The following is a 105,025-nucleotide window of genomic DNA, read 5'->3' as shown; positions in this document are numbered from 1 at the left end:
AGTATAAGTTTTCCTTATACCAAATGTATCCTATTCATCATCAGCCTATCGCAGTCCACTGCTGGACATAGGCCTCTCCAAGTGCACGCCACTGAGATCGATTTTCGGCTACTCGCATCCAGCTCCTGCCAGCCGTCTTGCGCAAGTCATCACTCCACCGTGCCTGAGGACGTCCTACACTACGCTTGCCGAGGCGTGGTCTCCACTCTAGAACTCGTTTACCCCAACGGTTATCGGTTCTTCGGCTAATATGGCCAGCCCACTGCCACTTCAGCTTGCTGATTCGGTGGGCTATGTCGATGACCTTGGTTCTCTGACGGATTACCTCATTTCTGATGCGATCCCTCAGAGAAATGCCAAGCATAGCCCTTTCCATAGCCCGCTGAGCGACTTTAAACTTGTGGACCAGCCGTACCGTCAGTGTCCACGTTTCGGCTCCGTAAGTCATGACAGGTAGGACGCACTGATTGAAGACTTTCGTCTTTAGGCACTGTGGGATCGACGATGTTAGGACTCGACGTAGCTTCCCAAATGCAGCCCAACCCAACTGAATTCTCCTATTCACCTCGTCCTCAAAGTTGTTTCTACCTAACTGCAATGTCTGCCCGAGGTATACATATTTCCGAACAACTTCGAGAACGGCACCGTGTATCGCAATCGGTTCCGGTAGAACATGTTCATTGAACATGACCTTGGTTTTGTCCAAGTTCATCCGTAGGCCGATGCGTAGAGAAGATTCAGCCAGGTCGTTCAGCATTTGTTGTAGGTCCTGCAGCGTTTCTGCCATGATGACGATATCGTCAGCAAATCGCAAGTGAGAGATGTGTTCGCCATTGATGTTGATGCCACGTCCTTTCCAGTTCAGCGTCTTGAACATATCCTCCATTGCATTGAACAGTTTCGGGGAAATAACATCCCCTTGTCTCACTCCTCGATGCAACGGTATGGGCCTTGTTTGCTGATTTTGTACTTGGACGGACATTGTAGCGGCTTCGTAGAGACATCTCATCACTTGGATGTATCGCCAATCTACTTGACAACGCTGCAGGGACTCCAGAACAGACCAGATTTCAACCGAGTCAAAGGCCTTCTCATAGTCCACAAATGCTAGACACAGGGGCTGATTATACTCTTCGGTCTTCTGTATAATCTGCCGCACTGTGTGGATGTGGTCTATGGTGCCGTATCCGCTCCGAAACCCAGCCTGCTCCGGTGGTTGGAATTCGTCGAGTCTTCGCGCAAGTCGGTTCGTGATCACTCTTGAGAACAGCTTATAGACGTGGCTTAGGAGGGAAATGGGTCGATAGTTCTTCAACTGGGTTTTGTCTCCCTTTTTGAAGAACAGGACCAGGAATGTATCCTATTATCGTGGATAAATCGTAGTGCCTTAATTAGATAAATTAAAAATCGGGACACCTTTTCACATAACAAGAAAACCACCAAATAATATAAAAAATATTTTATTTAACCGTTCAACAAATAAAATTATTTACAACTTACAAAATACAGAGAAGGGGGAATAATTTATTCTAGTACATATTTACAGACAGTGATAAAATATAATAAGCGGTGAAATTGGACCCAGCTTCCGATTCGATGTAAAACGCACATATGGTCCTTTTTACAGGCAAAAAATATATAACCCATCCAGAAATACTATTTGAATATACATGCCACATTGTGTGTAGTTCCAGATTTTAGTGCAAAAGAGATGTAGTGATATCCGTGAAACATTTTATGCACCTGTATCTCTCTCGTAGTAGAATTTGGATAATTTTTATGTGACTTCCGCATTTTCGATAGTTAGTCAAAAAATTACGATTTTCTTGATGCCTAAAAGTAATTTGACAATTGAGAATTGTTGTCTTTTATTAATTTTGTTTTCAGATATTGATTAGACTTTCAATTGATCACGCCATGACACGGGATTTGTTATAGTTTATTACAAACTCCTCAAAACAATTTTTAATTTAAACTTTGAACAATTTACAATTATATTTGTGCGTATTTTAAGTCGCTTATAATCCAATTCTTAACAGCAAACTAATATTTAAATACTACTCATAATTTTTTATTTCGTTTCGTAGCCATTTGGCTGTTCTCATAACTGCATGTTTGAACATAATAAATATGGTGTTAGAATACCTGTCTAAATATGTGCAGTGAATGTATAAAAATAATTATGACATAAGCTTGGTGAAATACAGTATTAGAAGTTCTACCTTTATTAATATTTTTTTACCTACACCAGATAACTAATTGAGAATTAACACGAAATTCCTTGTGCTTGGTATATTTTATTTAATCAATAAATCTACAAATTTAACTGAGCTATAGTGTACCTGCATGCTGTTAACCGTGGTTCCATACGTTTCCCGCACCCGGATAAAATGTTCTCAGACTCTAGCTGTACTCTCTCTATACCAAATTTCATTTAAATCGGTATGGTAATTTTGGCATGAAAGCCCGGACCGACTGACAAACCTACTTTCGCATTAATAATATTAGTAAGGAAGTAGATGCAGATTGGCTAATATAGCCAGTCTGACTTATTCAACATAAATCACCTCAGATTCCCAATATATATGCATAATATTACAATTCAATGCCATCTAAATAAATTAACATAGTCCCCTCTGGAATGACTTTAAAAAGCTATGTTATGGCATTATTCATTTGTAGAGTATGTACAAAAATATATCTTATATACCTAACAAGACATATACAATGAATTGCTTTATATTTATTTAGATTCTCTTACATGATATTTACAATTTACAAGTAAGTACAATGCGTCAAACGAAACAGCAAAATTAACGAATCACAACTACACGAAATTTGGGATCACAGACCAATTGCTAAACATATTTATATTCGAATATGACACAATTTTTATTACAAATATTTTCCCTAACAATCAGTTTTAACTGAAAACAATAAATTCCTTAATATCAATTTTATTATTTTGCCAAAAAATTAGCCTAATGTTGCTGTTTCATTTTTTTATTAAAATTATATCTAAGCAAAATGTACATAATGTATTTAAATAGTTAATGTTAATCTTATAAGTACCGTCTGTGAATATTGTAGGTAAACTCATGCTACGGGTGCGTCTAAGTTTAAACTGACCGAAGCAACATCTATGTTTGTACAAACGGGAAGTTCTTTGATTCAATTCATTAATTTTGGCTAATTTTATTGTTTTAATTCATTATCTATTGTATAATTGTTCCTATACAAATAAATACCGAGTTTAAAATGATAGAAACTTGTTTCTGATAATATGGCATATCAGATTGTATCTTCTGAATATTGTATTATGCCTTCTGAAGAATGGGACAGCAATTTGGCTGCGCAGTAGCATTTCAGTAAAAAACCACGTCTACTGTGCAAAAACACAGGTAACTTTTGATTCACCAACTTGTTGCATTCACTTCATACATAGTGTACTATCACAAAGTGTATTATTTTAGTTAAAAACAAAATTCTCAGACTAGCTAATAAGCTGAGAAGAAAATTTTAGTTGCTACCAACTTTTCAATAATTCACATATTTCGTACAGGCGGTTCCAAAGTATAATGATGTTCAATAAATAAATCTTCCAACAATACATATAAAAATACGACATACACTAACAAATATTAAATACATAGATAATCTCGTTTTTCACTTGCGTATTCTTTAACAACCTAAAGTTTTATAATTTCATATCGTTTAGGTTCAAAACTCAAAAATTGAAGTAATTATAATGTGTTCATAATTTTGTCTTTTTATTGCAACATTCAAGTACCAAGATTTAGACTTTTATAGTACGCGGATTAAAAACATCGACGGATAATCTGGCAGCCATTACAGATTTAATTTTATGAACCATTCGCAAAAGCGACAACAAAAATTGCAGTCTAGAGATGTACCAAAAACTATCGATGTTTCTATCCGGTAAAAAGACCTTAAACTGGTCTTATATTTGACAAAATCTTGGCCATACAAATACAAATCAACTGTCAAAAAAACAAAAGACAGCTTCTCTTTAAAATTCCGACCTCACTCCCATAGGGTTGCAGGTAACTACGCATTAGAAAAAACACCTCTAAGACTGACCTCATAAGGTGGAATTTTCTTTAAATGTTTTCTATCACCAATGTTTACAGCGACGTGTCTATTCGTCGCTGCTCGAGTCCTAGCTGTCGATGTGGTCGGGCTCCATCTTGGGACTGGGGCGAAGCACCATCTTGTCTTCTCCGTCGCCCTCGTTGTGAACGGTTTCTATGGTGAGCATCATTTTCTCGTCGCAACTATCGTCGCCGGAGTCTGAGTACATTGATTGCGTTGATGTTGCTACCTCCTGGAATTTGGAATGATATATTTTTTAAGTACATATGTTTTTTGTTATTATTTAGTTTTACATCTTTGCATGCTCACTCAATAGGTTCAAGGGACTTATACTTAAGGAACTCCCCTCGAGCTAGATATTGCCCGCTGAGCTTAGTTTTCACATGTCTAGATGTTTTAGTATTTAAGTATGTAGAGAGATAAGTATAATTATGTACCTTCTTAAGTTAATTTGTACCTAGTGTAAGTTATCCTAGCGTATTTTTATGTTTTTTTTTATACTTTTGTTTATTTGTGAACAGTGTTGTGGGCTAGAATATTGTTAATTTTAATTATGCATGTTTTTATTTCTGCTGTATATTGTATATTCTGGCTGTTTGCTGTTCCTATGTAATAAAATAAATAAATAAATAAAAATTATTAGCTGTGTGGTTTGTGTTTTGCATTAGGGTTGAAATTATTTAGGAGACAGAGCTCTTGTAATTTTAAAAAAACTGGGCAAATGACTACTGGAATATACGATCGGAAAACGTAATATTTCTTGGTGGTCGGGTAAAAACTGAACTGAAAGACAAGTTTGTTTCGTATCTCCCGACACATCAGCTTTTAGATAGCACACGCATGCTTTATACCCATATTTGAGTGGAAAAAACGATTAGAGCATGGTGATATGTGAAGACAATCACAATACAACAATAGGCATGATGACAAATTTTTAAATTCCTTTGTATGATGTAGGTATACGTCTATTTTATATGAAAAATTATTAATTTTAAGAAAATGCGAAGATTTTTTATCAAATAATTGCATTTTTCTCTGTCCACTTTGAATCCGGCGCGAAAACGTTTGTCAGTGTCATGGTGTCACTTGTGACGTCACGACTGAAATTACAAGACGCAAGTAAACAACGCTCGTGCAATAATTAAGTTTTTTGTGTTATTAAATATGAATTCGAAAGGGCATAGGTGTTGTGGGGTCACTGGGGGACCAAGTAAGAACACATCCAAAACAACTCCTGATAAGTTATTTGTGTACGTTCCTCACAATACCTACAAAAATACGAAACAAGTGGCTTAAACTTGCAAGGCGAGATTCAAAAGCAATATTGCCCAGGGTACAACTTTATTTTTGTGAAGATCACTTTGATGTAAGTTATTACGTAGTTCTCTAGATTCTAGCATAGTTTATAATGTAAATAACTATTTCGAGGTTAGGTTTCATCTCTCATTGTTTTTTAATTAAACTAGTATACTTACATGGAAGTTTTAACATTTCTAAATTCAGCTGAACAAAAATCTTTATTTGATGCCAAAAACTTTCCCAGCATTATGATATCAATTCTAGGCAAATTAGCGCTGTTTGCATTGATAAATCCGGGCTCCATAACTCGTGTTATAACCAACTAATTAATTAAAAACAAAGATCGCAGTGGAAGTTCACAATAACGAAATGTGACGTTCGCGCGCTTTCGCGCGAGTTGTTTTGAGAAATGACGTCACGAGCTCTGATTGGTGTTCAAGATATCATGGCGGATTGCCTTATTTCGTAATTTTATTTTATAAAAATACATATTAATCACATTATTAATAAAGAAAACAATGCGCGTTTTATATTCCAAGCTTCAAGTTTAATTTAATAAATATATTATTTTAATGATTTTTGATTACTGTCATCATGCCTATTCCCATTACGGCGTAACAATCACGTAAAACAAATGCATAGCTTTTTACATTGAATTGTCCAGCCAATTATCTTACTCACCGTAATTCTATTCTTGGTGTGTATCCGCACGTGTTTGGCGAGGTGGTCTGACCGCATGAACCTCTTCCGGCACTCGGGACATTCGAACCTTTTTTCTCCTGTGTGTGTTCGCCTGTGACGTTGGAGTTCATCCGATCGGGTAAACCTGGATACAATTGCATTACATAATTAGCTTAAATTCAAATTGCTGGCCGAAATTCGGAAATGGTTGAGCTTTCCTGATAAGGGTGTTTTGTTAGAAACATTTCATTTTGTAAATAACTTAGTCGAGTTCAAACGTAATCCATTCATTTGAGGAAAAGCTTCGGATCCACTTTAATCAGACTTTCCAGTTTGATGTTTATCAATTTATTTTTTTACTTAGTGCCTAATTTTACCGGACCACAAAGGTCCACAAACCTTTTAAAAAAGGCAGTAGAAATAAGTAAAAAATAATAATTACCTCTTCCCACAAAACAGCCAATTGCAAAGGAACGGCCTCTCTCCAGAATGCCAGCGCAGATGAGCTCTCAGATGCGAAGTCTTGCCGTACACCTTGTTGCAGCCGGCTATGTGACAAACGTGCTGCTTCTTGCGATCCATTAGTCTACTGCAAACAAGGGTGCTCAGTCAATCACTTTTGTTTTAGCAACATGCTGTATGTTACGCGTAATAACATGCGTTTAACAACATTTAATAAAATGCTCATCATCATACATCATGCATTACAACATTTAATAAAACGTTCATCATCCACCTGCCTGCCCTTATTCCAATATAAATATATTTTTATTTGAGGTCGGCGCAGTATGTTTTCTCCTTCCATCTGCCTTCATCACATGAGTAAAACAATAATAAAATGCTATCTTTATTCATTTCAATCCGACTTGGAGTCGGAAAAAGGGTAGGCAGATGATTCATTTTATTCACAGTCAGGAGGAAGGATATGAACTAGTCTCTGTGACAATAGTTATTTTCACTTCAGTAGCTCAAACATGAAGGTTTCGTTGCACTTGTGAAAAAAGCATGGCTATCCTGATTAGCTTTGTCTCACTAGTAACCCCCAAAGAAAAAAATGACAAAAGACGTTCGGCGGGAATAAAATTTGTTCTCGCTGCTGAAGTGAAAAGTTGTGTGTCACACTACCTCAAACATCAAATTCAAACAAATATTGATAAGGTTTTCAAATGTTATAAAATATCAGTACAAAACGTTACTAACTTCTCTCCCTGGTCACAGTTGGGACACGTACAAGCGACCCTCTTCATGAGCCGCTTGCCCTGGCCCGGGCTGGAGGGCCGCATCTTGGCGGCCTCGCACTCGGCGGGCTGCGGCGTGGTGGCCGCGCTGCCGCCGCTTGTCGTGTGGGTCGTCACCACTTGCCACTTGCCCGGCTCGTTGGGGTCTTGCTGGATTTGTTGGCCTGGGTAAAAGGGTGACAAATTTTAAATACTTTGAAGATTAGGAATGGAATTTAGAGTACAGCAGCCAAGAGTAGCAGCAGACATTTTAATGAGTATGTAATGAGATTTTTTGGAAACAAGGATGTAGAATCAGGGGCACAGCAGTTACTACCAAACTCTACCTATATTGTGTTTGCAATCAAAATGATTAATATAAAAATATATGTCTGTTGCACAGGGTAACCAATTTGTGAGAATATCATTAGTTGACGTAATATATTAAATAAAATCTGATGAGATGTTCTACAGTATACAACATGTAACGTAATTAACGCACACCCTCAAACACCCCAATTAGAATATTATGTTATAATCATAATACATACACTGAATTTTTAATTTAACATGTATATGCATTGTTATTTACTAAATTAGTTATACCAATTCTTGGAGAACTTTTTGGTCATACTACTACGAACGCAAATATCGCGCCGCGCGCCGCTCGACTCGACACAACATAACGAAACTACCGAAAAAGCCGACAATACACGAAGTCTTATTACTTTGAGTTACGGTCTATTTGAATTTGTTTTGACTGTACAAGGTTAATATGACAATAATTTCCGTAGTTTTAATTATTTTTGGGATAAAAAATTACCTATATTAAAAATGATATAAATCGATTCAGTAAACGATTCTGAACAAACTAGTTTCAGGATGTGCGTTAATTAAGTTACATGTTGTATATAAGGGAATAATTTAATTTGTCAGTCGACTCAAAACATACTTTGTAGGTTCTAAAGCACAGAAAAAACCAAGAAGGACAACAAATTCTCTGACTTATTCCGATATAATTCATTGCATGAAGCTAATACCATACCTAGAGCGAGACTAATGTGTTATTAATTCTGTTACATAAAAAGAGTTTTAAGTTCTGGTTTTGAAAGGTCAAGGGTTCACCTTGACTTTTTATGAATTATCTACTTTCAAAATAAAAGCCCAATTTGGTAGAATACTCTAACAATTATTCAAAGTAACAATGTCAATTAATTCCAATTAATTATACCATGTACCACTAATCAAACTATGGGGTACAGTTACTATAAATAAATGGAAAATTATGGGAAAACTTAGTCATATTTGTAAATATGTAGGTTAGTATTGCTGCTAGCAACTATTTATGCAACTAATTAATTAATATTGTCTTCCTCATTTAATCCAATTAAGCTTACAAACACATGATGGATTTAAATGTCGATATACATATTTTAAGCGTAGTGACAGCTGCACGATATAACCAATCATAAGGTTAAACAACATTTTGCACGGTGGATCTTTGGGTAGGTGACCATCTGATCATGATGAGTACCTCCAATCATATGACACATAAAATTAGTGGATCCCAGTTGTCATTTGAACTTGTTTAGCAGTTGTTATATGGGAAGTAAGAAACCAAAAAGACAGGCTGACCAATTGATATCTGGTTGAAAAAGTCACTGGGTTGAGGCAGTTGCTCTATATACAACATCGATACTTAGCTGCATCTGTTTAGACCAGAAACTAACCCAACAAACTTGAGAAAATGCTAGGCTGATGTTGATACCTTATTTGCTAAAAGTAAATTCTTAAACTAATAACAACATTAAGAGTTCGCTGTTGCACATAATTCTTATTAAAAAGTTTACACTCTTACCTATGAGAGGCTGTGCTGCTTGAGGCTGTGTCTGCTGCAACTGAGCCAGCTGTACTCCTGGCAGCCCAAGAGCTGGTACCAACTGCACGGCACCACCCAAGCCACCCACGCCCAGCGTAGGAACCTGCAAAAGTACCACAATACAGCCTTGTCGCCAACCACACAAACTTCACACAAAACTGAACGAGTTTGTAGCCGCCGATCAAAGAGGTTATGTTATCGTCATTAAATATTCATCACCTCTGCTAAACTACACCAAAACACAGTCTATGATATGAAATAATCAAAAGAATAATGCTACTGAGGTTAACCCATCACCAGATAATTACATTTAATAACATAGGGACGAAGTGACATTATAAATATGTCAAATAAAATAACACGGATCCGCCCAGATAGAATACACAAAAGTAAGCTCACAGCGTTATTACACAAGTATTTAGCATTAAAAACGACAAATAAATAGCCGAAAATCGCTTACAAACCTGCTATTTACGCAGTATTAAACTTCCAAAAAAAACAAATGATGGTTTAACCCAGAAACACCGCGCAGGCTCACAGAGAAGCGACGGCAATAAACTCGTTCGGAAACACATGACGTACGAACAACAATAACGGTTACGCTTCGGGAATATTCGTGCGGGGGCCGAAGATTGCCGAAGAGACTACCTGTACAAGATTCGCGACGCGTACATTGCTCGATGCGGGAATGACGGTGACTTGCTGGCCGGTGGGAGTGCTTGTTATAATCGTCTGGGAAGGTTGTTGCTGCTGCATGCTCCCAGAGTCCGCTTGCATGGGGTTCGAGACCGCCTTTATCCGTATCCAAGCAGCGTGATAGATATAAATGGTTTACTTAAATATGGGATGGTAATGGTCCATAAATACATATGATATGGGTTTAATGGTACGGAGATAGCTCAAGAAGAAATTACTCAAAGTTTTTATTTTATGGCTGTTGTATGATTGATGATCTGAATTAAATGTATTTAAAAATATTATATCAATAATATAGTCATAGTTAAAAAATCAAGTACCTCTACAAAAATATGATTATTTATTTACAACTAAGACCAAGCGCTAATAGCAAACACAATCATCATTTCAAATGACATATATGACTGATAAGAGTGTGACCTATTTTCAGATACACACCCATCCTTCTAAAATCTAAACAAACCAATTCAAACAAAATTCAAGCACCCAGCACCCTTGTTAAAGCTAAGAAAACATTAATTTTATGTTAGGTACTAAGTTAATTATCTAGGTCAAAACTACCATCTACACAAGTACCTACATATAAAATGAATAAATAAATAATCCCAAATAACGCAATAATCATTATTAATTATGAAAAAATAAATAAAGAACTAAAATTACTCCAAAAAGGTTAGATAACTTTGTCAAAGAGAACCAAAAGCATGTCAGTGCTTTGAGGTACTATTCCCTGAAGGAAAACCTCTTTCGTGGTATTGGCACAAACATAGTTCCATTTATGAAATTTATCAAACAACACACATTGCTGATTAGCTTGCCATACTTCTAGTATATAGGCAGATTATGCCTTCTAATTCTGAAATTCCTCGATTGAATTCGAATTCTGCCTGGAAGCTAACCCCAACATAGGTGTGAAAAAGGATTGGAGGATGATGATGCCTTCTAATATATGAGAGGCCTAAACCACTACAATGGAACAATATAAAAAGCTAATGATACTACTGCATATTAAAAAAAATCTTTTTGAGCAATTCGGCCAGCATTATCAAATAGAAGTACAACTCACCTGCAACGTGATGGTGGCAGGAGACTGGCCAGCGTTGCCTCCGCCCTGCGCACCGCCGCCCTGCTACCAAACCAACACCCAGCTTATATTTACAGCTGTTATCAACTTATTGTCTAAAGTTATTAGTTAATTAGGCTATCATGAAGTCAAAATTATAAATAGGTATGATGTATGTATAAAAGAAGGGTTACAAATCTTGAAAACAAACTATTTTAATATCTCTGCATTACGACCGCGAAAATATAAGTGTTTCCCAAACACTTGTTTGAACAAAATTACATAAAAGTATTTGGGCTTGGATTTTAACTTTAAATACTTTATAAGATGTCTATTGTCCAGAGATTAATCAGAAACAAAAACTAGGTACTATCGTACACGGAACTCAAATGGGAAGTCATCCGATGTCAGCAAGAAGACATACACAGGATTTTACAAGTTTTTATTGTTTTGGGCTAACTCCGAATTGAAATAAATACCTACATGGAATTTTCTAACAAAAACTGGCGAAATCCTTTAGAGTCCGCAGAATCGATTGTTGTAAATATGTTTGGCTTGAATAGAAGCATTGTGGTTTTGTTTTTTCTTCTGAGTAGTAGGATAATACAACAATAGTAGCTCGCCATTCTTGGGCACAGTTAAGTCCTAAATTCAAGGTGTGTATATTTTTGTGGATTCAATATATCCTGACCATGAAATATACTTTTGCTACTCATTTGCCTAGGCTTGTCGGTTTCCAGTCTCACCAGGTGAGCTCCTAACTAAGACTGGTTGTCAGACTTTCTGGCTTTGATACTTTTGCTACTACGAATTATAATAGGTGAACAAAGAACTGTACATACAAATAAGAGTATAGACTAAGTAACATAGTAGACAATAGAAACAGAGAAAATGATAATATTACCTGCACATTAGCCAGTGACGCTATTTGTATTTGCTGAATTTGTCCTGATGGCGTTAACACACTCGCCATCTGAGGTTGAGCTTGCATCTGTACAAAAACAAGGCATGTTGTCATCCCACTTCATTATTAACATAAAGTGATGGAAGACATCGTCTAAACTGTACTTGTTACAAAAAATATATATTAGTAATTCCACAAGACTAAAAACTGGTCTTAAAAGTACCGGCTTTAGTGCTAAGTTTCGACCATTAGTTACCTTTTTATACCAGTACTTTTTAAGACCACGTTGTAAGGTAGTAAAGGTTTTCATGTTTTCTTTTCCAAAATGTAGAGCTGTATTTCTCTATACTTTTGTAAATTCATGCTGAATCTCTGATGACAATCCCAACAGCATTAACCACTACACACCTGTTGCAATTGCGGTATAATCTGCAAGTGCTGCGGCGCGTGTACGGGCAGATGTACGGTCTGGTACACCGTGTGCCCGTTCGCCACGCTGACCGGCACCTGCACCGGCACCATGCCCATGCCGCCCACGCCGCCGCGGACCGCGATGCCGCCGCTGCCGCCTGGGGGAAAGTTAGGTTAGAGGTGTGATTGAGGTATGGTGTGGTGAACGACAAATGTAAAGCGAAATGGTAGGAATTGTTGTGTGAACTTGAATTTGGAACATGTTTTATTGTTCAGAGTATCTCAGGTAAGGTTTAATGTCTGCCTCTTTTGTTTCGTAAATATATTTTACTGTTATTCATAGAAAAAATTGCTTTATATTTGTCGTTCACCTAGGACAAATAAAAAATTGAGTAGGTAATGTTGAACAAGAAGCTTACGCAAACATTAAATTGAGGACTAGCTAGGAACTCCGATTTGGAATCTAAGAAGTTCAACCGATTTAGATGATGTCAGAAAAACTTTAATTAAGCCTTTTTATCACTGGGCCAGTGATGATATAGCTTGTATAAAAACTATTTTCTGCGTAATAGTACAGTATCTTCTTAACTATCTATTAGGTTACATGGTATGTTTTATACCACCCATGTCTTAAAAATATAAATTTAAAAAATCTGCTTTACTTGACAATCTATCTACATAAAAAGCTCTAAAACTAATTGCTTACACTAACACATTGTAACAAAGCATATAAATGACCCCAGAAATATGAAAAATAACTCAAACATTTTAAAAGTAATTTTTGCATTATTTTATATCAATACTTTACAGCATTTCAGAAAGTTCTGCGGTCAAATATACTTATGAAGTGCATGTACAGTCACAGACTATTACGCTCGAGCAACTTTCGAATATGCGTAATTTTTAATGTAACACATCCGACAGATTTAAAAGTTATTTTGAAGGAATAGCTAAAATCTTCACTGTATTTTTATAATAGTTTATTGATGTTGTGATGTTCATTGCAGCTAATGTGAAGAGACAAAATACTTTTTGTTAAAAGGTGAACTAATGACAGCGAAAAGTGCATGAGTAGTTAAACACAAAAGCAAATAAAATGTAATTGCAAGATTCTATTGTAAAGCTTGGGAGACGAAATTAGGATGAATGTGAGAACTTCCGTTATTGAAATGTCTGAGATTCATTAATACGATTTATGAAGCAAATACTTACCTAACGCCATGGAAAATGGTATTTACAATGTGTATGTTACGGATAAAAATTACATGACTACACTTGGATGTAGGAACAGTACTACAAATGGCATTACAAGAATACTAATTATAAGATTTTTTAATATCCATGATAATAAAATCGCTTAGGCCTCGGCCTCGAATTTTGCGGGCAGCGGGGCGGCAGCGGTGGCGGCGCGGGAGCGGCAGGATCTTACGCGTATAATCAAATGGACCGGCCCTCGAATACAGCGGCGCGGGAGCGGGCAACGAGCGGTGCACTCGGTGACCGCCCGCGCCGCCGCCGCTGCCGCCCCGCTGCCCGCAAAATTCGAGGACGAAGTCTTATTACATGAATTATGGGCATGATGTGAAAAAGTTAATAGAAAATTTTTTTTTTGTTTGTATGGTGATATACAATCCTGGATACGTTCCGATACGCTTTCTGTTTGAATATTTTGTCTCTCTTACTATGCAAGTTGATTACTGTCAAAACGAGCATGAGCAGAATTTTCTGAAGTCTAATTTTATAACAGTGCATTCCGCAGCCTAAAAATTTCAAGTCATAGTCATATCTTTCATCCGTAACACACACACACCGCGATCGACGATCAAAACAGTCCACTCGTGACCTGTTCACCAACCTTGTCCATTGGGGCTGGTGGGCGGCTTGTTGTCTTTCCCGTTGGCCTGCTTGTCGGCAGGCGTGACTCCGGCGGAACTACACGGGATGGATATCGCCTGACTGGTCGGGATCGTGATCGTCTGATTGGCCTGAAGCCCCGGCAGAGATATGTTCGACCCCGGGATGGTAATCATGGGTTGGTTCCCCGTCAAAGCGCTTATAGGGATGGTAAGGTTAGTGCCCGGGATGGTGACGGTCGCCTGCTGCTCTGCTAGCGGGTGGGGTGGGGGGTAGGGGGCGGAAAAACACAGATTAGTATGACAGTTGTACGTTAGAAGCAAAGAACATGCGATGGTGACTAGTTGTGTAAAGTATCCAACATTGTTTGTCAATGTTTTATTGGAGTCTATATTGTTGATAATAAGATGTAAAAAAATATAATTGGACAGCCAAAATTATAGAAATCTTAATTCAAAACCAAATTTCTAATTTTAACATCGACTAATACAAATAACTTTGACACACATGCATGGATATATATTTCTTATAGATTTTTTTTCACATCTAGTCTACAGAAAAGACTACCTCATGATAAATGGAGTGATATGTTTTAGTTTCATTGGTACAGAAGAGAATGAATGTTTTAGTTGAAAAGCGAAGCCTTTGAATGGAAAGTTAATCCCAAAGCAATCCCGAAGCTGTCTGTGAGGTTTAGTGAAATCAAAGCTTATGAAAAACCTACAACAACCAGTTCAAACTGGACCTACGATAAAGCGATTTACGTCCTCTATAGAGGAATCATATTATTTAGAATTATTTTGGAATTTATGGCTTTAAATTATTTTACGATAAAACTAAGCTAATATAAAAAGTGGTTTACAAAAAAAGGCGTTGATGTTACATACCGGTGGGTAAATGCATGACGTTCTGTAGGAAGCCAGCGGGCAGGACAGGCGTCCGCACCAACTGGCCGTTTACAAGGCTCACTTGACCCATGCCTGAGAAATTCTGAAATAAAATATCATATATTGTGTGAATATTATAAGTACTGCCAGAAACAATAATATGTATACACTTAGTGAAATTCAATACCGATTTTTCCCTATTGTATTAATTTTCGACGTTTTCCCAAGCATATTTTGGGAGCTACAATATCAGAAAATAGGTCACATCTCACAGTATATACTAACATTTCATTAAGACATTGCTTTAAAATTTTGCAGAATTGCAAGTGTCACACAGTATATCATCATCATCATGTCCCAAGCCTTTTCCCAACTAAGTTGGGGTCGGCTATGGCTCTTGTTTCTATTGCGAGGTATGTAAGTCTTTATGATTTTAGTGACCATTTCCTCAGTTTATATTTAAAATTAATCATAGTTACAGTAAGTTACCTGAGCATGTTGTGCGGGTATGAACAGCGCATCTTGTCCGTCGACGGTGACGGCCTGCATGGGAGCCACGCCGCCCACGCCGCCTACCAGGCACCCGCCGTACACACCCTGTTGTTGCTGTAATGAGTAGTGTAACATTAGTATTTAAATGTGAATTATCTCACCTTTTCCCTACTATCTTGGGTTCGGCTTCCAGTCTAACGGAATGAAGAAACTACATGTCTGACCTCCTCAACCCAGTTACTTGGGTAACGCCTTGGTAATACTGGATGAAAGATTTTCTCACAAATAATGTCCAATAATAAGTATTTTTAGCCAACTGTTCACTACGTCTATGTAACTAGTATTTATTTTAGGTTTAATAGGGGGCCGAAAATGTGACAATTTGTTTGGGACAGTATTTTAATGTATTATTTAAGCATGAATACAAAAATTCTTTAAAAGTTTTAAGATCCCAAAGAGTGAGTTAAAACTAAATAATTTTCTACTGCTACTATTTTTATAACTGCAATAACTGCAAATACATACTTGTAACAACTGCGGATGTATCTGCAAGAGTTGCTGCGGCGTGTTCTGATACGTAGCACCTTCTCCCGAAACCACGCCGCCTCCCAGTAACGACTGCAACTGTTGCATCGATATCACCTGGAAACAACACAACATATGTCTGTTATATATTATACTTTCAAGATAACTTAAACATTTTTGTTTGATGCTCCATAAAAATAATGAAAATATAACTAAGTCTGATATAGCCAACCGGCCTTGATCAAATCGTGGTGTCGTTCTCTGATAACGCGGTGTCCTGCGTGAGCGACGAACGCGACGCGACGCGACGCAACACGACGCGACGTAATGCGACGCGATGCTATACGCGACAGATGTCCTACGTGATTTTGGTCATTACTTCTCAAATCATGGAGAAGTTGTGTTACAATTTTGCTTGAAAGTTCATATTTAAAGTACAGACAGCAACAATCTTCCAACTTGTTTGTACTAATAAACGATTTCTTTAATATTTATGTTTTTTTTGTCCCACAACAATCAACGCTTCTGAATAGTTCGCGGTGTCGCGTCTGGTCGCCCTCAAAACAAGTACGCGTTACGTCGCGTCTCGCCGCAGACTGTCACATAGGCCGCATGTAGGGAATTCCTTTGAGTTGATCGCGTTCGTCGCGTTCGCAGCGTCGCGTCGCGTCGCGTTCGTCGCTCACGCAGGACACCGCGTAAGACAAGAGGCCTTTGTCCTGCAGTAGGACAGTAAAAAAGGTTGGATGATGATTAACAAGTTCGTGTATAACAGACACATAGTTAGTAATAAAATAAATTAATAAAAGATTATTGTTTAATTTACCTGTGGCTGTTGCACTTGAATTCCATTTGGAACCGAATTTGCTGCGTTCACTATTGCTGCTGATAACTCATTGCCCTGAAAAAAGAACAAGCTTTGCTATAGCACTTCATACACCATGTAACAAATCAGGCCAGTAAGTACTTCCTGAGAAAGCATAGATCCCGAGAAACTGTAGAAAAGTATAGTTACGTTTTCTACTTACCGATAATCCCTGTGCCCTCAACTGTTGCACCACAGCAGAACTAATAACCCTCAACTGCGGCTGTTGTTGCTGCTGTTGCAAGTACTGTTGCTGTATCGCGGCAATAGTCGCCGCATCGCCCTGCACTTGTTGCTGTATGAGTTGCGCTTGTTGTTGCGCCTGTTGCTGCTGCGCTTGTTGCTGCTGCGCCTGTTGTTGCTGCGCTTGCTGTTGCTGCGCTTGTTGTTGCTGAGCTTGTTGCTGTTGCTGTGGACCTGGAAAGTAAAATATGAGTTTTTACGTGATTTAGAGTATGGTTATAAGTACGAAACTCAAATTACTAATAAAAAAAAAGAAAATAATATCTCTGTGAAAATAATGTCTATATAACATCTAAATGCTAATAAAAGATATCCTGTAAAGCTACTGAACAAGTAAAATTGTATTTAAAATACTATATTAGCTGTGGTGACTGCAGTTGATCTATTTGCATGAAATTATGGTGTCACCATATTAGGCGGTTAAAATTAGGTCAATATGATTTAGCAAAATAATCTAACTTCTCTTACAAAAAGGATCAATTGGTTTGTTTGTTCGCTCCGAAACAACTGAACCGATTGAAAAATTCTTTCAATATATGGACTCTACACTACCCTCGGATGACATAGACCAGTACTTACTAAAATGCTGTTGCTGATCCTTATTATCTTGCTGCTGCTCTGGTCCCATGGTGGCGGCGCCGAGCCGGCTACACGTCGCCGCCAGGAGAGCTAGGGGCGACTGTGAGCCGTTGCCTTCCTGTAACCAAACATTATTCTTTTTACACCTCAGTAAGAATCGTGTATCAGCTATGACTACTTCAAAGTCATAATGATGGTGAAGACCTGATTAACTTAACAAAAGAATGTTTGTAGCTGAAAATGAGCCTTAAACTTTTGTCAGTACTTGGTACTCATATTGATCATAAAGCAGAAGTATCTCTGCATGTTTGTCTTGCTGTCATGCCAAAACCTTCAAACCAATTTAAGTAAAATTGGGTAAACTTTACTTCATGTCCGGGTAGCAGATGGGACCACAGACAACAGCTAGTTGTCTATGTATATCTGAAGTGAACAGCAGTGAGACATCAAAGAGGCCAATAATGACTATTCAAACAGAATTGCAATTAGGCTGGTATATTTGGGTTAGAAAGTCTAGACAGCTCCTAGACGTAATTAATGAGTCTAACTAGTTTTATGATAAGACGCACCGCACCAGTAACAGTGCAGAATTATTTATATGCAACACATAAATTATTTTAATTTCATTTTGAACGGAATTTTATATGTTGGATTGTGAATTTATTATAATGTTTTTATGTATATCAATTTCCTCAATGCATACAGATTGTGAATACAAAACAGATATTTTCCTAACTATGATTCATAAAGGTGAGTGGTTATTTCGCTTTTAAAATTAGTTTTTTTATAAGTCCTTACAGAGGGAGTAAATAGTGGGTCTATTTACTCAAGTAAATACCAACGAGAGTCCGATTATATATCAACTCAAACAGTCCTTTAGGTAGTACATATAAAATAATGAAGTGTTTTACATATGACATTGCCTTGCTACAAAGATTAATTAGCATAAAAACATTTATTTACGTTCTGATCTACAGTAACTGGCTAATACAACTTTGTTCAATGTCTTTGAGACCATTTTTGTGGAACAAAAATAATGTGAATTGAATATTAGATATAAAATGGAGTGATGTACAAATAACTTATTTATAAAGCAGGTAAATTGTGTTGTAGGGATAATTTGTAACAGATTTTTTACAATTATTTAATGAAAAGATTTTTTTTTTATCAATACATACAGGAGTTCAATCTATCCATTGCTTTAGTAATATACCTTTTTAGGGGAATTGTAAGACAATTTGCATCACAAAGATCAAGACACGGTCTGAGGTTGTTGTTGAGATAGCAATAAATATCTTCAACAGGAATTTATTCTTGAGAAATATTACAGCATGTCATTGTTAGGGAAAGTAAATATAGCGTATTTCTGTATGGATTTACACTGAAGGAAATTTGAGCTATTTAAAATAATATTATTGCAATCAATAGTATTGTAGCTATCTGTGTACATGATTACTGATAGAGTTATCAGAATTATTGTGCAGAATTTAAATAATTAAGAAGGATAGGTCTCATACTTTCTCTACACTATGAGTAATTGAGTAGAACCTATTCAAATAAAGTTCCACCAGGAATCTTTGTAGTTTTTTTGGCTCTTCTTGCTTCGTAATGAGTGTAACTATGGGTATTTCTATACGTACATTATTACTGAAGATCGGCCGAGTTGCGCACAAAGCGATCAGGGGAATAAAAAGGGGGAAAATATCAGGAACGTCGCCTCGGGCTCTTCGTCGCGCTCAAAGGAAGCTCCGACAAAACGAACCCCTCTGGGTGACAATATGGAATCGAAATAGATACGCGTACGAAATATTAACGATATGTTTAAAATTCTCACCTCAAATAAATTTGATGTATGCATTCCATAAATAAATATAAAATTATTTACAAATTCAAAAGACAAATTAATCCGTTTGTTTTCATAATTTGGCACCTGTCAATTGTCAGAAGAAAAGAAGGAAACGGAATGATTGATTGATATTTTGAATAATAAATAAAAATATCTTCATCATCATAGACAAAATGTTCATTATTGTTCATTCAGTCTGTTTTGTTATTTTACGTTGACTTGGAAAGCTTTTGTACCGTTTGACTTGTTTTAATTTCAATTTAAATCTTTACTATGTGTTACGGAAAAGTTGTTTCCACGTGTGTGTAAAGTTTGTAGCTGCAACAGTTCGCAAAGTTTATATATCGTAATAGTTGTGAGTCGACACGCCTTTTCCTAACAAGTGCCGGGAGTCGTCGCAGGCAAGGCCGCCGCCGCCCTTTGATCCACCCACCTCAAATCGCGTGACTGATTTTTATGCAGCTGCTAAGTAGGCTATCACAGCAACATATCGAATAAGTTAATTTAAGGTATGTACACAGGTTTCTTTTGCTTTATGACTATAATTCGCATGAAATTATGTTTAAGTTCATGCATGTAATGTAAAATGGCTACCATTAGAATTTCTTATTTCATTATGATGTGCTGTGGCTTTTGGTGATAATTGCTTTTTATAGAGTATGATGCGATCTTAGCATTTAAAACATTTTTTTTTATTTGGTTGGAAATGGGTGGGAATTAATGATAAGAGGAACCGGAGGAGGACGCTGATGCTATTTCGGCAAGGGAGTTGCTAGCAACACGGTCACAACCTCCTGCGTGTGGCCTGGCGGGCCCCACACGGCCGGGGCCGCACTCGCCCCGCCCTCCCCCTGCACCGACCGACACGAGACCGCTGCCCGCTGGCGTCCGATCTGTTACACAATAACACTGCATCCTTTCACTTTGCACTCTTTACCTTGCTGGTTTTGTCCTCGTTTATGTATTCCACCTTCACTTTTGTGGGCTCAGACGACATCATCTACTTTACACTTGCAAACAATATTTTCCCTTTGTTCACGCACAGAAAGCACCATCCTCACGACCGGCCGCCAAACTGCGGCGAGCGAACTGGCAAGCCGCGCCGAGCGCGCTCGGCAATTTTCGGAGATCCGCCTCCTATCGCGTTCGGATTTACATCGTTTATATACATTTTTATCAAATATCTTGGATTCTCAAGGATCCAGAAGTTGGTTGAGGGGTGATATAATTTGTCAAGTATTATATTTATAATTCAACCAAAGATATGAGCGTCTGTGGCTTTATTTATCTTGATATTAAAACTTATCCAGGGCTATCTCCGTCTCACTCTGACCGAGACAGGTCTTGATTATTGGTAGGCAGCAGCTGCGCCTCTCTCCTCCTCCCCGTCGCGGGTGCGGCGCCGCCGCCCGATAATAATAATTGAAAGTAGGAAGGACGTAATAATGGGTGTATAACCTCGCGCCCGCGGCCTCCTTGGGCGGGCAAAAAATGCACACATGTCGTGCCGGTCGGCGCGCCAGCCGCATCGTCTAACAAGACGTGGCCTGTAAACAAACGATAAGCATACGCCGTTGCACTTACGATTCTTTGTTCATTTGACTCCTTACCGTATGCTAGATTACAACATACTCGTGTCTGAGTAACTCTTATCAGTGTTGGATCGAGTTCACCCATTGTATGGTTATTAGAGGAATTAAATTTCTTGCTATATAATGTGAACAGGCACATGGCAACCAGTACGCATGAGAGATCTTATTTATTTGAACACCGAGTGTAATGGTATACTGTTTTGCATTACAATAAAAAAGCAAAGGAACGTGTTGCATCACACGTGTATCTACTTGCTGAAGCTGAAGCCTCGGGCTTCGTTCATTGTAATTAATTCATTAGCTGAAGATAATATCAATAGCGCTGGATAATTTAAATATTATGTCAAGTATAAAAAACTATTCAAACCAATATCGAATTCGCTAGTACATGTTTATATCTTAAACATAAAAGATAAATATAGAGCTTGTCATATAACATCGTTAATATATCAGCATTAGCAAGGGCCCCCATTAGAGAATGACAAATTGCATTTCCAAATTTCTACGCCTGCAGATATAGCGACCCCATTATTTATAGGTTTAGACTGGTTTGGAGTGAGAGTGAAAGTCGGACCACGTTTTGTCAAGCGTCAGTCGCGTCGCAATGCCCCGAGTCCATTATGCACGAATGAACAGCCGCCCCGAGAGAGCGCGTGTCCCCAGCTTAATTATTTCGCACATCTAACGCACCATTTCGGACCTAAAACTACATCACTTAAAGCTTAAACTTCTATACAAATAGATGTCGAACATGCATACGCAAGTACGCAGTTTTCTTTTTAGCTGATGTTGCATTTTGAGCCGTATCACAGTGCCATAAGGTTAAAAATGCGATTGACGTGTTAATGAATATACGACGTTCTTATACGTTCTAAAATCTATTATGGGTGTACCTCATCGGCGTGGCGCGGCATGCGGTAGCGGAGTGACGTGATGCTGTTTGCGTATAACCATTTTAATTAGACGATGAACTGTGTTGATGAAATCATCGGCGTTCATTGTTTTCGGTTCATTGTTCAGTTCGGGCAAATCTGCTACAAAACAGATAATTAGTAATGCGAGTGTATTGCAGCAGTCGACCTCAGGTCGTAAGTGACATTGTTTTAAGACGGTAAAAGCTGATATGATTTTACATACTTTAGGTTACTTCAAGCAAGAGCATACAAAATTTCATGATAGCGCATTAATTCAAAGCTCGAATCATGTACTTATAGTTCGGCCATTCAGAGAATGCGTTCCTGACACGTCGCGATTGAACTGACGACGTAACTTTGCAATGGCGTTGCAGTTACGATAAAAATATTTTTGCTGGTTGTTTACCGTTTTAACAATTGAGGAGCATTAAAACAACATTATTATATCAATAATCAATGAATGTAGTTACGTCGTCAGTTCAATCGCGACGTGTCAGGAACGCATTCTCTGAATGGCCGAACTATAGTCGTGACTAACTGATAGGTGTCAGGAACGCATTCTCTGAACGGCCGAAGTATAGGTACTGGCAGATGATAGCATTCCAGGGAGCTAAGTAACTAACACAGCAGATGCAAGTAAACCTGTGCCACATAAATAGTCACTAGCAAGAAGCAGATTAAAACAAGTTCATGCGCCCGCATTTTATCTAAAAGATAGTAATCAAGATAGATAGCTTCCTTTCCGGTGCAGAGGCCATCCGGCCTGTATATACATAACTTGTATGGATAACTTGAAATTATCAAACATGAAGCTAACACATTAGTTTTCAAGAAGAAGATGTCTCGAAAAGCGTGGTGCACGCGGTTCCGCAAAATAAGAAAACCTATTAACGAACAATTTATATGAAAAAGTCAGTTCTTAATCAGGAATCTGAAATAGAGCATTAAACCATTGAATAAAAGTAATCTAGTTCAAGGTAATAACAGCATTCGTTTCTGGTCCATGCATGAGGGGATACTAGCACCCTCTCGATCCTCCATGGTTACGCCTATGCCCCGCAGTGTTTCCTTTGTGGGTCAGTAATACATGTGTATTGCTCTTGATAATAGGGCTGTGACATTATTATTCTTACAAAATAAATTCGACCGACCAGTCCAAAAATTACACTTGACAAATAGTCCACCCTGAGCTGGTAAGAACGCAAGATTATTTTTAGTACTCAGACAGTAGCGTCAAACAATGTATAGATTGACACTACAAACGTAATAACATTCCATTGTTAACATCCACATAAACGACCAGGTTTATACTATTGGAAATACCGAGATCGCAGTTAATCTAAACTTTAGCTTAGTTGAGCAGAACGGGCCAAACTGTGTCCTGGACTTGATGATGATAAGCGGACTGTAAACTAGAACTGTAGAACTAACTAGTAACTGTAGAACTCATTCGTCTGATGGATGCATGTTGTTACTTTTAACACATATTTATGTGCTGTTTATACACGATGATTATATATTTTGCTCCTCCCCCCTCCTCCCAAATCCTGAGTACGCCCATGTCTATTGCAAATGCATGTAATATGGAATTAGAGTGTTAAAAGGGTATATCTACAGTAGTATTAGCACTATAGGGAAGCTAATTGATCGGTTGGGAACTTTCGGGATTTTTTGGAAGTACAAAATTTAAAACTTTTAAGTAAAGTAATATGGTAGAGCGATTGACCTTGCTCTCCTAAATCCCAAATCTTATAGCAAATATTTCCTTAAAACCAAGACATAACACAAGTTGCGTAAAATCCCAAAAAGAGAATTCTAGGTTCTTGCATAACAGCAAATGCACTACCTTCACTGTCATCTGCACTACATAGGCAGTAGATCTTCAACGAAGTTAGAAGAGTTTCAATTTTACCATTTTTTTTTCATTCACAATCCGCAGTGTGTGTCTACGTCTAACGTTGGCCTTGAGCGTTTTCCTGTCTAGCAGATATAACATACAAAGCAAAACAGGGTTTATTGATTCCTTAACCTTTCCGCAAAATATCTAAGTAGTTGCATCATCTCAACCTCTTGTGATGGCCCATCGATAATAGCTTCCGTACAATTTTCTTCAATGATAGAGACTACTATTCCAGTCCCACTGAATTTTTGGTTGAACTCATAAGAGCACTACGAGTGCCGAGAGCTTTAACACGGTGCCTAATTGAATTCGCTAAGTATCCGGATTTAATCAATAATTAAATCAAAATTACTCTTTTAACCATCTGTTTCCTGGTACAACGTAGAGCCAGGCAGTATTTACCAGATGACCTATTCGTCACTGTCGGAACCGAGACCTTTGAATACGAAAGTATCTAAGTATAATGAAATATTCAACCCAATATTTTTTAATAATTGATAGATCGTTACGCAATATCCTCACTGACCTCATTTAATTGCAATATTTTTTGATCATATGCGCTTATCTTTAGCTTAAATAAGAATTCCGTAAACAAACTTTACCGCGAACTTAGCTACATAAATATGTAACAATAATTCGAACTACTATTGATATTTATCGCAACCTGTTGATCAGGATCGGCGCATACAACGTCATCCGTTATTGCGTAAGATTATCTATCTACTGTAAGTAATCTTTGAGGTTGTCTAATGATTCCATTGGCTTGTTAAGTACCCTTTTCGAGTCCAGTCAAGGAGCCGTAGGGTTTATGGGCATACGGAAGCGGAAGTGACGGTGGGCGGACCGGACCGCCCGCGCCACCCGCCCCGCGACCAGACACGCCCTAGCTCTCACGAGGTATGCTGCATCTCAGTAATTAGCACATCAGCATCACATATTTGAGTGATTTCCTCATAGTGTTCCGGCAAGTAGCGTTAGGAGAGTAGGCGCAAAAACGCGAGTGGGCGACAAACTCCCCACCCACTCAGCGCTGGTTCAATGTACGGGCCCATTAATCACGGTGCGTGTGTTTTTGAACGTCGATGACTATTTGCTTTGTCGAATTGAGAAATATTGCGCTGTTTTGTATTGTTATTGATGAGTAATGGACATACTTTAGATTTACATCACAGTGAGGTAGGTAATAGTATCGTATACAAAAACTCATAGTTACCTTTCACAACAAATATACATATTAGTGCCTTAGTTCTTTTAGAAAGATTTATTTTGAATTAATAGGTGGTTCTACGTTTCTCTAAGTTTAAGATTTATGGATATTTACCGATACTGAGTACACAAATATTTACCCACATTTCTATAATTAGGTCCTAAAAATAGATAAAGATACCCATAACTTCATGCATCCCACAATCAGACACAAAAGTTTAAAAACCATAACAAAACCACAATAAGGTAAAGACGCAAAACTTTATATCGAAAGTTATAGAAAAGTTAAAAAAAAAAATTAACGTATCACGATCAAACTTCACAAAAAATAAAGCAAGTACTTACAACAATTTAAAAATATTACCCCGAACCCTTCTCGAGGTTAATCATAGCTTACCGAAGGCCGAATAATGTTTTCCTTAACTCCAGAGTTAAAAATTCATAAGAACGCGGAAGAGACGCGCCCACCCACCGCCCGCCCGCGACATCGGCCGCGGGGGCGTAACCGCCGCCCTACGCCGCGCCCGAGGCCGTCTAACTTTTTCCCGCCAAATTCCCAACAACACTTTCTACTCACGAGTCAATTCATCTCCTGTCATCACAGCAAATACAAAAGCATAACGAATTAAATTCATGAAGTATGCTCGAAAGTAACCGAATTTCAATACGGCAAAAGTTTACCACGTGTCGGTCTATAAAAGGTACTAAATTATTGATTTTCGGATCGATATCGCAACGTGACGTCGTCTGTTCATGTCAATGAAAAACAAGTTCGCGATGATTGTGTTGATTGAATTAGGAATCATTCGTTCGTTCATTCAGCTCTCCCATAAATTGTCTATGATGCGGGGTATTTTTGTAACATCCCGCTTGAAAGGGTAAGCAAATAAACTGAATATTTTGTAAGTCGATCATGTTTTGTTTGGCATAACTATGTAACGATGAGACTCATTTTTAGGGTTCATGTAGAGGTAGAACTGAAATGATGCACCCTTGTACTGAATTTACGATGCACTACGCATTTTCAATGCTATCGTGTAGTGCGTCATTTCAGTTGAGACTAAACTAGCTGACCCCAATATACTGGGAAAAGCTAGGAAATTGATTATCTCTCCCAAAACGCGTCTTGTAGATATTGGGAATTTAAATAGGGTTCTTAACATGGGTAGTTACTATAGACTGCGAAAGCAATTTGCTGAGATCCGAACAAACTACCTACTTAATTACGTATAACTTTTACAAATGTTGATGAATAGGGAAACACAAGCTTATGAAAGATTTATACCAAACGGAATTTAAGGTCTCCAAAGGAATATTAGCCTTAAAAAGCTTTTTAAAATAATATCCATGCCAAGACAAAGTTTCTGTTGTTATGGGGATATGGGACTTTGTTTAGATCTTCTGAAACATGATTTATGTAACAATTCAAAATTGAATTCTTCTATGTGAGTTAGGTATTATCTAAAAGGTGAGGGAAGGAGGAATATAGAAAAATTAAAACAACAATACGTGATTCAAAATCAATATATTTGCACAATAAACACATCAAGAACTTTAAAATACACTGCAAATAGCTATCGTTCGATAGAAACAGTGCTATGCATTATAAATGTTGTGTATTATATTATCTAATATCTGGCCCACACTTCGGAGATTCCGTATCTGAAGGTTTTACCAACAAATAGTTTGCGAAAATGAAGCCTAGGCATAACAAGTGTAACGCTTGTGGTCGCCAAGCTCTAGCGATATAAAAAAATAATTTAGGAAGATTTGCTGCTTGAAGTAGAAATGTAGTTTAGTTTTTTCATGGCAAATAATGTAGAGACGGCCTGCAATCTTGAAGCTATTTTATGCCCCTTGTATAAACAAGAAGGCAAAAAGTTGCGTTACTGCGACAATATACTATTATGCTAGTGCATATTTATCAGGATATCAAGAATTCCATAGACGCAGGTATTTTAATGGCTTCATGGCTATAGTTTTTCCTTGACTAGGTCTGATTCATTCGCAATGCATGCTAGAGCTCAACGCATACAATAAAGTACTAAATACAATAAATTGTAACAAATAATAAAAATCGCATTCCGACGGTATAATTGAACTTTGTATAGTAATAAAAAGAATCGAATAAATAAATCTCATCTTAAAATTATAACAATCACATATCAAATCCATTTATCTTAAAATTAGGGAACAACAAAATGTAGTAACAGGTATTTTTCTTTAAACCAAATAATATAAAGTGATTCAAAAAAATCATCTTTCATTCTTCCTTCACATAGTTTGTCTTCAACAATAAATATATTGGACGTACTTATTTTGATATAATTTGATTGGTAGTATTAAAATTTGTAACAATGATTTGTGAAATAATACTTGTGTCTTGCTTAGCGCCTACTTTGTTGCGATGATTTCGGTACCTGTAACAAAAACAATAAAATGTGTAGGTACAGTAAGATCAAGTAAGATGTCATGTCACCCTGAGGAATTATAATCAGCTTCAATTTACTATTTGTTTTACAGGATAATAAAAAAACACATAACCCAAAGAGATCGTCTGTCGTAATCACTAATCTAGCAATATCTTCTCAGCTGTCGATATTAAAAAAAGTGCTGTAACTTAGAAAGCTGACAGTTGAATTTCAAAAGTATAAGTTCCAATTTGCTTGCAAAACGATTTATTCTACCTGTAATTGATAGCCCTTTTCACCTCGAATTCAATTATTTTTTCTATATTTCTTACCATATAAATGACGTCTACAATCCACCGCCGCTCCTCTCGACGGAGATCTGTTTCTTGAGCATCTCCTGCTCGTGATGTTCCTCCTCCATCTCCGCCATGCGCGCGAACCGGGAGTACGCCACGTGGCCGGACTTTATGGCTGACATCATCTGTGCAAGGAGTTCGAATTAGCATAGGTTAGTTTATGGTTCTGTAATAATTAGGTATGTTAAAGTGGGTAAAAAAGTGGTTGTTTTATTTACCATTGAAAAATATAATAAAATTGAAAATTGGATTGTGTTAGTTTTAAATATTTTGTTTGAGAAAATTAATATTAATTGTACGTGTATTTAATTAGATGTAGAGTAGGTATACCTAGTAATATAGAGATATTTAGGGAAAAATAATTAATAAAATATATTAAATACTTACCTTTCACTTACCTGTATCCAGATCTTATTCTATTTAAGTGTTAGTTAAGCAAAATAAATTAATACAAAAGCCAACACAAAGCGTGCGAAATATTAATGGAACCCTACCATTATTATCATGCAAAATGACAGTATGTAAATGCCAGCTGAAAACATTATTTAAAAAACGTTCGAAATAATGTTTCTCAATGAATCATAGTTATTTACAGTATTTGTGCACTGGTAGACAAACCAGGGCGCCTGGTCAAATTTTGGCGGCAATGCGTTTGAAATGTTCCCAACGTTACATTGCTGTTGCTGACCTACTTGACGATACATTTATCTGACTAATTGATTAGTATGTAAGTACCTATCGGTAGTAATTTAAATTCTATCATTAACAAAATAAGAACGAACAATAGATTATTATTTTAGAATATTGATTTGCATTGCACTCATATCAAGAAAGATGTTTAATTCATGCTCTAGGTTTTTAAATATGACTTGTATGTAGTTATTATATATAGTACTTATATAGTATGTAGTCCTACCAAGAATAAACTACACTATTTAAAAATATATAAACAACTGACACAACACTGGCACAAAAACAACCATTCCATAGACAAAGCGAAGAAAAAATACAGACAAAATCAAAAGGGCCAGCACGGAAGACAAATAAAAAGAGGCCAAATAAAAGAGTATAGACAAACAATCACGCGATATAGACCTGCAAGTACTCGTCGAGTTCGACTTGGCCGTTCATGTTAGTGTCGATCTCTTTCAGTATTTCGTGCAATTGTTCGCCGGTCACCTCCTCCCCGTAGTTCTGTGGACCATACCCGACATCAAAGCGTGGACGTGACAGTGGACGTACATTTTAATCTATGGTATAGGCTTGTAAGAAAAAATCTCGTATAGTTCTTTATTCGAATATTAATCACCCCTTTTTATGATCAGCTATTTCATACTTTATCAAACACAGCTCATGTTTGTGATAGCTTTTTCTCTCTTTCTGACTAAAATTAGAAAGCTGTGCATTAACTAATTATTTTTTAAACGTAGAGCAAGTGCCTATAACACAGATTCAGTGCAACTTATTAACAAAAGATTGAAATTATGCACACATTAAAAACTTTTTTATAGTGTTGCAATTTCTCTCTGAGTACGACGTAAGAGAGTTAATTTTATTGGTCAAAACCATAAGCCAATGAGAGAAGTTCATTTTAAATTTGGAAGCAGCTCTTTCGATGAAGAAATACATGCATAACTTCAAATGTATCCCATAGTTATTTCCCATTGGACAGTGGACGACAGCACGGTGAGTTCTACCCAGTTATCCCGAATATACTCTCTACCTGCAGGTAGTCTTGCAACTCCAACTGTCCGTTATACGTGACGTCAATCTCGGACAAAATGGCGCTTATTTCTGCGTCGCTAGGCTTCAGTCCCATACTCTAGAATTGGCATTATTAGTTTAACTTATGATTAAACTTCCAGTTTTAGTTGAAAGGAGTTGTACATTGCTCCCTGTTATCAACTCACTCCTTTTATATATTATCAGCTCAGGGAATCGAACCCTATATTTGCGGTTTTAATTTATTTCAAATGAATCTTCTTAGATCCAAGTTGCCTTTGGTCTCTCCATATCCAGGCACAAGAGACTCAAGAAAAATATTCATATAAGGTCAACTTCATCGTCTATCATTTATGGAAATAATTTGTCTCTGAGACAATTATTTTGTTATTTTTATTAAATGGAGACATTTTCAAAGTCTATGTCTAAAATATTTCAGAACAGTTTCTTAATCTAAAATTCCTACTTTTCCACCAGCTTTTCCCCCATACCTTAAGACTTCTCCTAATATCATTGATGGAGACGAAGCCCTTCCTATCCTTGTCGATGATCTGGAAGCGTTTGATGTAGGTCTGTATCTCGTCCTTGCTGAGGTTGATGGGGATCTTATCGCGACTGGCGCGGTTCACCATCTGACCCATCTCGTTGGCTAGGAACTCGTTCGCTTCTTTGATTTGTTTCTGGAAATTAAGGATGGTGTTTTAGTATTTTTGTTTTTTTTTCAACATTTGAAGTTACAAGTAGAATGTTTGAGGAAAAATTACGTCATAAATTTACCACTGATTTTGTGGCAAAATAATAAATTGTCATATTTCATCTTTTGTCATTTTCACAACAAATTAAAAAAATCCGCCACCCAAAACTGCTCAATTTATTTTATTTTGGCTTTCTACAATAAGACCCAGCAAAAAAAAATCTTCTCAAAATTAGAAGAATTTCTTTACGGCTTGTACTAGTCCAGTCTCCTTTCCCCATCTTACTTTCTATCCACGCATAATTAATCCCAATTGTCAGCACACAAACTATATTATTACTAACTATACTATTAAATTCTACCAACTCTTTTACCATTTCGCCCATCTACCCAACACCCTACCTTCTTCTCAGCATCGCTCCAGTTGAGCTCTTCGGCCATGATGTCGACAATGATGGGCAGCGCCTCGGCGGCGGCCTGCACGTTGAGGAAGGCGAGGCGCAGGCGCCGCGCTATCATGTCCACCGCCGTGCGCGCGTACTCGCGACAGCCGTATCTGTAGGAAATTATGGAAGTTTAGATTAAATAGTCTTCCAAAATCAGCTCAAAGCTAATGGTAAGTAATGAAGCTCTTGATTGAATGATACACGGTGATTTTTTTTAATGGACAGTGGAAAATATATTTTGTCGTAAGAAGATCTATGTAACAATATCTTGTCAACCCAGAAGTAAGCCGAAGACCTGACAATGAAACCTATTATCTACTGCGCAGCTGATTGATCAGATCAGCTAGTAGGCATATTATGTTATTCATTTAATCAACCGGTGTACCTATGTCATAGATAGCTCTAATTTTAAATGCATTGATTACGTTACGTTTTATGCAGTGGAAAATTCTTTTCCTGAAGGCTGACTCTATTCCATCCTATACGTTTGCTAACCTGATTTCAGCATCGATGTATGGGAACTCGGGATGCACCTTTTTGCCGATGATGGGCCATCTCTTGCCGGTCATGGCCGCCATCTTGGCGACGGCGAATGCTCGGTCACCGTATGACTTGGCTAAGTGTTGTGCTACCTGGAGGATTTTGGATTTGCATATTAACTACTGGTTTGAAATGTCTTGTTGATTGTGTGCTTTGTATATTTTAGTTTGCAGTTCAACATGTATTCAAGTCTTTATTTCTCGATTGCTTACCGTCTTCCTCCTTTTATGAGCAATTTCTTAAATGTTATTTTTCTGTACATTTTGCTCTTTTATCGATATCGATAATCGACATATGAGTCTGCTTCAAAGACACCGAATTTTCAATTATTTGTTGTAGATCAGAGTTAACCTTCTTTGTTACATATTATCAGAAAAAATCAACTCACTTCCATCTCCAATCCGAAGTCCTGCACTAATCTAATGTACATGGTAGGCGTCCATCCATGAGCACCCTCTATTAAGAACCCGTCGGTCTGGCATTCCTTGTACAGTGGCTTCAAGTTGGCGCCTGAAATATACAGCATAGGAGTAAATATTCGAATCCTTGCTCTTATATCATAAGTGCATGTTAAATACGGCCAAGAAGTTTAGCTGAAATATCGATTTTCCATCTAAAAGTAAAATAACACAAATAAAATGGTAAAAAGATACACTAAATTCTTCTGGGTCAAATTCAGCCCCCATAATTTTATTTTCTTATGTACTATGGGCACTTCCCCCAAGAGGCTCGCCCATATTTATTTGTCTCGGGCGGTGGAGCAAATTTTTCCTCCTCTCATTTGTTTACCCAACACCTAGTTAAATGGAGTTTCAAGACGGCTCTTCTCCATGAGACCAACATTTTGGAACCGTGCAATTCGTGTCACGTTTCATAGCAGCCTGCCTATGTGAAATAAAAACATTTGACTTTGAGTTACAAGGACGAGTATCTCGTAAGGAATTTTCAGGGCAAGGGCCCCTCAAATTCCCATTAACACGTACTTTCAATAGCAGCGTCGATAGTCTCAGCAGCCATGGCTCTGTACGTGGTCCACTTGCCGCCGGCGATGGTGACGAGGCCGGCGGGCGACACGTGCACGATGTGGTTGCGCGCGAGCGACTGCGTGTCGGGCTTGTTGGGGTCCGACACCAGCGGCCGGATGCCCGACCATGCCGAGAGGACGTCGCCGCGACGGACTGGAAAGACGTAGTGAATAGTAGAAATATCGAATAAATCGAACTATCGATTAACTATAAGTGGAATCGAATAGAGCCAGAGGAGGTAATATTTTGTTTTATGTAAGAAAATGAGAACAAAAAAATACACAATCGAATTGAGAATCTCTTTTTGTTAGTCAGAATTCAGTAAAAAAGGAGGTTAGATTGTCTGACTTCCTGGCATCAATTAAACTAAATTTAACCTTACCTTACACTTTTCAGTTAGCAAAAAAATACTATCGATATCGACAAAAAATATATAGCACTGCATCACTATTCTTTTTTTGAATTGCGCCTAATAATTTAGTTGCAGTTACCTACTGCTTTTACAATTTGCTTTTGATACAAACCTTCAACATCAGGGTTCAAATAGTTCTTGACTTCAGTCAGGATGAAGAGGATCTCGTCCTCAGTAGGTTTGGGGTTGTGCGTGACGTTGCAGGGCAAGTCGGTGGTACCAGCGATGGTGCCCTTCAGCCAGGGTAGGAAGAAGATTACGCGACCATCTGATGTGGCGGGGTCGAGAAGACCCATGTGTTCTGGACTGGAATTATAATGATTAGGTGTTAAATTAAGTTTTAGATCTTTTGTATAACTGTACTACTGAACTTATGAGGTTGAAAGTGTTTTCTAACATCGATGTAGAGTTTATTATTATGTACGTTAGAGTTATACAGGAATGAATTTTAAGCAGTGCACAAAAAAAAAACTGGTGGTCCAGAATCATTAACAGAACATATCTGCATCATCAGTAAAACAATTTTTTTCATTATTTTGTCCGCCTTAAAATCAGCAAAATATGGATACCAACTATTCTTACGCGCTTGGAGCAGCGCTCGCGTCAGTAAACCGGTTTCGCGTTGCCGCCGACTATGACGACTGTGACCGTACAATCGGTTACAAAATAAACTTCTTTCGATATCAATAACTTTTCTTTTTTGTATTAAAACACGACAAAATAAAAATATATGTGTCTATAAAACTTATTTAACTATAAGTTGACAAAGTTTGCGCACTGGATAAAATTCATTCCTGTATGTAGTTTTATGTTCCTATCTTGTTATTACCACGTTAAAATTACAATATTTTTTGTAGTGGTACTTGTGATTTTTACTGCCAATTATTATTTATGGAAATTTTGGCATATCTATTAAAAAAACATCTAGACACACGGCAGTGTGTCCGCCAAGTTCGAGCAAAAAAGGCGACACACCGGCCGTGGGTTATATTACACGAACCGTTTCGGGCCAAATTCGACCCCCCTGTAACTCAAAATCTATTTTATTTACGCATATCAAATTTCTAGTATCTGTTGAGACCCCCTCACTTATCTAAAATACAAAATTTCATTAATATACCTATTGTAGGTCTTGAGATATTGACGTCAGAAAATCGCTATTTTTACTATACACTCACTGACTGATTCACTTATTCACTTATTCACTGATTCACTGACTCACTCATCAAAAACTTAGACCACTTCCAATGGTCGTATTGACTTGAAATTTGGCATGGAGGTAGGTCTTTATGTCAAGGTAAAGGGAAAAATCTGAAAATGGCCAAGTGTGAGTCGGTTTCAAAATAATGAAGGTGTTTTATACCCGGTGTAAATTTATACCCCTAAGGAACTAAAACGAACTAAATTTATCTATATTTATATAATATATCTTCGAATGGTACAAAGGTTTGTATTTAGTCAAAGTAAAGTAAAAATCTGAAAACGGCCAAGTGTGAATCACTTTCGAAAATAACGAATGTATAACTTTGATCCACGAACATAATATATGATAACATGTCATGTCAGTTAGTTGGTAAATCTAGTCATAGTTAATCTAGTTCATTTCTTTGTAAGAAACATAGTGCATATTAAAAAATCTAAAAGATAGTATAAATGAGACATTTCTTTAACTAACTTCATCATAAGAAAAAAATAAAATAAACAACCTTACAAAAATAAATGAAATCCCACCCAAAACAAAAATGTGAAAGACTGCCAAGTTCGATAATATGGGAATGCTTCGCCTATAAAAGAAGTGAGATCTGAATAAGTACCAAGTTCCATACACATACCTCAGTTAAAAATACATAGTTACTTTTTAATGATGATTACTTGGCAAGTTTTAATAGAAAATTAAATACTTGATTCATTGCGTTTAGTAGGTTTATAACAAGGTGTATGAAAACTTGCCAAGTAACATCATTAAAAAGTAACTATTTTTGACTGAGGTATGTGTATGGAACTTGGTACTTATTCAGATCTCACTTCTTTTATAGGCGAAGCATTCCCATATTATCGAACTTGGCAGTCTTTCACATTTTTGTTTTGGGTGGGATTTTAATTTCTTGGATTGATCTCCACACCTAGAATTATACATTGATTAAAATATCCTATTGTAATATTTTCTTCCGTGTTACATAGCAAGAGATGGGCGTTATTCTATGTGTCTGCCGTAACAGTATAAATAGCCTCGACTATAAATAGTTCACCTCATTACTGGCCTTGAGTGTCAACACAAACGAACTACAGACAGCTCTAGTTAACGTACCGCACTCAAGTGATTTATGTTCTAATAAAAAATATATTTATCATGAGATGAAGTAGGATAATGTAGCAACAATGTAAAATATTGTAACGATAATTTACCAGTATGAATGAAAATAGACATTGCTTAATTACTCTGTTAAAAAAAACTGTATTTTGTCAAAAACTTAGTTGGGTCACCCAAATAGAGCAAAATATGAGAAGAGATATAAAAAACTTCAATTCGCATCAGATTCCCACGTCAACAATAGAAATGGACCCCAACCATATCCAAAAAAATACCGTAACAAAACAACCCGATATAGTGAACTCTTATCGTGATTCTATAAGCTGAATCTGAATCTGGAGCTGAATAAAAAAAACCGAAAGGGTGTTTCTAAATATGGTAAATACGGTTTCTAAAAAAAGGTAACAAAAATATGAAGTAGAGACTGAGCTCAATTAAAAACTGAGCGCAAAATAAAAGGTATTTACCAAATCAAAAAAATATGTATCTAATTACCTGTAATATCCAGGTAAAACGATATGCACTCCAGAAGACGGACAGCAGATATTCTTGACGGAGGGGTCATCCATCTTACGGATGCTGTCGGTGAAGGGGCCGGTCGCGTTGATAATGCACTTCGCCTTAATGTCCCATTCTTTGCCGGTTAACTCGTCCTGAAAAATAAATAAAAATAATACAAATTGGTAAGTAACCCTGAATTTGGGGGAAGGAAAATTATACTTAACTGATTCTGTCACTATCCTTGATAATAATATGCTACATTTTCCTCTGATATTTGCATATTTATTATTTTCAACAAACAAATAGAATGAAAGAGTATTTTATATCATGTGATCAGTTATAAGGATAATATAGTTAGTATTTGCGAGATGAGGATATTGAAAAAATTCCAGCCGCTTTTGCAGTGCCGGATTCACTGTATAAAAAAAGTAGCAATCGCTATGGGCCCCGCACATCCAGACAACCAGACTTTGAGCAATCCTCCGCAACTGAACTGACTTACTTTCTTCGGTATTTATTTTGCTGTGCAGTCACGATGGGTTGTTAAGAAGTTTACTATTCTTTACGACTTACGGGCCCCGAGCTTGCTGAATCCTGGCACTAGGTACGTATAAACAAGGTACCTGCCTATATTTATACGTAGTCAGCTAAGTTCATATCTTTCTTACCTTTAGCCTAGCCCCGCTGAGCTTGCCAGCCGTCTTGTACAGCTTGGTGACGCTGACATGGTTGGCGATGGTGGCGCCGTGCCGCGCAGCTGTCAGTGCTATGGCTAAGTTCATACGCGCGTCGTCTTGTTGACCTGTAGACAAATTATAGTTAATGAATTACTGTTCAATTTCTCATGGATATACATCCATCCATGCATCTCCTCCTCATACGAGGAAGAGGAGAAATGAGGATCATGTTGTAAGGTAGGTTTTGGATAGCAAGGGGACGACCAAAGAAACGGTGGATAGATTGTGTGAAAGTTCATATGGCTAGAAATAATGTGACTTGTGAGATGACAGGAGATAAAAGAGTTTGGAAAAAAAACAGGTTGCGCCGTCCCTCAATTAAATTGGGAAAAGAGCAAAAGGATGAGGATAATGATGATATAAGATTATTATAACAGTTTATTCCTTACAAATATTTTTCTCTTCGTCTGCATAAGATAAATTCTATTTAAACTATAAATCTAAGCCGCTTAAAGCCGGTATAATCTCAAACGTGATAGATAAATCAAAAACAAATAACTTATAATTAGATACACATACATGTTTACTTAGTAACAAGTTGATATAGTTAATTACTATACTATAAATGCACGCGGACGATGACGAATGTTATCATGTTTATATTATTGCTGTTGGATAGCAAACAGTTTATAATTGTTCCAACGCACGGCTTTAAAAAACTTTCAAGTCTTGTTTTGTCATCAGTACAACACATCTACATAGGAAAGGTAGGCTAAATTATCTGCAGAATCCTATAAATAATCCTGCTTCCTTCGTCAACTAACTCTTTCAATAAATAGGTCTGGGCTAGGAAGTATACCTACAGATACAGATATGGCGTAAAAAAGAACGAAACGGTCCTACTTACCCAGGCACAGCAAAAAAAATAGATGCAAAGATAATACTCCGACTTACCATCATAATACACGATGCCACCGCACAGGTTGTCGGATTTCAACATGGGGAACAGCTCGAGGGTATTCTTCTTAGACAAGTAGTACGAGCTCTTCACATTCCTGTCTCCGGCCACCACGTCGTACATCTTGATACCGAACCAGTAGTACGGGACTTGCCACCATCTAGAAGAAGAAGGAATTGATATTGAGTAAATTTCCAGGCAAAGAGTTTTCTTCCCTCCCTCACACATGAGGATCGCGTATTTAGCCATGTAGTGCGATCTGACGCCACGTCGACTGAATGATGTATAATCTCCCGACAATCTACATGGTTGCATCTGACCATCCGGCTAGTAAATGTACCCTGGGACCCTATACCTCTACTTATCCCAAAGAATGTAGGGGTAAAGTTGTAAGGGGGTTTTTTGTAAGAGGTTGTGTAAGGAGTAAAAAGTATATAGAAATCAAGCTTCTTGAACTTTATTTTGTCGCCTATAACTTGCTGATGTTTGGCACGTAGGTAACCTTTCCTTTTCTTGGGAAGCCTTAAATAGCTCGTCTGGCAAATATTAAATAAACAGATCCAAAATCAGTGCCAAACTATTGATTGTAAACAGACAACCCCAAATACGACAAGTCAGAAGTAATACAAAAATAATGCGGTAACAGTGCCAAATTCTTAAATTCTTGAACTAATAACTAAGTCGTTACTTTTTAATATGTTAGCACGTGTCGATTTATTTAGTGGCGCTAAATGAATCACAACCGTCTAGAGAGGTCTTGTCTGGCAACTGGAATTTTTAGCATAAAATTAGACCTGTCAGGATGATTCATCACTTCTGTATTTCGCCGACAAATCACATCTGGTTGCTGCAGTTCGAGCTGTTAGATGTAGTAGCATTAGCATCAACAAAAGCTATGAAGAAAAGGACCCTGACTCTGAAGAAAGATCCCCTTGGCACATAGAAGAACAGGCTTAAAGGAGGAGGTACACTAAGAAAGGGGGATTAAAATGTCAAACTCACTTATAAACAGGCAACAATATAGGCAGAGGTCTTGTCAGATGTGGTGCCACCTCCAACATATTGGCTCTCTCATGCAAGGCTTCTTTCACCATCTTGTACTGATCGTAGTCGAGCTGCATGATCGCCTTCTGAAGGTATCTGACTCCTCCGTGGATGAGCTTGGTACTGCGACTGGATGTGCCGCTGGCGAAGTCGTCTGCCTCCACCAGGGCTGTGCGAAGACCTGGAATGGGAAGATAGTAAGAACATTTGGTGTCGATGGTCTTTTGGATATGGGTATCTCATCTCAGAAAAGTTTGGGATAAGAGAACGAGGGGATGGAAACAGGTTTGAAGGTACCTAACAAATTAACGAAACAAAAATTATACATTGACGATACTATAATTAGGTCCGGCTTTCATTTATGATAAAAATTATTTATCGGGATTCGAAATAACCATTTTGGCAATAACTAATATAAAGTCGTCGACGTCGGCAAAAAATATTTGATAGACTTTGATAAATAACACATGGAGCGGTGGATTGCCTAATAATTCATTCTAAGCGCACGCGCACATCATCAGTCACTCCATAAACCGCCTTGACTCTTATCTCTGACTTCCTGACCTACTTATCTATCTAATTTATCGCTTAATGAGGAAGTCACAAAATCTTTACATCTTCGAATCACCACCCTAATGAATGATCGACATGTTTCGAAGACCCTTCATGACTTAAGGGCTCTGAGTGAAAGGGATCGTGGAGAAGTTCTTGGCTCCCTACTAGTAAGTTGAACCTAAATGTTACTCGCCTCTTGTGCAGGCATCTAAGGCACATCCCACACCGGTAGCACCACCGCCGATGATGAGGATATCGTACGTGTGACCAGCTTGTAAGGACGACACTTGGTGGTCGCGTGTAGGCAGAGGCCGCTTCTTGCGCTCTGTCTTTGCTGATACTCTTGCTGCTTTGTACCATTCCTGTGGATAAAGTAGTACGAGTTAGTAGAGTGTCCAATATACGTGTTCCGGGCTTGAGGGAAAAGCTCTGAACCAGTAATTCGAGAGCCTCATTGGCTTGGGGTGTTCTCTCAAGTTTGGTTTTTAAGTTTCACCACATTTATTACACAATAAAATTGCATGTTGCGTGGTGATGACAATGTAATTTTATCAACTTGAGTAAGACATATTTTTAATATCGTCATACCTAATTATCGTCACTACAATTACATCTTCAAGGACATCTTTACAAAAATAACTCGGTCTTGTATCTTATCACCAAATAATCCGGCTACGCACGGTGACACGCCTGTTATAGCCGTGGAAAGGAAAAGTGTTATCTGGTCCCCCGATAATGGCGGGTTTCCTCGGTACGTACCGCCGGTGAATCATCGGCAGCCACCGCCCACGCGGTGAGAGCGGCGCCCGCAACGCCCGCCGCGCCTCCAATCAGTAATCTTCTGCGAGACATTATTCTGGAAAAAAATAAGAAATTTTGAGTAAAATTTGGATAGACTGTTTATGTCGTCGCGATGAATACTTCAAAAGCAATTAGAGGTAACCCGTTTCACACCAATTCTTGGAGCTCTAAAAGACTATTACCCTTTTTAAAATCAGAACTTGGTCTATCCCAAGGTTTGACAGTTTGAATATTTTAACGCGTGGGTAACCATGGCAATCAAGACAGTTGTTAGACTAGGTCATCATCATCATCATCATCAGCCTATCGCAGTCCACTGCTGGACATAGGCCTCTCCAAGTGCACGCCACTGAGATCTATTTTCGGCTTATTAAGACTAGGTGTTTCTTCTTTATTATCTTAAGTCTTGTTTCACTTTAAACTTCGCTATTATGCACCAACAAAGTAAAGCAAATTGTTCTCTCAAGAAATATGATCCATGCATGGTTGCATGTGTCTCAATAAACATAACAAATGACAATACAATAGCGAAGTATTTATGTAACACCATCATTAGATAGTAATTAACTTGACCTTCTATTATAGTTGATGAAATAACCGCGCTAGGTACTTAGATTTTATTTTATTTACTACGTTTCGCAGAGGGCGTTTGAAGGTTGAGAAAACATAATTTAATACCTAGTAAGCAGAAGTTAGGTCTACAAGGTAAATTCCCATAAAATTAACTCGAGAAATGTAGGTACCTAATGTCATCAATATTTACCAGCTTAAGATTTTTTACACTCCTCAACAAATGATGTCCGAAGGAAAAAATCCCCTCCCAAAATCATTCCGATCAAATAGAAAACGCTTTTCTATTTTTTACATACCACAGAAATGAATGAATGAAAAAAAAATGCAGTCTATAGCTAAAGATTGCAACCGCATTTGGCTCTTCCTAACCCACATAATTTTAACTCGTGTTAGTGCTAGTTATTGAAGGTTGCTGAAAACCGAGAAAAGTGGCAAATCGGGGGAGGCTTCGTAGCTACGCTAGCAGGGGACGTCTTTCAGCTGAGACGATGACGACGAAGCAATTAAGTATTTATTTTAATTCTGAGATCACAATTAGAAATACATTTTCTCTGGGCTGATTCACAGTCAAAAGGTACTAGAGTCGGTAACATGAACCATAGACAGAGGCGGCCCGGTAACAAGGTTGATGGACGGATTTATAAATGAAAAGTGTAGCAGAAGATACATACCCCGGATTTTGTATTCACAGCTCAACAAACACGTTAGGTCTCTTATAATTCGATCCTAAATCTGTATAATATTTATTCAGTCAGTTTGTTTTGTATAGGCCCCTATCATCGTAATTGATAAAAGAGATAAAACGCTTTACATATTCCAAATTACATAATGTGTCTGGTGTCTTAATTAAGGTCTGTATCAAAGCTGAACAACCGCCGAACCATATCTCCATATATGTACCTATTGTGTCTGGATATTCGTCTACGCAAGTCATCTCTTATCATTTTCAATGTCAGTTACACACGGTACTGACTGGTAGAACGTAATCTTTTGCACTCAATTTTTCCATATTCTTTAATTTATTACATCAGTTGCTGCTGACGTCTACGATACGACACTATCAGGGGTAGACTATATCTACACAAACAAATGTAGGTCGATCCCCTTCTTTCAAAGATTATAAAGTTAGTCCTGAGTGAAATTGTAATTGAAGTGATCTTTGTAGCCATGAGCCAGCGCATGATACTTCAGCTAATTGCCCTTATTGGGGGGCATTGAGAACCATAGGGGGATTCTATTTTGGACAAGGTACTCTTCGATCTTAGTTCATCCAACTAATTCATGAAAATTAGTGTTCAAAGCTGTCACTTCATAAGTTTCACGTTTGGAATGAAGTGCAACAGCCGTTTAACTTGGGAAGGATTAGGAAACATCTTCTATATCTTTTAATAGCGTTTGGACTGCAAGTTTTAAATTTGCAAACATCAGGGATTTCTTAATAGCTTGACGGCCTCTGACATGAATTGTAACTAGTCTCGAGGGCTTCGCGTGCCTTCCCAGGTATGGCATACGTCCAACGACATTGCCCTAATTTCAAAGTTTTGCAGGAAAACTAACCCGACTTGCAGAGCACAGCAGTAGCGCTTTTGATTAAACGAACAATATGTCAATCAATAGGAATAATTTTCGCTATTCGTCTAGACGAACCAGATTAAGATAACAATGTCTATAATTGAAGATTAAAACCATGCTTAAACAATATTGATGATAATCTATCACGCCGCGATCACGCGAGGTAGGTGCAGCATCTACGCATATCACCTTCCACGGCGTGATATAATTCTACCGATACGAAAATTACGTGATACACAGCTTATCTGATAATTTTGTCGTCTATTCCTAATAAGTCTAATAAAAGACTAGATAGCGTTGCCATGGGTTGTTACAATAAGTATGAGCGAAGGAAAACTCACGGAGGACGGGTATCATCATTTTCTTGGTTTTGTTTTCAACGTGACTGAGACACAGGTTGTCACATAGTTATTGAAACTATGTATGACTATGGTGGATTTTTATATGTAGCTAATAAGGTATTCGGCTGGCAGGAGCCGGATGCGAGCAGCCGAAAATCGATCTCAGTGGCGTGCACTTGGAGAGGCCTATGTCCAGCAGTGGACTGCTATAGGCTGATGATGATGATGATGAATAAGGGACAACGAACAAGAATAGATGCTCTACAAAAAAAAAATTGGACACACCTTTATAGGAAGACCATTGAGCGTGTGATTAAAGTACTAGCTGTCCAATAAAAACCTAATATACCTACCAAAAGATACACTAAATAAACGTTACATATAACAGGCGAAAAAGACAATGTGAGGTGATTTGTGGGACATAAAACCATGCGTTCGTTCATGAATCATGTCTTATCAATATAATAAAACCCAATTCTTGAAACATGACATGTTCTACATAGGTACCTATGTAATCTATCCATTAATGTAGAACATATACCTTTTATTATATGGCTTTTATAGTTGTGTTGAGGATAAAGGAACCGTTTCCTGCGCTATGATTGCAGTTACCCGTTAGAATACAATATCCAGGCGTGCAATTCTGCTTGCATTAGACTGCATAGAAACTACTATATAAGTATCTTTCTCCTAGCACTAGGCTGACGTAACCTTAAGCTATATGAAGGAGTTTTAATTGCATGTGATATATAATCATACTTATAATCAATGACACAACATGATTTTAGACTCGATATAAAACAGGTAGTAGGTACATAAATATACCAACAATATAGGTAGGTACGCCATCGATGTCAGCAAGATCCTCGAAACACTCAAGTCTATTACTTGAAAGTCAACAGAGACGCGCGAGGAATTGTTTTTCTTTTAAAAGACTTTATGTCATACTTGACTTGTTTGTTTTTGTTGTGAAGTCGAAGTTAAACTGGCAGCGTTGTATGGGGACAAGCGCGAGCTCTGAATCTTAATTAAGGCCTTGGATGCTTGCTACCTGCGAGCCAGAAAACAGATGTATGGCTCTTTTGGAATAGACATAGGTGTGAATTTGGTCTACTGCTGCAACTGTTCGTTTTATAAAATTACTGCTAAAGCAACGCGAGTGTGATCCCCAAACTTAACCCTTTCCCCAATTGGGTATACAAGTTCCTTAGCTACTTACTAATCTGTATGTGAGACACAATTTTCTACGGCAAAATATTTTCTTGTGGTTGCAGTTTCCTTGTTAAGCAGGTAATAATATTCATACCCATGTAGGTAATAGCTCCTTTGTTTATAATCTTTCGATTTGTTTACTTTCATATTGCCAAATTAGGTCTATAAACAGAATTGGTCACAGGCCAACTTTAAAGCAATGTCTATCAAATCAAGTCGGGAATACTTTAAATATCAAATAAGATGGACAGCATACCAACAACTTAAGATAAAACAACATTCTTCTTTAGTACAAAACCTGCGTTTATCTACAGAATTTTAGTTCTAACAATAGCAGGAACAAGCCGCAAATTTCCTACACGCCAAGACAGATAACGTTGAAGTCACGGCCACGCGGTTGTTCACAGCAGAAATCGATCTTATTGAACATCAAAGCTATAGTTCGAATAATCACTAGACGACGTGGTAGGTACTCAAACAGATGGGGCCTATTTCCATATTTATTTTATTTATAGAAATAAATCTTTTCCTTATGAGTGAGCTGTGGGAAGGTGGATCGAAAGCTAGAGACGGTAAGAATCCGGGCCTACAGCTCATGGCAAGTGACATTAAGCAAATTAATATGATTTTCACTTTGGCTATTTCTTGAGGTTGTAGAAAAGTGTAGTAATTCAACGCTATTCATAGAGTTCTTAAACTCTCTACGTTTATAAATAAATAGCTTTACCGTTGAAGAGAGCCATAATGTTAAGTACACGTACAGTCTGGCTTAAGTGGACTATTCTGAAAAATATAATGTATGTAATATATCTTTATGTAATTACATTACCTAACCAAGAATCCTTGAGGAAGTCACGGTCTTGAGCAGCCATAAAGGTGTTGAATAAATAAAATTACTCAGAAAACAGGTAATGCCTAATTAGTCAGCTGGCGTTGAGCGAAAAATTTTATTAGGTACTTATACATATATTTCATGCATACTGTTGACAATTAAAATTTTCATTTGCAGGTGTTTCCAAATAAAAACATGATAAAAAAGTGCATGCAAGGAAAAACTTTAAGTAAGTAATTATAATTTCTACCTAATTCTTGCCGAATTTGAGCTCGCTCGCTAGGTGTTCCCAAGGTTGGATATTTGGTTCTATGTTTTTTAAGACATTGTTTCTGTTATGATTTATATTCGAGAAAACTGTAACCTAAGGCAGAGCCATCCCCCATGTAGCGTCAACTGTCTTCCAAATAGTTATTGGCCTTGCCTACATAGCGAAATCCACAACGAAGCCAAAGAAAGTAATGAATACTTATTAATGGATCTTAATTAAATAAATAGATTATAATCTTCCGGCTCCGCCGTCTGTTGCACTGATAACGCTAGGCAAGGTCAAACACGTGCTTGCGTTATCAGTCCGTCTCTGTCAGTCGCGTTTATGTAACGTCCTACCAAGGTATTGGAAACTAGGACGAGTGTACCAGATGTTGAGATGAGTACAAAATATATTATAGCTTCAAGTAATTTAAAAAAGGCGCTTGGGAAAAAGATCTGTTTATAACATTTTTTTGATTTGAGGAGGGTTTGTGTTTGCAGATACCAATAACACAAAATAAGCGTCCTTTTTATGGAGTGACAATTCAGTGTCAGTCAAGATCTTTTTAGATTTTAACTCTACCTGACTACGGTCTAATCAACGGCGTAAATCGTAACAATTAATTGGCTCGCCTTTGAAACATCTGAAAGAAAATTGCCAGGTGAAAATGTTATGTAAGAAATCATGTCGGGTCACCGCTACTATCGTAGGTACTGTAGTAGGTAGTTACACTGGTTACGCAACCTTCTTGTCCAAACAAGAAAAAGCAGTAGAAACATAGAATTTCTGTAATTAATGTAAATGCGGTAAATGTGTTAGGTATAAGTCTTTTGCAAAATAGAAAACACGTAGGTAAATTTTGACTTACAAATGCCAATTGGTTCTAAGAATCATTTGAATATTTTCCTGTTACTTACTCTAAAAAAAGACTGAGGACAGTCTTAACTATGAGTTTTATATTCTAAATTCGTACAATAATTTAATTTACATGTGTAAATAGTATTATGAAATAATAAAATATACAGTTGGATAACGTCTGTTTTAGTTACTGAAACTCTCAGGCACCTACAAAAAAGTATGCGAATATTTTTTGTACAATCGCATTCTTTAAAACCGCATGTAAGAGACAATGTTGGCAAGGGTTCGATATACGTCGAATTGAGATCCAATTATATTTGAGTCAACGCGCCGCGAAATTAGTTTCACGTTTATACGCATGCTGACAATCACGTAATAGCGTGAGAACTGCTTACGACGATACGTTAAAAGTATTTATTCACGGATACACGTAACACCTGCTCTACGCTAAAAGATAGGGGAGCGAAAATTCCAGCTGACTGCGAGGTCAATGACCGCAGAGCCCACTGACTTTTGCAACATTCGGCCGGCATCTCAAGGTCGGTCACGATCTGTGTTACTGTATTTTGCACTGTGTGCACACTGTGGTTCAAAGCGGCATGCCACGCGTAGATACTCAAGCCAGAACTAAAATAGCCTCGTCTTGTGAAATAATCTTTGTCGTATGGTTTAATAGTTTAACACGTGCAGTCACCTGACTTAACACTCACTGGACACATGCAATGTTTAAAATAAACGGATAGCCCGCGTAAACAATATCCTCATGAAATCGTGAGCCGCGAGATAATTTAAACGAGTCTAGCCACTGTTTATAATAAAGTCCAGGTACTGTATTAGAATACTATATTTAGCTCGAATCTTTGGCTACTTGCATTTAATTAAAAATCATGTTTTAGTTAGGCATGCCAGTTCCTAGCCCAACGAAATACAGTTGCTATCAAAGAATTACTACTATGAGTTGATAAAGCCTATAAAAGGCAGCAATAAAATTATGAACCATCCGTAAAAAAATAAAACGTATGCGGATGTAATTACAGCAGTCAAAACATGGCTACAAGCACTTTTGTTTAATATCACAAAGTGTGTAGATAAGTAGGCACCATAATCTGGGAGTCCTTGGTTCAGGTCGCAACGATGATGTCATAACACTGCCGGTTTCCACAGAGCTTTGCCTTCTAATCTTTACAAGCTGACTATTGATTTACAACACAGAAGACGACGCCGAAATATATTGATCCACTCCCCCTAAACCAAATACCATCCCTTTGCACAAAAACCCCGCAGTTAATTTAAATTCTAAACTCAATTTTTTATTGGGTTTTTCACATATTTTTTATTATTTTTCCTATTAATGTAACGAGGTGAATAGATGTGCAAGCAGGAACATTTTTCAATTATTATAAAACTTACCTTAAGAAATATAATTCCAAGGAAAACTACGATGAAAACATGTAATCTATTTTAGTTAATTTAACTTTTCAAGGCGCTTAAAATTCTTCGTTTTTAATAGTATAAAAATTTGAGCGATATTAATAGCACTTATTGTTTCAGTTTCACATCACTATTTAATTCAGCTTTTTAATTAAAACTATTTGCACTAATGCGTTACTTAATTCTAGTACATATTAGCTAATCGCGAGTGTGTAGCACCCACGACGCACCAGCGGTTCCGACCGACCTACTGGCGACCGTAGCGCATTCGATCTAGCTCCATGCCGCCAACCATGACTCATTGTTCTTCTGACATTGAGACTAACAACAGAACTTCACGCCGATGTAAGGAAAACGCGACCAAAATAAGAATACCCGCTTTGATGACGCTACTCGTAGAGGCGTCTGATTAACAACTCTATGTCGTTCGTGCAAGTAGTTCGTGGAAATTCCGCAGTTTTTGTAAGCGCTCCGTATTTTGGTACCATGTGACGCACTAGAGACATCTACCGTTGAATGCTAGAACTACTTAGTAGTGGAGATTGAAAATGATATAGTTTTTCTGAATCATACACTTTCTACTTCAATGAATACAAAATTACCTTTATTTTTTTTAGTGTTCTAGGTAAAACTTGAGGGATTATTTTTATAAAAAAGAATTAAGAGTCTTAAGAGTGTATTTACTGTTCGACTGTGATTTCATTCTGACTTACATGAATACTAATAGCAAACAATATAGGTATTCCTTCAATTTATCTCTATTTTGCAAGCATAATATTCAGTACAGCGCCATCTAATGAACGAAACTAATACTAATTCCAGTCTACTTCTTCTAGCTACACATCTATGTTATAAAGCACAACTATATGTTCTATGGTTGCAATTTACGACACTACTTGAGAACATAAACATACCTGATGACAACAACTATTATCAGGCAGATCATCTTTCAGACATTTTCAATCCTGAGGAGAAACCAAACAAATAAAAACATCACCCAATACATAGGACATTTAGTTTATTAGGCGTAATAATAATATTACAATAATGTCAGACCTTAACATATTTGTGCGAGAGACAGAGTAATCACTTTTCTTTCTTTTCAGAAGTGAGGGAGTTGTAAAGCTTGGTGATCTCATTGATGACCAGGGTTTGGACGATGGTTCCGTTGGTGTCAATGAAGTTGGCGAAAGACTTTGTGATGGAGGCCTCGCGGGACTTGCCGTGGGCATCGCGCATCACCAGGACTAAGTTGTATTTGTCATCGTGCCTGTGGAGGGACAAGTAAATTGTATACGATTAAAAAAAATTGTGGTAATTATGGAAGTTCAAAAATATGTGACTTAAACTCATGACACAAATCAAAGATGATTGAGATTGGTTTTCTATTTATTTTATACAACGCCAGAGGTAGAATGTTATGATGTTCACAAACAATATTTTATAAGTAGGGTATGCAGAATGAAATTATTTATAAAAGTTGTCATGTTTTAGTAAAGTAACATTAAATAAGTTGTAGTTTTTTTTGTTATATTAAATAAACTTACTTCTTAACATAAGAGCTTGCTTCCCAGACCCTGTTGTTGTTTCCGTTCTTTTCCTTAGCCACCACAAAGACTCCCTTCTCTTTGAATGTGGTGTACAGTGTGAGGATACCCATCAGAATGAAGTATGAAGACACACAGATTATGAGGACCAGTCTGCAAGAAATAGAATTTCAAATTAAGAATCTGTTTTGAATAACACAATTTATTATTTTGTAAATGAACTGTAAATTGATTCAGTAGAAATAGCCAAGCTATATAATATGTGTTTAGTTTGTTTGGTAACCAATATTATTATTAACTTAAAATTGACTATAAATAATGAAAAAGGGAGATAAGTTTCCTTCAGTTACCAGTATTACAATATATTTTAACACTTTCGCGGACAGAACGAGATTAAACGTCATCGTTCGAAATTAACGCGCAACGTGTATACACGTCCCGCGCGCATACTGCGCTTGGTTGTGTCATGATGTCTTGGGACGATACGCTACGATGGGACGCTACATACATACACGTCGTATAATTTGTATGGACATTTACTGTGTCATTTTGGTACACAATCTCAATTTGTAGCATCCGCGAACGCGCGTTAATAAACTATTTTGGGGCAGTTAAATCCACTGTTTTTTTTGTGGTCAAAACCTATCTCTAATAACTATGGTTATTATCTGGAAAAGCTATTTTAAAATACTTTCCGTCTTACCACAAAAACTTTTAAATGTCAGTTTGCCTTGTCTAAAAAAATGACAGGTTATGACGTTGACATATGGTTCATTTTGCAGCCACAATTTTATTAGACCAGTGTAAAACAGACGTTTAAGTTTTTGTAGTAAGGTATGTTTAAAATAGATACAAAAAGTTCATGCCCACCTTGACTGTGGGAATGGGTACAGATAATCCCAGAGAAGAGCATAGAGAGCAACACCAACAGCCAACGCGCAGAGGAAGAGACGTCCATCAATGAGGGCGAAACTTTCTTTACATTTCAGATCACCAGTCAGTACCTGTAATAAACATAGCGGGTTAAAGGTTATAAACAATATATTGAAATATTTGTACACAACAAGACATTAAAAATATCTCAATTTATAATTTAACTTGATATAACAATTTACCTCTCTAATGGCATCATCAATAGCATTTTTAGCAGCAGCTCCATCCCACTTATTGATTTTCACAGTCTGAAATCAAAATTCAGTCATCAAATACCACACCAAAGTGATTTCTTAGATAATTGTGTAATGATATCATTAAAATCGTATTAATATGCGGAAATAACATTTTGAAACTATACTGAATGCAGGAAAACATAAGTTTGAAAGTAAACGTGACGTGTCTTCGAAAAGATTTTTTTAATACGATTTATATAAATGAAATACAACACAAAATTACCTCTGGAGTTTCTGTCATGTTTAAAGACTTTGAAATACTTTAAAAGCAGCTATAATACGCTGATAGTTTTGCGTTTTTCTATAAATTATTATAACGCTTTTCCCTTCGGCTCGCTTTGCTTCGGTAAAATTTGACATTTGTTTGCCAAAATTTTGACGTGGGTTGAAAAATCTTGAAACGTCATTAGGTCGCGTTCCAAAATACAGAAACAATACCTGCTAATAAACATCAAGCACCGTTATTTACTTCAGGGTTTAGCCACTTTCTAAAACTTCACAAATTATCCTCACAGACTTCAGTAATAATGAGTGAATGAGGGGTAATCCGAAATGTTTAATAAATTATGTTATTCTCATGAACGATAGAAGATCAGACAAAATCAGATAGAAGAACTTTGAAGTGCCAAGTGCCATAGCATGCAAAACTAAACTGAGGCACCTAACTTAGGCCATACCTTTATATATTTTTAGCAACAAATAATGTTGAATTATTTGATCGCATTTACAGTCTATTATTTCCAGGCAGCTCAGTTGCACTTAGAATGCATTATTGCAGTATTTTTTATTTTTAGTCTGCATCGGTTTTGCCAATCTTCTATCTTGTCTATAGTGCGGGTTCTCAACAAAAAAAGCAATGAACTAAAATGAGAGAAAAATGAAATTTGCTTCATAATAATGTTTCATTTAAATTGTGAGAGAGTATAACATTTTTGTTTGGTTTGTAGTATTTCAGTAAACCCAAGAAATACTGTTAGATCCAAAAAGTAATGGTATGTAGTCAGATTGTATCATGAAATGTTTTTGCTATACCATCAACACCACAACCGGTGGCTTCATTGCACGAATTCATTGCTGGCCAAAACAGAGCCTCTAGAATGGAAATAAAGTAATAGTTATTGTTGCTAAAGTCATAATGGAGAAATAAGTCTTATTTTTTTAATTATAACCATGTGGCATTGACAGTAATGAGAAACAACAACGATCGAAAGAGGTCACAATGCCCAACCGTGTTCTTAGATATGAAATGTGAAAATTGTCATTTTTAGGTTGTATGCTGCCGCATTAATATAGCACAATGGCAAAAAGGAAGAAGGCAGCACCAAAAACCGCGGCAACGCGTCGTACGACCCGACGCGCCAAGCAGCAGGCTGAAGCTGCGTCGTCCGCCGACGGAGAAGCCTCTGCGTCTGTCGAGCTCGAGCCGACTGCTTCCGATCCCGCTCAACTGGGCACGGAGACAGCTCCTACCGATGCAACTCCTGCACCAGACCCACAAACGTCTGAGACATCAGATAAATCTGAAAATTCTTTAACTACACCTTGTCAAGTACCAATCGTAGCTTTGCATAAGAAATTCGGTAAATATCGCTGTCTATTTAATAGTGATGAGACATTTACTAGAAAATACGATATTGGTAGTGACAGTGAAACAAATAGTAGTGTAGAAATTAGGGTGGTTGATCCTTGTGCCAGCTCCGAGTCAGATTCTAATGCTGCAATAGATACACAGTCTGATACCAACAGCGGTGCAAACTTCAGCCCTGTGAATAGTACAACAGTTACACAGAGCAATTCTAGAGACATATCACCTGTACCTGCTCCGTGTGAACCATCATCTCAATGTGAACCAACATCTCAGTGTGAAATGCCATCATCAATCCCAATAGAAAAGGAGGAAGAGACTGAGAAGCCTGAAGAAGTAAATACTATTGATTTAACTGAAAGTGATTCAAAGCTCAGTGCTATTACTGAACAGGTTGTAGAAGATAAGGATGATAGTCAAATAATTGATGATTCTTCCATCCCTGAAGAGAAACCAGAAGAAATACCAGCTGAAGACATTCCAATGGAGGGAGAGCAGATAGAATTCACTGGTGATGATGATGAAGTCATCACCATTGTTCAGATAGTGGAAGATGATCATCCTGAGCTATATTACAACATAAAAATAGATAGTCCAAGTGAACATGTATCTGAAACAGTAGATAATGAGGAGATTAAGGTAAATTGTGATAACAATGAGTTCCAGATCAATTTTGAAAAGTTGAACCTTGCAGTTGAGACTGATCCTCCAATGGATTGCTCAGAAGCAGTTGAACTTAGAACCCCACCTTGTCTAACCCCAGATATACCATTTAAAGAAAACCTGAATGAAGGCCTAACTAGACCAGATCCTAGTCTCACACCAAGTTCCACACTGTCAGATGACAGCAACTCATCTAGAGTTACTGAACAAAACCAAAACAACTCAAATGATTCAGCAGAGTCATCACCAACTGGTGTTAGGAGATCCAGTCGAATTAAGACAATTAGTAATATGAAACAGAAGACTAAGGGATATGGGCTGGTGAAAACACCTTTAAAGAAGGCTTTAATTACTCAGGCAAAAATGAAACTTGAGGAAATTGGATCTGATAGTCAGGAGAAAACTAGTGAATCACTACCAAATACCCAACCTAATTCTCCATCATTTCCTGTACCTTCTGAGATGCCTGTGAAGGTGAAGTCTCGCTGGCGTAGGTCCAGTGAGCTGGAGATGGGTGCTAGCTCACCTGCTAACTCACCATTGGCCAGCCCGAGTTTGCCCCAGCAGCGTTTACCGCCTGTAGCCGAGAGCCCAAGCCTCCCTGATGAGGAACCTAGTGCACCTCCCTTGAGCAAAGAGGATTACGACAGGATCATTGAAGAGAGGATGAACCAGTACCAACACTTGGACGAAAATGAATATTTATGTGAGAGAATGATTAGCAAGGAGACAAAGAAAATGACTTGTGACTGTTTTATGACCAAAGAAGAATTGGAGCGTGGGGAGCTGGCTTGTGGAGAGGACTGTCTCAACAGGCTGCTTATGATTGAATGGTAATTTATGTTCAAAATTATTATTGAAGCCTTTTTTACCAATTCCTCATAGGCATTAACTAACATATTAAGTGCCTGTCATCTAATTTTAATTGGATCTTATCTGTATGTAGCTTTACTTGCCATATGTTGTTTAAATGTAAAAATTTGATTTAAATTTGTGATATTTTATTATGGTTTATTTTTCTAGTAATTCTCGGTGTCCTGTTGGCGACCGCTGTACAAACAGAAGGTTCCAGTCTAAAGAGAATGCCCCTCTTAAGGTTTTCTATGCTGACAAGAAGGGCTGTGGCGTGGAGGCTATTGTGGACATACCAACGTAAGTGTTACTTAGATAATTTAGTACATAGTAGCTGGTAGCAAAAGCATTCGCGAAAAATATTGTAGTGCAATTTGTGTCTAAACTGGAATGTGGAAATAAAGTATGGTTTGGTTAATATTCCAATTATTCATGGTTATTTGGATGTAATGCGTATTTGCGTATCTGCAATGAATGGACTGAGAAGAATTTTAGGTTCTGAATTTGAACAAGTAATCAAACTAAAAATGTAAATAATTTGAAAATTAAATCATATTTGAAATTCTTAAATAGCATTTGTAGTTGGTAGATAGAATGTAAGATTAGTCCAAAATCGATACATAATGCCTCGCGAATTTAATTATGATATATAAGTAGAGATAATAATTTTGCAAACAATTTAAACATGGAAGTTACAAATTATGTCTGAATATGAAATAAATTAAGCAAACAATGGTTTCATGTTAAATGATGTATTGAGTTTCAGTACTTACAATGTATGTATATGTATAGTAAAAATACACATACATTGTAAGTACTCATTATTAGAATGTGTAAAAATTAGCAAAACATTGTATTTTTAATTACAGTTCCAAGATATCTTTAATATTATGCCAAATAAAATTGCGATTAGGGCCCAAAAATAATAGTCATGCTTTGGCAATAGTATTTAGCATTTTCTACATTTTTCTTCACATCTCATGATGATGTATTCAATACATGATAATACAATACATTTTATTGTATCAGAAATCGGCCATTGACCATTTAGGACATGATGGGATATTCCAATATTTGAAAACATAACATAAATGCTTCTTTGTTATTTACTTATGTACACGTCTTCAATTACGCAAGAAAACGCATTTTCTTTCTATGTCACTTTATTTCCATAAACAACAATAAAATCTTCTTCCAGGGGCGAGTTCCTACTAGAATACGTGGGCGAAGTGCTGGACTATGAGCAGTTCTACAAGCGAGCACAAGCATACTCGGACGAGAACAATCTTCACCACTACTTCATGTCCCTCAAAGGGGACACAGTTATTGACGCGACCTTGAAAGGGAACATATCCCGGTTCATCAACCACTCCTGTGATCCTAATGCTGAAACTCAGAAGTGGACAGTCAATGGGGAATTGAGGATAGGGTTCTTCAGCAAGAGGGATATTGTTGCTGGGGAAGAGTTGACTTTCGATTATCAGTTCCAGCGGTTTGGGTAAGTGAAATAGTTTTTTTGGTTATCAATAAGTTGCTTATTTTTTCCCTCTACTACATATTTAAAATTTTATTTATGTAGCTTGTTTATAGTTAAAAATGCATTTTAAACATCCTAACTGATCATGCATCTCCAGCTCCCTTTTTACCCAAAATGTATATTTTTATTAGGTATTTTCCATGAAAATACGTAAATAAGTCACGAACTAATTCCCTATTCTTTACGTGACACAGAACCTTTTGTTAACCCAACCATGGACTAATTATACAAACCTCCTTTTACTAAATTTGTTCAACATTACAGTGTGACCTGATCGACTGACAGACTCGTAGCGACCTTCGAATATATAATATGTAAATATTCCGTCTTGCCTGCCATGCACGCCCTTGACTTTAATTTTGGTTTATGCATGCGGCCAAAGAATTGACTCATAAAATGTGCTGTTATTGAATCACTTCTTTTGATTTTGAATTTGCAATTGAGAGCAAAACTTAGGAAGCTTAGGAATATTGGTAAAAATCTGTTTATGAATTACAAAAAAAAAAAATATATTAGGAAGCTAAAAGTTTGTCGTTCTTTATACATATAAGTATCCTATACATACAATTGCTAGAAAAGAAGACAACCTTCCGAATTGAAAACCCTGTCCTTTTTGGAGAATTGGTTGAAAATATTTTATTTGCATTTTCTATTGCCCTGTATACTTTTATATCCCCTTGGTACTTAAAAGGGATGCTAGGACGAATTATTTGGGTCCCCGACTTATTATATTATTCTTTGGGTTCCATAAAAGTCATACAACCTCCTTACTGTTCTGACAATACGGCCTTATCGGTTCCAGTGGTGACAGTTGGGTAAAAGAGATTTGTTTGCGTGCAGAAAGGTGGCGCAGCGTTGCTACTGCGGCGCCGACAACTGCCGCGGTTGGATCGGAGGCGAGCCCGACTCTGATGATGAAGATGACGAGGTACGAGAGATAACGGTATATAAGTTCTTCATTTTTATTTTTTTGTTTACGAGATTCACGGATTTGGATAAAAGTTTGGATTTTTTGATACGTTTATCTTCATTAGTCGAAACTTTCATTTCCATTTTTAAATTTTATTTTGGGTTTTGGGAAATAATAACATATCTTGGCGATACTGGAACTTGTTATTTAATTGTGCAGTAGATAAAGAATCAATATAGTAAAACAAATTAAAGCTCAGCTAACGAGCTTAGTTCAGTCTCGTCAAGATACGTCGGATGTAGTGTACCATAACTATTCTAGTTTACATTTCATTAATTTAGCACTTTTTAAACTCATTTCATCTTTTCTGTTCTAATGTTAAACTGTACTCAGTTGTAGTGAACCATAACTAGCAAATCATTTTAATCCTATTTTAGTATTGTTTTCATTTCTGTTCTTCTCAAGCTGTATTATTTTGCAATAAAACATTCCGATTTCGCCATTCAATAACACCATTCTTACCCTCAGGAGGAAGAAGACGTATCAACATCGAAGTCAGGTACAACGGAGTCGTCAGAGGAGTCTCTGGCGACGCCGACGGAGCAGCCGCGGCCGCGCGTGCGCAGGCCTAAGAAGGACCGCACCTACAAGCCGAAGGCGCCTGACTTGGTGCAGGATGCTGATGTGAGTTTTAATGATAGATTTATTTAGTCGGTTTTTATTTATTTTACCTGATACATACTATATACTAACATAGTATAGTATCTATTTAATATTGGTTGCTAACGTGGAGATAGTTTTGAGATGTTCAAATTGTGATTTGGTCAGTTGGGTATTTTGTCAAATAATTTCTGTATGGAAATAAATAGGCCCTAAATCTTTTTGATTATTCAGATGTTAAATACGTAATTCAAAACCACCTTAATCTATTATAAAATTCAACAGGTTCACAAGGCCTAATTATTGTATATCAAAATATTATTTTAGCACTACTAAAAATATATAATGTATAAATGACTTCAATCTAAAAGAATTTCTGCCCTTCCAACAGATCGAGGAAGACCTAGAAGCGCTAGGCCGCACAGGAGTCAAGAATCAAAGCCACACACTCCGCCTCTCCCGTACCGTCGTCCGCGCCAAGAGCCGCCGCGCTCAGACCGCGCTGCTACGTCTGCTGCGTGATGCTGACCTGCCTTGCAGGAGGCTGTTCTTAGACTATAGGGGGCTGAGGCTGTTAGCTCCGTGGTGTAGCGATGCCCCGCTTGATTTCAAGTAAGTTTACATTCGGTTTGACCTTGACAACGTAGTTGAGAACTGTATGAGGACTCTCCTGCTTTGTCGTATATGTGAATTCGCACATCTTATAGAACGACCCCACTTCAATCTGAAATGTTGACTGACGTTCGTCAACCACATTTAATCGAGACATGATTGAGAAGTATACTTCATGAGATTCCAGCCATAGTGGTCATGGGACATCAACTCAGTATATTGACATATTGCATGGAAAACTTACATGTTCTAATTTAATTTGTTATTTTTCACTTCCCCAGGCTAGAAATGCTCCAAACAGTAGACAGGCTACCCATCCCCAACAAGACGATGGTACAAGAGAGTCGGTTCTTCACGATCGTGGAGCGGTGGCTGAGCGCGGCCGACGCGCCGCAGCCGACACAGGAGAACGTGTTCATTGATGAGGCTACTGGTAACATAATTAATTTAAAACTAAGATTTTTTATTGCTATTGTGACTTACACTGTAGGAATTTGTGCATTTAGTCAAATACAAATAGTTGTTTTGAACATCTTTTCAGGTGTGCGTGTTGAGGAATGTTAGAGTTTTACCAACATAATGTGTACCTCTTATTTCACTCTTCATATTGCAGCACTGCACTAACTCTTGAGAATAATGTCGCAACATAATTGAATATCAAAATTGCTATCATCATTTTGTATAACTATAACTAAGTATATTTTGTCAATATCTTCAGGTTTGCCGATAGAACTACCTAACAGAGGCAGCCAAGAAAACCTCTCAAGTCCAGAAAAAGCAAAAGACAACGCTGGTATATTAGAGAAAATCAAGGACCTATCCAATCAACTGTTAGAACGATGGTCTAGTCTAAAAGTAAGTTATTCAATTTTTTTGTTTTATTTTACGAAGTAATTACATGAATGAATTGTATGGATAGTTTAATAACTTCTCATTTTTACAGGAAGTGTTCAAAATACCGAAGAAAGAGCGAATACAGCAGATGAAAGAGCATGAAAGACAAGCGAACGTTGAGAGACGAGCAGCCGACTCCAGCGGGTCACGCGACAGAGAACGCGACCGCAGAGAGGAACGAGAACGAGACAGGAGAGAAGAACGCGAGAGAGAACGGGAGAAGGAGAGGGAGAGAGAGAGGGAGCGCGACCGGGATAGAGACAGAAGTGACCGGGATAGATCGGATAGAGACCGCGGGGAGAGGGATAGAGACAGGTATAGGGAACGGGATCGAGATCGCGACAGGGAAAGAGATAGAGATGATCGGGATAGGAGGAAAAGAAGAAGCAGTCCAGAAGGCGGTAGGAGAAGTATAAGGTAAGAAGCGCAAATAATACATCTTATAGTATCTGTTTATTTTATTTGGTTTTATAGGTAAAACACTAGATGTAAAAGTAATGGAATTTTCATCATGACAAATGTTAAAATAATTGGTTACGGTTTCTGACTTGATATATTATACTTTAAAAAAAAAAATATTTTCTTGCCGGCATTGTTTTTCGACTAACTGTCTGACCCTGTAGCATGAATTATATCGACCAATAGCAGACGAGCATGCGATGTGGCGACATATACATACCGCGCGGCGATACTCGCGCGATAGTTCCTGTATGCATGCGCAGCACGCGGACGTTGCGTTAGTGCCCATGCACATGGCATGACAGGCACAAACAAGCTTAACTGTTAGTGCAGAATTTTTACGTTTCTTACATTACTAATCCCATGTACAACATGCAGGTTGAGCGAGCGAGTGCTGGCCGCAGTGCCGCCGATGAGCAAGGAGGAGCGGCGCCGAGCCTTCGCCGAGGCCGCCGCCGCCGCCGACGAGTCGCGGCGCCAGCGCGAGCGGCTGCAGCACTGGCCGCACTACTGGCAGCATGACGCCTATCAGCAGGTATACACACCATGTGCTCTAGCGAGCCAGTGCTGGCCGCAGTGCCGCCGATGAGCAAGGAGGAGCGGCGCCGAGCCTTCGCCGAGGCCGCCGCCGCCGCCGACGAGTCGCGGCGCCAGCGCGAGCGGCTGCAGCACTGGCCGCACTACTGGCAGCATGACGCCTATCAGCAGGTATACACACCATGTGCTCTAGCGAGCCAGTGCTGGCCGCAGTGCCGCCGATGAGCAAGGAGGAGCGGCGCCGAGCCTTCGCCGAGGCCGCCGCCGCCGCCGACGAGTCGCGGCGCCAGCGCGAGCGGCTGCAGCACTGGCCGCACTACTGGCAGCATGACGCCTATCAGCAGGTATACACACCATGTGCTCTAGCGAGCCAGTGCTGGCCGCAGTGCCGCCGATGAGCAAGGAGGAGCGGCGCCGAGCCTTCGCCGAGGCCGCCGCCGCCGCCGACGAGTCGCGGCGCCAGCGCGAGCGGCTGCAGCACTGGCCGCACTACTGGCAGCATGACGCCTATCAGCAGGTATACACACCATGTGCTCTAGCGAGCCAGTGCTGGCCGCAGTGCCGCCGATGAGCAAGGAGGAGCGGCGCCGAGCCTTCGCCGAGGCCGCCGCCGCCGCCGACGAGTCGCGGCGCCAGCGCGAGCGGCTGCAGCACTGGCCGCACTACTGGCAGCATGACGCCTATCAGCAGGTATACACACCATGTGCTCTAGCGAGCCAGTGCTGGCCGCAGTGCCGCCGATGAGCAAGGAGGAGCGGCGCCGAGCCTTCGCCGAGGCCGCCGCCGCCGCCGACGAGTCGCGGCGCCAGCGCGAGCGGCTGCAGCACTGGCCGCACTACTGGCAGCATGACGCCTATCAGCAGGTATACACACCATGTGCTCTAGCGAGCCAGTGCTGGCCGCAGTGCCGCCGATGAGCAAGGAGGAGCGGCGCCGAGCCTTCGCCGAGGCCGCCGCCGCCGCCGACGAGTCGCGGCGCCAGCGCGAGCGGCTGCAGCACTGGCCGCACTACTGGCAGCATGACGCCTATCAGCAGGTATACACACCATGTGCTCTAGCGAGCCAGTGCTGGCCGCAGTGCCGCCGATGAGCAAGGAGGAGCGGCGCCGAGCCTTCGCCGAGGCCGCCGCCGCCGCCGACGAGTCGCGGCGCCAGCGCGAGCGGCTGCAGCACTGGCCGCACTACTGGCAGCATGACGCCTATCAGCAGGTATACACACCATGTGCTCTAGCGAGCCAGTGCTGGCCGCAGTGCCGCCGATGAGCAAGGAGGAGCGGCGCCGAGCCTTCGCCGAGGCCGCCGCCGCCGCCGACGAGTCGCGGCGCCAGCGCGAGCGGCTGCAGCACTGGCCGCACTACTGGCAGCATGACGCCTATCAGCAGGTATACACACCATGTGCTCTAGCGAGCCAGTGCTGGCCGCAGTGCCGCCGATGAGCAAGAGCACGAGCCTCAAATCAGCGTATAGATATTCCCTCTACTCGTTTTCTTTGTAAGACCATGGCAACTATGATTTGACCATGTATAAAACCATTCTTATAAACCTATTTCTCCCACAGCAAATGTTCCCCGGCGGCATGGTTCCCGGCGCCCCCAACATGCTGGGCAACATACCCAATATGGCAAACATGCCCAACATGGCGAACATGGGCAACATGGGCGGCATGGTGTGTGGCGTGGGCGGCATGGTGGGCGACATGCCGCCCGAATGGATGCAGCACGACTTCTCGACTGCGCCGTTCTGTCCGCCATTTTGCATGCCGCAACCTAAGTAAGTGATAGATAAACCCATAATAGTTCATTAATGGAACATTACATATTATGGGTTTTCTTTTAAAGTCCCTACATTCAGTTCCTTAATAGGGTCTAGAGAGGCATATTGAATTCTCTTTGATATGTTCGTTCGTGGCATACAAACACGCCGTCTATACGGGTCTAGTCTCTTAGCGAACTATCATCGATTATTGCTTATTTATATGAATGCATATCTCAATTACTGGAAAAGTTTGATTAAAATGTTTTTAACTACCGTTTTTTTTTTGGAAAACGATCGCTAACGCCATTACTGGCGACTCGAATAAGATACAAAGCTATGGCAAAGGAAAACTAAATAATCATCTTTTAGGTTATTTCTTGTTTAGCTACAAATTCCGTGTTTCCTTCCAGTATGATGGGCATGCCTGGTTTCCCAATGGGCGGCTTCATGTTCGGTCAGCAGGTGGGCCAGCCGGGACAGCAGCCCTTCCCGCAACTACAACAACCGAATAACGACCAGCAACAACCAGTGAGTTCCACAATTTTGCTGAATAGTTTTACATAATTAAATTGACAGCGGTTTCAAACTAGCGTGTTTGTTTACTTAATTATTTTAGTACGTAAGCAATGTAGGTACTTTTTCAGCTCGAATACGTCAAGTTTGCCTTGAGGCTGGCTTGGTTTTGCACCTGCTGGTTTGGTGTTGTTTTGGACGAATTCCAATTATATTCGCTGTTAAAAAACCGACTCCTATTTCTTGAAGTCACTAAAATTGATACCGCTTTCTAACTACTACTGAGTGCTGGTCAATAAAATACCTATTTTCACTCCAATATTATTCTTTCTAGCCACAATCAGCGCCTACAGAAGAGCCCAAAGAGATAGTGCTACCGTCTCTGTGGCGCAGCGCCGTGGACGGCCGCGGCCGCACCTACTACTACCACGTCAAGCTGCGACAGCCGCAGTGGCTGCCGCCGCCGCCGCCTGCTGAACAAGGTATGTAGTACAAAAGCGATAAACAAAAGTACTATTTATGTCTTGTTCCTAATAATGGCGTCCACGGCCGATTCGGCCACGGCGCCTGTTCTCATTTAAGCAGATCAGCCAACTGCGCAGAACATATTATAGTGCACAAGCATTTGCGCAGACACAGGTGCACTCCCTATTCCTTCACTCTCTTAGCCCGATGGGACGGCAATCCGACACCACCGGAAAGAGATCAGGCGCAGGATGTGTGCGTCGTCCATGAAAATAGTGACAAAGGAACAGGTCTTTATATCAAAGCTTTATTCCAATTCGCTTTGAATATTCTGTTCTAGATGGTATGATAAAAATATGTCGTAATTTATAAATAATATTGCAATTGATTCCCGTTTGCGTATTACTATTGATAGTGTGACTCTTCAATCAACATTCGAAGCAATATGAAAACTTAAATCTAAGTCATCGATATCAATATTTACATAATCGACAAACCTTTTCATTTATAGTACATGAAAAGAAAAACATTTGATTAAGAACGCCAGTAACGGTTAGCAGTTTTTTTTCCTAAAAACAATGTAACTATTCCCAATAACATAAATATCATCGTATTATGTTTAACAGAAGAGAGTTCATCAGAAGAAGAAGACGAGCCTCCATCATCAGGGCTGGACAGCCCGCTGGTGCGACGGCAGACGAAGGGCAAGGTTGTAGAGGGAGTCAACGGCATTTACGAAGGTAGAGATACTTACTTAACGTATGTGTAGAATTTATTATATGCCGTCGTACGAATCTGAAGTTCTCTTAAAAGAACGGTTTACACCGAATTTTCAGGTTGCAGTTTCAAAATAAACTGTTTTTTTTTTTCGGAAAAAAATTAATGTATATGAGGTCGATGACCTTGGGCCTTAGTAATTCTATAATAATGTGTTTATTGTCATTTATTTCCATAGTACTCACATTGTGTGATGGAGGAAAGTTTGAAACTTCGAGACCTACTTTTATAAAATATGAATATTTTTTTACCTTATTTTGTATCTTATTGAATCTTTAGGAATATAACTGTAAATAATGTGATATAACAATGTTGTATCTGTATGATTACAGTGATAAAAGAGGACGGTCACAATGGTTTGATACCTGATCACGCGCTGGTCAGCATAAAGCCGAGGAAACGAAGGCCGGGACTCGTCTCAGAGAGACCTATTAGTGTAAGTTAATCATGTATTTCCAAATTATAATGGTCATATACAAATTGAGCAGGTGATCATCAACTTTCACGTGTTTAGTTCAATTACTTGAAATGCGTGCATTTTTGACGTCACGATTAATATCAGTCAAAAGGTTTTCCTGCAAAATCCCTTTACTCGTATATTTGTTTCACATCTCTATTCACAGTATGTCAACATTCATTTATATCTAAAGTACCCCATTTACACCTCTATTTAGATCCAAAACCAAAAATAACATTTATAAATATACCTAAAATAACCGTCAAATGGCCAATTTTTCAATGAGTGCGTATTTCACTTCCGTTGGTGGTTTGTTTATCGTTATAGTTATGGTGCACCATTTGTGACATAGCCTTGCCATGAATTTATTATCTCACTTCTTAAACCACCCTATTCAACTTCTAGCCGCGAACAGAGGAAGACAAGCTCGCGGGTAGACTAGAAGTGAAGAGGTACAAGCAGACCAAGGAGAAGCTCCGTCGGCGCCGCGAGAAGCTGCTGCAGAAGGTGCGACTGCTCGCCGCCAACAAGTCGCAGAGGAGGCTTAAGGGCAACATGATTGATTTGAAGGTAGGTACTGGAGACATTGCTCATATAAATCATTTTTTATATCAGGTGTTGCGGCATAATATAGTTTTTTTATTCTAATACTGGCTTGATTCCACTCTGGTGTCTCGTGGAAACTACTTCTTCAACTGGGAAAAAGTAACCAATACCCATACCCATATTACTGCCAAATTCATCAATATCCGTACAGTGATTTTTTCGTGAAAAACTGAACAAAGACTTCGTCAACCTTTGCTATTAAAATACTTGTAGGATTTGGTCGTTGTTGAATAGCACTTTTAGATACAACTATGAACTTTAGTGTTTCGGGTTATACTAAGCTTTATTTTCTGTGAGATGGATAATTCTCAGTTTATACTAGGCATTATATTTAAAAGTTAGTTTTCTGTGAGTTGTGTAATTCGTATCGATATTGTTGTACAAAATTTAACGGTACTGCATGTGTAAATGTCTGGTAGTCTGTTTTGTATGTTAAAATGTAAAGCTATGAACATATCGTTTTATTGTTAATGCTAACCGAAAAGGATATGGATAAAGAAAAAGAAATTGACAAAGATAAAGATAAGGAAATAGAAAGGGAGAAAGAGATTGAGAAAGAAAAAGAGATGAAGAAGATAATTGAGTTCGAGAGGAAGATTATTGATTTCGAAAAGAAGAAAGATATTGCTAAGGAACCAGAGTGTGACAAGAATAAGGTATACTTGTTGTAGGCGTTTAGAATAATATGGCCCTTGGCCGTGCCCAAGACATGACATTGGTTATAACAATTAGCTGATTATTATTTAGTCTACTCAAATTCACAATTTTTCCAAAGGTTTTGTTTCACACAGTATAATCAGCCATTATTCTATTTTATTTATTTTCAGTTTGTTATCCACAGACCATATTAATTTTATTTATGTAGCAGAAAATGCATGCGGCGAACACTAAAAAAAAAGTCAAATACAGAAGCCTAACAATTTCTATAATTCCACAGCAAATGGTGGAACTAGTGGACTCAGAAACCGATTCCGAAGACTCATCTACGGAAGAAGTAGTACCCACTCCAACACCCGTCGAAAAACCAGTTGAAAAGCCTATAGAGCTGGAAGCTTCCCCCTCCCCAGTCATCATACCCTCCCCTCCCCCTGTTGAAGTCAGCGTGGTGACTACTGAGGAAACGGCTAGGAAGATTAAGGAGCAGTTCCGATGCAGCATGGCGAGGGTGATGGTGCAGCATCTCAACCCGTATCGACATCCTGATGCGCCGGCTGCAAGGATTACCTGTACAGCTGATTTCAAACATTTGGCTAGGAAGGTTAGTGATTTTCCTGTTATGTATTCCTGTCTTTGGGGTTTGGGAATGGTCTTTGGTAGTAGTACTGAGCACATATCATTTTAGTCTTTTGATAATGTTATAAATTAAATGTATTGGTAAGTTCTACTGAAATGAAAGAAGGATATACAATTTTAAAACATATGTTAATTGTAGAGAAAGCCATTGCATTGTACAGTTCACTCGTATCAAATGAAATTGGCGAATCTGAAGTTATTTTGTGGCTACGCAGCAAACAATAACAAAGCTGCCTACTGTGGAGCCAATCGGGAAACTTTAGACTCTCTGTTGTTATTAAGAGTATACTAAAATATACTTTTTTCTTCTACAGCTAACACACTTCGTAATGCTGAAAGAATTAAAACACTGTCGCTCTGTAGACGAGTTGATAGTCACCGACTCAGTTCGATCAAAAGCCAAGATGTTCGTCAAGAAATACATGGCCAAGTTTGGACCCGTCTACAAGCGACCGCCCGAGGAGATAGACTAGCGAACAAAGGCCGTACGTCGGCCTTAACATGTACCTACGAATTGACACTACGGGTGAGCAGTGCTAGTTAGTAATAAAGTGACTGTCCCACCATGAACTTGCTAATTAATTGATCAATGCATTTCTAGGCAAAAGAATTTGCACCAATATTGACGACAGTAAATATATTTAAATAGACTTTCTTCAAGGTATTGGTGATACAATTGACATTGAAATCACAATTTGATTTATAAATTATAATTCACTCTCAATCATAGTTTATTAATTTTAAATGACACGCATACGATTTCTATTTTTTTATGACGATAATACCAGTTGTAAATTTAAAATTTTGCAGGGCAAAGGAATTAGGATGTTAGATATATTTGATTATCGAACTTTTTAGGTTCGGAAATATGTACTGCATAGTAAAAACAACTGAAATAAAATGTAAATATAGTGTTGTAAGTCGATAGCTCTATGTCATGGTTTAAGAAACTCCTCTTTAGCATTAGACTGTATTATAATGAGATGATTCTACGTTCTTAGACATGATTTTAATATAATTGTTCACGGGGTAAATGCAAGAGAAAGTATTTATAATGTACTATGATCTCTGGTGGAGTTTTGCTGGATACACGATCGCGACTCGAATATGAACTGCAACGGTTTAAGTACACAGTATTATGAATAGGTTTTATTAAATATTTAGAACAGTTGTATGCCATTGCGTTTTGTCTGTTTGATTGTTGCATCAATTTTCCTTAAATGAGACTACTTTGACTGTTTTTGTCAGCTATTGCAAAACTCGAACTCAAATAAATATAGGTTATAAAACATAAAATAATTTGCGTTCATTAGGTAAACACAATAGGTCAACTTTTTCGAATATGTTGACAAATTATGAAATAATTGCTGTATATACTATACCTATGGAGGTAGCAGATACTATTTTTGTGGAACATTTTTAACGAAATGATAAGAATTTTTGGAATTTACGATGTTATATGTGTACTCATGTTAGTAGAAATAGATTCAGACAGATTTCTGTCTTCAAATAAAGTAGATGTTCCACACAGAATTTGTGGTTCGATTTTCAGCAAATAACTTGACATATTTATGATTCATCACTATATAATAATCGCTGTATTACATTCAATAAGCTAATTAAAATTCTCTTAGAAAACAGAAAATATGAAGCTTGACCTGCTTTCGCTTGCTTGTAAGTGCTTTCGCAGTGCCGACATATATTTTCAAGAATACTGACTATTAGATAAATAAGTTAGTATTAGATGCTCGCAGCCCCAGTTGCGGAACAAAACCAAACATGAGTTTGTCGTCAAATTAAACTAAGCCGATATGAAATTATGTTACATTCAACTGTATAAATCTCCCATTTTCGAGATAGTTTTTATGTGATTCACTATGTGTGTAAATAGTTGTAAATACGAGTGACATAGAATATTGTCTGTTCGGGTTATAGAGTGAGCGATTTTATTTTTATGTGGTAGGATGCTTGGTCGAATCGTGGATGAACTGTTTCATACTTGGACGATCAGATCGAAGCCGTCGGAACAAATAAAATGTTATTTCTTTTAATATGATCTCGTTTTATTTCACCCATTTTACGGAAGAAATTAATTATATATAGTGAAAGAAAATGGGCACCAACTCATGGGTGACATCTATTACATCGTTTCGAGTTGATTTTTTTCAAGTATTGATCAAGTACTGGCTTGCAAGTTTTTACGTTTTTGGCTATCTTCTTACAACTTCTCGGCGTTTTGTTGAATTCCACACAACCCTGTCGGAAAAATGATTACATCATTTCATTTAAGATAAGAAGATCCAAAGAAATCGAGGTACTCTGACACAACACAAGATTTCATATATTAGGAGAAGAGTAGAGTCGTTATCTACTATCTGAGAGGAGTTTAATATTAATTAAAGTAACACTTACAAGCAAATAATTAACATAAGCGCACACTTGATACTTCATAGTGTCGCACTTAACGTCGCTGGTGACGTACTTTTTGTACTGGCCGTTCAAGCAATTCTTCTCAATCATTTTGTTCAGAGGCTCCGACGCTTTGTCTTCTTTTGTCAGCCGTTTTAGAAGAGCTCTGCATTTCTTCTCGTCGATTTTATTGTTGGTTGTAATTCCGTAAATGGTGACCACGCATTTTGATACTGAGCACTGGAACGGTAAAATCAAATGGAATTTACGTTACCTATATATTTTGTAGGACAGGCTTAACGGGCGTTTAGCTGTAGTTTACCAGCTATGCACCATACATATAAATCTCTAACAGTCGCAAATATATTTACTTAAGCTTCAAAAAATATAATGGTCAATCGATCGAGTGATTACGTTCCCCACGAGACTAATAAAGTTATGAAGATTGCTTTGATACATAGAAGATACATAGATGAAATAACTTACCGAAAACGCAGAAGAGTCACTCTTTTCCTGACAATGTCTAATCCGTTCCACAAACTGGTCCATAGGAGGACAGCAGGACAGTTTCATTGCCTCAAAAATATTAAAATCACATAAGCAACTCGTGCCTTATTATTAATTGAATTAAATAACAAAATTTATAGTCTTACTTCTGGGCTAAACACGGCCTGGCAAGCTTTGGTTTGGGCATGGTTTAAATTAGCTGAAATCTGTAATTAAATCCTTGTAGTTGCTAGATCGGTATCATTTAAATTATTTCAATTTATAGGACATCTTACCGGGGTGCCAAAAATTATTAATAAACCCAAAAGGGGATAGTGAAATACCATCTTCACTCCTAGACAATACAAAAACAACTATATAAACTTTATATTACTAACACACGAAGTATTTATTAAATCTGAAGGTTTGGTCACGAACATATAAAAATTAAATGATTTTTGTTAAAACTGCATGTAACTGCAACGTGTTTCTACTTAACAATTACAGTAAAATGTTACGTGATGTACGGTTATTGAATTCGAACTTATATGGCCATGCCACCCAGGACCTACATGGCTATGTTACTGCTAGAATATTAGCAATAAAAAAACAACAAAGATGTTGTGATTATTATAATTTTATTTTATGGGAACCTACTTTTGAAACATACAATTAAATAGGTACTGTTTTATTTCTTACATGTGTGATAATTAAAACATCAAAAAAGAACACTGGACAACACTAATCGTATGTTTTTTTTTCTGTTAGCTTCTAGCAAGCACGGAGAAGTTACACAGTGGTCTGTTGTTGCCTCCAAAACTCTTCGCGGTTTTCCAAAAACCTAATAGCTTCCTCAGCTTGTTTGCAAACGACATCGTTCTTCTTATCTGCTATCGCCAGGTCTGGGTTCTTCAACAAGTTCTCCAGGTAAATCTTGTCAGAATTCAACTGGCCTAGCACTGGTCTGGCCGATTTGGAACGTTTTTTCGCAGCCTTCTTCACAACTTTTACTGACCCAATTGTGTTTTCTATGGCTTCCTGGAAATCAAAGCATCTGGTCAGTAACTACGTAGGTATGTATTGATCCATTTTTTTTTCTTCCCTGTTAAAAGGACAATATTATTTAATTTAAACGCTGTAGGTACCTAGTGTAGGACTAATCTTTTGAAAAAAAAATGCAGAGGTTTGTTTATTGACTGTTAACTAGGCAACGGTTGTGCGACGCAAATCATTGTATTTTTAGTGACTACAGAACCCATAGTGAAACGTGTTAATTAGTTGCTGTTATTGCACTACCTACTTAAATAAATAGATGCTATCATGAACAACAAATCTTTTAAAATACTTAGTAGGTATCCACATTATTTACCTGCGCTTTCTGCACCCCAAGTCTGAAGTCGTTCAGGTCAGGCCTGGCTCTCAGTCCTCGATGGTAGTGCACGAGGCTCATCTCGAACTCCCCGCAGTAGTACAGCGCTTCTGCCTTTCGAAGCAGCGCCTTAGCATCCTTGGGGTCCAGCTTCAAGGCTGCCTCGGCGTCCATCAGAGCTGACCGAGGCTCCCCTAGTAGGAGGTAGCATTTACTGCGAGAGACGTATGCTGCTTTCTCATCTGGAGCGAGCTCGATTGCCTGAAATGAGAGAGATCATAAATTGTTATTTGATTTTTCAAGTTCGTAGGAACCACCTTTAAAGACGAAAATGAGAGAAAACCTAGTTGCTATTTTCGTTGTTTTTGTAGAACTGTACCTAAAACACATATGATGCGTCATAAACATATATCGGTCGCCCTTTACTTGTATACGAGCCATACATATATCCCTAAATACCTTATTGACAAAGAGAACAGCAGTGCGGTATCGTTCCCTCATCATCTCAGCTCTGGCCAGTGCCAGCAGTGTACCAGCGTCAGCTTCAACAGGTAGCTGCAGAGCGCTGCTCCTCTCGGCCTTATCCTTCAAGTTCAAAGACTGCTTGATATCCTTGGAGCCCATCACCACGGCAGCTGCACGATCCTTGTCCGTGTACAACTCTTCCTCCCGTCTCCTCCTTTCTCGCTTGGGCTTCCTCTTCCATTTCTTCCTCGGCTTAATCGACTCCTTCCTCTCTTTGATAGCCTGTTTCAAATCTTCAGCGTCCTCGCGTCCTTTGTCTGCGGACTGCGGCGCTCTCTTGCTGATGGACGCCTTTTGGACCGGAGTTTCTTCTTCCTCATCGCCGATACCCACTCGGACAAAGCTTTGTAAGAACTCTGCGTCCTTTGTAGGGCCTAGGATGGACCTTGCTTGGGCTTTAGCGTTGTCGAAGTCCATCGTACGTGAAGCCTGGCCACGGGTTACGTAATGTGGTAGGTGTGTGGAGAGGCGTCAGTATCGACGCCCCGGCTGTCGTTGTCATGGTGACTCGATGTGTTTTCGCACCCACTTCTGACACACTAGTTCTGTATGGGCCGGTTCGAAGGGCGGCTGTGTCGCTATTAGAATGGTACATTTTTTGCAGCCTGTTGTCAATTCTGAGTATATTCTTCTGTGAAGATTCTTTATAATTGTAGTTTTGACAGGACCAAGACTAACATTATATATTACCTACCTACATTCGACTCGTCATACATAGGTTTACATGAGTACCTACAGCTTATAAGTAGGTATAATTGAATTTAAATGTTACAAAATACAAATGTTAATTTTGCAGAAAAAGCACGCATATATGATATGTACATATTTCATATGTTTATTATGTTTTGATCATACACAAAACGAACGAAGAAATCAAACGAGACTAATTTACATATTAACAAACAAGATTACTTCCGTGACAAAACTAATAGAGGTACTCCTTAGAAATCAAATTAAAGTAATTTTAATTCAACCACTAATTGCATGCATAGCTGAAATGGCTACGCGTGACTTAAAAGCTTTTCTACTGCGAGTTTACGAGTGCTACGATACCTGTAGCGTAGTTGCTACGTCGTAGTCAAAGTAGCTTATTGTAGGATAATCGTGAACAGGAAAGAAGTGATAAAAATGCGTACCTAATAATATAGAAATAGTATAACAATGAGTTATTAAAAGTAAATCAAAACATGTGTATACCCAACACGAGAAAGACCAAAGGAACGATAGATGAATGTGTGATAGTCTTGATAGCTAGAAATAATGTTAGATGCCTGAGAGATGACCGAAGATAAATGAGTATGGAAGGAGGAAACATAAGGCGTCGACCTGAAATAAATTTAAGATAAGGGCAGGAGGATGACGATGATATCCGACACTTATTTGCTTATTATAAATTAATATTGTAGACGCTTAGGTGCTACTAGTTACTATTACTTAGGTAAATCATGTTGTTAAGCCGTCCCTACCTTGTTTAGTGAATTAAGTCCGCGGTCATAGTTGCCATTCTTGATATGCCCGGTTGCCTCGTCTCGATGCTTCTTTGCCTCCACAGGGTTCGACACTGGAAGCTCCGGTTCTTTGCCTCGAACCATTGTGTTTTGATGAGGAAAAGTCCAATCTGAAAAAATGAAAATAAAGCCTTTATTTCGCTAAACGAAACAAGGTTTATGACCTCCAACTGTCCATTTTTTTGAGGATCGAATACATGACTTTAAATAAAAAGAAGAACTACGTTGATAAGTTAAAAAAATTCACTGTTAACATCACTTGATAAACCAAAAGTGTTCAAATCAATCAAAATTGCAAGCAATTTTCTTTACAATCTTTCGGACACTTCTAGTACAATTCCTATACGTCGCGTCGTAGGAAATTAGAAAACACAGAGAGCAGACCTACAAAGGTGGCTAACCCTAGGCTACCCCCCTATATTTTAACATTTAATAGCCAAAGTAAGCTGACCAAAAATGATTAAAGCGTCCCTAAAATACTTGGCAAATATTTACCCCTGAGCCACTACCTTCAACTAATGTATTAAGCAAACGTTTACTCGGTAATCGAACCCGCACTATGATGGATGATGCTGTTATCAAAACAGACGATGTCGTCATAAATCTAAGTATTGTTTCCCTATTTTGTGTTCGGGTCGGATCTGATAATTTTTAGCGATGGGGCTTTGAAAGCAGCGGAGCGCAGCGGCAAGCGGCGCAGTGTGTTGTGTCGTCTGGCGGAACAATGTTCGAAGCTTTTTGACACTGTAAGATACAGTATCCAGATGCAATACATAACTATATTATGCTTCCTAGAATAGAGCTTTAAACCTAGTTAGGTTCTGAGTGACAATTATAAAACAAGACTTAACTGCAATTTGTAGACGAAGCTTATTTGTCATCCATGCAATAAATTACCAAATCAGTAGGAATGGAAAATTCATTTCCTTAACAATCATTATAGTTACCTAAGTTTTCCGCTTTCATTACAAAGATAGTATTCGTAAACGCTGTTCTAGTGGCTGCACTAAATCCGCTGCCATACACAAATCGCTTCCGTGATGGTCGCCTATTACTTCACATAGTTATCGGAACATCTCCGTTCAATGTCATCATTGCCATTTACTTGGGTAAGGAGGGAGCATTAATTTCACTTTTTATACGGAAGTCGATAAATATCGCTTTTTTGGGTCAGAATATTAGGATGGCGGAGATGTTTTTGCTGCAGAGCTCTTGTTAGAAATTGTTTTCATTTCATCTGCAAAATAGAGCTTTGATCAATATCTAAAGATCATGGGCAAATCATTGAAGCTTTATTCAGTCATCAGTCAGTCAATATGATATTTATCATTTACCAAGACCTACTTTTTTGCTTAACGAACGTATTGTTTCATTTTCACCAATTTATCCAACGAATAAGTTGTTACATTATTTTTTTCAGAAGCCCAACATAATATTAACGAATATTTACTGGTTATTTAAAAGCTTGCATAGCAAGGCAAACTTAGCTGCCCTATGTAAACGATTCGCTTTTTAAAACCGGATTGGCGTGACACCTCCCACTTTGCCCGTCAAGGGAAAATTAGTTCGCTTCCAAAGTAGCATTATGAACATTTTTTGCAAAAGTTAATTTTCAATCTATTGCTTTATTCGTTTCTATGAAGTTAAACCTGCATTCCGTTGGTAAGCTTCGCTAAACGTGGGTAAACTTTGCATCGCTTGCGTGGTTCAAATGTCATTTATTGTAACTTAAGTTTTAAAATATGGTTTTATCATGTTTTGGTTTGGGTATGTATTTATTGGTATGATTTTGTCCTTAACCTTTTGAATGACGGCCATGACGGGCAAAGTTCGTATTCGTATGGAGACCATCGATGTAGCCATATCAATCCGTATTACTCGTCTAATTATCCACCGTGCTCTAAATCACAATATTTACCTAACTGTTCACATCATATTTTACACCACAAAACTTTTTTTAAAGTGACGTCACGATTATGCAATTTACCCATAAATATTAGTGCCCTGTATAGAAACGTGCTGTCATAGCTTTGGCATCGGTTGGTGCTCATTACGGGATATTATTCATGCAAGCTTGGCAGCTACCTAGCCCGCGACATGCCATATCATAATGCAGGGGAAGTCTATGCAAGCGAACTTTCGGCAATAAATTTTATAGATCGATTAATTACTCATTATTGAAGTGTTTTCCTTTCCACAAGACTGTTTACGTAGTCCGAGTGACTGTGCTTTTTTTTTAACGAGGTCAAAAATCATCAAATAACCCCTCCCGCTGTGGGTTAGCAGCGGCGAGGGAGTGTCAGACTCTTACTGACTAAAAAATTGTCGTGTTCCTTCGTAGGCCTTTCATGTGCCAGGGCCGCGGTATCTCTTTCGAACAACCCGCAGCGAGTGACTGTGCTCAATTGGCATTAAATGCCACTAAAAAAACTTAATGAGTACCTAACATTTTTATTTCGTGTAAACCTACAGGTATCGGTACTAAAGCGTAATTTGAAAGGTACATTACGCGTTAATTTTGGAACTATCGAAGTAATATCTTAGAAATACTAACATTATCAGCCTTTACGAGGTATTCAGTCATGCGTTATCATAGCTATATGATATCTAGGATCGTGGAGCACGCGAGCTCACGATACGCCCGTTTTACGACCACAAAAATAATGAAATTAACCATTATTTGGTTTGTAAACAGTTTCACAAACGTTGGTTAACCGGATCGAAGATATCTTTTCAAGATAGGGTACAATTTATTACTGAAATATAGGCGGAATGTCGTTTTGATTTGAATTGATAGCGCAGTGATGAGCTCAGTCATTTGTTTTGTTAACTTCTGTGGTTTATTGTAAGACATTGTAAGGTTATCTAGGCTATCAATCAACGCTGTGGTCTAGACAAAAAAGAAATTAGAAATCTGAAATTGATGTGACTGAAATTATATTCAGTTTTTATTTGCCCTATGCTTTTGCATTTTAGGGTAGGCAGGTATTAATCACAAACCGTCTTACCACAAAAACTTTTAAACGTCAGTTTATGCCTTGTCTAAAAAAATGTCAAATTATGACGTTGACATATGGTTCATTTTGCAGCCAAAATTTTATTAGACAAGCGTAAAACAGGGTTTAAAGTTTTTGTAGTAAGGCCAAAAATATTTAAGCAGCCAATAAGTTTTCTGTATGCTATTCAAACTTATTTACCTACTTAAATATGTAGAACGTCTATAAGTACTTAAAGCAATACTCCCTAGACCTACCTTTTCGAATAAACTTTACCTATAAAAAACGAGATCAACTTTGTTATAGGTATAAAAGTTTGCAAAGTATTCTTTACATTAGTGATAAGTACCAATAATTACCTTTACTTACTTAAATAATTTAAATATCTACATACCTTCCCAAATTCCAATCCAATGCAATGCTTATTTATTGTTGAGCACGAATAGCTTTACAAAAACATGCATTTGAAAACACCAATTCACTTTTGAACTCCTCCCAAATCATACACACACTTATTTTAATTAATTATTAGGTACTTTTAATTAATTATTGCTTCACAATTAAATGTTTTTCTAACAATATTTCGAAGTAGGATGAACCACAGTGAGGCACAGTAGATTGCAGACTGAGCCACTAGTTGATCGGGTTCGGCTTACCCCTAATGAAGGGGTAGTTTACACTGCACGACGTTGCACGGCTCACGATGTCGTGTACCTATCTAATTGGTACCAGATTTAACAAAAAAAGTAGGTTATTAAAAAAAGAAATACTATGTGCTTTAATTATATGCATGTCTTTATCTGTGTTCGAAATTAAAAACGGCAGGTAATATAATTTACTGCAATGTGTTTTTTTTTATGAAATTGTGGTTCCATTAAATAAGGTAAAGAAATAGTCAGCTGCTTCTTAATAAGAAAATATTAAAACACCTAGTTTTGTAAGTATTGTATTTTACATAGTTTACTTTTATTTATTTTTTTAATAAATACCTAAGTAAAAAGCATAAGAGTATGTAGGTAATGTAGTAAACACTAAAATAGCCAAAAATGTTCCTAATCCAAAACTTTTTCTGACCTTTTAATCCGCCCTTTGCTAAATAATGAAAACGTAATTTGTAAAGTTTCCCCAAAATGAGGTTTTGTTTATTTTTTGCTACATTACGAGGTACCTGCCAGAGTTTATTTCAATAAAGAAATGAGTGAAGGCACGCGACGTCAATAATGAAACATGTAATCAGTTAGCTGTGGATTTTTTATGAAAACTTTCGATTGGAACGAATAAAGTTATGCGGTATCGATTGAAACTATTCTGTATTATAATGATAGAGAAGTATAAAAATAAGTACCTATGTTATAGGTATAGATACCTAAGAGTGTCCTTCATTCTTCATCAACACTATTATTTTCATCATCATGTATAAAGTTGAACCAATCATTTTTACCTATTTAGAAGTGCGCTATTACCCTTCAGCACCCTTCAACACTCGCATTTTTAATTACAACTTGGCACTAATCAAAGCTAGGAATGGGGAAACCACCTATTTTATTGACTTGGTTTGGTACCTTGGCTTGGTATCCAAATTCTCTCTGTTTATATAATATTTTAAAGAAGCATCTAGGTACTGTTTAAGAATACACAAAAGTGATATCTATCGCTAATCGTGTAACACTTTCGATGCCCAGCACCCGGGATTCGAGTCGAACCATAGTTCATTCCTTATGCCCGCAACCCGAATACCGAGTCGTCGCTATGTGTAGCTATAGATGCATGTGCTCATGCCCAGGACCCGAATAGCGAGTCCATAGCTAAGTAAGCTGTAAGGGTTGTCAAAAGTAAATAAATGAAATCAATTGAAAAAACATCGCTTTAGTTTATAACGGATTAGAAAACGTAAATCACTTCATCAATGTTATATGCCATCATTTCAGTTCACAGTAAGACACTTAACGCACAACCGATTTGCAGGCTTAAATCAAATCCAGTAAACAGTGCCTAGGTTTCAAACGTAAGGCAATCGAAGTCCAGTAGGAAAGCCAATAGTCAAACACAAAAGTAATAACACAGAAGTCCGGTAGAAAAGCCAATAGTCGATCACAAACAAACGTAACACGGGAGAGAGTATTCGATATAGGTTTAGCCGGAAGTGCAAACAGATACCGAATGAGCTTAAATTATTTTGTAAATACGTACCTACTTTTAGCAGCAAAGAAGGGTTAAGTTTTTACCTGAGTAAGACCTTTAATCGTTTGCCGAAAACTTTTTTTAAAGTTAAAACAATCTATCTATCGCCTTTTGTGCAATAACGAGATTTATGGTTCTTTATCTCTGGCCCGTAAAATGACAAACAAAGCGCGTCGGCATGTTTTTTGAGATTACGAGTATTTAAACTAAAAACTAGATACTTATTTTCTTTGTTATCGTATGCAGGTGTTAAAACAAAGCACGTCGGCGTTGTATTGATTAAAAAAAAGCTTACAGAAACATGTAGATAAATCATATTAAGTAAATCTGTTCTAACATAATGTACGTTAAAATTAAAAAAATAGTCTCTTTAACAACATAATAAATTAAATACGATATACGAATACAAGACGGGATTTATTTTCTTTATTCTGATCAAAAATGCACAATAATTATATTCTAGTAAATTATTTTGGGTAGCCCTACGCTCGGTGGGCGGGGCTTAAGTGAACCCGGACGCCGGGTTTTCGGGCATAAGGGTCCCGTTCCGATACAATTGCGCTGTTGGACTCGAATACCGGGTTGTTATGTAATTATGCAAAATATTTTTGGGCATGTGGATAGGAATTGCATAGGTGAGCTGGGCAGCGAAAGATGATTATCCAAAATACATGACGGATGAATTGCGATAAAAGCGCTCTCATTCGTTAGGTAGGTTTCGTAACTAAACATGACTATTGACATAAGTTACCTAAGTCATTTGATATTCAAAGGCCTTCAAACCTAACGAAACCCAGTAATATAAAAGTACAAAGAAAAATACTGGAAAAAACTGCACCGAGCGTCGTAACTTTCCATTACGTTTTCACAAATTTCTCTATTGCTGCCAACCTTAGGCTTAAGACTGCGGTATAAGGTTCAAAGTGGTATAAAAGAACTGTTGTGATAAGTTGGTGAAAGGATTTCTTGTCACCGCGTTTGATGCACGCAAGCCGAACATAATAAAGTTAATCAGTGTCGCATAGATTGGCGTTTTAACTTAATGATTGCCTTCAAAGGGAAGTGAAAAATATGGGGTAAGGTTCAGACTTCCTGGTTACTTCGTGAGTAATTATATTTATCATGTTGCTTTGTAGAACTAGGTCAACTGAAATATTCATAATGAAATTGTGTAAGGAAATACTTTTGTATGATGAGTGCACATACAGAAGAACATACGTGGTTTATGTGCTATTATTGTTTATGCCATAATTTTTCTGTGTAGATAGGTAGATAAGTATATCATTTTACTGTTCAACTGCACACGCTTTTTCTCGTACAGAGAAGGAATGAGCATTAATCATCACTCTCGCTCAAAGCTGATTTGCGGTTTCAGACTTTTTAATTTTCTTTTTAATTGGTTTGAAACTACAAAAAAAATATTATCTAGTTCTGTTTTCGATTGAGGTTGAATGTGACAATGAATCCACGAAGGTTTGTCTTTAACCGTCAGTTGCACAAAGCTCCATTAAAGTTAAAGCTTTATTGAATCTATTGCTGACACATTTTATCTTGTTGACAAAGAAAGAGGCAGCTAAGGAAGCTTTAACGTTAATGGAGCTTTGTGCAACTGACGGTTAGAGTTACTTAAAATGAAACAAAACACTTTCTGAATTGTATTTATTTGACACGTCGATATAGTTCAGTAAGAGACACAAAAAGAATATACAGTCAATAGTTCTAAAATAAATTACTTATAAAAATAATACCATCTACAAGTGTACAAATTGAGCTTATTTTATATTAAACATCAATATTTGGTGTCAATATTTGACATTAATCACGTGGAAAGGGCTATATTTCGTAGTAGTGTAGTATGACATGAAGTTCTGTCAAGAGGGAATAGGGAAGCATCTTTTTTTTTTCATAAACATTTACGATAATTATATTTTAGACTACAATATATGTATGTACAAAACGTAGTAAACTAGACTTAAAAATAAAGGAGATATATGTATAGAATATATGTATAGGTAGATATATTAAGTATTCATTCTCTTATTCTCACTTCCTGTACTCAGTTACCAAATGTTGGTTCCTTCCTCGAGTTAATTGCACTTTTCTAAGTCATGTCTTATTCTGCTCTCCTTGGCTTATGAAGTAGGAAAAGTATTGATAAAACATTATTATTTTCACCTTTGGCTCAGTCGCCAGATAACACAATCGTTGGCAGAGGGGTTCGAGCTCTGTCGCAGGTCACTTCCAAAGTAGGCGGAGCCTGTAAAAAATTACAAAGATTGTGTAGATTTAGTATTGGGCTACATGGATTGGTCCCACGTTGGGCGCCAATAACTACTAAAATATCTAAATGAGCATTTATTGGTAATTCCTTACCGCCGCATTCAAACATTTAATCACTACTTAAATCATTCTTTAGTGAAGGATTTCTTTGACAATCTGACACTGAGGAGTGACTTAAGTAACCATTAAATGTCTCTGAGTGCGGGGGTCAGATACATAAAATATTCTTTATTGTACACTAATAACAAACAAGTAGTAGACGAGTACAATAGGCGATCTATCACTAAAAGCGACTAGATTTTTGGAGAAAGCAAAATAATTTTAAATGATCACATAGTGTAAAGAAAAAAAAAAGTTTTAACATACCTGATCCCCAATCTCTGAAACAGCCGACAACCTCCTTCTAGACATTGCACTAGCGGACCTCTGCCGTCTCCCTTCCACCGTCAAATTCGACGAACTAGAAGTATTAGACAGTCTCCTTCTCACAATAGACTCATCTTCATGAATACTAACGCTTTTCTTAGCTTCTAATCTCATCATGCGTTGTTTCGTCTGCCTGGCTGCGTTTTCGCGAATTATTTGATCAGCTCTAATGCGTAATACTTGGGCTGCTTGCTTGTGGTGCTTTAAGGCTGCTTCTAGGTCCGCTCGGGAGAGAGCGAATAAGCCTGCGTAGCCTCGTGATCTGGGAAAAGTGTATCTTTGATTTATTATGAAGGTAGTCGTAACCAAATGAAGGGTTACTTATAGTTAATTTGGCGCCCAAAGTGGGCCAGTATACACAACCAAGATGACATATTAGAAATGAAAGGCACTACAAGTACAAGAATACTTTAGACTTCAATTGATTGTTAAATTAAATTATTTAAAACTCAGATAAGATTGAGGATTTGGTTCTATGAAACGTCCCAAGTATAGTGGTATTTATATTACCTTACAGTAGCAGTACGACGTCTCAGGCCATCAATGCCTAGTAGACTGATCTCTCCGAAGACAGAACCTTCGTGTAGGGTAGCCAAAACTTCTTTCTCATCTTGTGACATCACCTGGAAATATACAGAAATAAGTAAATATACATTTCAGATACCTTTTATATGCTTTAGTTTCAATCATAATTTTGTAAATATGTAGATTGGTATTTTTAACCTACAACTACATGCCAGCCCCATTTTCAATATCGTAGTTCTGGTTTTCAGCTTAGTTTTTGAGCTTAATATAACCCGGGTTTAGTAATGTAAATGTAGAAAATTTATTTACTTTGAAATATGGATACATACGCAACACTCCCCAGAAGATATAATGTACATTTGATGACCGACGTCGCCTCGTCTTACAACCACATCGCCGGGCAGGAAGCATACAGGACGCAGTTGAAGCACCAAATCACGCAGCAATGACGATGAACAGTCGCGGAATAGTTGCACCTGGAATTATTATTAGACTGTGGTTAATACTTTTTGCACACTTTCAAAATGAACAAACGAAAATCCTTAAATAATGATGTGTTGATGATGAATAAATAAATTGAATATACCTTGCTCAAAGTTGACATGTGAACTTCGAGTGCTACATCCCTTTTCATGTTAAATGGCAGTGAATTCAGAATACTGGGCTCATCTGTAAATATGAGGAACATTTTAGAACAAAATCTATTTTGGCACCCAACGTGGGACTAGCTGATGTAATTTTGGCGCCCAACAAAAAATATGTGCTACCTTGCACTAATATTATTGGTTTGAATTATTATTCCATTTTACTTACTCTATATTATTATGTACTGTGTGTGTTACTTTATATGTAGTGTTATCTCACCGAAACATCGCTGTTTACTCCACGTATAGTCGAACCATGACGCGACTCGTCGCTGCAGTGTAACCGGCATATTCAAGCGGCGAAGATAACGGCTGCTGCCATCTAGTGTTTTGCGATACTCCGTCTGTTTCATCAAAGAATTTCACGTTAGCTAAACAGGTTCTCAAAATTTCAGGTATTTCCAATATACAATACGAACCATTTTTGTATTTGCAATTGACTGTTCGAGATATGGTATCTCCGGGAAGATAGACCATAATAAATTCTGATTATCAAGCTTGTATGCAAAAACACTCACTTTAGCTCTAGTCGCAGTTGCAATAATATCCCTAATCTGTCCAATAAGCAGAGCGAAAACAAAAACCCCCATTAACCAGGCAGCTGTCATGAAGAGATACTCTATAGTGTTCTCAGGCTTGGGGTTCTTTCCTATTGAGGTTGCAGTTTTAGTCGCGAAATAGAAACAGCGAATGTAAGGAGAGCCAACGTTGTCGTACACCCAGCCATTAGAGCCGAGCCCTATGTAGTCACTCATAGCGTAGTATGCGCAGGCGTTCAGGTGGATTAAGTAGAAGATGTAGAAGAGAGTTTTGCCGATGCGTACCTGGAAAATAACGAGACATTTATATGTTTAAATAATTAAAATGTTTAAGCAATATAATATTTAAAAAAAAATGAAATAAATTCCAGAAATAAGATTGCGATTACTTAATAATATTTTATGCATAAAGCATGCTAAGCAGACTTACAACATACGGCGAAGAAAGTACTCTATCCATAGCCTGGTGGAACTCCCAGAAAGTTTGAAGTTTCAATACCCTCGGTAAGCGAAGGATTACTTTCTGGGTGCCGAAGTAGATGTACAATATATCCAGAGGAAGGAGAGATATTACGTCGAACTGAAAGTTAAATGCAAATTTAATCGTTATGTATTTTTCTGATATGCTCAGACCCTTATTTATCTTATGATAAACAGATGATTAAAATGCCCATGCTTAGCGTGTATTGCCAAACTGCAATCTTGAACATTATGGTCACTGAATACCAATAAAATCCTCACCTTATACTGCATCTTCTTCCTATAATTCTTCCTCGTCTCAGTGGGATCATCTACCCAGAACCCTTCATGAAGGAACATGAGCCGTGGCTTGACAAAGGCCACATCTAGTACATAGACGATGTCACACAGATAGTCGGCTACCATCCAGTATGGTGTGTTCTCAGGAGTCTGGTAAGGGAAGGTGGCTCGGAGGGCCACGCACCACGCGTTGTAGCTGTAGCAGAATGTCACTAGGAGCAGCCAGGATATGTAGCGACGACCTGAAAGATGGGACCGGGATTCGAGTCTTGAATAAATGTAATATGACGTGCAGTTTTAGGAGTTCAGGCATTTCTCAAATGGTCAAAAACAAATTAAGCGAAAGTACTACCATTTTATAAAATTTGTCAATCAATTTGCTATAAACACGGTTCTGGAAACCGTCCCTCTTAACCTCTAGGCAGGTCACCCTCGCTGTACACACAAGTACGTATTATATTTATTTCAATTACTTAACACACCCCTTAGTAATTTCCTTTTGTCGTTTACTTAAGAATAAACCAACCTAATAGTTCTTTAACAATCGTCGTGACAGCTAATTGGCGCCCAGCTGGGACCGACGGTTACAGCAATTTAAAAAGAATTTACTGCAATGCTATATAATCATTTACCTTGAGGATCTATCGGCATGAAAGGGTCGCAGAAGGCAGAAAATTTTGAAAGGCCTTTGCATTTTATCTCTCGGTAGGGAGAAATTGGTACAGGACTTTGAGGAGTTTCTATGACTGCAACTGTCTTTTTCTCTGGTGGTGGTGTACTGAAAACATTAACGTGATAAGATTATTATGAGTTACAGACGTTATTATCATTTATGAGTCAACTTTACGAAAAACTAGCGTTGCTCTAACCACATCGCATTAGCATAGCTAATTATCAGGTATCAAAGTGTATCAACTTAGTACCTACCTAGTCTGTCAAAACTAAGTAATTCTTCCCAGAACTATCAATTTGTTAAATAAAAACGATTCACATACGTATACAAGACACGTGGAAAAGAATATTGGTGCTAAACCAATCAATTACAAACGATGGTGATGCATCATACATAGGTGTTCAGTTTGCGGGAGACTTGTCAATGGTGAGGCACAGAGTTGGGACGTCGTGCACGTGGATGCAAGCGATATTGACAAATCAGTTACTAATTACAGAGATAACGGTAAGACGAATACTACAATTATTTCAGTAGTTTAAAAATATATTTTACCTTTCAGGAGAGCTGTCTCTGGATTTAGAAGCTTTGAACTCTTTCAGTTCAGTATCGGCTTCGGTAATGGCATCGTCAATTTTGTACGCAGGCGGTGGACTAGATGAGAACAGTCGAACTTTTTGTAGCTGACCGATTAAGCTGAAAGAATAGCCAGATGATTAGTGAATATGAAGATGTTTTATTTCGCTTTTGACGTGATTGATCGATTAAGGCGTAAAATGACGAAGTCCCTACTATGGTTTTCCCCTAGTGTGTGAAATTGTAAGGGTGTGCTTATCATGTTACCCATGTTACCTTCTCATTCCATTTTTATGAATGATCAGCTAGATTTTATTAATAAGTTTAAGTAAGGATTTGTTTCCATACCTTTCTTTATTCTGTACATCTTCTTGAATTTCAGTTTTGCTTTCAATATTCGAATTCGTTTGCGTTAACCTAAAAACAAACGAGCCATATGTTAACCAACCATTTATATGTAGAACTGAGAATTTCATATTAATTTGTGTTGTTCATTTACATACACATTGTGGGCTGGAGTTGAGTCGGGAGTGCACCAAGAGCCACATGATTGTTTGGGTATCGGCGGTTTTTCTACCGGCTTTGCTGACGATGGATGTACCGTATGCTGAAAAGTATTTTTTAAGTTATTAGACGTACCCAAAGAAATTCAGCAGTAAAAAATCATAAGGCACCAAATCTTCTGATGATGTCATCCATTAATTAAAATATATATATATATATATTTCACTTCAGTCGATGGCTTTTAGCCAATAGAGCTTTCCTCCTATCTATGAACCCGTGATCAGCGATTAAAACTAAAATACTGAATACCCTCATAATGCTCTATGTAACCTTGTGGGTTGCAATTGCATCGTCGTAAACATAAACAAATGTATACCTTCACATACATTTCCCACATATGTCAACAATTGACGTGAGTATAATGTTACCGCACCACCTTCCGGTTGACACCATTTATACTTCACTTCAAAAGTAATGCCTTTATACTTGACTTTGTGACGTCATAGAAAATTTCCCGCCACAATACAAGATCCAGGTCAGCCTCATGTTTGACCGGTACAGTAGAACAATTAATTTCTCCTAATTTTCTGATTGATATACAACGGTATAGCAGCATTTAACGTCAATTTTAGTGCAGTCGTAAAAGTCATAACCCATAAACGTCGTCCACTCCTTATGCCATATTCTTGGCAATTGTTATCTATAAGTTTGGGGTCATTTAATGTCTGGCCATTGTGCGATACGAAGTATTTTTGATATTGGATTATTAAAATTCGAAGCAATCTTTTTGTATTAGGTAGGTATTTGGTCATTTTTCAGTTTCACAGCATTATATTGAACCCCCTACTTAATTAGTGCTTATGTTCAATGTGATGACTAAGAGTTAACTTAGTCAGCTGATGAGTCGGCTGAACATAGTTATTATTTTACCAAATAGTATTTCCACCAAAGTAAAAACCACGTCGTCAGTAATCGGGTATTTGCAGACCAATTAATCAGTCGCTAAATTGCCACAAAAAGTTATGCAGACATGCAGTACGGCAGTCAGGCCAACCCCTAGGGATTGATAAAAGGATAGGGGACCAAAAATGCTACGAATAAAAATACTGCCAAGTCAGTTAGTGCTTAGGTATACTTTATGGACGCCATAATGAAATTAAAATGATTACCGGCCAAGTACATAGATCACTATACCGACTCTTCAATTCGCAGTTAAGACGTCTGTATCGAGTTCCGTACAATAAATCGATGTTCATCAATTCATTACCAAGTGGCTGGCTGGCCATAATATTTCATTGTTTACTGGCAGTAAGAAAGCACTTAACGGCTTTTTTGTATTCAAATCACAGTGAGGTGTTCGGAGGATAATGGCGGTCGCTGCATGGCCTTGCCTCATTGACACCCAAATCGGGCACGGCAAGCGCGGATCCAGCCCTCAAAAAAGGTTGTGGTCACAGCTACTAGAAAATCGGAACTAGAAGCGGCTACTAGAAAAGTACAAGTCGGAGCATGAACATGCTCATTAAAAATGATGCAAGTCGTTTATGAACTTTTGAATGAAATTATTTCCTTTTTTCTGAGCATCAGGACTTTGGCATTAGGAATGAAAATAAACTTAGGAGGAAGTTGGACCCGATAAAAAAAAATAGTTTCGATCCAAACCTATTTCAATCAATAACTTCTAGTAGCCAGTAAGCCAATATAGGGAGGGTTTGACGCATTTGGTGCACTTCTCAACTACCAGTGGCGGCATAGCATCGGGTGGCACCCCGGGCTGCTACCTATTGAGCACCCCAAAAAAAAAACTACAAAATAAAATTACGAACCAATCTAATAATGCTAAAAAGTTTTTTTTTTTTTTTAATATATCTAAACTCATATTATGCTCACTATCAGTTCCGTCTCTAGCTTATGTACCCGGTGCAATCATTACTAAAGCACCACTATGTATAGAAAGATTGTGAGTAGTTTTGTTTTTTGCGCGAGCGTAGCAAGCCGGAACATTTTTAGATTTCGTCGTAGTTACCAAGTTATAAAACCAAAAGCGAAGACGTGGAATAAAACTGTATAACTGAGTTCTGTGCCACAAAAATACCTATAGAAATTATAGAAAAAGTACTGTGAAATTAAGAAGTTGTGAGCGTAGCGAGCGCAAAATTTTGGAGTCTTGGGACACGAAATCACAGAAACAAGTAAAAAAAAAGCCACTGCTAAGTGAAAAAACCGCGAGCGTAGCGAGCGCGAGATTTTTTGAGTTTTGGTACTGTTTTGTACAAAAAAATGTAAAATAGTGACTATTGTAAATAATAATAATTTTATTGTAATAGACAGCTGTGTTGCTGGGAAGTTTGTTTTGTTCTTCACCGCTTCTTTTTAACCAGAAAGTCCTGAAAGAGGGCGTTATGGGGGTGCTATCCTTTTCTACTTTCAATTTTAACTTAAACTAATCTAACGTTTTCGACATTGGACTTAAACCACCGCAAAGTGAAAAAGCCGCGAGTGTAGCGAGCGCGAATTTTTTTGAGTTTTGGGACACAAAAGTAACTCAAAAACTAAAGCTGTTAGAAAAAAAAAATATGGTGATCTCGAATTAATAAACAACAGTCATAAAATTAAATGCAACAAAAAAAAAAGTATTATTTTGTTCCCTAGTGTTATCATCAGCCTATCGTAAAAGTGTGATGTCACAAGTCTAGGTCTAGGTAATAAGGTTGTGGGCATGCCCATCGTGCCCACAACGGTGGATCCGCCCTTGGGGCACGGATCTCCATGATTCCATGATATGGGTTTTAATTTATGTTATTTTTTAAAGGTTTCGAAAACTATGTGGTATCGTGGAAAAATAAACTAAAGAATATAATTACTTAATTTAATATAATCAAGCTTTATATGAAAAGAAAATAGGTACCAACGTATGCTAATTGTCTTTCTTGAAAAACGTTTTCGACTGTGGTATAGGTACATAAGTAGCGCAAGTACTTTGATGCTCGGTCATCTAGAAAATTCCTTTGTCTTTCCAGCCTACACATTTCCACAGAAAAGGTTAAACGTTAAGCAATTAAATTGATAGTTATAAACAGACGCCACAAAGTAATGATAAGAAGCCATAAGAAGCGATGTAATAAAATATGTATGGATAAAGGGTTCCTGCAGATCACACACTCATCAACGAAATCTAGTAAAGTAGGTCTAAAGTTGGTGAAAAATCTTCAAAATACTCCTCCCGTTTGGGGTTCAGCGAGAAGTAGTGTCGGGGTTAAGACGTTCCGTCTCAAGTCCTTTGTGTACCAGGACCATGGTAACTCTTTAGAACGGGATAGTTCTAAAGAGTTACCATGGTCTATCCCGCAAGAGTTAGTAGATATATTCCGTACTCAAATTGTTGGGTTAATATTTAAGAACAAAGGCTATAATATCCCAAATTCTATTGATATATGGATTCTAAAAGGTCGTGTTACCTCGTAATAAAATTTTAAAATACTACCAACTTAAAAAGAAATATAAATTAGTGCTAATTAAATTGAAATTAATGATAGAATAGGCTTAGATATGATATAGGTATCAGGGAGTGGTTAGCCACATTGGGTAATAGTTACCAGTAGGTAACAGTTCTAAGGAAGGAATTATTTAAATTAATTGAAGACTGGGTGTGGTGAATTAGCAAAGTCATCTGTAATACCGGAATTAGTAGATTCGCATGTAGATAGACTTGACGGTAGTAAAACAAACGGACAACTTAATTGGATTTTATTGGATAGCAAGTGCACAGTCCTTTTAGAATTAAGACCGGAGAAGCTTCCTTTCATTATTTGCAATTATTATTCAACTACTTCTGCTGTTCCCCGCAGTACCACCTTTGTCCAGAGAGAATACCAGCTTCCGGATAAAAAGTAGGTACTATGCTATTATGCTATTTTTGATGAAGTTTTGTCCAAATCCGTTTTGTAGTTTAGTAATACAGTTGCGTTAAGAAATACATCCACTCATCGGAACTATTATGTCTATAGGTAATATAAGTGTGATTATGATATTAAGTAACGTGATGTTGTAATTTAATAGAACAAAATTCAGCAATGGAACTATGCAAAACCTGCGTCTTTTTTCTCGATTGTGTTTTAAGAGTCACAGAGTAAGAGTTAAATATTTATTTTAAAAAGATGTCCAGAAATAGTCCTACAAGGTTTTGTCTTTAACAATAGCCTGAAATTTTCGGACGTAGTTTATTTTGAGTCGCACTGCTTTATTTGTTTCTTTATTTATACCTAAAGAAATACAGAACACTATCTAAATCATCATGAAAGTACATATAAGTTGATTTAATTTTTTAGGACATTCAAATTTTTTTCCCAGTCGTGTTACCTCAACAGGAAAATGCGGGGAAATCCAACGAAAAACAAAACACTCACCACGTCAACTTTAACTTCCATTTTGTAAATTAATGAATCACTAAACGATCACATTTTAAAACCCCTCGATTTTTAAATAAGTAAAATTTATGGCGGCAACGCAAATAAGAAAATATTCGAAAGGAATTTTCCGGTCAACGACACACGCGAAGACCGCGGAGACGTTTAAGCGACTGTACAAATAAACTTAGCCTGCTTGTAGTTCGGAACAATACGATGCTTGGTCGTGGTTGTATTGGGCCGTTGGGCCCAATATTGGCCCAATCTTTATGGGGTTGGACCAGAAAGTCGTGCCTTCGCCAAGTCTTTTGAAAACATGAATTTAAAAAAAAAAACAAATTCGGTATCTACCTCCATACTTAGGCAGGTACTCGTATGACACAAATCAGTTAATTAGTCATAAAGAAAGAAATTGGCTTCAGTAGATACCTATGTAGTTTACATTTCGTTTTCCGTAAGTATAGTTTTACAGACTGGCACTGTTGACCAAACGTTTGTTGATTCAAGCTTTTGTACTAGGAACAAAATACGTAGGTAACGTATTTAGAAAGGCTTGTGTTTAAACACCACCCAAAAAAGTACCTATTTTACAACCAAAAAAATTCTAAACGGTTACCAAAATGGATAAATGGTCACCAAATAACGTTTCCAAAAATATTATTAGATAAAACCATTTTTTCATATTATTGACTACTAAAAAAATATATGGACTCCTTTAAAATACACTTTAGACCAAATATTATATATTGTCACTACTTAGATGTTACCAATTATGTAATACCATGACTCCTAATTTGGTCATTTTTGTTAGACTAAAAAAGCTAACGATCGCTAGAATATTTCCCAAATACCAATTAATATACTAGGGTTCCCAAACGTACGTCGCTTATTTATTGTTATATGAATTTGTGTGTAACTCAGTGCGTTTAAAATGTAAGCACGCAACATGCAGCAAGCATGTTGCGGCAAGCTTCGGCTTGCTGGCCGGCTCCGCCGCCGGCCAGCCTCAGCCGCAGTGGCGAGCCTTAAAACTACCTGCGCCTCAGCTCGCAGGCCGCCTCGCCCCTCCGCGCCTACGCGGTTTTGAATTGCACTCTAGGGGTAGGGCAGACAAGACTACGTGGAGTCGGTTTTGCAGCGATTCGTTTTCGTCACTAACTTTGATTTTTGGTGGTAATATTAATCTTTTAGTTGGATAGAATTTGGTGACCATTAATCCATTTTGGGAACCAAAAATAATATGAGTGCGAGATTTGCGATTTTTCTGATGTTATTTATTTTTTTTGGATCATAATATTATATACTTTAGTGCCCTTTTAATAAAGTCAATTTATTTTTTTTGGAGTTGTTTATTTTATTTGGTGCCTCTGCTTAGAGTCTTAAAAATATTTTTGGTGACCGCCTAAATTATACCCATTTAGAAATAGGTAGCACGTGCCCCGTGCAAATCTCAATCCTGGCGATTGAAACTAACTTTCCGATAAGCTTTTATTACTCGTTCAATTGAAATTACTGTAGTTCGCTATCTATTCTTATAAAACTGAAGTTTCTTTGGCTTCAAAACGCTAATCTCAGGAACTAAGTGAGTTGGTATAAGAATAGTAATAAGATTAGATATTGGGCCAATTAAAAAAAAATGATTTTTGATTCAGTGTTACCTAAGTGAATAGCATTTATGGAAGATGGCTAGAGGGGTCCTCTTTTTATTCTGGTGTGTGAAGAATACCTAGCACCAAAATAAATATTCAAAGGGCAAAAAGTAATCAGCAACTATTTACTTTGGTCCAAAAATAAATTGGCGGAAAGAGGCTAATGTGTTGCTTGAAATTTAGGATAGGCGCCATCGCTTAAAATAATGTTTTAATTTTTATAAGTCCTTTAAAAATATGAAAGTACCTATATTATTATGTAATTATATAGATAGGTATCTATCTACAAAAATACAATAACAAAAGTTTACTCAGAAACATAGGTAGGTAATTAAGTCTAGGTATAAGTTTGGCAAAATATTTAATTAGCCTAACGTCCTAAGTTCCCATCGCAATCGAAGTACCTAGGTTGGTACTTGCAATCGCTTTACTTAATTGAAACTATACGTACAGCCAGTGCTAACAAAGTAATTCCAGCCGGAGGGTGCGTTGGTTTTCATGAAATCAATAGAATAATACAATTCCTAATCTCGGTAACTACGCTATGACCTTTTATTTCAGCACGGATTACGTTGCTATGCGTTACAATGACCAAGTAAAATCAACTCGCAAGGACTTTGTTGACAAAATAAACAAAAAAACATAGATCTAGCCATATCACATAGCCTTAGGTACATTATTTTAACTGAAATATTCACAAGTAACATACCTTCCGGAAGAACTTCAAGCTCTCGAACACCATTTTGGCCCGTTTTAAATTACGGAGAGTAGGCTTTTACCACCATTTTATTACCACCAATTGAGCTTTCTAGAGATTACTGAAACCGGAAACCCACGTCGATATTATCACTTGTCAATTTTACGAGCTGAAAGATTTTTATACGACCTAGTTGTAAATAACAAGCTTGTTGCAACTTTTGTTGTTGGTCAAGACCTTTTCAATTTGTCCGGTTTATAATGGATTTGGGCGGGAAGTAAATATTGGTTTTGATGATTTGACTATGCAGCGGAAAAGCAGCTGAAAGCTCTGATGTTTTGTGCCTCCTTTCAGTCGGTACTTTTTTCCAAAACACTAACCTTTGTGAGCAAACATCTTGTAAATAGTGATGATTACTTTTGTAAAAAAAACTATTTGAAAACAAAAAAAAATGATAGTTACGACGACTTACGGAAAAAGAAAATGTAGGACATTTATTTAATTTTTTTGTATGGTGGCAGTAATTTCTGCAGCTGTCATAACAACTGCAGGTTTGTTTACTTCTCGTATTTACTACTATTTTTTAAATAGAAAATTTGAAGGATTAAAACCAAATTTCTACCAGAAGTTCATGATTGAAGCGCTGAAAGATACAAGTAATATTGAATACTGCGCGCGCATTTCGTTGCACCCATTTCGTCGGTAAAACAGTTCTTCAAATGAGTCGATTATCTTGCAGTCCGATAAAGTTAAACGAGATGATTATAAACCGATAGTTTAATTATTGTGAAAGGAACTATATCCGCGTGAAAAATGTTATTCAGCTTAAGCCGGCAAACACACAATAGCCATTAGAAAACCTTGTGAAAACAAGTGAACACAAAGAATTATAAAGCCACTCAAAATGGATGCAGGCAAGTACTTTTATTTTTATTTTGATCGTTAGTTTGGATAGATACCATTGCAGTCAATTAAGAATTGGTGAAATACATACTTCTAAATATTTATTTTTGTTGTGGTAGGTACAGTAGGCCAGCAAAGTACTACGGAATCGAAGAAAGTTCTATGGAAAACCTAAATAAACAAATATATTTCATAACAGTTTATAATGCATAACAGTGTGAGATTTGTGTGTGCGACATATTAATTATTTATTTAATTTTATATTCTCACCCATAAACAATCTGTTTTTCTTTTTACTTCCAGAATGCAAAAGGAAACAAGTGAACTTCGACCAGTTGACAGCTCTGTTAGAGTTTCTCAAAGAACATGAAGATTTGGCTAAAGGTCTTACTAGGGGCAGACGCAGACGAGGCAAGTTCCACACTGTGAAGGTATGGAATCTCTGTGCTAAGAAACTGAATGCTATTAAAGATGGTGCTGTTAAAGATGGAAAAGGTTGGTCTAAGGTGAGCCTAGTAAATATAATAAAATATTAATTTTACCACTTATTGCATGCTTCATAAAAATATTGTTAAATATTAAAAAGAAAATTTTAGAATTTAGTTATTATAGTGTTTCAGTGACTAACTAAGTATAAAACCCTCATGAAGAAGAAACTGTCAGTTTATCATTTTCCATTTTCAAATTCTAGTACTGGTGTGACTGGAAGTACCGAGTAAGGAGACGAGCTCTCGAGTTGAAAGCTGCTAAGGATGGAGACAGACCGCTGCCTGAAGGAATATTGCCTTTGTCAGCAATGGAAGAAAATATAATGAGTTTAATAGGAGAGAGCGCTGTTGAAGGAGTTGTTATTATGAATGATCCACTTTCTGAGGAAGTAAGTAAATATTATAATAATTTAGTTGGAATATAACTTTTTTATTTATCTCTATCAAACTTCTTGTGTACATACAAGATGTATGAAAATGGATTTAACCTAATATATGTTTTTAATATACCCATGTTTTGGCTAAGAAGTGTAGCTTATCTACAGATTTTTGTTTTTATTTCAGGGCTTAGAAGAAGCAATACAAAATTATACTGACAATAATGAGGACAGCCCAATTAATCAGTATTTTGGTAAGTTTAGGTATATTTTTTCATTTATGTTTTTGACGGTCTCAGTTCCTTGGGAAAAATATATGGGGTTAATGATATGCTGTAAACATTTCTATGTCACTTTATCAAAATAGAAGTTTCAAATAACAAATTATTCCTGGAATAAAAATGTAATTAATTTTTTTAGATACTGAAGCAATGGAACCATCAACCAGCCGAAAGAGGCGACAGCCATGTAATGACGACACTGCTGGTTCAAGTAGCCCTGGTGAAAGTAAACCTATGGTAGACTCCAGAGGAGATATTAAAAGCTCAAGTAAGACATGGCAAAAATAATAAACATTTTATTATTTTATAGGCCTTCCTTTCTTCTTTTTGGCATCTATATCTTTCGCAGTCGTTACCTGAAGTCAGAAGCCAGAAAGTTGACAACCAGTCTTACCAAAAGGGTTTGCCCAAGTAACTGGGCTGAGGTCAGATAGGCAGTTGCTCCTTGTAAAACAATGGTTCTCACCTGCATATGGTTAGTCTGAAAGCCAAACTAACATGATTGGGAAAAAGCTATGCTGGATTGCTCCATCCATGCCACTTCTCATCATCACTGGTTTATAGGCAAGTTCTCTAAGCTGTATTCAATCAACTACAATTAAAAATCTTCATTGCACACAGGTAGAGGGCCGAGAACTTCTAAAAGGCGTAGAAAGCAACGCTCGTCAATAAACTCAGATATAGAACTTGGCGGATCAAGCAGCCCTTCAGAGAGCAAGCCCGAAGTTATTGTGACGAAAAACGAACATTGTGTAGAATCAGGTAATTTACCTAATTGGTTTTTACTTTTGAAGAAAATTGCTTCGCTTGCTAAAAGCAGAATCAACCTTAATATTATGAGAATATGGTTGAGAATCGGATGAGAATCGTAGAATTGGTCTTGTTCTCGGCTCAAAGGACAAAAAGTTAGTCCCTTCAGTCGGCTGCCTCGGTTTTTTAGTAGTCGCATAGCGTGACTGCTGTGCACGTCGAAGTCTCGGGTTCGACTCCTGGGATGTGACAAAATCGCTTTGTTGGTCTTAGAAACTCCTACAAAGCATCATTCGATAAGAAAAAGAACAAGGACCTTTCAGTCAACCATGTCATCAGTTAATAATGTGTTTATAATTTTCACAGATGGTGAGGACAAAGCTTCAGTATTTTTATCCCTAGAGCGAGAGAAAGTATTCGGGACAAGCAAAATTATAAACACACTAGAAATGATACATTCGGAAATAGCTCGTCTTGCATCTGTCATGGCCGACATTAAAGACTATTTAGTAACTAATTACCGCCAAATTAGTGTAACTTAAATTAAAACCTGCGGTTTTCCCGCCGTTTCACTCGTGTCCTGTGGTACCTACTTCCAGGACCCGGATAAAATATTTCTCACACGAGAATAGTGATAGTGTAGCTTCCCAACAGAGAAAGAATTTCTCAAATTGGTTCAGTAGTTTCGGAGCTTTTAGGACAAAAACAAAGAAACAAAAAAAAACTTTTTATTATTATAAGTATAGATTAGATCTTACCTCTAAAATTGCAATTCCATGTAAATCAATGTGATAATTTTGTGTAATTTTTCTACAATTAAATTGTTTTGTTATTAATGTAGGTATACCTACTGTAACAATGATTAGCATGCTAATAAAATTGGGTGTGAAATTACGATACGTGTATTTAAATTATGTGAGCCGTTTGCTACATTGTTGTTTTAGATTTTTTTATTTATTACTTGGACATCATGACACGTGGATTAATAATTGTGTTCGAGTAAGAAGGAAATGGTATGTATTACAAACATATGTAAAGAGGAAGTTTATTGAAACTTCGGCACAGACTAGGACATCAAGCTACTCCAATCTATAAAAAAAATCTCTATAAATAATGTTATATGAATGAAAGTTTCAATAATTCTGTACTTTTCAGTATATTATATCGCTAATTTCCATTTTTACCATAGCCACGCTTAGAAGGTGGGCTTTTTAGGGGTTTTGGCAGAAAGGCCAAGGTATTAGCCCATACAATAAACATTGAACCTTATCCTTTAGAGATAAAGTTGAAAATCTTTTGAAGTTTGACGGATTGTCGTAGCATGATGTGCTGACAACTCTACTATAAAATATACGTACCTACGTACCTAAAGTTCGGTAATAAATACGTACTATGTTCTTATGATACTGAACTGGACTTGTTATTATGGAAATGAAACCATTAAAATATTTGTGCACTATTTATTTTTAACCAGCACAAGTAACGAGATTGTCTTCTGTTTAGAAAGATATGAAAAAGTTCAATGTATAAAAGTTCAATATTATATTGTATTATTGTAGCAATAATATTAATTATTATATACCAACATAAATCGTATCTACTTACAAGTTAGTAGGTACCATCTAACATAATGTAATGTGCATAGGAACTTATGTGTCATCTGATTAGAATATAGTCATAGACTGAGTAACATTAATTAAGCATAGTTTGTATGCAGAAAGTATACTCAACAATAAATAAATATTGGATTCAATTTTAAACTCGTTTTGAATGTTAATTTCTTACATTTTCTTGTTTTTATTTATCGTCAAAATAGTTTATAAGTATACCTATCTATCGCTTGATTCAGGTAGACATTTTTTTTGTAAATTATTTTATGTTCGTCGTGGTGGATTGAATAGAAATCAATATAGGTTTACCCAACTAGGAAGGCCACGGGTAAGCACAAACCCTTTGTAGATAGGGTTATCTAATTCGTATTTTTTGCTTTCAGTTCCATGAAAATAATGGATTTAGTATAAATAGCAACTCCTACATCAATTGCTTTGATCAATATTCTACTACTTAATATCACAAATGTGGATATTGGTCTAGATGTTTGTATCATACTATTTTTCGCTAAAGACCTTTAAAGGGTTCTTTCTTAAACTAGGTTCAGCCAGTGACTTCGTATGTGCACTTATTAAAATAACTTTTAGGGAATATGATAAGTGGGAGTATCAAACTATTTGGGTTCTAACACACGTGAGACTAAGCCAAGGTCAGCAATTCTACAATTCATTGTCAAAAGGCACGCTCATTGATAACATAAAACTGGGAACGCACTAAGAGCAATTCCAAGTTTGAGAATCAAGTATTTTTAGGTTTATTTATTTATTTAACAAAAATATTACATAGGCGGACTTAATGCCATAGGCATTCTTTCCAGCCAACCTTAGGTAGGGTGATGCAGAGAAAAACATGGTAGGTGCATTAGCAAATAAGACGAAAACAAATTAGATTATTTTACATTTAAACGATTTAATATATAATTAATTAAAATTAAGTTAATCATTAAGACATTTAAGATATTTGATTTCAAATAAGTCCGAAAGGATTACATAAGTTCTACAGATATCGTTCTACAATATCATGTCTAATGTTGTCAGTGTATAACCGTAGTTATTTTTATAAAATATGTCAATACATCAATCATGACATATAATAAAGAACCCTTTTATGGTTTGTTTACCTTTTGTCTCACGGCTCGTTGAATAGGGTATAGAACCAATATCCGAGCAATAGAAGATAATGAAATAATATAGCATCAATTGTCGCGAAGTTACCTACTGTAAGTCTAGGCGATGCGTCATCAAAAAAAGTCTCTTAGCGCTTACCTTACATCGCCTTTTATTTTATTTATTTATTTAATGCTTCTTGCATATACAGTGCAATGGCAGCCTTAGGAGTTCTCTACCAGTCTACCTTTGGCCATCGTACCTTTTATTAACTCAAGTGATATTTTGCTCCCAGTAAGTGTCCACCTTAAAGTGCGCGTGGTACAAAATACAAGCGAATTTCAGCCCTATCAGTGTGTGTACGTAGCGGGATCAAATAGTTCAAGTGATAATGTATGCCCAGGGATGTCGCAACGGACTAGTAGTTCGCAAGGCATGTGTCCAAACGACACATCACGTTGTTAATTAGTGCTAATCAAATAACTTATAATGAAGCATGTGATTTTTATTGTATTTTTGTGCTTAGTGAGGTAAGTTTTTACCATATACTGAGAATTTTCATTTATCAAATATTTTAATGTTAAAATCTATAACTGAGTATAAATAAATCGTGTCGAGAGCAAAGAATAATAGCTAATAATCTTCTAAGTACGTAATTTAGGTAAATGTTACAAATGAGCTTAGTTAGAGTGTAGTATGCTGACGCTACAAAATTCTATGACGTTTGTAATTCGCCTGCTGAAATACAAAAAAATATTGAACCCACAACTATTTTGGCCCTGAAACAGTCACATTTGTTAATCAGTAAATATCAACAAGCCTTGGTCAGAGGAGACCCTTACTATATGGCCTAATAATCGTTCGTGATTTCATTGATGATTTTCTTTCCGACTAATTCTCAAAATTATATATTGGGCTCGAATAAAAGCTTATGCAATGGGTTCTGTAACTTTCTAATTTGGCCTTTCCAGTCATAAATAAACTACTTCAAGTTTTTTTGTATTTCTATATAAATAAGTGTATATTACAAAGTAACAAGTTCATGGTTGTATAACATGAATGAATGCTCAAGCACAATCCTTGAATTGTTCTGACCAGGGACCAAACAACGGCTCTGTTGTGCCCGAATGTATGATGTCAGTATAGTACATTTTTTTAAACAAAGATCGACTTTTGTTGTTTTTATCTACCTACTGTTTTAATTGTATAATTATCATGAATACTATACCTACGTACTCAATGAACTCATTTGTAATACAACACCACCATTGTATTCCAGTGTATTTGGCAGAGTCGCCGAAATTGACCACCAAGATGATATTTCTAATTTAATACTAGACGTTAAACCAGTTAAAGCCCCACAAAGTATTAAAAACAATACGATTGTAGTGAAACAAAGTAGTGATAACACAATCAACGGCAGTTTGATTCATGAAAACATAAATGATACTAAGAAAACGTGCGGCACACGCAAAGATGTAGCAGATAACCTATTAGATGCAAACAAAACAAGTGCTATAAGTAGTAATGAACCTTGTGAGCCTGAAGTTAAAGTTGATAATGGCACAGCACTTATATTGACCAAGTATTTAAAAGAAGGACGGACAAGAGAAGGGAAAAGGGCTGCGAGAGTTGATGCAAAGCATTTCTTGGGATTCAAGAGCTACTCTGGTTTCTTCACTGTGAACGACACTTATAACTCGAACCTCTTTTTCTGGTACTTCCCCGTATTGAATAAGCCTGTGAACACCACGCCATGGGTCGTTTGGCTTCAAGGAGGCCCAGGAGCGTCCAGTATGACAGGACTGTTTGACGAGATTGGACCTTTCACAGTAGTGAATGAGACTTTGAAACGTAAGTTTATTTTAATCTATCATTGAGTAGGTATTTAAAAGGTATGTATGCTGGAACACTACAAACATGATCTAGAAAGAATAAAATTGTTTATCAATCATCCTAGGGTGAAAAAATTTAAAGACCAATATTTGAGAAATCTGAAATTAAGCCTGTCTTAGAATTTACGACGTAATCACAGAACAGGAAAACTAATGCAATTTATTGTTAGAATTCCTCAATTGCTTGCAATCACGTCTGTTGCGGGTAAAAAAAACGTATAGCATTAGTATTCTATGCGAGCAATAGATAGAATTGTTTGTATTGTTCATAAAGGTCAATGCTTGTGACGTGTATTGTAGGTGCATATCGAAGAAAATCCCAGGATTGTAATGCAGTACTTTGTTCTTTTGAAAAATGGGTGTGATCTCATTATGTACTGTAGGCTTACATGCGTCTAGAAATGCCAATGCGGACAGGCACTGACACTAATTGTGGCTTAAAACAAATAAACACATCCCCGTTATTTTTGTTGTGAAATATAAGTATTTCAAAATAAAACCGGCCAAGTGCGAGTCGGACTCGCGCAGCGAGGGTTCCGTACAATCCTGTATAGATAAAAAGTGAGTTTCGCGCCAACTGTTAAGTTTAGAACAATCTTAGTTATGGTAATTTCGTGAGAGTCAAAATAGTTAATATTTTTTATTTTATAATATAACTAAAATAGTAGGCCAGTACCTTGTAAAAGTTATTTTATTAAAGTTATTTATATACAACATTTTATAGTCATCATTCAGAAATTTGATTGAAAATAACTAATTATGTCTTAAAGGTCATTGGGCATATCTGACCCGCTTTGTAAAAAGTGGCGGACATGAATCAAAGTAGTTTTAAATCGTGGAGAATGGTATGACGTTTCTTTGAATATAATATTTTATTAAAATTCCACGAATGTCCAGGATCGTTTGAAAAATATAAAAGACAAGCAGTTTCAGAGGATTGTACAGGTTGCAATGCTAGTTTTTATTGTTAAAGAATTTTCATAAAGAAGGAAGATGCCAATTCGGATGACCAGGATCTGATGATTATCTGGAAACCCTGAGAAATCGAGGGCAACTCTTGAATATTGTAGGCACGCATCGAGTCATAACCAGACATGTGAGTGTATTTTTGAGGGTACTGGTAAACAGTGAAGGTTTGGAGCTGATTTGATTATGGAGACTACAGAGAGTCGAGGGAACTCCTGAACGGTATGTTGCAACTACCACGTGTTTGGGTTTATTTTATTCGTATTGGCGAAGACTTTCCACATAGATAGGTTTGACTGCCATTGTGGGATCGATAGCAAAGATCAGATATAGTTATGGGAACTCCTTTACAATTTATACCGTAACCTTGTGTTGGAGCTTATTTTATTTTAGGTGACGAGAATTCACTACTAACTTGGGTTAAAGCAGCCATTGCAGAAATGGGATCTTTTATTTTTAAGGGATTAATCACCTAACGAGCCCCAGTTTCAGGTTTTTTTCGAAACCGCCTGACGACTTGTAGCTGTCGAATTGTAACAACGACCTCTAGAGAGTAGGATTCGGGGCTGCTGGCTTTACGTTTCTAGAGCCTTGACAAAAGTATTCTGTCCCTTTCTTTGTTTTATAAAGTCGGCTTTATTTTGTAGCATTTTACAAACAAATCCAACTTCAAACATATAAAAAAGCAACAAGAAAACAAAAGCAAGAAAGAAATTAAAAAGATGTTAGGTGCTTCGGTCTAGAAGTCGGTGTCTAGAGGATGCATCTATATTTATTTAACCACCGAGATCTAGACCGATGCATATAAACAGTTTTCTTGTTGTTTTTAGAAGTTGTTTTTTTTTTTTGTAAAAAGTTTTTATTTTTAACTTTTGTGAAAAGTTCTCGTCAATACGAATAATATAAACACGACGTAACTAAAAACATACCGTTAAGGAGTTCTCTCGACTTTCTCACGTCTCCATCATCAGGTAAGCTCTAAACTTTCACTGTTTGATAGTATCACCAGACATACATCTGAGAATCAAGTTTAAATCCTATGCATGCCTAAAATTTCTGATAGTTGCCCTCGATTTCTTAGGATTTCCATCATCAGATCCTGACCTGATGACAATGGAAATAAACGGCGAGTATACTCTTTCACTACAAAGAAATGATTTCTCAAATCCGTCAAACGTGGTCGTTTAAGTTCCCCATTGAAATGAGGAAAATATTTGATGTTTACACCTGATTTTCTCTAGATTCCCATGGTTCACATTGATGCGACTAATGCCATAGTAAATCAGAGCCTTTATCATTATACTGTGCTATATTTCGTTCGTATCCGCCGTGGGTATGGTTTCCATACTAAGGTGCCCAATGACCTTTGAATGATTTAAAATTTTTCACAGTTTAGAGGCCATTATATTTAAGAAGTGTTTGATATGAATTTCACTTTTTATCAAAACTTTAATATTTCTACGCGTTCATGTGAAAAAGGGTAAGTAGTAAGTTTATAATTATTAAAAAAATATTTTATGTCATGTAAGCAAAAATAATATTATTTTAATATTTTATGTAACTTCAAATTTATCATTTTCGTAATTTTTCCTTTATCTGTACTAAATAACGTTGCTTCGTGCCGAATTTCAAGATTCTGAGTTTAAAGGAAGTACCTTGTAGGTTTTGATTCCCTAGCGTGTGACGGAAATTCGTCTAAGGTGTCGGTAAAACTGCTGTATCTTTTGATCGCGTTAACTTAGAAGTTTGATTTTTTCATTGCTTAAAGGGACAATAGACCTAAGTATTTGGTATAAATTTCAATTTGGTACCTTTATTCGTTCGTGAGAAATAAGGTAGTAAGTTTCATTTTATTAAAATATTTTTATTATATTATATAACAAAAAAAATGTGATTTTCGCAATTTTTCCATATTTGCATTATATGACAATGCTTCATGCCAAATTTCAAGATTCTGAGTTTACGGGAAGTACCCTGTAGGTTTTGATTCCTTTGCGAGTGTCGAAAATTTGTTGAAAATATCGACATAATCGGTTGTATCTTTTGATTGGCTTGGCTTAGAAGTTTGATATTTTCACAGCTTAAAGGGACAATAGACCCGAGTATTTCATGTGAATTTCAGCTTGATACGTTCACGCGTTCTTAAGATAAAGGGTCTTGACAGACAGACAGACAGACAGACAGACAGACAGACAGACAGACAGACGGACAACAAAGTGATCCTATAAGGGTTCCGTTTTTTCCTTTCGAGGTACGGAACCCTAAAAATTGCATCATACCTAGCATTTTTCTGTATAAGCCTTGACTATTCCCAAATGAATTTATTCTGAGATTGACGACCTTTTGAATCAGCCTTATTTTATTTTCTCATGGTTGCGAGTTCCACCAATTTCTATGGCGGTTAAAGGTAGCCTGGCACACATCCCATAAAAATATAAATGAAAGAAAATACTATTAGAAACCAAATAATAATACAGTGCATTGCAGGCAACCCGTTCACTTGGCTACACAACCACTCGCTGCTGTTCATCGACAACCCCGTCGGCACAGGCTACAGCTTCACCAACCATGTCGATGGATATGCTAAGAATATGGCCACGGTGAGCATCAGCAACGTTTTATTGCAGTTATATAGCCGAGCGTTTATTATAACAAGTATGAGCACTTTTTGCTTGCCCAAGGTTGCAGAAGTTATTGCGGATCAGATCATCAAAACACCGTAAAATTACACTATAAACCTTTAAAGAAATATTTGCATAGGTACCTGGCCTAGAAAATAATAAAAAAGTTTTAAAAGTTTATTGATCCACAGTTACATTAACAAATCTCTTCTTCAGGAAAGTAAGTAAATTAATACAAAAGTTCGCTGTTACTCCTACACGGGAGATATTTTAAAAAGTTCTGTAATCCCTTGGTATTTTGGGGACCTAAATATATCTACTTCATGGAACGCGAGAGTTTCAGAAAGCCCCATACCAAATTGTACGAGAATCCTAAACTAAATAGACGAAATGCTTTGTATACCAAATATTTTTCCATAAAAATCTTTTTCTTCTACAGTACGCCGAACACCTCTATTCGACTCTGAAGCAGTTCCTGCAAATATTCCCTGAGCTGAGAACAGCACCGCTATACTTGGCGGGAGAGTCGTACGCGGGCAAGTATGTACCGGCCATGGCCATGGAGATACACAAGCATAAGGATACTCCTGGGGCTGATATCAATTTAGAGGTAACTAAGGATTTTCAATGGTTATGTAGGTGTGGCTAACGCTACACGGCACAAGAACACCATTTATTATGCATGCTTTCCCTTTGTTGTATAAAATCTAATTTGCAATTTGTCTTAAATTTTTTGAGATGTGATATGACCATTCTCAACGGAATGTCAGTCTTTTCCTTACTTTAACCCATCTTTGGTCCTTCTGGAGCCCTTTTAGTTCCCAAGCCACAGTAACTCTTAAACAATCCCGTAGCCACAGCAGCCTCGGCGGAATAACTAATGTAAGGTCTAATAATGATGTATTTCGTCACCAGGGTCTGATAATCGGCAACGCATACGTGGACCCTGACATGATATCCCACATCGCGTGGCCGTTCTACTACTTCGGCTTGTTGGAGAGGGAGCAGATACAAACAGTGAAGCCACTGATTGACTCCTTCCAGGAGCAGATTAGAGCTAACAACAGTATTGAAGCCAAAAACGTAAGTCTACATTAAAAGTACTGTTACTGTACTCGTCGTCGTTGTTTCAACTGAGAGACGTATACTGCTGGACAAAGGCGGAAGGCGCCTCAAGGGTCATTTAGGTACTGTACTTTATTTAAACCACACGAGACAATTTTAAGGCAAAACAGTACCTAGAGTAAGAGGCAACGACTTAAATAATAATCGAAGGTCACAGTATTCCATGCATGATTTCATAGACTCTCATTCTTCCTCAGAAATGGAACAGCCTCGTCACCGTACTACTCTTCATCACGAACCAGAAGCACGCCTATAACTTCTTGAGAGACGACATTCCCGTAGGAAGATATACAAACTTCCTGAAGACTTCAGAAGTCAAGAAGGCCATACATGTTGGAGATATTAACTTCGCATGGGTCAATATGACAGTCAACGCGTATTTGGCGCCAGACTTCCTGAGTACGACCAAACCGATGTTTGAAACGTTGCTGGAGCATTACAAAGTTATGGCGTATTGGTAAGAATTTTGGTTATATTTTTGAGGAACCGTTATAGAAACTATCCTAGGAGAAATAAAAATAACCTATCGTAAATATTAAAGCCTTTAAACAATGTACAAAGGCGGTTGTGGTTAACCACGCTTAAAATCTAGTTTTCAACGTATTGGACGCAAATAACTCGTTTTTATTTAGGGTTCCGTACCCAAAGGGTAAAACGGGACCCTATTGTTTTCGCTTCTCTGTCCGTCCGTCCGTCCGTCCGTCTGTCTGTCACCAGGCTGTATCTCATGAACCGTGATAGTTAGAGAGTTGAAATTTTCACAGATGATGTATTTCTGTTGCCGCTATAACAACAAATACTGAAAACTAGAATACAATAAATATTTTGGGGGGTTCCCATACAACAAACGTAATTTTTTTGCTCATTTTCTAAATAATGGAACGGAACCCTTCGTGTGCGATTCCGACTCGCACTTGACCGGTTTTTTACCAGTTTTGTAAAAATCTCAAATTTTGATACCTACGCAACCAAAAACTTTAAACGTAGCTAAACGGCCGAAAAACAGAAATTATCTGACCTCTAAAATGTCAGTATAATACTTTTAGGCGCCTATGTAGGTAGGTACACACTTACTAGAATCATTTATCAATTACTTTTTTACTGGGTAGGTATCCGACCTAAAGTCCAGGAAGTGATATGTATCTTGTTACAGATATATTGTTGCTTTGGTTTTTGTTTGATAAGTTCAGAGAAATAATATTAGGTAGGATTCTTTTTGACATTTTGCTATAATATTCGTAGTCCGTAGAAGTTATGTTTTATGGCTAGTTTTGATGAATAACTTTTTAAAGATGTTCGTAATTTTGAGGAAACTGAAATTTTACGATACTATCGTTTGTTCTTCCAGCGGTCAGCTAGATCAGATGCTGCCATGCGTGTTCACTTCTGAAAATTATCGCACGTGGAAGTGGAACGGAGCTGAAGAATTCTTGAATGCTACCAGATTCCCATACATCTTCAATAACAAACTTGCAGGGTGAGTGCTATTCATGTTTGTTATAAATTATTTCATGCCAGTTAACCCAGTTAATAAATCACAACTGAATGATAGAACGGAAGAATTTCTCTTTACGTTATGTGTAGTCATGAATTTACATAGTCTTGACCGAATTGAGTATTAAAAACTAGTTTTGATGACAAAACATCTTTGGTACATAGGATATTTTGAATTAGTGTTTGTGAATGAGAAATTACCTGCTACATTATAGTTGCTAGTGCAGCTAATTGGTGATCCACTGCTCTTTTACATACATTTTCCTGAATCATTTTTTATCCCTCTTATTTCCAGCTACCACAAGACCGGGGGCCATCTCACAGAAGTAGTCCTCCGAGGTGCAGGCCACATGGCCCCCTTAGACAAGCCCGCTCCCACACAGAACTTAGTGGCCCGCTGGACACAAGGCTTGCCGCTCAGCAAACGATTCGGCATGTTCGAACGTTCCTTCATACAGGAGATTATTAAGAACAGTTCTGCGATACATTACCTCTGATCATGGTTTAATAAACGAATTTATTTAAATTAGGCTGTTTTGTATTCCAAAGTTTGTCAACTGGGAACATAGTTTACCACCTGATGGTGCTTTAGAAGTCAATTTTTTTGTTAGCCCCAACTGTCCCACTGCTGGGCAAAGGTCTACATTTTGTCTCCACACCTCTCGATCCTTTGATGGTTCTCACCAATCAGGTTTGTAATTAAAATAACATGGTCTAAGAAGTTTAATTAAATATGGAAATTATTTATGACTCAACATGCATATGTCTCTATTATTTTAGTTTGAGTCACTCCGTATATTATTGACCGTAAAATCGGTTTATCAGTAAAGTCGTCTGAATCTACGATTTTTCCTACTTGGTCCGATGTATGTAGAGAATAGTTAGGTAGGTATTATCTAAGGTAAAGGTATTATTGTTATAAAGCCTTAGGCATTCGATCAAGCAAGCACGATCGCTACACGTGGTCACAACTTATATTTAGTTCCCACGTGCTAACATCTAGACCACAGACTACTTGTCATAAATATTGATGTTATGAGAAAACTGACACGGCAATTTTATTTAACATGCATTGAAGTGTATTACGCAAATATTAAAAAAAAAACTGCTGTACCTATTACTTTAACAGATCCAATAAGCTGAAAGTAAAACTTGTTTACAAAATAATTTAACAGATTTCAATAATATGGACTGAAAGCCGACCCCAACATAGTTGGAAAACCGCGTCATAATCGGTTCAGCCTAACTTGAGATAACCGCGTACAAGTATACAAACATAGATACCTTCATAAAGGTCAAAATGAAAACCTTTTCTAAAGTCGACTAAAAATGCTTTCATCCTAAGCGGCAGTGAATAAAACATCACAATTGTCAAACAGTGATTTGTTACTGGTAATAATAGGGGATTACACGTGTACCAAAGCAATTGATTACATCGCCATTAATTATTGTAGAAACAATTTACCGTATAACTTATGTTACGGATTGTATGATTACGGGTAAAGAACAACGTACGTAGGTAATTACTGAAAAGTGCACCTAGACAGATTTGTCGGCCTACTAACCCAATAAGTTTGTAGCAAGTTCAATTTTATTTAATTGACACTTTTGGAGTTTCTCAGCCACTAGTTATCGGCACGGATATCGGGCCATGACCTTCACCTGCGCAGAAGCGATTTACTGCCTTATTGCCTTATGCGTACGGGTGCGCAAAGCGATCCCCACTCTTCCGCTGAGAGCCCAATATCCGTGCCGGTATCTGTACTTGCTTCTCATTTTATCCGTCATTGGCAGAATCGTCGACATTGGCATCGACAATATAATTAGACAGATTTTTTCTACTAAGCTTCAACTTTACCATCAACTTTTTTATCGTCCCACTGTAGGGCACAGGCCTCTTCTAATACAGAGAGGGAAGCAGCACGCTTGTTCAAGGCAAATTGGCAATTTCAGGTTTTAAAGTCCAGGTTTCCTTAAGAGGTTTTTTCTCGTTTTTACATGGTGTCCAAGCCAAGAGCCTTAGCATAATACAATACATAACTTATAGGCCACCAAATGTTCAACTTATTAGGTGCAAGGTTTCAACTAGAAGAAACGGCAAGAAAGAAGGATCTTCAAGGATACCGTTTTGAAAACTTGTGTTGCAAAACATTTCCGGTACAATTGCATGTATATGCAATTAAATTAAATCCCGGTATGGTATCTAGATTTACGGAAATTCGAGTACAATTAAGTACCTATCTATACTTCTATACTAATATTATAAAGAGGAAAACT

The 105,025-nt window shown here is 37.5% G+C and overlaps 9 protein-coding genes across 21 annotated transcripts; 3 read left to right on the top strand and 6 right to left on the bottom strand.

The window, feature by feature from the left end:
* Positions 1-1,444: 1,444 nt before the first annotated feature.
* On the bottom strand, positions 1,445-25,606 carry LOC124645990 (transcription factor Sp8-like). Of its 9 annotated transcripts, none has more exons than XM_047185994.1 (17): positions 25,512-25,606; positions 17,709-17,826; positions 17,050-17,303; positions 16,848-16,922; positions 16,022-16,138; positions 15,494-15,610; positions 15,005-15,107; positions 14,119-14,370; positions 12,261-12,421; positions 11,853-11,939; positions 10,952-11,014; positions 9,862-9,981; positions 9,169-9,292; positions 7,294-7,495; positions 6,536-6,682; positions 6,094-6,238; positions 1,445-4,345 (listed from the first exon to the last, which is right to left on the bottom strand). In XM_047185994.1, the coding sequence occupies exons 2-17, from the start codon at positions 17,755-17,757 to the stop codon at positions 4,181-4,183; spliced, it is 2,181 nt and encodes a 726-aa protein (XP_047041950.1). In that variant the 5' UTR covers positions 17,758-17,826; positions 25,512-25,606; the 3' UTR covers positions 1,445-4,180. The 9 variants fall into 9 exon arrangements, with proteins under 9 accessions (XP_047041950.1, XP_047041944.1, XP_047041946.1 ...); XM_047185988.1 differs by lacking the exon at positions 25,512-25,606 and adding an exon at positions 20,492-20,656; XM_047185990.1 differs by lacking the exon at positions 25,512-25,606 and adding an exon at positions 20,492-20,656 and having other exon boundaries at positions 6,536-6,679.
* A 1,068-nt stretch (positions 25,607-26,674) lies between these two features.
* LOC124645873 (glycerol-3-phosphate dehydrogenase, mitochondrial) lies at positions 26,675-46,972 on the bottom strand. Of its 3 annotated transcripts, none has more exons than XM_047185837.1 (16): positions 46,671-46,972; positions 39,578-39,674; positions 39,012-39,180; positions 38,222-38,444; positions 37,216-37,379; positions 36,253-36,386; positions 35,579-35,736; positions 32,885-33,078; positions 32,319-32,513; positions 31,724-31,845; positions 31,291-31,427; positions 30,752-30,905; positions 30,147-30,335; positions 29,657-29,755; positions 27,910-28,058; positions 26,675-27,586 (listed from the first exon to the last, which is right to left on the bottom strand). In XM_047185837.1, exons 2-15 carry the CDS (start codon positions 39,668-39,670, stop codon positions 27,924-27,926), a joined length of 2,166 nt encoding a protein of 721 aa, XP_047041793.1. In that variant the 5' UTR covers positions 39,671-39,674; positions 46,671-46,972; the 3' UTR covers positions 26,675-27,586; positions 27,910-27,923. The 3 variants fall into 3 exon arrangements, with proteins under 3 accessions (XP_047041793.1, XP_047041791.1, XP_047041792.1); XM_047185835.1 differs by lacking the exon at positions 29,657-29,755 and adding an exon at positions 29,029-29,127 and having other exon boundaries at positions 46,671-46,970; XM_047185836.1 differs by lacking the exons at positions 29,657-29,755; positions 46,671-46,972 and adding exons at positions 29,029-29,127; positions 40,864-40,916.
* Positions 46,973-47,692: 720 nt separating this feature from the next.
* LOC124646316 (signal peptidase complex subunit 2) lies at positions 47,693-49,746 on the bottom strand. The gene is made up of 5 exons (XM_047186442.1): positions 49,631-49,746; positions 49,354-49,419; positions 49,109-49,242; positions 48,239-48,391; positions 47,693-47,961 (listed from the first exon to the last, which is right to left on the bottom strand). The coding sequence occupies exons 1-5, from the start codon at positions 49,646-49,648 to the stop codon at positions 47,778-47,780; spliced, it is 555 nt and encodes a 184-aa protein (XP_047042398.1). The 5' UTR covers positions 49,649-49,746; the 3' UTR covers positions 47,693-47,777.
* A 478-nt stretch (positions 49,747-50,224) lies between these two features.
* LOC124645896 (histone-lysine N-methyltransferase SETD2) lies at positions 50,225-66,035 on the top strand. 2 transcript variants are annotated; one of them, XM_047185875.1, is made up of 19 exons: positions 50,225-50,399; positions 50,676-52,488; positions 52,679-52,807; positions 53,706-54,005; positions 54,885-54,972; positions 55,483-55,638; positions 56,006-56,226; positions 56,508-56,659; positions 56,945-57,081; positions 57,170-57,537; positions 57,958-58,114; positions 59,675-59,886; positions 60,282-60,399; positions 60,719-60,866; positions 61,476-61,589; positions 61,959-62,062; positions 62,489-62,653; positions 63,627-63,947; positions 64,297-66,035. In XM_047185875.1, the coding sequence occupies exons 2-19, from the start codon at positions 50,705-50,707 to the stop codon at positions 64,453-64,455; spliced, it is 4,833 nt and encodes a 1,610-aa protein (XP_047041831.1). In that variant the 5' UTR covers positions 50,225-50,399; positions 50,676-50,704; the 3' UTR covers positions 64,456-66,035. The 2 variants fall into 2 exon arrangements, with proteins under 2 accessions (XP_047041831.1, XP_047041830.1); XM_047185874.1 differs by having other exon boundaries at positions 54,885-54,987.
* Positions 66,036-66,037: 2 nt separating this feature from the next.
* LOC124645898 lies at positions 66,038-67,224 on the bottom strand. The gene is made up of 5 exons (XM_047185877.1): positions 67,174-67,224; positions 67,045-67,104; positions 66,878-66,967; positions 66,395-66,631; positions 66,038-66,238 (listed from the first exon to the last, which is right to left on the bottom strand). The coding sequence occupies exons 1-5, from the start codon at positions 67,222-67,224 to the stop codon at positions 66,107-66,109; spliced, it is 570 nt and encodes a 189-aa protein (XP_047041833.1). The 3' UTR covers positions 66,038-66,106.
* A 274-nt stretch (positions 67,225-67,498) lies between these two features.
* LOC124645897 (outer dynein arm-docking complex subunit 4-like) lies at positions 67,499-69,230 on the bottom strand. The gene is made up of 3 exons (XM_047185876.1): positions 68,706-69,230; positions 68,247-68,507; positions 67,499-67,915 (listed from the first exon to the last, which is right to left on the bottom strand). Exons 1-3 carry the CDS (start codon positions 69,186-69,188, stop codon positions 67,667-67,669), a joined length of 993 nt encoding a protein of 330 aa, XP_047041832.1. The 5' UTR covers positions 69,189-69,230; the 3' UTR covers positions 67,499-67,666.
* A 7,871-nt stretch (positions 69,231-77,101) lies between these two features.
* On the bottom strand, positions 77,102-89,290 carry LOC124646225 (cyclic nucleotide-gated cation channel beta-3-like). 2 transcript variants are annotated; one of them, XM_047186332.1, is made up of 14 exons: positions 89,144-89,290; positions 82,379-82,482; positions 82,224-82,292; positions 81,855-81,995; positions 81,262-81,407; positions 80,612-80,871; positions 80,301-80,450; positions 79,850-80,155; positions 79,552-79,675; positions 79,274-79,356; positions 79,017-79,163; positions 78,673-78,785; positions 78,103-78,424; positions 77,102-77,713 (listed from the first exon to the last, which is right to left on the bottom strand). In XM_047186332.1, exons 1-14 carry the CDS (start codon positions 89,174-89,176, stop codon positions 77,639-77,641), a joined length of 2,073 nt encoding a protein of 690 aa, XP_047042288.1. In that variant the 5' UTR covers positions 89,177-89,290; the 3' UTR covers positions 77,102-77,638. The 2 variants fall into 2 exon arrangements, with proteins under 2 accessions (XP_047042288.1, XP_047042290.1); XM_047186334.1 differs by lacking the exon at positions 89,144-89,290 and adding an exon at positions 86,786-87,079.
* Positions 89,291-89,676: 386 nt separating this feature from the next.
* Positions 89,677-93,690, top strand: LOC124645861. Its single transcript, XM_047185807.1, has 7 exons — positions 89,677-90,045; positions 90,338-90,540; positions 90,726-90,911; positions 91,087-91,153; positions 91,320-91,448; positions 91,802-91,942; positions 92,297-93,690. The coding sequence occupies exons 1-7, from the start codon at positions 90,036-90,038 to the stop codon at positions 92,470-92,472; spliced, it is 912 nt and encodes a 303-aa protein (XP_047041763.1). The 5' UTR covers positions 89,677-90,035; the 3' UTR covers positions 92,473-93,690.
* A 1,227-nt stretch (positions 93,691-94,917) lies between these two features.
* Positions 94,918-103,274, top strand: LOC124645858 (venom serine carboxypeptidase-like). Its single transcript, XM_047185804.1, has 8 exons — positions 94,918-95,177; positions 95,927-96,501; positions 99,996-100,108; positions 100,569-100,739; positions 101,045-101,212; positions 101,452-101,711; positions 102,603-102,731; positions 103,044-103,274. The coding sequence occupies exons 1-8, from the start codon at positions 95,137-95,139 to the stop codon at positions 103,243-103,245; spliced, it is 1,659 nt and encodes a 552-aa protein (XP_047041760.1). The 5' UTR covers positions 94,918-95,136; the 3' UTR covers positions 103,246-103,274.
* Positions 103,275-105,025: the final 1,751 nt, after the last annotated feature.

The sequence above is a fragment of the Helicoverpa zea genome, chromosome 3 (assembly GCF_022581195.2).
Source record: "Helicoverpa zea isolate HzStark_Cry1AcR chromosome 3, ilHelZeax1.1, whole genome shotgun sequence".
NCBI classification, from domain to species: domain Eukaryota; kingdom Metazoa; phylum Arthropoda; class Insecta; order Lepidoptera; family Noctuidae; genus Helicoverpa; species Helicoverpa zea.
The sequence above is the reverse complement of the archived record's forward strand: the minus strand, read 5'-3'. Positions and strand labels throughout refer to the sequence as shown.

What these genes read in the sequence shown, in the direction of transcription:
- LOC124646225 (XM_047186332.1), bottom strand. Translation starts at nt 89,176, where the DNA reads ATGGTGTTCGAGAGCTTGAAGTTCTTCCGGAAG. An exon ending in TCAACTCCAGCCCACAATGT is followed by an intron (nt 82,293 to 82,378) that starts GTATGTAAATGA and finishes GTTTGTTTTTAG; the next exon opens with GTTAACGCAAACGAATTCGA. An exon ending in TATCTTCTGGGGAGTGTTGC is followed by an intron (nt 78,786 to 79,016) that starts GTATGTATCCAT and finishes GTATATTTCCAG; the next exon opens with GTGATGTCACAAGATGAGAA.
- LOC124645896 (XM_047185874.1), top strand. Translation starts at nt 50,705, where the DNA reads ATGGCAAAAAGGAAGAAGGCAGCACCAAAAACCGCGGCAACGCGTCGT. An exon ending in GCTATTGTGGACATACCAAC is followed by an intron (nt 52,808 to 53,705) that starts GTAAGTGTTACT and finishes ATCTTCTTCCAG; the next exon opens with GGGCGAGTTCCTACTAGAAT. An exon ending in ACTTGGTGCAGGATGCTGAT is followed by an intron (nt 55,639 to 56,005) that starts GTGAGTTTTAAT and finishes CCCTTCCAACAG; the next exon opens with ATCGAGGAAGACCTAGAAGC.
- LOC124645898 (XM_047185877.1), bottom strand. Translation starts at nt 67,224, where the DNA reads ATGGTATTTCACTATCCCCTTTTGGGTTTATTAATAATTTTTGGCACC. An exon ending in TAATAATTTTTGGCACCCCG is followed by an intron (nt 67,105 to 67,173) that starts GTAAGATGTCCT and finishes ATTTAATTACAG; the next exon opens with ATTTCAGCTAATTTAAACCA. An exon ending in GTGACTCTTCTGCGTTTTCG is followed by an intron (nt 66,632 to 66,877) that starts GTAAGTTATTTC and finishes TTACCGTTCCAG; the next exon opens with TGCTCAGTATCAAAATGCGT.
- LOC124645858 (XM_047185804.1), top strand. Translation starts at nt 95,137, where the DNA reads ATGAAGCATGTGATTTTTATTGTATTTTTGTGCTTAGTGAG. An exon ending in GTATTTTTGTGCTTAGTGAG is followed by an intron (nt 95,178 to 95,926) that starts GTAAGTTTTTAC and finishes ATTGTATTCCAG; the next exon opens with TGTATTTGGCAGAGTCGCCG. An exon ending in TTCAATAACAAACTTGCAGG is followed by an intron (nt 102,732 to 103,043) that starts GTGAGTGCTATT and finishes TCTTATTTCCAG; the next exon opens with CTACCACAAGACCGGGGGCC.
- LOC124645873 (XM_047185837.1), bottom strand. Translation starts at nt 39,670, where the DNA reads ATGTCTCGCAGAAGATTACTGATTGGAGGCGCGGCGGGCGTTGCGGGC. An exon ending in TACATCGATGCTGAAATCAG is followed by an intron (nt 30,906 to 31,290) that starts GTTAGCAAACGT and finishes AATTTCCTACAG; the next exon opens with ATACGGCTGTCGCGAGTACG. An exon ending in GGAGCGATGCTGAGAAGAAG is followed by an intron (nt 30,336 to 30,751) that starts GTAGGGTGTTGG and finishes CTTAATTTCCAG; the next exon opens with AAACAAATCAAAGAAGCGAA.
- LOC124646316 (XM_047186442.1), bottom strand. An exon ending in TTGATGATGCCATTAGAGAG is followed by an intron (nt 49,243 to 49,353) that starts GTAAATTGTTAT and finishes TGTTTATTACAG; the next exon opens with GTACTGACTGGTGATCTGAA. An exon ending in GCAAGCTCTTATGTTAAGAA is followed by an intron (nt 47,962 to 48,238) that starts GTAAGTTTATTT and finishes GTCCCTCCACAG; the next exon opens with GCACGATGACAAATACAACT.
- LOC124645897 (XM_047185876.1), bottom strand. Translation starts at nt 69,188, where the DNA reads ATGGACTTCGACAACGCTAAAGCCCAAGCAAGGTCCATCCTAGGCCCT. An exon ending in CTGTTCTCTTTGTCAATAAG is followed by an intron (nt 68,508 to 68,705) that starts GTATTTAGGGAT and finishes CTCTCATTTCAG; the next exon opens with GCAATCGAGCTCGCTCCAGA. An exon ending in TTGGGGTGCAGAAAGCGCAG is followed by an intron (nt 67,916 to 68,246) that starts GTAAATAATGTG and finishes TTTGATTTCCAG; the next exon opens with GAAGCCATAGAAAACACAAT.
- LOC124645861 (XM_047185807.1), top strand. An exon ending in ATGATCCACTTTCTGAGGAA is followed by an intron (nt 90,912 to 91,086) that starts GTAAGTAAATAT and finishes TTTTTATTTCAG; the next exon opens with GGCTTAGAAGAAGCAATACA. An exon ending in CCCAATTAATCAGTATTTTG is followed by an intron (nt 91,154 to 91,319) that starts GTAAGTTTAGGT and finishes TAATTTTTTTAG; the next exon opens with ATACTGAAGCAATGGAACCA.
- LOC124645990 (XM_047185988.1), bottom strand. Translation starts at nt 20,554, where the DNA reads ATGATGTCGTCTGAGCCCACAAAAGTGAAGGTGGAATACATAAACGAG. An exon ending in CACCAGCCCCAATGGACAAG is followed by an intron (nt 12,422 to 14,118) that starts GTTGGTGAACAG and finishes ACTTTCCCCCAG; the next exon opens with GCGGCAGCGGCGGCATCGCG. An exon ending in CGTCACTGGCTAATGTGCAG is followed by an intron (nt 11,015 to 11,852) that starts GTAATATTATCA and finishes TTGGTTTGGTAG; the next exon opens with CAGGGCGGCGGTGCGCAGGG.